Source organism: Cynocephalus volans, chromosome 9 (assembly GCF_027409185.1).
Source record: "Cynocephalus volans isolate mCynVol1 chromosome 9, mCynVol1.pri, whole genome shotgun sequence".
Classification (NCBI taxonomy): domain Eukaryota; kingdom Metazoa; phylum Chordata; class Mammalia; order Dermoptera; family Cynocephalidae; genus Cynocephalus; species Cynocephalus volans.
Genome location: NC_084468.1, coordinates 86,784,381 through 86,928,559, shown reverse-complemented (window position 1 = coordinate 86,928,559; position 144,179 = coordinate 86,784,381). Strand labels below are relative to the sequence as shown.

At 36.9% G+C, this 144,179-nt stretch overlaps 4 protein-coding genes across 5 annotated transcripts; 3 read left to right on the top strand and 1 right to left on the bottom strand.

Moving 5' to 3' along the window:
* Positions 1-8,873: 8,873 nt before the first annotated feature.
* On the top strand, positions 8,874-11,122 carry LOC134386142 (histone H2A.Z). Its single transcript, XM_063108186.1, has 5 exons — positions 8,874-9,015; positions 9,447-9,524; positions 9,805-9,918; positions 10,265-10,394; positions 10,684-11,122. Exons 1-5 carry the CDS (start codon positions 9,013-9,015, stop codon positions 10,743-10,745), a joined length of 387 nt encoding a protein of 128 aa, XP_062964256.1. The 5' UTR covers positions 8,874-9,012; the 3' UTR covers positions 10,746-11,122.
* Positions 11,123-12,385: 1,263 nt separating this feature from the next.
* DNAJB14 (DnaJ heat shock protein family (Hsp40) member B14) lies at positions 12,386-53,518 on the top strand. Of its 2 annotated transcripts, XM_063108454.1 has the most exons (8): positions 12,386-12,767; positions 26,538-26,709; positions 34,698-34,843; positions 44,198-44,383; positions 45,960-46,057; positions 46,868-46,977; positions 47,814-47,986; positions 53,031-53,518. In XM_063108454.1, the coding sequence occupies exons 1-8, from the start codon at positions 12,635-12,637 to the stop codon at positions 53,153-53,155; spliced, it is 1,143 nt and encodes a 380-aa protein (XP_062964524.1). In that variant the 5' UTR covers positions 12,386-12,634; the 3' UTR covers positions 53,156-53,518. The 2 variants fall into 2 exon arrangements, with proteins under 2 accessions (XP_062964524.1, XP_062964525.1); XM_063108455.1 differs by lacking the exon at positions 26,538-26,709 and having other exon boundaries at positions 12,664-12,767.
* Positions 53,519-63,894: 10,376 nt separating this feature from the next.
* On the top strand, positions 63,895-74,826 carry LAMTOR3 (late endosomal/lysosomal adaptor, MAPK and MTOR activator 3). Its single transcript, XM_063108425.1, has 7 exons — positions 63,895-63,987; positions 64,274-64,315; positions 65,542-65,576; positions 69,503-69,561; positions 71,254-71,387; positions 72,435-72,498; positions 74,262-74,826. The coding sequence occupies exons 2-7, from the start codon at positions 64,307-64,309 to the stop codon at positions 74,333-74,335; spliced, it is 375 nt and encodes a 124-aa protein (XP_062964495.1). The 5' UTR covers positions 63,895-63,987; positions 64,274-64,306; the 3' UTR covers positions 74,336-74,826.
* An 8,656-nt stretch (positions 74,827-83,482) lies between these two features.
* On the bottom strand, positions 83,483-133,531 carry DAPP1 (dual adaptor of phosphotyrosine and 3-phosphoinositides 1). The gene is made up of 9 exons (XM_063108694.1): positions 133,431-133,531; positions 113,646-113,768; positions 110,054-110,187; positions 98,777-98,907; positions 91,061-91,108; positions 89,609-89,671; positions 88,834-88,919; positions 85,008-85,095; positions 83,483-83,551 (listed from the first exon to the last, which is right to left on the bottom strand). The coding sequence occupies exons 1-9, from the start codon at positions 133,529-133,531 to the stop codon at positions 83,483-83,485; spliced, it is 843 nt and encodes a 280-aa protein (XP_062964764.1).
* Positions 133,532-144,179: the final 10,648 nt, after the last annotated feature.

The following is a 144,179-nucleotide window of genomic DNA, read 5'->3' as shown; positions in this document are numbered from 1 at the left end:
CTCTTCTGAGAAGTTTTTCATTCAGAAGTACAGAGCTATAGAAAGAACATGGAAGACCTGCATCTGGTCCTTGTATGCCTGAATGTCCCCTAAATCTATTTCATCTTTTTAAAAATGAAGATAAGCCACAATCATGTCCATCTTGGATGTTTTCAGGTTGCAATGAGACCCTAGGTGAAAGTTCATGAAAATTCATAACATGACATACAAATGTAAAGAATCATAGGGAAGTATTTTAGAGCAGTTGATCTTTAATATCATGTGTCAAATATCTAAACCTGACTCATTAAGCGTTATCTGATAACCATATATCTACTCCTATGCACAAAAGTACTGCTCTTTCCTCCCCTGACTGAGCCCTGACAATATTAAATCCCAATAAGAATAACTCTATAAAAAACTGGAAAAACTCATTAAAATAGTTACAGTTTCTGACAAGATGATTCTCAGATGTATTGATAGTTGTATTAGTTAGCTTTCACTAGGTTACGCTGTGCTAACAAATGACTCCAAACCCCCCTCCACACACAAAAACAGAACTGAGAAAATCTGAGTCTGTGAAAAAGCCTTTAGACTCTTCTCTGAGCCATTTCCATCCAATTAGGAGGACTGGGGGATCACATTTATTTGTTTTGGGGTTTTAACAAAGGATGTGATGGCCACAATTTTTATATAGTTTTGCCTTGAGGTTGAATCTGCGCAGGGGTGTGAAGTCTATGTTGTGTGTCTTTACACTCTTGTCTTTTGTGTGGTGCCTCCCTTTCCTTCATAGGATAAAGGGGGCATTTGGATTCCCTTTAATACTAACAAAGCTGTGTGGAATTTCAAACTTACAGAATTTAGCCAATGAGCTTTTCTCAGTTATCATTCTCTCTGGTAACATGGGCATAAAAGATTTACATAACAACCAATACCTAATTCCTGATTTAGTCATAGAATCTACGGTAACATCATCATCTTTGGTAAACAGAGAGTATTAAAGATCAAAAGAAGATTAATGTTCATTACCCAAAGCTAGAAATACACATGCAGAAATGTCATGAACCTCATCTTGTTAGATGTTATAACTATATGGAGTTTTCTACTTCAGTATGGAATCACTGTGCCCACTGTGACATCTCACTTTACTTTTTGGGGACTTCTTCTTTGGCTGCTTTTCAGTTTTCAACTGAATTCACTCTTTTCCTTGGTAATCTCATCTGTTGTAACATCATCACCTAACTTTTTTGTTAGACATACTTCTTGGATATATTCTTGAAACTGATTTATTTCACAACCACCTGCCCTTATTGTCAACTGACCTACTAGAAAATTCTACTTAGATTCCCCTAATGTCAACTTAAATCCAGTATTTCATAACTTTCCTGACTTACCTCTTTTTCTCCCCCTGTCCATTTACATCTACCCTTTTGCCTTCCCTATTTCTATAAATGACTTGGCTACTTTGTAGCCCAGACCACTGTCTTAGCCCGTTTCTGTTGCTTATAACAAAATGCCTGGAACTGGGTAATTTGTAAGAAAATGAAAATTTATTGCTTACAGTTTCAGAGTCTGGGAAGTCCACAGTCCAGGGAACACATCTGATGAGGTGACTCTACAGCAATGCAGGGTGTCACATGGCAGAGCAGAGAGAGAGAGACACTCACATGCTCTCCTTTTAAAGCCCTCAGAACATGTCCATGACCACCATTATTAATCCATTTATTAGGGCATGGTCTTCACAATCTAATCACTTCTTCAAGCACCCACCTTTGAATTACCATAATAGGATTTCCCATCCTAAACAGTTACAGTGGGGACCAAGCCTCCAACACATTAAATTTTGGGAGGACAAAATTCAATCCACTGCAACCACCAATTTAAAAAACTAGGTATTTTTTTTTTTTTTGATGCCTTCTCTTATCCTCTTAGCATCCACCCCTTACACCTTCCTAAATATCATACACAGTTAATCACTACATCTTAGTGCTTTTTCCTTCAAGATGTTTTAAAACCCTCTCTTGTCAGTATTACACCAGTTTTCGGCTTCAAACCTGAGTGACATTGACTTTACCAGCCTTCTGTTGTTGTTTTTTTTTTTTTGTCTTTTTGTGACCGGCCGCACTGTACTCAGCCAGTGAGCGTACCGGCCATCCTCATATAGGATTCGAACCCGCAGTGGGAGCACTGCCATGCTCCCAGCGCCGCACTCTCCCGAGTGCGCCAGGGGGTCGGCCCTTTACCAGCCTTCTAACAAAGATTTTCTCTCCTGTGATTTGCCCTGTACCCCATGGTAGAATAGTATCTTAAAACTGAGACACACCATGTTCTCCCCTTATCAGAAATATTAACTGGTTTCTTGGTCCATCAGGCTAAAGTCTGCTATCTTCTCCAAATATTCAAGGTGTTACTTACTGTAATGGTTAGGATTGGGTTCAGCTGCAATCCTAACAGATGAACCAAAGTAAAAGTGGCTCAAACAAAATAGATGTAAAAGTTCAGAGAGATCCAGGGCAGGTTTGATATGCCATAGTATCAAAGACTTTGCTCCTTCTATCTTATTTTCCCTCCTCTGAGGCCTATATTCCCAAATTCTTCATGGTACAAGATGGTTCTCCAACTTTGTCTTCATTCCAGTCAGCGAGAAGAATAGGAGAAGAAATGCGCTTGCCTTATTTAAGGAAACTTCCTGGATGTCACACCCACCACTGCTGCTTACACCTTTTGGTCAAAACTTATTTTTATGGACAGATGTAGTTTTATTCTGATGACCATGTGCTATGGATTGAATGGTTTTGTCCCCTCCAAAATTCATGTTGATACTTCATCTCCAATGCAGTGGTGTTATCAGGAGGTGTGGCATTTGGGGGGGTGATCGAGTCATGAAGGGTCTGCCCTCATGAATAGGAGGTGAAGAAAGCTTGACGAAGGGAGTTCATTCCTTTTCACCCTTTCATCCCTTCTGCCATGTGAAGATGCAGCATTCCTTTCCTCCAGAGGATAGAGCAACAAGGCGCCATCTTGGAAGCAGAGAGCAGCCCTCACCAGGCAGCTGAACCTGTTGGTACCTTGGTCTTTGACATCCCAGCCTCTCAAACTGTGAGAAATAAATTTCTGTTCTTTATAAATTACCCTGTCTCAAGTATTTTGTTAAAGCAGTACAAAACAGACTAATACACAATGTGTCCCACTAGAAATTGGAAATTCTGTGACTGAGGAATATGGGAAAATGGATATAGGGTTATAGCCAGGTATGTCTGCCACACCTACCTTCTATCTACTACTTCCCTACACCAACCCGCCATTCCAGTCAAACTCTCTTCTTAGTCCAGTTAAACATAAACTCTTGAAACACTCCACTCTGCAGTTGTCTCTGTTCTTTAAACTAAAGGTCCAGTCAATTTAGCAGCCAATCAGGTACTTATTTTGTAACAGCCTTATTAATGAGTGCATTAGTCCATTTTCTGTTGCTTATAACAGAACACCAGAAACTGGGTAATTTATAAAGAAAAGAAATTTATTTCTTACAGTTTTAGAGGCTGGGAAATCCAAGTCGGAGAAAGCACATCTGGTAAAGGCCTTCTTCTTGTTGAGGACTCTCTGCAGAGTCTCGAGGTGGCACAGGGTGTAACAGGGCAAGAGGGCTGAGTGTGCTAATGTGTTCATTCAGGCCTCTTTCTCCTCTTTTAAAGCCACTAATGCCACTCTGTGAGAACCAATTAATCCATTAACTCATTAATGCATGAATTAATCCATTCATGAGGGCTCTGCTCTTCAATCACCTCCTAAATGTCTCACCTTCAATGTTGTCACACTGGGGACTGATCTAGGTTGAATATTAGTCCTCCCCAAAGTTCATGTGGAAGATTGATTTCTAATGTGGCAGTGTTGGAAAGGTGGGGCCTTTAAAAGGTGATTGGATCATGAGGTCCCTGCCCCCCAAAATGGATTAATCCATTAATGAGTAAATGAATTAATGGGTTACCATGTGTATGAAGTGGTGGCTTTATAAGGAGAGCACATGAAAACACTCTTGCCATTCTTACCAGGTGATACCCTGGTTGTCACAGGACTCTGTAGAGTTCCCACCAAGACAAAGGCCCTTACCAGATATGTTCCCTGGACCTTGGACTTCCCAGTCTCCCAAACTGTGAGAAATAAATTTCATTTCTGCTGTGGTTTGAATGTCCCCCCAAAACTCACTGAAGCTTAATCCCCACTGACTGTTAAGAAGGTAGGAAATCCTATTATGGTAATTGAAAGGTGGGGCCTTGAAGAGGTGATTACATTGTCAGGACTGTACTCTTGTGAATGGATTGATCCATTCATGGAGTAATGGGCATGTTTCTGATGGCTTTACAAGGAGAGCAAGTGAGAAGTTTAGCTCTCTTTCTTGCTCCTGACACTCTTGCCATGTGATACCCTACATTTCTGTGAAGAGTCACCATTCACCAGCAAGGCCCTCACCAGATGTGTTCTCTTGACTTTGGATTTCCAGCCCCTGAAACTATAAGGAATAAATTTTCTTTCTTTATAAATCACTCAGTTTCAGGTATTTTGTTATAAGCAACAAAAACAGACTAACACAATTTCTTTATAAATCATCCAGTTTCAGGTATTCAGTTGTAAACAACAGAAAATGGACTAATACAGGGACTAAGTTCCAACATGAGCTTTGGAGGGGACAAGTATTCAAACCATAGCAATGTGGTCTTAATGATTAAAGCATTGTCTGAATTTTCCTTCTTGTCCAATCTTCTCAGCTAGATTGAGGGAGGGACCTAAGCCCTATATGTCCCATCTCACAACTGCTGTTGCTTGGTATATTGCCTGCCAAGTAGAACAACTTTAATGACTATTATCTATTTTACCTAACAGGCCCACAGTACCAATCTTGTGCTGCTATATATTCCATTATTAGAGAGTGGTTATGTATCATGTGTTATGATGTATAGTATTGCATCCCATCTCAGTTTTATATATATGGAGAGAGAGACAAAGTAAGATAATACAATACAAAAAAAAAAATGTGTTAAGTGTCTACAACAATCTCCTTGTCTTTATGTTAGAGACATGTGGCAGGGATATTACCATGTGTGTTGATTTAAATTTAGCTGGAGAGATAACAGTTACAAAATACTAATACAGGCAAGTGAAATTTTTTTTGAGAAAACAGAATCAACACATTGATTACCTTCCCCTGCCCTGAAAATCCTAAAGATCAATATTGATCTCTATTAACAAAAGATAATGAAAGGATAATATGAAAAGACCCTTGATTTTTGATGTTAAAACAGTAAATTTCCAAAAATTCTGAGGATTCAGATACGAAAAAATAAGTTACTGCTGTATTAAAAGTAATACTGAGTCCCATAACCTTTGAATTGTTTTTCCTGAAATAGCAGTGGATCTGGGTTGAGTAGATCCAGCTGTTCCTCTTTGTAACCTACTCCCTGCACTTGTGAATTGTTACGTGTGTATAATCTGTGGTCATGGAAAGTGGAGACCTGGGCAATTTGGAATTAAAACTATGGTCTTGGTCTCATCAACACTGAATTAAATGCATAGGCTTCTCTTAATATAATCATTTTTATGTGAAGAATTAGGGGAGAACTACACCTTCTGTGTCACAAATATTAATTCATCACTCTGTACATTCTTCATGAAAACTTTTCACAATTCTATGAGGTTGGTTGATTTGGTGCTATAAGTCCCTGCAGTGGATTGAATGGCCCCTCAAATCATTGGAGCTTGATCCCCATTTTAACTGTTGAGGGTGGAAAATCCTATTATGGTAATTGAAAGGTGGGGCCTTGAAGAGGTGATTAAGTTGATGGTTTAATGGTGGTTGTGGGCATGGTTCTGAGAGATTTACAAGGAGAGCTCATAAGAGGCTCTCTCTTTGCTCTGCCATTTTCTGTCATGTGAGACCCCTGTGTTGCAAAAAGCCATCACCAAAGAAGACCCTCACCAGATGTGATCCCTGGACTTTGGACTTCCCAGCCTCTGAAACTGTAAGCAAATAAAATTTCGTTTTCTTACAAAGTACGCAATTCCAGGTATTTTGTTATAAGCAACAGAAATGGACTAATACAATCCCTATTTAATAAATGAAGAAACTGTGGCTCAGGGTTTAACTTACTTCAGGCCATATAACTACTGCATGGCTACCCAGACGCAATCCCAATTCTTTTACTTTATGTCAATATTTTGTATTACTCCACATCGGAACTCAGCTATCGGCAACCGGGTGAGTCCTTGAAGGCACATTTTTTTCTGGATGCCCTAGGTAGAGAGAATCAAGATTCTAATGTGGATTTTGTGATGAGAAGAATTCTGCCATTATCTATCTAGGCTAATATCCTTTGAAACAAATGCATAATCTGTTACTATTTGCTTAAAAATAGGTGTTTAAAGCAAGATGTAGTTATTCTAAGTGGGATTCTCTCATTTCTCCACATAAAAAGTCAAGAAGAGTAGTCAACAGACATGCTAGCATTTGAGAGGAAATACTATAACTGGTCATAGAAAGTCTGGCTGAGTTAGGAAAAGACTATCAAAGAAAGAGTCAATAATAGTGGGGCCATCGGCTTCATATCAGTTTAGTTTTTTGTTTTTTTTTAATGACAAGAGAGCATTTATTAAGTAGCTAATTGGGTAAGGCATTGAACAAAAAGAATTACAAAGCTCTGGTTAGATACATTATACAGGGTATTCCAAAAAGTTGTGAAAAAATAGAATTGAAAGATCTGAATCTTTCCATGAATTTTTTGAAGTACCCTTGTACATGTATTACCACGAACACAAGTACAGGAAAGATAAGCCAAGAATATTGTACATATTTTCATCATGCCTTTTCCAGGGCAGGAAAGAAAGTAGGAAATCATCATATAACTGCTGTGAAAATTGTAGAAACTAATATTGTCCTTTTCTTTAAAGGAAGAAGAAAAGTACTGACTGTATTAAACCAATTTTGAGTTTTAGTCTGGATGCTGATGACTTGGTTGTGAATACTCTCGGCATGTTTCCAGCTTGCTGCTTCCACATCAAAGGAAGCAAATGTAGAAGACAGGAAAAAATATTTAGGGATAGAAGAAACTTTATTCCATCCCTCCCCAGTATCCAATGTAGAAGATACTTGCATTTATTTAGTGCTTACTGTATGCCAAACACATGTCACCATGTGCATTGCATACTTTCTCCCCCAATCTTTCAACAAAAAATAGGTGGTACTCTTTGCACAGAAGAGGATCTTCAAGTTCCAAAAAGTTAGTTACTAAGATGACACAGTGAGGAGGCAGAGCAGAATTCATGTCTATCTGCTCCTGAGTTCATTCTTTTAACCACTGTTCAGTGAGGCAATAGTGAATTCCTTTAGTTGGTCTTCCTAGCAAAGAACTCATAAAGTATTATCCAAAGTGGCGAAAGTATTAATGTTGGGTGGTGAGTCATAACTATTACATAATGTTTCATAGCTTTTTATTGCCATTATATCATCAATTCAGTGGGGGAACTCTTGCTACGATGACGTCATAAGAATTCCTCGATTCTATGGGGAAGAAATATAAGCCTTATTGCCAAAATTATTGGAAACCTCTTCTCTAGAATTTATCTCCCAGAAATAGGAAGGTCCTCTAAATTTGATAAAATCTTTTCAATTGAAACCCAATCTGAAGTACTTTAAAGTACATGTCTCAAAATTTTCTTCACGTTGCAACTATTCCATTATGTTTAAAAGCATAACAAGCTATTAAACACTATAAATATAAAAAATTTAGATCACTACCGTCCCCAAGCAGCTGGAGATATACACAGGTGTTATTAATCTATTAGCTGGCAAACTAAGTTATCTGGCATTATGATAGTACTGGGTGTACAGTGCTATTTTTTAAGCCCACCATTTGCAATTGATTACATGGGCCATCTGTAACTGTGAATCATGTTAGAGTTACCCCACTGACATTTACTGAACCTTTATCAAGTAGCAAAATGTTTAGTGTAGAAAAGTTGACACACATAATAGCTTTAGGTTTCACTAAATCAACTTTAGACACCAGGCTATAGGTACAACACACCGATGTGTAGTCACCAGAAGAATATGGTTTATTATTTGATTGAAGAATCCCGCCTCACCCCAAGCTACCTGTACGTAGACACAAAGGTCTTTTGTGACCAGTGGGGTGACTTGGCTTCATCGTTTGTTGCCGCGAAACTATCCCGTGGGAGATTTAAAAGCGGTGAGGAAAGGAGGAGTGGAAGGCTCAGCTGAAAATGAAGTGGGATCAGTCTGGGGCTAAGGACTTGCCAAGGGGGAAGAAACGCGGAATCTCCATCAAAGACGTGTGGTTCGCAGAGGCGTCAGAGCAGACTTGACACTCCTCTCGCTGGACGCGTTCGCGCCACCTGTCAGACGGGAAGAGCCCTCGAGGAGGAATGTGCCTAGGGTCCCGGAAGAAGTCTGGGGGCCATCGGGTCTCTGCCTGCGAGGCGCTGGGGGCGGGGATGAGGAGCGTGCTAGACCCGGAGGAAACCTCACGTCGTCTCGGAACCTCAGTAAGGGGATAGAGGGCGTTAGCGCGTGCCCCTCCCCTGAGCCGCTCAACTCCTCCTGCCCGACACGTGACCACAGCCGGCTGGTCTCCTCACTCCAGCAGCGCGACTCGCTCTGTTTCTTCCCTCCCGCCGCTGTGCCCTCTTTCTCTCCGGTTCCCAGTCCTCCGCCCTCCCCCACCTCCCTCCTCACGCCCCAATCGGGACTCGAGCTTGGAAGTGCCCGCCTCTCCGCCCTTTCCTTCGCTTTCTCATTGGCTAAAACCTCAAGGACGCGTCCCGAGGGCGGGTGGCCGCCATTGGTGGGATGAGCAATCCGAGTTCCCGGATGAGGGAACATTCCGCAGTATAAAGGGAGCGGGGAAGGCGGGAGACAGCGCAGTTTGAATCGCGGTGCGACGAAGGAGTAGGTGGTGAGATCTCGCTGTGTGTTTGACTGGCCCTTTCTCTGCCTTGCTTGTTTGAGCTTCAGCAGAATTCGAAATGGTAAACTTCGCAGAAGCGCTCGATGACTCCGCAGGTTTTTGCCGGTGGGAGGAAAAACCCGTTACACAGGAGGATGGGGGTGAAGTGGCGACGGTTGGGAACGCGCAGAGACGGGATTTGGAGGAGCGGGGGGAGGTGTTTTGTCGGCTGCGAACGGAGCAGCCTCCGATCTCGCGGCGGGCGGCGACGGTTGGGTGGCGCGCACGGTGCCGCTGGGGGCCGGCGGGCGGTCGGAGGCGCGCGGCCGCGGCGAGAGAACGGCTGGCGGCGGGCGGGGTCGTCCCTGCGGCGCACGGCGGGCAGGAGACCCCAGCGGGACGCGGGGACGAGCTCGCGCCCGGGACGCGCGGCGCGGTGGGGGAGGGGCGCGCCGCCCTGGTAATTCTATATTCTCCGTTCCTCCTCCGCTCGCGGGCGTGTGCGCGCCGCAGGCTGGCGGTAAGGCTGGGAAAGACTCCGGAAAGGCCAAGACAAAGGCGGTTTCCCGCTCGCAGAGAGCCGGCTTGCAGGTCAGTAGTAGTTCGTGCAGTCTGGGTATCGTGGCGGGTTTTTTTTCGTACCTCCTTTCTTGTTTATTATTTCTCTAGATGGGCGTTTCGTCTTTGCGTGGGTGATGCGGTGTCGCGACTTGGGCTGCGGATACGATAAATATGGGGGGGGTGATCACGTGCGTCGATACCGGGGCGCGTTGCTGCGCCAGCTTCCGTGCTCCTTGCTTTGGCGCGCGTATAATTTCCCCATTTTTGACTCATGTCTTTGTGTATATGTTTGTGTGTGCTTGAAATTAAGTTCCCGGTGGGCCGTATTCATCGACACCTGAAATCTAGGACAACGAGTCATGGACGTGTGGGAGCGACTGCCGCTGTGTACAGCGCAGCCATCCTGGAGTACCTCACCGCAGAGGTAAATGGGTGTACGCCTATAATCTGGAAAAGGTTGGGGGGCGGGCGGAGGAGACGGCGGGAGGGAAGGAGGAAAGTGATGCAAGAAAACTCTCAGGCCCTGAAGGCAGCGAGAAGCTTAAGAGAACGCTAGAGGGAGCCAGTGTTCAATAAGGCATCCTACTGAGCTTGAGTTTGCTGCTCTTGGAAATCTAATTGCGTGCCTCCTGTATAGCTTTTGCATATCTTGCCGTCCAGGTTGGGGGGGATGACGACAGTTGGTAGATTTACATTTATGAAGGTTTGATTCTGTTTAGATCTTGGCCGAGGGAAAGTTGGAAGGAGATTGATTAGATTCTGCCTTTTAGGTACTTGAACTGGCAGGAAATGCATCAAAGGACTTGAAGGTAAAGCGTATTACCCCTCGTCACTTGCAACTTGCTATTCGTGGTGATGAAGAATTGGACTCTCTCATCAAGGCTACAATTGCTGGTGGTGGTATGTAACTAATAAAATTTTAAATTTTTTATGGGGAAGTATTCTTTGCTTTTTAAGTTCCCATTAGTCGTTTTTAGTCTAGAAGAGGACATTTAAGCCCTTAGGCAGTATGGTTGTATCATGAAATTTGACTCTTGTATAACTCAAATGAATTTTTACTTCATATTTTGTGTTTCATGTTTTAAAATATATCTTCCAAGTTGAACAGTAAACTTTTGGTTTCAAGTAGTGTGTGATTTTTAAAATATGTATATTGAGAAGTGGAATTAATCCCTGTCACTCTTCTTAGGTGTCATTCCACACATCCATAAATCCCTGATTGGGAAGAAAGGACAACAGAAGACTGTCTAAAGGATGCCTGGATTCCTTATTATCTCAGGACTCTAAATACTCTAACAGCTGTCCAGTGTTGGTGATTCCAGTGGACTGTATCTCTGTGAAAAACACAATTTTGCCTTTTTGTAATTCTATTTGAGCAAGTTGGAAGTTTAATTAGCTCTCCAGCCAACCAAATTTCTGCATTCAAGTCTTAACCATATTTAAGTGTTACTGTGGCTTCAAAGAAGCTATTGATTCCGAAGTAGTGGGTTTTGATTGAGTTGACTGTTTTTAAAAAACTGTTTGGATTTTAATTGTGATGCAGAAGTTATAGTAACAAACATTTGGTTTTGTACAGACATTATTTCCACTCTGGTGGATAAGCTCAATAAAGGTCATATCCCAAACTAGTTGTGTTTTAAATTTGCTTGATTGTAATAGGAACTTGTTTCTTTTGAATATCTCATCCAGCAATAACTGAGCACATTTCTTACTTTGAAATTAAACTTAATTTGTATGTCAACAAAGATAGCCCAACTATAGTTTACTTAAATGTTATATACTGAGCTATTAAAAGATTTTAAAACTTTGGCAGGAGCTGGAGTGGAATAGGTAGTTTCTTAGGCTGTTTGCCCATCTTAGTTTGTACGTTGGCTGTGTTTGCTGTATGTAACAGTACTACACAAGTACACTATTACTGTTGTGGGTTTGGGGAGGGAGAGGGCAGAAAGGGAAGTCCTGTATATACCTATCTCCACAGAATGAACTTTCAAATTTGACTTTGAAAAAAGTAGTGCTATCTGTGTTTGAAGTCTGAAATTGTTAAATACTCAGTAACATCTCTGGGGATGTACTGTCCCCATCTTGTGGAAGAGAATCAAGATTTCTTTGAAAGTTCCGAGTTCCCATAGTTGTTAGCATGGCTCATAATAACTCATTATGTAAGGATCTTGTGGTTGGGTTGAGTGGATCATTCTGATGCTTGGTTTTTGGCAAGTTCTTAGTTTTAAAAAATATAGATGTGGACGTTACCAAACATTAAGTGGTTATCGTTCCCCTCTCTCCCCCGAGGAGACCAAGATGACTGTTATTTGCTGGAGGTAACGTTATAAAAATGGGAAAAGGAAAAATCCAGTAGTAGTAGAATACTGTTATGGTATGCTGAAAGGGCTGTCTCCTTCCTGGCTTTGGCCATAGAGAATCACAGCTCCTTTTCACCAGAGTACAGTGGTTGCTGCCGACTACAAATTAAACTGCTTTGTACCTGTTTTTGGATATCCTGAGAGACAGCTGGGTCAGAAAAGCGTGCAGCTGAAATCGCAATAAAACAAACCCTGGGGTTAGGGTCAAACAACGCTCTACCGTGTGCCAGAAGCGCCGAGTTTGGGTTGACACCGCGCTCCTCACCTGACAGGAGCCGCCCAAGACTGACGGGCCCAGAGGCGGGGCCTCTGATCCTTGGGAATTTTCCTGAAGACAGGTGCCCCCTCCCCCCGTCCTGTGGCCCTGGCCACGCGGAAGGCGGGCCTCCGTCTGCGCGGGCCGCGGCGGAAGGTCAGGGGGCACCGCACTTCCGACGTCGCGGCCGAGCCCCTCCCCCCGGGTGGTCGGCTCAGAGCTTGTCAGCGTCGCGTACGGACTGTCGGGTCGGCTCGGACGCCCAGGCCTGGGAATTCGGTCTGGGGCCGGGAGGGATGCGGCTCGCGCCTTGCGGCCCGCGGGAGGCGGGGAGGCCTCCGTGAGGAGGCGGAGCTGCGAGACCCGCCCGTCTGCCCGGGCCGCCGCCGCCGCCGCCGCGGTCCCCTGCGCTCCTCCCCGCCCCCGCCGCACGCCCCCACCCGGGCCAGCTTCGCATCCTCTGCGGCGGCGGCTTACGCCCCTCGTAGCTGCCCTGCCGGAGGAAACCGAAGAAGGCGCAAGCCATGGAAGGGAACCGGGATGAGGCGGAGAAATGTGTCGAGATCGCCCGGGAGGCCCTGAACGCCGGCAACCGCGAGAAGGCCCAGCGCTTCCTACAGAAGGCCGAGAAGCTCTACCCACTGCCCTCGGCCCGCGGTGAGACCTCACGGCCTTTCCTTCACTCCCTCATCCCCAGACCACCACGTAGCCCACCCACCCCCACGCCCCTCCCGGGGGCCAGCGGGGCCCCCGGCCCACCTTACCCGGCCGCGGGCCCGGGGAATAGCACCCCGACACACGCCCGCCCCGGGATGGGCTGCCCAGACTCCTCTGCAGCAACCTGCCTGCGGGACAGCGGCGCTCAGCTGACGGGCGAGAGTTGCTGGCTCCCTGGTCCCTTTTCCTCAGTGTCCAGCTCTCATTCTCCTAGCGAGAGACTTGTCTGGTCCCGTGCTATCAGAGTGGGGCTTTATATCTGGGTGTTTGATTAGCTGGCCCACTTCCTTTCCATCCGAACCCCCCAAATAAGGCCTAGGCCCCCAATGAAGTGAGAGGAACAGGGAACGAGAATGGTTAACCTCAGGTTCCACCATCTCCGAGTTCTCACAAACATTTTCGAATACCTGAGATGACATTGCTTTTCCCTGGGAGAGAGTGTTCCTTTAGAAGAAAAGAGCACACATTTGGCACGAATGATCAAAAGTCAGTAAGGATTTGCTAAATGTTATCTAATTTAAAAACACTATAATTACCCACAAATTAAGTAGATCTCTAAGGAATAGGGTACTGGACTTCCTTTAGTTGAATCCACTTTGTTCATTGTCCTACTCTGTAGGCTTCAAAGTAATTATAGCCAACATTTATTGAGCACCTATAAAGTGCCAACAGTTGTGCCTAGTGTTTTCAAAGAATTGTTTCATTTACCCCTCAGAACAATCCTATGCAGAGGTACAGGATTCATTTGACCAGGTTTATCTATGTGGCAACAGACTTTTTAATAAATGAATGAATGAATGGAGGATGAATGAATGAAAATATCTTACCCAAGGTCACACCCTATTAGTGGCAAAGTAAGAACAGTAGCTGAGCCTTCAGACTCCAAAAGGCCTTTAACTCCTGTATTTTATTGTCTTGCTGATAGGATTCTGTTTCACTTGAGGTTCAAAGTATTTCCAGCTTAAGAAGAAAATTATTGATAAATTAATAAGAATGTAGGTTTATTTGTTTTATGTTATTATTTTTTTCTTAATTTTTTTCTTCATTGTTGAAGCCCCTGTGCTCTTTGCTTTTCTGTCCTTTCCATTACATTGCCACTATACCAGAGAAGACAGGAAAAGAAAGTGAAAGAAAAGAAAAGGTGTTAATACTTCTTTTTAAAACTGTGGTTAAAAACACATAAAATTTACCATCTTAACCATTTTTAAGTGTACACTTCAGTAGTGTTAAGTATATATTTACATTTTTTTACAAGGAATTTTCAGAACTTTTTCGTCTTACAAGGCTGAAACTGTATCAATTAAACAGCTCCTCCTTTCCCTCTTTTCTGCAACCACTGCTCTATTTTCAGTTTCTACGAGTTTGACTACTTTAGACACCTCATATATGTGAAATTATACAGTATTTATCTTTTTGTGGCTGGCTTATTTCACTTAGCATAATGTCCTCAGGGTTCATCCATGTGGTAGCATATGACTGGATTTCCTTTTTAAAAAAATGCTGAATAATATTCCATTGTATATATATACACACACCACATTTTGTTTATCCATTCATCTGTTGATGGACATTTGGCTTCCTTCCACCTCTTGGCTGTTGTGAATAATGCTAATTTGAACATGGATTCTGCTGTCATTTTAGATATTTTCCCATAAGTATGGGTATATACTGGATCATATGGCAATTCTATTTTTAATATTTGAGGAACCACTGTACTGTTTTTCCATAGTGGCTGAACTATTTTACATTCCCAGGAACAGTGTACTAGGGTTCTAGTTTCTCAGCATCATCACCGACACTTATTTTATGTTTTTTGTTTGTTTGTTTTGATAGTAACCGTCCTAGTGGATATGAGGTGCTATCCCATTGTGGTTTCATTTGCACTTCTCAAATGATTAGGGATGTTGAGCATCTTTTCATACATTTGTTGGCCATTTGTATATAATCTTTGGATAACTGTATATTCAAGTCCTTTGCCCATTTTTAAATCAGGTTGTTTTTGTTGTTGAAATATAGGAGTGCTTTATATATCTGGATATTAATCCCTTATTAGTTGTCTGATTTGAAGATATTTTCTTCTATTCCATAGGTTGCCTTATCACTCAGTTGATTGTGTCATTTGATGCACAGAAGTTTTTAAGTTTGATGTAGTCCCATTTATCTATTTTTGTTTTGTTGCATGTGCTTTTGCTGTCATATCCAGGAAATCTTTGCCAGGAATTAATTATTCTTGAATCTTCCCTCCTGTATGGAGACATGATTTTATTTAGTCAGTATCTAATCCTAGAGGAACAGTTTTAACATTAAGTGAGTAGGCACTCTAGAAAGAATAACTTGGCTTTTGAAGCCTGGCTTTCCATCTACTAGCTTGTAACCTTATTCTTGGGCAAGTTAGAGAATCTCCTTATTAGCCATTTGCCTTTTTCATCTGTAAAATGGGGACAGTGTACCTATTTCATAATGCTGTTGTGAGGATTAAATGGGTGAATACGTGTAAAGCATTTAACACTAAGCACTCAGTTAATTTTGGTGCTCAGTCTCCATTTTACAAGTGTGAAGCTCTGAGAATTCTTAAAACCCTGTCCAAACTTACACAGTCTTGTGTGCTTCCATCATGCAAACAACTTGAATCAGTACACAGGACAGTAAATGATATCAGACATGAATGTAGGAAAAATTAAAAAATATGAGAGGAAGTTGGTAGTACAAATGTATTATAAGGCAGTATGTGATTACCAAATAAAGTGATAGGGTATAATTGTGTTGTAGTCTAAAAACCTTAGTTCAGATACAGACTTTGTCTCTGACATTTTGGTAACCAAGGACAAGTTACTTAGCTTCTTGAAGCCTTCTTTAGTTGTATGTAAAATGAAGATATCACAGGGTTGATGTGAGCTGAAGTAAAGTTATGTGCAGACACTTAGAAAAGTGTATTTTATTTTACATAAAACATTTTCACAAGGTGTTTATTGGAATAATTAAGAATTCAGGGGACACAAAGAGCTAGAATATTCTTTTACAGTTTACTTATGCAGTGGACTTTTATATGAGTTCAGTTATACAGATATTTTCAAATATTTTCATACTGTGAGTTTAGGTTTAAAAGTACTGATATATATGAGTACCTACCATGTAGAAAATATAAATGTTCTGGAAATATAATGGCAGTAGGCAGAAAGTAAATTACGTTTTAGTTTCCCTTTTTTTTTTTTTCCTTTTTTGCGACCGGTAAGGGGATTATAACCCTTGGCTTGGTGTCGTCCGCGCCACGCTCAGCCAGTGAGCGCACGGGCCATCCATCCCCATGTAGGATCCGAACCCGAGGCCTCAGCACTCCCAGCACCACTGCGCTTCCAGCGCCGCACTCTCCCGAGTGAGCCACGGGATCGGCCCTTAGTTTCCTAAATTACATTTATTGAATTATTGTTATGTTGTGGACTTTCACAGAGGAGTATAGTATCACTGTATTAATGCTTTACATTGCTGTTTTTATGCTTTAGTGTTTCCTAGTAATTGGGAGACAGTTTGAAGTACAGATTTTTTTTAAAGAGAAAAGCATTTTTATTTTTTTTAAGAACATCACACTTTGAATCAAATGATGACCTACTGTTTCAGAAAAGGCCTGCATCTGTTTTAATGAATGGGTAAATATAATGATTGGATAATGTATATTTGCAGCATTTATCTGCACAATAGCAATTAAAAGAGTTTCCTTTTTATTTTTTTCATGTGAGAGATGTGCGTAGATTTTTCTTTTTTTTTTTTTTTTTGCTATGTTGTTTAAAAATTTATATCTAATAAAAAATTCAAAGTTCTGTACCCTTTTGTCTCACTTAAAATAGTGAAATAAAGCTGCTTAAACTATCATTATACATCTGGAGTATTATCAAACCCATTCCTTTTAAGGTAATTTCATATTGTTTCTGTTTCTAACTTAATCAAAATTTAGTGCTGGGTACACATTATACATTCAAATCACTTATTTCTGTAGCACCAAGTTAAGTGTTACAAAATGATTTCCAAATATTAGGTAAACTATCTCAGACATTACAATTGAAAAAGAACAGTTGCGTTTGGATTTGAACCTTAATTTAATAATGGCATGATCTTAGGTACGTAGCTTAATCTTTCTGTTTCTCAATTTTCTCATCTATAAAATGTAGATTTATTTATTCAACAAATATTTACTGAAAACATATTTCTCTGTACCAGGCAATATTCTAGGAAGTAGGGATTCAGTGGATAATAACACAAAGTCCTTGTCCTCATGGAGCTTACATTCTAGAGGAATGATGAACTCTCTGGTGTATATAATAATGATTCAGTTAGTGTTATTCCTCTTTCCTTTCTCATTTGTAACTTTCACAGGATTATTGTGGGGGTATTTTATCTTAAGTGCTGTAAGAATGTTATGTGTTATTACTGTGGCAAAAAAACTTGTGTGGTGCCTTGGAGTTGACAGGGTAATGTTTGTCTCTTTTTTTGTCATTTCTTAAGTACTTATTTGACCACAAAATGATTGCTTAATTAATTTATCTCAATTTGGATTCAACTACTCATTCCATGCTCAGTTAACATTTAGTTTTTCAGCAATGTCTCATTCATTCCTTATATTGTCTGTGTATATAGCTGTCTCTCTCCTAGATTAAAAATGTCTTAGAGGTCAGGAGGCATTTTAATCTTATCCTTTTTACTTCATAATGCCTAATGGTTTTGCATATAGGAGGGGTCTTCCAAAAGTTTATGGAAAGATTGTATTATTTTTCAATAAAATTCTTCCATGAACTTTTTGAAGTACCCTCATACTTGTGGCATCCGTAGACCTGGATTTTTTGGAATGATGACTGTTTTTATAATTTTACTCCCTTCACTAAAGAGGATTTTTGTTAAATGTATAGCTAAATTAAAATTTTATAGCTGTAGGGCTTTCTGTGTTAATATGTTCACAAATGAAGCTTTTCCATAATCAGACTAAGTGTTCAAAAATGTATGTGTAAGGATTGTCACTATGGCAAAAATTTGGAAAGAGTATAATTTTTCACTAGTGGGAATATATTTAATAAACTGCATTGTATTCAATTACTATGCACCTATTAAAAATGATGACATAGACCAATATTTATTGCTATCAATTAATATCTACAATATATCAACAACTGAATAAAGCTACAAACATATGTAGATTATTCTATTTTTTGTTTTAAAATATCTAAAAAGCTGGACAGCTAGTTAACTAGAGAGTAACTAGAATTAAATATACCAAAACAGTACAGTGATTTTTTAAAAAATTGTGTGGGATTTATAAGTGATTTTTATTTATAAGGTATTGATTCCAGTGATAACACAGAAAACCTTGCTGATTCTATTTTTAAGATGATAAATCTGGATCTTGAAGCCCAGATATAATGGAACCTGTCCAGATTTTTACTCTGGAGCCAAAGAGGGCTTAGTGTGAGCTCTTATATACACACAACTATTAGGCAGAACCCCCATGCTTGAAATTGTAGGAGAATTTTCAGTACTATAACTGCTTAAAATGTAAAACAATTATGTATTAGTCTATTTCTGTTGCTTATGACATAAATACATGAAACTGGTGATTTATAAAGAAAATGAAATTTATTGCTTTCAGCTGGGGAGGCTGGGCAGTCCAAAGTCTAGGGAACAGATCTGGTGAGCATGGTCTTTGGTGGTGATGCAGGGTATCATGTTGTGAGATGGTGAAAGCAGAGAGAGAGAGATTCTCATGCGCTCCCTTTTTAAAGCCCTCAGAATCACACTCATGACCCCAATCATTAATCCGTTCAGTAGGCATGGTCGTCAGAATCTAATCACCTCTTCAAGGCCCCACCTTGCAATTACCATGATAGGATTTCCCACTCTCAACAGTTATAGTAGGAATTAAACTTCAGTGACTTCGGGGGGGCCATTCAATCCACTGCAAACTATATGGTCTTGCTTTAGCAATATCCAACATCCAGCTGTCAACATGTGAGATGTCTAGAAGAACACTGAGAGAATTTACCGAGGGTGGATTAATAGATTCAAAGTTATAGGTAGATAGGAAGAATAAATTCTGGTGTTCTAGGCTGACTAGAGCTAATAATCTTACATTGCATATTTCTAAATAGCTAGAAAAGTGGATCTTGACCATAATCACCACAAAGAAAAGATAGATGTTCAGGTGATGTACATGCTATCTACCTCTAGTGAATCATTGTATAGTATATGTATGTATTGAAACAATACACTGTACCCCACGAATATGTACAATTAAATTTTATGATGAAAAAAGGAAAGAAAAAAGTTTACGGAAAGCTTTATATTATTTTTTTAAATTTATTTTTTGAATTGAAACATCATTGATTATACATTGATTGTACGTATTTGTGAGGTAAAGAGTTGACTGTCAGTATTTTTGTACAGTATGTGATGATCAAATCAATATTAGCATATTCATCATGACAAAACGTAGTTATTCTTTGTGTCACTTACCCAATTACTCCCTAACCCCTTTCCCCCCTTCCCCACCTCTACTAACTATAGATCTCTTCTCTCCTGAAAATTCAACATTTTATTGTGGTGTGTTTGTCTCCCACTTAGGAATGAAGACATGCAGTATTTCTCTTTCAGTGCCTGGCTTATTTCACTTATTATTTTTTAATTCTATTTTTTCATGAACTTTTTGAAGTATCTTCATATTTGTGCGGAGAATGAAATACATTGTACAGACAACTTCTAACTAGCATATAGGGTCTTTGTGGCCACCTGTAAATATTAAACACATATAACCATTTTCATATCTGGCTCCATAATTTTAAAAAGTAATTTCTTCATTTTTTAGCTGAAATAGTTCTATAAAGTGATACTTCCTTTCCTCTGTCTTATGGTTATGCAGTGGTACAGTTCATATAGGAACAGCATAATAAATGCTTGATTGCCCCTACCAGTTTTCAAGAAAAGGAGCTGGTTCCCTTTCATTTTCCAAAAGCAGCTAATTGTCATTATTTTTAGGTCCTTGGCCAATGGGTACCCCTTTATATTAGTTTCTGAGTTCCACTGACCCATCTCTAATAGTCTTTAATAGTTACTTTGCTCTTTGGTATAAGAGTGTTTCAGGCTTCTCTTGAACATTTCCTTTGCTAGAGCTGGAATCAACCATATCTCTAATAAGCCTGGTTTCTTTAGTTGAAAATGGTGTTGCAGCATCACAATCTGGGCACTGAGGATGCTGTGGCTACTAGATTGTTCATTGTTTCTGGGCCTTTTCAATGCACAGATCTATGTTGTGAGTTTTGTCTTCGTGTTTTTAAAGAAAAATAGTGTATGAGTTTATGCTGTTATTTCCAATTCAAATTAATCACTTCAGAGTTTTTACTTAAACTTTTCTAGCTTATATTTCTATCTCCTTTTTCCTCAGTAGTAATCCTGGTTCTCAAAGACATGGGAAATTATAGAATATATCATTACTTATTTGCTTTATGCCACATAATATACATAGTAGGTTGAGAGTGATATTATCACTAATATCCCACAAGTATAATTATTGAAAACAGTTAAATTTCTTTGCATATACTCTCCATTCTCATCCCATTTTAATTTTTAAAAAATTTTTGAAATAATTTCAAATTTATAGAAAAGTTGCAAGAATAATACAAACTAATCCAAATACAAAATAACACAAAGTTAATACAAATAATAATACAAACTCCTATTTGCATTTCACTCAGGCTTCCTATTTGCTAAAATTTTGCTACATTTGCTTTATCATGCCCTTTCTCTCTCCCTCACTGCTGCCTCTCTCTCTCTCTTTCTCTACACACACACACACACACACACACACACACACACACACACACACAATTTGTTCTTTTTTATTGTTCTTTTTCTGAACCAATTAAGAGTAGTTGTAGACATGATGTCCCATTACCCCTAAGTAATTCAGTGAATATTTTCTAAGACAAAGACACTCTCTTTTATAACCACAGTATAACCATCAAATTTATGAAATTAATACATGCACCTTTTTCAAATTCTGCCGATTTTCTCAATGATGTCCCTTATGGCAAAAAAGGCACATACGTGTTCATTTATTTGGCATGATGTTTTATTCTCCAGATTACCACCTTTTTTTCTTGGTGTTGCATTTTTGATGAGTATAGGCCAGTTATTTTGTAGAATTTTCCTCAATTTGGGTTTGACTGATACTTCCTCATATGAATTTTTGGGCAGGAATACCATAGAAATGATGTTGTGTTCTTACTATAACATTTCAAGAGATGCATGATGTTGACTTGGTCCTTTGCTGATGAGGTTATTTTGATAGTTAAGTTGCTGATTGCTAGGTTTCTCCACTTTGAAGTTATTCTTTCCCCTTGTAATTAATAAATATTTTGTAGTGAAATACTTTGAACTGTGTAAATGTCCTGTTCTTCAACAATCTTACATCATCTCCTTGTAGCATCCATTGATGATTCTTTCCTGACTAAATTTCTGATGGTTGCCAAATGATGGTTTTCTAATTCCATCATTCCTTCTACATTTATTAGTTGTTATTCAACCTTATTTATCTTTATGGATTCACAGATTCAACAATAACCCGTCATTATTGTTATTTATTTTGGTGCTCAGATTTAGTCAGTGAGTGTGCCCCTTCAAGCTGGCTTCTGTGTCTTTTTGACATGTCCTCATCATGCTTTGAATTTCCTTACTTTCTGGCACAGAAATTTCTGTAGGCTTACATTTTACTTTTTCTGCCCTGGGAATCAGCTGTTTCTCCAGGGAATCAGCTGTTTCTCCAGGAAGCCCTGATTTCTTTTAGTAGACAATGAGGAAAATTTAAAAACTAGATACTAAAATGTAGAAAATTTAGAAACACATTAGATACTCATTGCTACAGAGGTGTCATTGCTTCTAGTCCTCTCACTGGATAGAGCTAGGAAATATATGTATGAATGAATGCGTGTATGTATATGCATGTTATATATATTTGTATGTGGGCATACATATATCATAGTAATTTGATCTGTATTAATTTGGATATCTGTGAGAGAGACACACACACACACACACATATATATTCACACATCTCCATTTTTAGTCCAGTATCACAGGGTTCATTCTAGATGTTTCCATTTCCATATTTATCATTCTATTTTCTGACAGTGAGTAACGTGGCTCCTACTTATTTGTTCATTTTCCCTTGTATGTAATATGTTGCTTATTTGACCCCTTTGGTGCGGGCCCTGTCAAGCTCAGCGATGGTTTTGGCTATGACTGCCTCCTTGGTCCCAGTATGTCTCCTTGGTCCAGGCCTTATTGGTCCTGCCAGCCCCAGCTGCCAAAACGAAGGGGAGGGAAGGGAATAAATCCAATAATTTTTTTATTTTCTATTAAAGGGAAGGACAGAGGAAGCCCACCAGTTTTAAAATATTTGAACCATATCTACAGTGTCAGAACCTACCACCACTGCATCCTATATGCTCTCTTTCTTAACAGTCATTTAGTCTTAGTTCTGTAAATAACTATACATTTAATGCTTGCTACCAGTCCTTATGTTACTATATATATGTAATTATTTTGGATTTTTGAAGCTTGTTTTCTAGTAGATTCCCAGGAAGGGGTTGTGGGAACTTTGCTCCCTAAATTCTAGAATGCTGAAAATAGCTCATCTGTGCCTTCCCGCTTAGAGGTAGTTTGGTAGGTACAAAGTCCTTGGCTCATGTTTTCTTTCCTTAGGTATCTAAATATGTTACTCCATTCTTTTGTGGAAGTACTGCTGATCAGCAAAGTCGATGACAATCTAAATTTTTTCCATTATAAGTAATTTGATCTTTTTGCCTGGATACCCAGTTAATTTTACTAGGATATGTCTTGCTTTCAGTTATTCTTGGTCAGTATTCTTAAGTATGTGATTTGCCTTTTCATTATAAACCTTCAGATGCTTTTGTTTTTATATTAGAAAAATTTTCTCCAATTACTGTTATATTTGTTCTAGTTCCTTGTTTTTTCTTCTGCAGGACTCCTGTTGTACATATTTTTGATCTTTAACCGTATTCGATATTTGTATTTTCTGTCAGGTTTCTTTTGTCTTTTTGGTTTTTTTAATTCTTAAAATTGTCCTCCTTTTTAAGTTTTCTTTCTCTTAAGGCATTATCTGTTATGTTTATAACGCTTTGTTTCTTCTAGTGTAGTCTTCTTTTTTGAATTGATTTTTTCTTTCATTTCTTATTCTTTCCTGAGTTTTATCGCCTAAATTCTGGATAGATAATTTCTGGTGGTGTTGTAATTCTGATTTATGTTGTTCTTTCATATCATGTATTATTTTTTAAAGTCTTTTCAGCTTGTTTTGAAATAGTAGGTTATAGTGTTCATCTGTTTTGTAGGCGATTCTTTGTAGAATGCATTCATTGTTTTCAGAGATTTATTTTATATTTATTCTCTTTTTTCTTATAATAACTTTGCATCAGATTTAACTTGTCATTTTTTTTTACTCATTTTTATATGATGTTAGTTTAGTTAGTCTTTCCTTTCTAAATATACAGAGATCCTTCTCCTGTTTTTGTGTAATGTTTAAAAATACGTTACCTTGCTTTATGAGATATTCTCGCTCCTTTCTCCTTTACCACGCTTTATCTGGAGTTTCTCTTATTTTTTTTCTTTTTTTTTTTTCCCTTTTCTTTCTGTTATTGCTGTCCTCTTCATTTTGGGTCTTGTTCTCTGCAGTGTTTCCTTGGTATGGCTTTGTTCTGGAAGAGAGCTGTAATTTATTAGTTGTGAGAATTTGTAGCAACTAGAGTGTTCTATGTCCTTAAGGCTTTATTCTGGACCCTTGCACCCATGCAATATTGTGGTGGACAAAACCCGTTCCTTTTTAGACACTTTTCTCAGTTTTGCCTGCAATGCTATATAGAGTCCCTATTGGTTGTTTGGGTATTTTTGTCTTCTGTGGGCTAGCAAATGCCCTATTACTACCCTCTTGCTACTTCCCACTAGATGCTAATACTCATGCAGATCTTGTAGCTGTTGGTGGTTTATTTCCACCTTCTTATATTTTGGGATGTTGTGCTGAAGTTTTGATTTTGCTATTTAATTGCTCTGATTTTATGAAGGAATTTGGAGAGACTTAAAATTTAAGCTGCTGTTACCTTTTTCCCAGAATTATCACAAAATTTTTCATTTTTAAATGTTGTGAACCACTACCTCCTAGACCATGCTGGTTTCCATTGTGATTGCATTAAATACAGACTAAACTACAGTTAAATATTGACTGTATAATATATATTTCTATTGTTTATAGCTAATAGATTGCTGTCTAATTGAGTACCATCTACGACTAGATTGTTGTATAAACTAAATGTCTTATGTCTTTGATGACCTTTGAAATGCATTAGACAGGGAAAAGTATGTTGGAAAGAAAACCTGTATAAATAAGACATAAGTACTAAATATCTATATGTTTGCAAATTTGCCTACAGCACTGTTGGGATTTTTTAAATATATATGTAATAGCTTTATTGAGATATAATTCCCATACCATACAATTCACTCATTTAACCATTCAGTGGGTTTTTTAGTATATTCACAGAGTTGTGCAACCATTACGACAATCAATTTTAGAACATTTCCTCACCTCAAATGGAAACCCCATATGCATTAGCAGTCACTCCTCTTTTCTCCCTAATTTCATTCCCCCCCCCTTCCTTGGCAATGACTGATCTACTTTCTGTCTCTGTAGATAGGCCTATTCTGTACATTTCATATAAATGGAATCATACAGTATGTAGTCATTTGTGACTGGCTTCTTTTGCAAATCATAGTGTTTTCAAGGTTTATCCATGTTTAGCATATATCATCAGTACTTCATTTCTTTTTATTTTCAAATAATATCCCATTGTCTGGATATATCACATTTTATTTATCATTCATCGGTTGAGGGACACTTGTTTGTTTCCACTTTTTCGGCAATAAACCAGTTTTATTGTGAACCAGTTTTCCTGTAGATATGTGTTTTCATTTCTCTTGTGTATATATACCTAGGAATGGGATTGTTGAGTCAAAAGGTAACTATATGTTTGATTTTTAAAAACTACCAGGTGATTTTTCTAAGCATCTGCACCATTTTACATTCCCAGCAGAAGTGTATTAGGGTTCCAATTTCTTCACATCCTTGCCCATACTTGCTATTGTCTGTCTTTTTGATTATAGCCATCCTAGTGGGTGTGAACTGGTATCTTGTAGTTTTGATTCTTACTTCTCTAATGGCTAATAATGTTGAGCAACTTTATTATGGGCTTATTGGCCATTTGTTTTTCTGTTTTGGAGAAATATCTATTTGGCTATTTTGCCCATTTTTTTTAAATTGGGTTTTTGGTCTTTTTATTATTGCATTGTAAAAATTCTTTATATATCTGGATACATTTCTTTTATCAGATATGTGATTTGTAAGTATTTTCTACCATTTTGTGGATTGTCTTTTTCACTCTATTGATGATAGCCTTTGATGTACAAGTTTTTAATTTTGATTAAGTCCACTTTATTTTTTCTTTGTCACTTATGCTTTTGTTGTTATAAATAAGAATGTTTTTTTTTTTTTTTTTTTTTTTTTTTTGGTGACCCGCAACCCTTGGCTAGGTGTCGCCCGCACTGCGCTCAGCCAGTGAGCGCGCCAGCCATCCCTATATACGATCTGAACCCGCGGCGGGAGCGCGGCTGCACTCCCACTGCTGCGCTCTCCCGAGTGAGCCACGGGGTCGGCCCTTTAATAATTTTTTTTAAATCTACTTTATGTCAGTTGTTGATTGAAATATGTTGAGTTTCTACCAAGATGGTCGATTTCTGTTTTTTTCCTTCTAATTTTGTTAAAACTTAAAACTCAGCAAAAAATTATTATGGAAAGTTTCAAGCATACATGAAAGGAAAGAAAATTGTATAATCAATTCCTATTACCCACCTATCTTTAGCCGTTATGAATATATATGGCTAACCTTATTTCATACATTCTCTCTAACCCAACTTTTATGTCTCCTCTCCAGATTATTTTACAGCAAATCCTAGACATAACTACTGTTGTTGTTCACACTCAGTGTTTAGATTTACTCACACATATACCAGAATATTTGCTCACCATTCCTTTTTGCATCTCAGCCTATCTGAAAACATTTTTCTTCTAAGATACATATATTACAGTATCCTCTACCGAAAGTCTTTTAATGGTAAATTTTCTCAGTTTTTATGTTTGAAATGTTTTTATGTTGTACACTTTCTGGAATATTAGTGTGCAGAACTTACATTGACAGTTTTTTTCCTGAGCATTTTGTGGATAATATTCTAATATCTTTTGGCTGCCATTGTGAGAAATAAACAGAAAGTCTAATTTCTGTTTCTTTGTGGATGACCTCATTGGCTACTTTAAAGACTATCACTTTTTGTTGTTGTTGATATTCTGCAGTTTCACTATGATATGACAAATAAAATATGTCAAATTGAATGATAGCAATTTTTAATTTTATTAACTTTGAATTTAACATCCTCCTAAATGGTGATTAGTATTTTGTGAATAGTTAAGTATATAGGGAGTGCTGGCTATAGACCCTCTGGTGAATCTTTTTGGAGAACAGATTGTGATTTGTCTGCTTTATAACATTCTTCTGAAGATCTTGTGTATGTACCTTGATGTAAACAGGCACAGTATACTTTATCTTTCTACAGCGCTATTGGAAATAATTATGAAAAATGGAAGCACGGCTGGAAATGGCCCTCGTTGCCGAAAACCATCAGGTAGTGGTGATCAAAACAAGCCTAATTGCACAAAGGACAGCACATCTGGTAGTGGTGAAAGTGGAAAAGGCTATACCAAAGACCAAGTAGATGGAGTTCTCAGGTAGGAATACATATGATTTATATCTCAGTTATAATTGATATTAATGCAATTTTTTGATGTTACAACACCTAAAAAATGTTTGAAATATAATTTAATAGAAGAACAGATATGAAGGAATTGAACTTTGGGTCTGTTGCTTCATATTTTTTATAAAATCAGTCTGTAAAATACCAACTTCATGGGAGGTTTTGTCTTTTAAAGTAACTTTGTCACAAAGCTTCTTACAAAGAATTTTTTTAATGAAAAATTATTCAGTTTTTTGACACAATACATTATTTAGATAGCAATGTTGAAAGAGGGTGGAGAATTGTTTTGTCTTACATGTAGATGTGGTGGAAGAATTTCATATGAGAGGAAAATTGAGTGTGACAGCAGTAGCATTTTCAATTCCCTACTGTAGTAATAAAGGATAATTTTTTTTAATTTATATTATTTTTAGAAGGCTGTCTTTACATATATGCAGACACCATAGTGTCATTTCCTTTTAATATTTTCTTACTCTGATTATTCCATTTCTGTGTTTTAGTTTTACCTCATGATACACTTCTACTTAAAACAGAAGATTAGGTAGAGTTGAAAAATTAAGAACTCGGTTTTCAGGATCTGGCTTTACTAATTTTATAAATAAAAAGTTTTCTGGAAATAAAACTAAATTCTGGGTATGAAATACTAGAGAAGAGACTTTTGTTTCCTGCTGTAGCTTAAGGAAGCTGTATTGATGTTGTATTGATGTTGCTCTCCTAGGGAAAGTGAAGTTTAAGGGTGAAGAACTCTGAGCACTGATTAAACAGATAATTCTCATGGAGAGTGAATTATAGTATAGTGAACTAACTCAAGTGAGGAATAGTTAAAACTAGTTAGATTAAGTCTGTCTCTATTTTGCCCTTTCTTGTCTGTTTCTCTTTTAATCTAATTTCTTTTTCTTTTTCCACCCTTTTTTCCTCCATTCTCACTTTTTTTAGTTACCATAACTTGAAATATATTTTGAGACACAGGTTTTATTTATTAAGGAAAGTGATTTGTTATTATATTTTAATTTTTAAAACAATTATCAATATATTTATATTTTGCTTTTTTCTCTATATATTTAAATGTGAAAACTTGATTGTAATATTTTATCTGAGTATGATCACAAAAAGAAAAAAAGATTCCCTAATCATGGTAAAGCCATGATAAAGGGTATTTGATCAGCATGAATGGTAGTGAAGTACTATTAGAATATAAATAATGCTGCTAACCACTTTTATAATTGTAGTACTGCATCAGAGGTGGTTGAATAAGTGAGATAAGTAAATAACTGAGAGACTTGCTTTTGAGACTTGCTTAAAGCTTTCAGAAGAATTAATTTCAGAAAAAGCTTTAAGCAGTGTGGTGAAACACGGTTCTGGAAACCACATCCTAAAACAAATTGTATTTTCTTGTAGGAATTACTTTTTGCAGGGAGAACATATTCTCAGTGAAGGACCCAAAATAAAGTTAATTCTATAATATGTGAGGTTTTTTTTTTAGAAAAACAATAGAATCACCTGTATATTTGAAAGTTTCACCAAAAAACTATAGTTGAAAGTTTCAGAGAATAGGAATCTCCTAAATCTGATGGGTTTTTTTGTTTTTTTAAAATATTTATTTCTTCATTTCCTCTGCCCTAGCCTTGAAAGAAAAGAGGAGTAGCCAAAGGTGTGGTAGAAATAAGGAAGGAAGAGTAATGATATCTCTTTGCTTTGCTAGTGTGCGTGTGTGCGTGTGCGTGTGCGTGTGTGTGTGTGTTTCTCCAAAGCCCAGTAGTCAAAGGGACATCTTTAAGAAGGGAAGAATGAAAGATGATGATGGGTGTAGTTACACTTTGTGTGTGGCCAGAATCAGACAGTTGGAAACATGAAAGGTTAAAGGACATTCTATATGTTGGCTTCTATTTTCTCTGTGAAACTGGAGATGAGGTTGTCTTCAGCGAGTTGGAGGAAAAAAGAGAAGGTCAAAGCTTGAGGAGAGTGGTAAAATATGGAATATTTGCAGAGAAGAGCAGCAAAGGGAATGGAAAGATTGCTGACTTAGCATGAGGACCCAGCCACATTGAGACTGAATTCTTAATGGGTAAAAGAATTAGCTTAGTAGTATACACATATTAGAGGGTGATTCTCTGGTCAGTAATTTTATTATACTTTTTTTATTAAATAAATGTAATTTTTTTTTTTCTTTTGGGGACTAAATATGACTGGGACTAAATACCTAAGTTATTCAGAATACTTCAGTCAGTACCTTATGAGTTGCTTAGCTGAATCAGGTAACACTTGATCATTGTATTAGCCTTCATAAGTGTTGCTTTAGTGAGGGAACAGATACAACAGAACACTTACATGCTCTTTGTTTTTGTTTTTTGTTTAACCTATACACAGGGGATTTTTCTGAAGAAAGCCATGTTATCTTGTTGGTTAGCACGATTATGCAAACAAATTGCTCAGTGACAATTTGGCTCAATGGGGAGAAGCCATGCAATAATACTGCATCCATTGCATAAGTAAGAGCTAGCTTACAGTAAGACTAAAGAAAAAGTGTGTAACTTTGTAAACTAATATTCTGTGATACTAAGCACTGTTTGTTGTCTTTAGGTTGAAATATATTGAAAAATAATTGAGAAAAAATTGTAGAAGTTTTTAATATACAATCAGTAAAAGATCATCTTATATTTAAAAATTTATAGTATCAACATGAAATCATTAGCTGGGATATCATTATATTTACAACTAGGAACACTTTTTACATCTGTTGAGACATTTTAATTACGGGGATTTGAATTTAAGATTTGATTTAAGCTCCAGTTCTTTAAATAAAAAGAAAGTAAATCATTTTGCTAAACTTATAAAATAAATAATTCTTTGTCTCAGGAATAAATTAGTATTTACTTAAACACTGACTAAATTTGGAGTCTGTTTTAATAATCAGCTATAGCACATGAAAAAAAGTGAATTGAAAGATGACCCTTCTGTCCCACCCATTATGTTTTCATGCACTTAAAAGAAGACATAAAAACTGGGCCAGACATTCTTTTCCCATTGTTGAGCTCCAGACAGATCTTTTTGGCCTTGTCGCACAATATTTTCTTCCAAGATAGGTAATGGGTTATCCTTTTGAATTTCTTTTCTTTTCTTCTCTTTCTTTCTTTCTTTTCTTTGGTAAGGCTGAAGAACATTTGAATCTTTCAGGAAGGAGCAGATTGTAAAAAGTGTAACGAACACATAGCAGGTGAAAAGGAGCATGATAACAGTATGAATTAAAGTATATATGTGAATGGTAATTTCTCACTTGGGTGTAAAAAATTAGGTGAATGGTGTATTTGGAGCCTTACTTGAAATATATAGTCTTCAGCCTGTCCATTGGTGATGATGACTTTATACCTCTTTGCCGGCTTCTCAAGAATTTCTCCTCTAATATATCATGAAAAATTCAGTGCAGGGAAGATATGGTAGAGCTGTATACAGCTAAGAATTAGTGAAGTAATTGTTTTTCCTGTCTTGGCTTTTTTCTCACTGTGGCTATTTATACCTTTATGACCCATATCTAGAGCCTTGTGAATTCTAGTCTCCATCTTCCCTGCACTGTCCCACAACCCTCTCCTGGACTTCTTTTGCCCAGCTTTTGTACTCAGGAAATATCAACAAAACAATTTTAGAAGGTTAATCTGGAACATAATTAAACATCTTATGCATTCAAACCAAATAGTAATGGCTTTAGGATTGTTCAGTGCTTAGTTTATTACTACTTTTTCTGCATTCAGTTAGTGTCTGCCATATTCTTAGCTCTACTCCTTGTCTCACAGTCTGCTTCACTTCTGTAAATTGGTTCTCCTCTATTTATTCCAAACTGATTTTTGGTGCCAGCTGCATTTTCATTATAGCATTCATCACCTTTGAGCTGAACATGACTTTTTAAATTCCTACCATTTCTGCCCTCAAATTGAAACAATTGTCCATGTATCCATTTGTTCATCTATTTGTCTATCCATCTGTCCATCCATTCATTCAACACATATGGTGATTGAGACATAATCCCTGCCTTCAAAGAGCCTAAATTCTAGATGAGTAGTCAGACACATAAACAGGCAACTGCAATACTTTGTGGTAATTGTTGGGGGTAAGGCTAAGTTCAGAGGGCTTTGGGAGCATATAACAGGAGCACCAAACCTAGTCTTGATGAATTTGGATTCCAGGGAAAAGGAACAGCTAAACAGAGGTCTGAAGAAATTGTAGAAACTAGCTGAGCAAGAAGAGAGGCAGAGAAGGAGCATCTGGGTGCCAAAATCATTTGCAAATATCTAGGAAAGAGTCTGCATAAATACTCATTATAAGAAGGAGATAAAAAGGGACAGAATGGTCACTCTGGAGTCTGAAGGGGCTCCTTTTCTTCTCTGTTCATTCCGAGACGCAAGATTTTCAAGGCAGACAAACTGAAATTTGAATCATTACTTGTGTGGCCTTTCCTGATTACTCTGAAATAGCAGGCCTTCCCTTCCATTCTCTATTCCCCTCTACCACTTCATTTTTCTCTAAATATTTATCATCATATGATGTACTTTACATTTTACTTATATTTTTTTTTATTGCTTGTCACTCTCCCAATTGTAAATTTAATGTGATTAGGGATTTTTGAATTTTTCGACTGTTTTATTCACCTCTGTAGCATTCAAAACCATGCAGAGCAGAAAGTAGATGGTGGGTAAATTTTTGTTGAAGAAATATCCCTAATTCCCATCTGTTACTTGGTTATGTGACTTTAGGAAATTTACTTAACCATTCAAAGCTTTGATTTCCTCATTGGTTAAGTAGTAATAATATCTACCCAATGAGGAGTAATGAGGTAGTTTATGTAAATGAATAAGCATAATAAAATTCTATAATTCTCTATGTGAAATCTTTGGGACAATATAGGGACTATGCTTTGGAATTCAAAATTCTTCATATTTTAGAAAGGTAATAAAGAGAATATATTACTCATTATATAACATCTTAGCAGGCTCTGGGGTAGCAGCCCATAACCAAATCATAACATTTCTACAGCAAAACATACAAATATTTCAATTTAAATGGGGTAAATGAAGACTCTATAGTTAGTAGCTTCACATTTGTGCAGGTCATATTTTGCCTCTAAAAGAATTCAAGACAGATTTTTTGCAGTCAGATTAGTTATAGAATAACTTTCGTTTTTCAGAGCTTTATGGATATTGGAACATGGATATGGGATTGTAGACCTGTACCTAACACACAGTAGGTGTTCTATAAATGCCCTCCTCCCATTTTGGGGTTTTTTTTTCTTATCACATAGTTTCTAAATATATCTAGGAGAATGAGTGTCTGCAAAGGCAGAGATTGTTCTGTTTTGTTTACTGAGATATCTCAAGTGCATAGAACACTGGGGCATAGTTGGTGTTCAGTAAATATTATTGACTAAATAAAGGAAATGTCATATTTCTGAAATAAAACTGACTTATGTTTATGTTTTTAAGTATGTAAAGTAGAAAAATGCAATTTTAATATTATTGCTGTAAGAAGATTATGTAACAGATTTTTGTTGATAAGATTATAGGAAATTTCCATAATCTTATATAACACCTTCTCTTTTTTTCCCCCTTCAGTTCATATAACAAATGATGAATGCTTTCATTATGAAAGGGGAGCTAGGGCTCATTCACTCCAAAAATATTTAATGAGCACCTATCATGTGCCAAGCACTGTGGTGGCTAATAGGTTCAATATTAAAAGTTAAAAAAAAAAAAAAAAAAAAGATTAACCTTGTCTTTTTTCTTTGGAAACATTGAGTCAAGTTTTGCAGTTCTTTTGCTGCCAGTGACCAATTATGCTTTAGATTATTTTACCCGTTACTACCTCTGTCATCAAGCCACCTGCACATAAAACATATTTAAAGTCACAAAGTACTTTACAAAAAGTATTGAATATGTACCATGGCTTTGGTGAAAGCACATGATTAGGTTGTGGGAGAATGTTGGCATCCTAAAGTACTAAACATACTCTGCTGCATTGAGAATAGTTCTTTTCTGTTCCTAATACACTTTAAAGACTCAAGGCTTAAATCTGTTACGTCTTTAAGGTACAAACTTTGTAAGTAATTTTTAGGAGTGTACTCAACACAGTGGAAATTGGGTGTAACAAACATTTTTGAGTCCCATGTTGTATTTTATTGTGAGATTTTATCTTTTTCAGAGAGTGACAGAGATAAATTCTCTTTAGCATAAGTGGGCTGAACTACTTACCTTGACATTTAAACCATAAGATACTACTGTTGTTTTACATGTGCTACATTGTTGCTTTGGTACTTGGTTAGATCTACATTATGTAAGAAAAAACTTCTTGAAATGTATTGCATATTCATTTTTTTTTTTTAATAATTTTATTTTGTCGATATACAATGTGGTTGATTATTGTGGCCCAGTACCAAAACCTCCCTGCCTCCTCCTTCTCCTTCCTCCCACCCAACAATGTCCTTTCTGTTTGCCTGTCGTATCAACTTCAAAGAACTGTAGTTGTTATGTCTTCTCCCCACCCCCCGGTTTTTTTTGTTTGTTTGTTTGTTTGTTTTGTGTGTGTGTGTGTGTGTGTGTGTGTGTGTGTGTGTGTGAATTTATATATTAATTTTTAGCTCCCACCAATAAGTGAGAACATGTGGTATTTCTCTTTCTGTGCCTGACTTGTTTCACTTAATATAATTCTCTCAAGGTCCATCCATGTTGTTGCAAATGGCAGTGTTTCATTCGTTTTTATAGCTGAGTAGTATTCCATCGTGTAGATATACCAAATTTTCCGTATCCACTCATCCGATGATGGACATTTGGGCTGGTTCCAACTCTTGGCTATTGTAAAGAGTGCTGCGATGAACATTGGGGAACAGGTATACCTTCGACTTGATGATTTTCATTCCTCTGGGTATATTCCCAGCAGTGGGATAGCTGGCTCATATGGTAGATCTATCTGCAATTGTTTGAGGAACCTCCATACCATTTTCCAAAGAGGCTGCACCATTTTGCAGTCCCACCAACAATGTATGAGAGTTCCTTTTTCTCCGCAACCTCGCCAGCATTTATCGTTCAGAGTCTTTTGGATTTTAGCCATCCTAACCGGGGTGAGATGGTATCTCAGTGTAGTTTTGATTTGCATTTCCCAGATGCTGAGTGATGTTGAGCGTTTTTTCATATGTTTGTTGGCCATTCGTATATATTCCTTAGAGAAATGCCTATTTAGCTCTTGCCCATTTTTTAATTGGGTTGCTTGTTTTTTTCTTGTAAAGTTGTTTGAGTTCCTTGTATATTCTGGATATTAATCCTTTGTCAGATGTATATTTTGCAGATATTTTCTCCCACTCTGTTGGTTGTCTTTTAACTCTGTTAATTGTTTCTTTTGCTGTGCAGAAGCTCTTTAGTTTGATATAATCCCATTTGTTTATTTTTCCTTTGGTTGCCCGTGCTTTTGGGGTCGTATTCATGAAGTCTGTGTCCAGTCCTATTTCCTGAAGTGTTTCTCCTATGTTTTCTTTAAGAAGTTTTATTGTTTCAGGGTGTATATTTAATTCTTTAATCCATTTTGAAGCATATTCATTTTTAGATGTGACATACTTTTGAGGAGTTTTGGAATTTTTTTATTCACTTAATAAAATTGTTCTTATCCTCTTATTTTAGTTACAGTATGTGCTCTGTCCTTCATCCACAATTATTATGGGCTTGGCTTTACTTCTCTGTTGTTGTTATAAATTGCACTAAGGACATTCTTATGGCTTATCTCCTTAGATTGTGAAGAGGTTAGAGGAATGGCATATTGTCAAAAAAGGGAATAAAGCAAACTAATCCTTAAAGGGATAAACCATCATTAGATTTTGAGAAATGGATAGTTCATGGAGAGTTCTTTATACTCTTTTAATAAATTAAAAATTAATTACACAATGTTCTTCCTTGAAATATACATTATAACACACTCTCTTGTTCACAGCATAAACAAATGTAAAAATTACTATGAAGTACTTGGAGTTACAAAAGATGCTGGTGATGAAGATTTGAAAAAAGCTTATAGAAAGCTTGCTTTGAAGTTTCATCCAGACAAAAACCGTGCACCTGGAGCAACAGATGCTTTTAAAAGTAAAGTAAACCTTTTAAAGTAATTTTACTAAGCTCTTTTTAGAATTCACTTTACAGTGTTTCAGAATATTAATTTCTGCTTTTGGACTGGTGCATTCAGAAACCAGCATAAGCAAGGGTCTGCAAAATTCTTTAATAATTAAGTATTAACTTGATATACCCTGAGCCAAACAAGGGCTATTTGGCTTCACAGAAGCAACATGAAAGTTTTGACACAGTTCTAATAACTTTTCTAGGTACTCATGCATGCTTTCTAGTTTATCATGAACAAGTAGGGTGGTGATTGTGCATGAGCTTCATGCACATTGCCATCTGGTTTTAAGTGAACTAAAAGCAAAATATAGTTTTTGTATGTTTTTAAGGCACTAGAGAGTACTAGAATTGGGATATCAGTTAGAATAGCTATCTCCCCAATGTTCTTATATTTCTATTAAACCTGGTCAATTTTTGCATTTTTTTTTATGTAGTTATGATGAATGTGATTTTTTTTTAAATTACTCTCTTTCCTCTTGCCTATTACTCATTTTTTAAATTTTCTTTCTCAATATTCTTTCATTTTTTTTGCCTATTTAGTAAGTAAATGTCAGAACTTAATTTTTAATTTCATATTTTGTTACATACAGTGTGTTTGTAATAGTTAACTTCTAATTCATAGTAAAACGCTTAAATTTGTGATTGTTCATTCTTGTGAATTTGGCATTCGTAGAGCCAACATATAATATTTACAGTAAAATGTTGGTGTCTTGGAATAATAGGAAGGAGATACTCATTTTTAAAATATCTCAAAAAGAATATTCAATTGGTCCTTCATAAAAATACCATTAAGATTGTTTCCAGAACAGTTTTATTTCTTGAAGGAAGTCACCAAGGAAAATACATTTAAGAATTATTAATGTAGTCCTGTAAGAGCATCTGTCAAATTGGTCCTGGTGAAAGTAGAATTCCACTCTGGCACTGAGAGCTTTCCCAGTTTTTTTTTTTTAAATTAAAAGCGGAATGTTGAAAGTGTAGGAAATGTTACTTTATTCAAAAACACTAACTTACAACAAAAATTACCTTTCTGTCAGTTCATTTCCTGAAGAATGTGTCCAGGTTATTGTGCCATTATTTTCTTCCTTTCAAATACACACCTTCTGTTATTAAACAAAAATAACACAGATACCAGCACTTATGTTAATTTATAATTTAGTAGTACACAAAGTTGGGAAATTTCTGATGAAATTTTCAAATAGAGCAAATATTTGTTTAATTTATTTCATTGCTGAAGCCTAATTTCTACAAATAATTTTCAACTTTTATGACTACAAAGTGCTTTATATATGCAGTCACAGAGTTACTAGAAAAAGTAGCTGAAATTTTTAAATAGCTAATTTATTAGCACATATTCCTCCAAATGTAAAATGTTCTACATTATGAGTTAAAAGCATTTCTTTAAACATTTTTGGAGTTTTAAAAAATGTTTAGAAATATTATGGCAGTGGGTTATTTGTATGTTTGTGGTCTGCTAGGAGATTTGATTATCAATTAATATTAAGGACGTCAAACTACTTTTTTTCTCCCACTTCTCTATCAAAGTGGTGTTAACATTATTGTTCTTGGAATAACACTAAGTGTATATACCTATATTTACACAGCCTGTGTTGCATTTTGAAGAAATGAACAACATAAATGTCATCCCAGTAAGCCAGCTAGACACTCAAAGGGGTTTTACAAAAGTTGTTGTACTTTGGTATGGTACATTTCAGAGTTTAATGCTCTGCTTTGCAAAACTAGAAACCTAATACTTGTTAACATGCCGAGAGGTGATTTATCTCTAGGAGAGAGGCTCACATTATTCAGTACATGAGAGGTTATCTGTGAATCAAAATGCCAATTTATTAGTCCCGAAAGAGGATGAGAATAGTGAGTTAACTGATGAGCCCATTTTTCATTGAGTGGAAACTGCATAGAAAATCCAAGTTGAAATCCACAGATGCTTGGTGAACAGAGGCAGTTAATTAGAAAATATTACAACTTGTGTCATCACACAAAAATGGCAGGTTTCATTCATTTAACACACAGGGTCTTTTTATTACTGCTTTAATCATCTTATTTTATTTTTACTCAATCAATCTATCTTTTTTTTGGAATATTAAGCTGTTTATCTCTAAGCAAAGACAAAGTTTTGCCTTTATATAAAAACTAAAATATAGATCAATTGCTCTGTAATTACTGAAACACTTTTTACAAAAAATGAGATCCATGTGCTTTTATTTTCTTTAAGAATAAAAAAAAACGAGGCAGTTGGTTTAGGGAATTAAATTAAATAGAAGAGATGTTTCTATTTGTGTGCGTTGTAAATCTTTAAAAATAAAAGATACTCTCAAGCAGAGTGGCCTAAATGAACTCTTAAGTTCATGTGGCCGTTCTGTCTTTCCAGTTAGGATTGTAAGTTTCTTAAGCAGGGAATATTTTATTTATATGTAGAATGACTTGCACAATATATGTAAACATATTTTTAAAAAATAATTTAATGAAATGAATCCCTTTCCTTCTCTTTGACATAGATGTTTTCAAAACATACCCAGTCTACATTATGTTGAAAGACTCCCTAGTGTTTCAGAGCCTATTTGAATAGTACCTGTGCCTGCTGACATGTTGAATGTAATAATAGGCAGCATGGGTTAGCTGTGTATGTGTTTGCTTGATAAATAATTATGGATGAGGTGCTTTGGCTTGTGTTAGGTCTGGTAGTTCAGTATTAACCTCTAGAGTGTATCTCTAAGAAGAAGCAAGTTAATTTTCACCTTTGGGCTAGTTCTTGTAGCAAAATACAATGAGAGAATACGAGATATCTTCTTCCTCAAAGACTTATAAATCATAAAGGGGAAACAAGTCTGACACAAAACATTTGCAAATAGTAATGCCTAACATTTGACAAATATTTTATAAAGTTTCTCATTCTCATTATTTAATGCTTATTAAAAATCTTGTGAAATAGTCAGGGGACCAGTGTCATCCTTATTTCACAAATAAGGAAATTGAGAGTCATAGAGATTAATTGTTTTATCCAGGATCTCCCCAAAGACTGACTAGAATTAGATACCAAAACATAGAATAAAGGTGTCCAAAGGAAAGTCAGAAAGATGAAGTAATATTATGATCAGAAAATACTATAGATAAATCAAAATGGAATTTTTTTAAATGTTGAAGTAATTCACAGAAAGTTAGGAAAAAGAAAACAAATGAAAAACAGAAAGAACAGAATACAAAAAATAAAATGTCAGACATAAACCCTAACTTATCAGTAATTAAATTAATTGCAAATGATCTAAATATATCAGTTAAGTGACAACGGCAAAGTAAACATGATTTCAGTATATGTTGTCTACAAGAAAATCACTTCATTCATAGCAATACAAGGGGTCTTCAAAAAGATCATGGAAAGATCTGTATTATCTTTTAATTCTATTTTTCCTCAAACTTTTGAAGTACCCTTACATAGACAGGCTGAAAGTAAAGCAATTTGAAAAAATATATCATGCAAACATTAATCAAAAGAAAGCAGGAGTTGCTAAATTAATATTAGATAAAGTAGACTTTAGAGTAAAAAAATTACCAGACAGGAACATTATATTATGGTAAAAGGGTCAATCCTCCAATAAGATATAACAATACAAAAGTGTATGCACCAAAAAACAGCTGCAAAATTTGTAAAGCAAAAACAGATAGAACTGGAAGGAGAAATAGATAAATTAACAACTACAGTTGAAGACTTCAACACTTCTCTCTTAACAATTGATAGAACAATTAGACAGCAAATCAGCAAATATATAGAACTCAGCAAGATCACCATCACTCAGCAAGATCTAATCAACATTTATAGAATACTCCACCCAACAACATCATACTACAAATTTTTTTTAAGTGCCCACAGAACATAGACCAAAACAGACCATATTCTGAGTCATAAAATAAACCTTCACTCATTTTAAAATACTGTAATTACACAAATGTATTCTCTGACCACAACGAAATCAATGTAGAAATTGGTAACAGAAAGATAATAGGTAAATGTTCAGTCACTTGGAAACAGCAGCACGTTTCTAATAATCCATGGGTCAAAGAAGAAGTCTCAAAAGAAATTTAAGAAAATACATTAAACTGAATAAAAATGAAAATACAACATGTCAAAATTTGAGAGCAGACCAGCTAAAGCAATGCTGAGAGGAAACATATAACACTAAATGCGTGTATTAAAAAAGATTGAGTCCCAAATGTTAATTAGGCTTCTACCTCACAAACCTAGAAAAAGAAGGGCAAACTAAACCCAGAGCAAGCAAAAGAGAGGAAATAATAAAAGTGGAAATTAATAAAATTGAAAACAGAATAACAATAGTGAAAATCAATGAAACAAAGAGCTGGTTCTTTGGAAAGATCAAAAAGATTGACAGACTGATAAAGAAAAAATGACAGAAATGACCATTATCACAAATGGTATCAGAAGCAAGGATATCACTGCAGACTCTGCAAGCATCAAAACGATAAGAAAATGCATAAATTTATAAATTAGAACACACAAATTTATAAATTAGGTAAGAATGGACAATTCTTTGAAAAATATAAATGATCACAACACACTCAGTCTGAAATAGATAATGTGAATAGCACTGTAGAGCTATTCAGTAAATTAAATTTGTGATTATGAAACTCACTCAGGCTCAGATGCTTTTACTGGAGAATTTTACCAAACTTTTAAAGAAGAATTAAAACCAATTCTACACATAATCTTTTCCAGAAAATAGAAGAGGAAGAAATGTTTCCTAATTCATTTTGCAAAATAAGTTTTATCTTGCTATCAAAACCAAAGACACTACAACAGAAGAAAACTACAGACCACTATCCTTTGTGGAATAAACCCAAATATTCTTAACAAAATATCAGAATTGTGCAATATACAAAAGAAACTATACACCCGGACAAAGTGTAGTTTATTCCAAAGTTGCAAGGTTCATTATTTGAATATCAATCAGTGTATTAACATGCTAACAAAGAAAAATCCAATGACTATATCAGTGTAGTAAAAGCATTTTAAAAATGTGTACAGCCATTTATGACAAAAACTGTTAGAAAAATAGTGTATTAGTCCATTTCCATTGCGTGTAACAAAATACATGAAACTGGGTAATTTGTAAGAAAACAAAATTTATTGTTTACAGTTTCAGAGGCTGGGAAGTCCAAAGTACAGGGAACACATCTGGTGAGGGTGTTTGGTGGTGGCTTTATAGCAACACAGGGGTCTCACATAGCAGGAGATGGTGGAGCAGAGAGAGAGAGGGAGAGGCTCTCTCGTGCTGTCCTTTTAAACTCCTCAGAACCACATCCATGACCACCACTATTATTAATCCATTCAGTAGGGTATGGTACTCATAATATAATCACCTCTTCAAGGCCCCACCATGCAATTGCCATAATAGTATTTCCCACCCTCAACAGTTACACTGGGGATTAAACTTCAGTGACTTGGGGGAGCTATTCAATTCACCGCAAACAGGAATATAAGAGAACTGCCTCACCTTGATAAAGAGCAACTTCACAACACCTACAGCTAACATCATACTTAATGGTGAAAGACTGAATGCTTTCCCCCTAAGATCAGTAACAAAGCAAGAATGTCCCCTCTTACCACTCATACTCTACATGGTGCTGGAAGTTCTAGTTATTGCATTAAGGAGAGAAAAGGAAGTAAAAGGCACATGGATGAAAAAAGGAAGAGATAAAACTGTCCCTGTTTACAAATGACATGATTATCTATGAGAAAATCTCAGGAAATCAAAAAAAACCTCATAACTTGTAAATGAATTGTGTAAGATTGTAGGATACCAGATAAACACGCAAAAATCGATTGCATTTCTGTATCCTAGCAATGAACATGTAGACACCAAAATTAAAAATACATTACCATTACAATCACAGATTTAACACGATTCCTGTCAAAATCTAGCAAGATTTTTTGGTAGATAGAAACAGGTTTATTCTAAAGTTCATACAGATAGGTAAAAGAATCTAAATAGCTAAAAACAATTCATTAAAAGAATGGCGAAGTGGGAGTAAACAGTGCACCTGATTTCAGGACTTACTGTGTAGGTTCAGTAATCAAAACTGTATGGTTTTAGCAGACACATAGATCAATAGAACAGGATAGAGAACCCAGAATTAGACCATATAAATATACCCAATTGATTTTTGACGAAGGTTTAGCAGTTTCATAAGAGAGATAGCTTATTCGGTAACTGGTTTTAGAGTAGTTGGGACATCCATAGGCAAAAAAAAAATAACCTTAATCAAAGTCTCATGCCTTACGCAAAAAAATGAACTCAAAGTGGATCATGAATGCAAATATCAAACATAACACTTTTTAACTTTTAGCAATAAATTATGGGAGCAGATCTTTCGGGTCTAGGGCTAGGCAATGATTTCTTAAGACTTAACACTAAAAGCACAGTTTATAAAAGGAAAAGTTGATGAGGTGGACTTACAAATTTTTTTTAAGTTTGTTTTGCTCTATTAAGAGGATGGAAAGGCAAGCTACAGTATGAGAGAAAATTGACATGCACATATCTAACAAATGACTACTAACTAGAATATACAAAAAATTCCCAAAACTCAAAAGTAAAATGACAGTCCAATTAGAAAATGGGCAAGAGAGATGTAGAGACATTTCACCCAAGATGATATACAAATGGCAAATAAGCATATGAAAACATTTTCAACAACATTAATTAGCCATTAGAGAAATGCAAAGTAAAACCAAAAAGAGATACCACTGCACAACTATCAGAATAGCTAGAGTAAAAAATAGTGCAACACCAGATGCTGGTATGGATGCAGAGAATGGGTCAATCATACATTGTTGATGGAATGTAAAATGACAAAGCCATTCCATACAACAATTTCGCAGTTTCTCAAAAAACTAAGTATGCACCTACCATAAAACCCAGCAATTCATTCCTGGGCATTCATTCCAAAGAAATGAAAATTTATGTTTACATGTAAAACTGGCCATGAATGTATATAGCAGTTGTAATAGCCAAAGACTGGAAACAACCGAGCTGTCATTCAGCAGGTGAATGGTTTAACGACTAGTAGTACGTCCTTACCATGAAACACTACTCAGTAATAAAAAGGAATGAACGATTGGTATATGTAGCAACCAAGATCAATGTCCAGAGATATGCTGATTGAAAAAAGCTAATCCCAAAAGGTTTCATTCCATTTATGTAATGGTTATATAATATAATCTCGTTTATATACTGTATTGTTCCTTTTATATAACATTCTTAAAATAGCAAAATTATAGAAATGGAGAATAGATTAGTGGTTGTCAGGGGGTTATGTAAAGGATGGAGGAGAAGGAAGTAGGTATGTTTATAAAAGGGCAACATGAGGGTGGTGATAGAAATGTTCTGTCCTGATTTTATCAATGTCAGTATCCTGTTTGTGATATTGTATTATAATTTTGCAAGATTCTAACTTTGGGGGAAATTAAGTAAAAGGTATAGGAGATCTCTGATTACAACTGAATGTGACTCTATAGTTCTCTCAAAGTAAAAAATTTAACTAAAGAAAAGTGCATCAAGTGGGAGAGTACCTTTTGGTGAAGTAAGTGACAGTGAGGTAGAAATGGATTTTGTAAGACTTTGGAATACCAAAATTAATTTTGGATTTAATTCTTTAGGTAATAAATAACTGCAAAACAATTTTTTGATTATGGGTATGGCACAAAGTGAGTAAACAGAAAATTACTCTGAGTGCAGTTTATAGAGTAAATTGGCTTACGTGTATAATTATAGATTATGACAGTGTTTTACAAATATCTTCTAAAATACCTTAGTGTTTGGATTTTTTTTTTTTTTAACGAAAACCTTAAAAATAGAATTGGGTAGCCTATTATTAATAGTTTTAAAAGTACTAGCATTATGAAATTACATGAAATAGCCCATTTAGTTTATAGATGTTAAGTCCTCAAACTGGTATTGTTACTGGAAGTACAACTTTAGCAGAGATTGATAGACATGCTTCTCTTTTTAGGTATGGGTTAATATCTTGGTGTTATTTCTAACTACATTGCTTGGATCTCTGATTATCCTTTCCCACTGAAATAACATAAATGATGGCTACATTTCTGAAACACAGATCTCTGAGAATCTGAAAAGTTTGGGACCATTTCTTCAGATAGATGGACCATCCACCTAATTTTTCAGACAACAGGGTCCACAGATCACCTGAAAACTGTCTCTGAATCTCAGTTTTAAGAAACTCTGTGAGAAAAAAAGTTCCAGAGTATTTGTATATAGTTAATTTCAGTGTAGTATGTAATCATGCAAAAATAACCACTTAAATGGGCATCTATTTTGCTTGGACAGTACCTGTGGCAGCCACCACATGAGATCCAAAAAGTTTTTTAAAAATATCTCATATTGCAGGAGGTTTACAATGTAGTTTAAGAAAAAGCTGTATTTATGAAATGATTATTAATAATGTCAGAATGAGAATAGGGTAGTTTCTGATTTTAGAATGGGAAATAGAATTCCTGATTTATAAATAAATATCACGAAAGTAGCAGAGTGAGATAGGAATATCTGTATTTATTCAAAAACTAATTTAGACTTTATGCTGGACCCTGGGGATAGTGCAATGAAATATAAACACAGTCCCTACCGTTATGAAGTTTACTGTTTTAAGTGGATTAAATTGTTCAGGAGTGGAATGAAGGAATAGTTCACTTTTGGTCCCAATGTGCAAAAAAAAAAAAGGTTTATGGTGTAGGTTGCATAGAGTAGTGAGGGTATACTTATTGTGCCAAGAACAATTGACCTTGAACAGATTACTTAACCATTTTGAGCCTCAGGGTCCTCATCTGTAAAGTGGGGGTGATGATGGATAATGTAGTAAGGTATTGGGCACAGAGCATGGCAGTTAGCAGGTACTCAATAAGTGGTAGCTACTGCTCTTATTATTGGTTTGAACAATCTTGATGAATGGCTACTCAAAAGGAAGAAGGCACTCAAAAAGGAAGAAGCAGGATTTTAGGGGATGGAACATAATTTTAAGAAGGGAAAGGTGGATGTTCCTTTGTTTCCAAGGCAGTATGAAGACTTGCCTGTCTAGTATAAAAAGTTGTATAGAAAGATAATAATATGTGTAATTGCAAACAATGTATAATATCTTTAAAATAAATTATTACTCTTTTACAATTTTCTTGATTACTTTTAAGTAGTTTTTGTTTTGTTTTTACATGACAGTAGCTTTTATGGGGCAGTCTTTTATAATATAAAGACTTTGCTTACCAACTTTTACTCATTAATTTTTCAGAGATTGGAAATGCTTATGCTGTTTTAAGCAATCCAGAGAAACGAAAACAGTATGACCTCACAGGCAATGAAGAACAAGCTTGTAATCACCAAAACAATGGCAAATTTAATTTCCATAGAGGTTGTGAAGCCGATATAACTCCAGAAGACTTGTTTAATATATTTTTTGGTGGTGGATTTCCTTCAGGTAATTTAATGTTAATTATAAATATATTTTTAATGTTAGAGATCCTTACCTCTAATTAGGCTACTTAGAGGTTTACCTACCTTCTCCCCTACATTTCTTCTAGTGTTATGATCCTGTGATGGTTTTTCATGAAGGCAGGAGAAAAATGTTAAGGTTATTACTTTTACTATAACCTGTCTTTTTCCTAGAACATATTTTAATTAAAAAAAAAAAGAAGTGTATAGACATTTTGTGTTTTATATAAAGCTGAAGAAAGAGAGTGTAAGCAGGAAATCCAGTGACAATGTCTTAGACAAGTGCTGTTACATGGGAGGTATCTTGCACCCTGGATGACTACTTGACATTGGTTCTCTGGAGATTTTTGTAAACATTTTATTAATAACATTATAGATTGCTAATTTGGTTGTGGAAGTCCATATCTGTATTTCCACTGAAATAGTAAAAAAGTCTGATATCTTATATATAATGTAAGGGTTTGGGGTTTTTTTATTACATTAAGATAGAAATAAGCTATCAAAGTGTAATATTGTAGTGGTACTACTAAATGAGTAGATTTTATAGTACCAGCATAAGTAGGATTGAACTATACTTATATTTACTGTGAGCTATTTGTGTGGAAATTAATTTTCTTTGAGAGTAGCTTCTCCAAGGTGCTTAAAATTATAGCTCCAGTCTTCTTTTCAACATTTATTTCAGGTACTGAGTTAAACATCACATTTAAAATTAGGAGAATATGAAGGAAGCAATATAATTTGGCCCAGTGGTCCTCTCTTAATGTTATTGAAAAAGATAGTGGTTATTGAAAGTTTGTGATTATTGATGCATTTTGCAAAGCATATTTGAAGGAAAGAGGATATGTAAATACAAATTAATGACTGAAGATATAACTTGTGTTTTGACATATTAGAATACATAATTACCTCTCACAGAAAAATTATTGAAAGTAGTAATTTTGACTGAAAATATTCTAGGAACAATTAGAAATTTTTCAGGTAATAGTGAATGTTTTTTTTTTTTGATAGTAGATTTGCAGCTCTTTTGCCAGTTAATAACATAGTTTACTTTGTCAGCAGTAGCCATTTCTGATTGGTCATCATATTTGAAAATAACTTGAGTATCTATGTGCAAGAGAACATTTGATTAAATTGTGGTCTTTCTATACCATGATATATTATACGGCTATTTTAGAAAAATGAATTAAAATGCTATCTTTTGATATCTAGAGATGTTTGCAATTCATTGATAAATGTGGAAAGTAAAGTTTCAGAATAATGATCCAAGGTTTGTAAAAACAGCCAACCACAACAAGTCCTCTTATATGTGTAGCATTAGTGAAGAACTCCTACTCAAATTTCCACAAGTAAGAAACTTCTGTCTTGCCTTAAGGAGGCAAAGTCTGGGAAGAATCATGCCTTTTTCTGTCTGCTTTTCACTCATAAGAGGAGAAGGCAGTAAGCAATCACTTCTTAAACATGCATTATTTTAGTAATTTTAAAAAAAGAAAAATATGCAAGAAAATATGATTTTTCTGATCATAATTGCTCTCCCTAATTTAACCTTGCTTTTAATTTTCTAGGTAGCGTACATTCATTTTCAAATGGGCGAGCTGGTTATAGCCATCAACATCAGCATCGACATAGTGGACATGAAAGAGAAGAAGAAAGAGGAGGAGATGTATGTTTATAATATGATTAGAAATCACAGAATGGCAAATTTCAGCTCAGGAAAAGCAATTAGAGTTTTCTAAAAATAGGGCAAGTTGTTTTAGGAAGTAATCAGTTTTTTCTTACCAGAATTGTTTAATAGAGACTAGAAAATCCCTTAGGGATATTGTAGGAACAGGGGTAAAGGTAAGGGTAGAGGGTTGTTAGGCAGTATCACCCCTTCAGATTTGGTATTCTATGATTCTAAAGAAGATACAACTGCACTGTGCATGTTTTGGAGGTAACTTCTTATTGTTGGTCCTAAAGAGTTTAGAATTAATACTGAAAAGCTTAAATTAGAAGTAACTTTCTTTGTTCTAATGCAATTATACCTAATTGTCTGTAGCAATTAAATAACACGAAGTGGAAAGGTAAATGGAAAGAACACTAGACTAGAAATTAAAAGACCTGGGCCCCAGCTCTACCACTCATCAGCTCCCATCTTCCACCCTCAAATCCAAGGTAAAAATAGTTTTGCAACCTGCAGCATATTGATAGAGTCTCTATGTGTGTGAGAAAAAGAGAGACAGGGACTTGTTCATCTGTAAAATGATATCAAGTTATATCAGTGTCTTTCAAATAAAAATCTCCTGTTGATGTGCCTGGAAAGTTGTTATTTTTAATAATTACCTCAGGAGTATGATATGATCAGGCAGATTTGAAAGCACTGAACTAGATGATCTCAGAAGTCCTTTCTGCCTCAAAAAATGTGTGACTACTGTTGGGTTATTGACAACTACAGTTATATGACAATTTGTTATTTTTTGATGATTTTTTATAGGGAGGTTTTTCTGTGTTTATCCAGCTGATGCCCATTATTGTATTGATCCTCGTGTCATTATTAAGCCAGTTGATGGTCTCTAATCCTCCTTATTCCTTATATCCCAGATCGTAAGTAGCTAAGTGAAATTTAACAAAATGAATTGTTGCTGTTTCTTATCTAGCTTCCTTTAAAGGGCCTTGTGCTCTTTTAAACGTTTAAGTACCAAATCTGTTACTACAAGTGTACCAGATTTAAAAATCTCTATCTAATTTTTAAAATAGTTACTTAAGTGATAAATTTGTGTTATGTTGTTCACATTTCTGTTCCACTGTGGATAAGGACAGAAGCGCTATATTTGAACATGATAGCAATTTAATATGGTAGTTAATGTGTTGGCATTAAAGACAAAGAATATATGAAAAACAAAAAGAGTAGTGATTGATCTTACATACAGTTGTGTCATTAAGGCAAAATGACTTTTCTGTTTGTAAAATATTAATTAAATAAAAGCAAATACTACTTTTTTTTTATATGAGGTATTTTTCTACATATACTTTATATAGAGTATATACTAGAGGTTCGGATATAAAGGAAATTTAATACATTATCCGTTCTAGACCACTTTAATGTAATACAATGAGCATAAAGAAAACTTTGTAAAATTATATTGGCAGTAATTTTACAGTATTAAAAACAGATTGTCCTAAAAATAAGAATTAGCTTTTTATTTCTTCCAAATAAGACTTTTATTACCTAAAAATTGAGAGAACTTTATAAGAACATAGTATATTAAAAGTGTGGTTACTTTTTTATGACATGAAATTGTGGTTTTAGGCAATTTGAGAAAATATAAATAAATTATTACCAATATTAACTTTTTAATTATTATTATTTTTGTTAGATTGGTTTGTAGTAGCATATTAGAATGTCCAATTTTAATTTTAAAATGATCGTTCTTTTACAGTGGATCAGGGCAAACTATTAAAATGCAGACGGAAAACTTGGGCGTTGTTTATTATGTCAACAAGGACTTTAAAAATGAGTATAAAGGAATGTTACTACAAAAGGTGGAAAAGAGTGTGGAAGAAGATTATGTGACTAATATTCGAAATAATTGCTGGAAAGAAAGGCAACAGAGTAAGTTCATCAGATGTTTAACATTTTAAAACTTATTCACAGCCTTTGGAATTGATTACTGTAGATTTCCGTACTCAAGGAATGTTCTGGAATTCCCTGGCACATAATTAGAGCTCAATACTTAAATGAGATAATATGTTTTAAATATACGTGTGGTCTAACACAGCACTTGGTACACAGTAAGGACTTAATAAATGGTAATTGTGTTATTGTTGTTATCAGTAATTATCTGGTTGAATAAGTGAATAATGGTAAATTTCATTGTCTACTGTAAGATGCATCACTATTTTATGTTTCCCTAAGAAAGAAAAAGAATACTGGCAAATAAACTGTGATATCAATTTTTGAGATGCATCCCGTTTGAGAGTTAAGTTTGAAACTCTTAATTAATTTAGCTTTAACATTTAGCACTTAATGTACAATGAGTTTTGTTGACATTTCATTTTCCTTTATTTACTTTGTGCATAGAGTAACCCTCAGGAACTTGCTTAGCCTTTTCCAGCCACAGTTTCCTTAGTTTATGAAAAAGCTGTACCTTTAAAAAGGTTGACCATAAGAATATGCTGAAATGATGCGTGTGAATTGATTGTTATTATGGTTCTTGTTTTTGTGGCTGTTATAAATAATAATGTAGACCATATAGTGTAGTGTTAGGAGCACTAACTTTGGAATTAAATGACTAAAGTTGAAAACTAGGTCTGAAGTTTTTAGCTGAATTATTCAAGTCAGATATTGTAACCTCTGTGAGTTTATTTCTTCTTGTATAAAATTGGTGATGATGAGTGGAAGGAGGAAATTATAGCTGTCGTTTATATAATGTGTATTGCTTCAGTCACTGTGCAAAGCACTTTATGTAGGAGGGTACTTCAAAAAGTTCATGGAAAGATTCGTGTTATCTTTCAATTCTATTTTTCCATGAACTTTATAAAAATCTTTTCATGAACTTTTTGAAGTACCCTCATATGTTAACTCATTTAATATCCACAACAACCCTGTGAGGTTTTTATACCCATTTTACACATGAGGAAACTGAGGCAAAGAGAGATTAGTAACTTGCCCAAGGTCATAGAGGTAATCTGTGATTGAAAACCAGACAGTTTGTCTTTAGAATCCAGACCTAGTGCTCTGAAGTCCTCTCAGTAATAACTATAGGTTTGTTGTGAGAATTAAATCAGGCAGTAAAGTGCTTCACACATAGTAAATGCTCAGAAAATGTTAGAATTTAGCATCATCTCTTGCTTGCTAGGGAAAATTTGATAAAATGTAACTTTTTGTGTCCAGTCATGTGTTGTGTAAGGATGTTTAAATCAATGATGGACCACATATATAACAGTCGTCCCATAAGATTTTAATGGCTATACCATATAGCTTAGGTGTGTAGTAGGCTATATTATCTAGGTTTGTGTACATACACTCTATGATGTTCACATAATGTCCAAATGACCTGATGATGGATTTCTCAGAACATATCCCTTTTGTTAAGTGACACATGATTTTACTACTGAGAGAGTTTTTACCCTCTCTGGCCATGGTTTCCTCATCTATATAAAGGTAGTTAGGGCCGAGCCTGTGGCGCACTCGGGAGAGTGTGGCGCTGGGAGCGCGGCGACGCTCCCGCCGCGGGTTCGGATCCTATATGGGAATGGCTGGTGCACTCACTGGCTGAGTGCCGGTCATGAAAAAGACAAACAAACAAACAAACAAACAAACAAACAAACAAACAAACAAACAAACAAACAAACAAACGAACGAACGAATGAATGAATGAATGAATGAATGAATGAATGAATGAATGTAGTTAGAGGAAATGTGACCTCTTTGGCTTCTAATTCTATGAATCTGTGAAATCAGTCTGTTCTCAATGTGGAAAGGGTTACTTTAGTCTAATGGTTTTCAGGTTTTCAGCTAGGAGTGAATTGCTGTCCCCTACCCCCACAAACCCCCTGATATTTGGTAATGTTTGGAGACATTTATGTGTGTTGTCGTGGAGCAAGGGTGGGAGTGGGAGGGATTGCTACTGGCATCTAGTGGGTTGAGGCCAGGAATGCTACTAAGCATCCTACAATGCTCGAGAGCGCTCCCTCAACAAAGAATTATCCAACCTCAAATGCCAGTAGTGCCAAGCTTGAGAAGCTTTGAGGGCAATAAATAACAAATTTTATTTATTTAATTTTATTTTATTTTTTGATCTCCAGTACCTTGCACAATTCTTGGCATATCATAGTTATATAGTAAGTATTTGGTGGAGGTATAAATAATTGGATGAATAATTTATGAATTCATATGAATGAATACATGGAAAACATGCTTATTTTGTTTAAAATGAATGACTGGCATATTAAATATGTCTGCTTTCAAATACAAGTTCTAGTTCCCAGCCAAATACAGATGATTTTTGGATTATACATACTTACATTCTGTTAACTTGAATAATTGGGGTTGACTGTGTAATAAGAAGGAGGAAGGAAAAGTTATTCATATTTATAGGAAATAGTATAACATGGTTAGAGTATAGGCTCTGGAACTGCCTCACAAGATCCTGACTATACCAATACATTTCCTAGACCAAGTTACTTAACCTCTCTAAATTTCAGTTATCATTAAAATATGGACAATAACAGATAATATATTTTAGCACTTAACATAGTGTCTTGTACCATTAAGTGTTCAATATTATTATTTATTATAATTAATGATTACTTTTTATTGCATCCAACTATAAGCCAAGTGTTTTTGCTTGGCATAATCTAGTTTAATCTTTTAACAATCCAGCAAGAGTGATATTAATAGGTTTCATGGACCCTTCAGTCCATGTTCTGTCCACTACACTAAGTTGTCTGCAACTATATTACACATTTAAGTGGGTATCTTAAAATTGCTATCAGAAGTTTTAACTAAATCTGCTTTTAAGTCATTCATCTATAAAACAGCTTGCTTGCATTCAAAGTTATCAATGAAACAAAAGACAAAATTCTTCAAAACTAAAAGAGACTAAAGGGACATAATATCTAAAAATAGTGTATAATCCTGGATGTGATCCTGGATTGGATCCTGGATGTGGGGGGAAAGTCCATAAAGAACTTCATGGGACAATTGGTGAAATTTGAATATGGACTGTACATTAGATAATGGTATAGTATCATTGTTAACTTTCTGGGTTTTTTTGTTTGTCTGTTTATTTTGGTGGCTGGATCTTAAGGGGATCCGAACCCTTGACCTTGGTGTTATCAACAGCATGCTCTCCCAAGTGAGCCACCGGCCAGCCCCCTCATTGTTAAATTTCTGAACTTGATAATTATATTCCAGCTATATAAGAGAATGCTCTATTCTTAGGGAAAACATGCTGAAGTAATTAAGAATGAAAAAGGTCATGATGTCTGCAACTTACTCTCAAATGTTTGTGCAAAATAACTACAATAGTAACAATAGCCTTTATTGTAGAGAGAGATCTAAAGCACTTGACAAAATGTGAAGAATTGGTCGATCAAGATAAAGAGTTTTAAGGTGTTCATTGTACTACTCTCAACGTTTGTGTAGGTGTGAAATTTTTTAGAATAAAATTTAACAAATTCAGTACTTCTATAAGTTAGGAGTTTTGTGATGATTGAATGTTTTATTTGTTGATTAGGATTAGATTATCTTGTTTAATAAAGTCATCAGATGGATGATTGGCCAATGGATATACTACTGCTAGGGTTTTTCTGTTTTGGAGTCACTTCTAAATACTCGCTAATGTCTAGATTGGTAAAATAAGTGTTTTATAGAATACCAGCAGAAATCAGAAATTGAAAATGACAGAAAGAATATTAGATTAGGAATTGATTTAGAGATCAGCAGTATGAGCTTTCATTTATCTAACTCTTAAGTACCTTATTTGGGAAGAGTCATCTGCAAATGTATTTTACAAGTACATTATTTGTAAATAAAGATATAGTATAACATTGATTGAGTTGTTAATTCTATTCCAATTGATTGAATAAAGATCAATTTCTGGAGATCTTTACAAATGGAATACACTGTCACCTGTGAGTATATTTAGAATGTGGTTCTGACTGATGGATATAAACTAGATGTCCTTTATTTTGGCCATTGTTTTTTAGAAATTAACTGATTTTTTTCTTTTCTTTTCTTTTCTTTTTTTTTTTTTGTTACATCTTCTCTAAGTCCTCCCACCCTTTAGAAGTGTTAGTAAACAGTGAAATGGCTGGAAGTAACAGAAAAAACAAGGGCTAAGAATTTTGATTTGTAGTTCATATATTTATCATTAGTAGCTGTAATATCCATACATTGAAGGAAGCCTCAGATGTACTTATTTGCTGAATACTGCTCTTATGATTGTATAATGATTATACAACAAATGTTTTTCTCTGTGTTCCTTTAGTAATGTCATTATATATTTTTTTAGACTCAAACTCAAAACAAGTTTTTAAATTTCATACTTAACTCTTGGGATAATTAATCTGAAACCTTAACAAAACATCACAGCAAAAACAACCACTAGCAGGACTGAATACCATATGGTATTTTTAAGATAAGAGGCCAAGATGTTGCTTCAGAGCACTGTGGTTTTAAACTATTGGGGACAGGAGTGGAAGGAAAGGGTTCCAACATGAGTTGACAGGATTCTTTTTTTTTTCTTTTCTGTGTTTGTTTTATATGCTAGGTTGGGTTCCGGTAACGTTTTCCTTTATTTTTTTATTTTATTCTATTTTTTTGTCTTTTTGTGACCGGCCGCACTGCGCTCAGCCAGTGAGCGGCCCAGCCATCCTCATATAGGATCCGAACCCGCGGTGGGAGCACTGCTGCACTCCCAGCGCCGCACTCTCCCGAGTGCGCCACGGGGTCGGCCCCTAAGGTTTTCCTTTAAAGAAAAGTTTTTAAAGCTTTTAAAAGTAATACTTGGATTTGTTTTTTCTTTTTTTCTTTTTAAAGTCACTTAATAGAAAATATATTGAAGGGCTTCTATGAGACATCATTTGAGTTTAAGCAACTTAGGTAATGTAAATTATTATTTAATTAGCAAAATATTTTTGTTTGTTAACAGAAACAGAAATGCAACATGCAGCAAAAGTATACCGTGATGATCGACTCCAAAGAAAGGCAGATGCCTTAAGCATGGACAACTGTAAAGAACTGGAGCGGTTGACCAGTATTTATAAAGGAGGATGAACTGGAATTTTTATTTACACCTTTTAGTGTACTCTTTCTTTTTTCTGTAAGTAAGTTTAGTTTCATCATGAGAGCTGAAGAAAAAGATTTGATATTAAAAACTACTGAATGGTTGATTCCTGGAATCTTGGACTGTTTATGACCTACTGGCTCCTTTAAACAGTGAGAATTGAAAACTAAAATTAATATTTTAGTTATGCTTCTACAACTATTTTCATTTTAAAAGCTTATATGATTTCTAACTAAAAACGTCTTGAGAAAAGATTATCACACCTTTAGCAATTTCCACCTTTAGTGATTCTCCATTTTTACCCTTATCATGTAAATATTTATGGAATGACCATTTTGTGTATATACAGATTATTGCCCTTTTATTTAAATTCTTTTAGATTTTAGCTCCATGAGACACTTCAGTTTAAATTGATAGCATAAATGTTATATGAAACAATTACATTTTCCTTGTCAGGTGTTGAATATGTGCAGTTTAAATAATGAAACTTTTTTCAGAAAGAAAAAAAAAACAAAAACTGTTTAACTTTGTGTAAAATCTTATAGCATTATTAGCTTAGAGGGAATTGATATTTTTAATATTGCCATTATATTCCAGAATACATATATATTGAGATAAATGGACTGGTGTACAGTATCATTTTGCTATTTAGTTTTATGAATTTCTAAGCCATGCGTAGATATGAAATGCTATACTGATAGATTTTGAAGAAAATATGAGGAAATGACTATAAATATTAAAAGGATCTTCAACAGTACATTGCAGTTATGCTATTTGCAATTTCAGTCATTTAAAGGCCCCCAAATGTTTATTTATGTGTCTTTGAAGGCTGCTAAAGTTTATGAAGAAGAGGACCCACCTAATTTCCCCCCTTGGAAATTTGCAGTTCTTAGTGATCATTTAAGCAGGATGCAAAAGTAAATGGATTCTTCTACAAATAAGTATTAAGAAAAAATTGCTACTAAAATATAGCTTTGTGCCTTTAACCCTATTGCCATCTCTTAAACATATAAGTAGATTGCATTACACTTTTTTGATCAGAGCATGATCTGCTTAGCCACATGCAACAGTGAGCAGATACATAGCAGCAGGTAGAATAGTGATTTATAGCAAGTCATCCTTAAAAAATTCTGAGCTAAAATCTATTCATCACCGAGTAATTCAATTAATCCTATAGGAATAAGCTCCTTTTTATTAAATCCATAATATAAATTAGAATAAACCAGCTGGAAATTGAAGTTTTGGAGCCTCTATATTGCATATGAAACTTTGACTCTGGTCTTCTGTGTTTGACAGTTGTAATATTTTAATGATTTTTCTTCATATTCAGTTAATGGATTATGAACATATCTTTGATCATTTTTTGTGAGTGAGATAATGTTAGATAAAATGGCTTTTTCTTTTGTTTACAGATTTTTTTCTGAATGTAGTTAATTTATGAGATCTGTTGAATAAAACTTTAGCAAAATGACCTCCTAAAAATGTTCTCTTGTATCCCCTTTTCCAGATGAATCAATTGAAATGCCTGATTGAATTTGTAGATTAAACTAAATAATATACTGTCGTAGGAAAGGAGGACAACTTAACCAACTTGCTTGTAGAAATGTGACTTAAAAAAAAAAAAAACAGTGCTTAAAAGAAAGTACAATTTTAAATATTTTCCCTAGCTTAAAGAACACATTTTATAAAAATAAGATCATAGCATTCTAATTAACTTTGAAAGTTCATTTGCACCAGAAAATTTATAAAAATGTAAACAAAAAATTGATCTATTTATTTTTTCAGTTTTAATAGGAAATTTAAATTGTTGTAGTTGATATTATGTGAACTAAACTTTCATGTTGATTTTTTTTTTCCTTCCTTACTGTCGGCTTTAAAGGGATAGACAAAGTTATCAAGTTAAGGGATATCATAAAGCATACATCAAATCACACGTGGCTTTTGGACAGTGTTATATTTCATTTGCATTGCTGCATTCCATTACATTTCATAAAATGTTGGGAGAAATGAGTTTGATAAAATAAAATTTTCAAGCAACTGTGGGAAATGACTAATGGAGTGCCTGACAATTTAAGCTACATATAAATTATGCAAGTAAAAATTAAGTCCTTAATGTCACCTGTATTATGGTGTAAAGGCCCAACAAGTGTCTTAGAATTTTGTGTTAACTTTACAAAGTAAGAAGGCTAGATATCTTGAGATGTAAGATTTTCATGTTTGCTATTCATTTATAATAAAATGTCCCAATTTTTACCATTTTATTTTTATCTACATGAGCCTTTGCAATTTCATGTGATCATTTTAATCACCACCTAAAAGCCCTCATCAATCTTTTAGTATTTCTTTACTAGCTTCTCTAACTGATATTTTAGAAGTTTGGCAGCAGTTATGTTTATTAATGCTTTACATTGTTATCCCTTTTTACATACATACACACACACACACACACACACAAACACAAACATTATTGTCCTTATGAGGATTTGGGGAAAAGAAAATAGTACCTTTTCTCCTCTTCTATTTATTACTTAGTTTCCAAATAGAATGGTGCTAAGCATTTAGTCATTTGTAAGTTCCAGAATTTATTTTGATCAAGTAAAAGAACTGAATTCTCAACAATGAGAAATTTTAAGTTATAATTCATCTAATAAGTGAAATTAATATATTTTAGACACAAATTGTATTTGAATACTTAAGTATTTGTTTCATAATCATTATGTGCTTATTTATGATTTACAAAGATTTTGGTAGAGAAAAGTAAAGTCCTTAAGGCATATACATATATATATATGTGCGTGTTTGTGTGTGTGTGTGTGTGTGTGTGTGTGTGTGTGTGTATGCCATTGCATTAAACTGCTCTGCTTTTGTGTCATCTCAGGAGTTCACAGGGACAGGAATGTGGATTGCCAGCCCTTTACTTTAATTGCACTTTTATGCTTAATTTTTCTTCCTGTTAAATCTTCAGTTTACACTAGTGTATAAAATAAATACTGAGAGAAATGATTGACTTTTTGATTTCCCTTCTGTTGATTTGTAACATTTTAAAATGCAGCTATTATTTAACATATGTAATATGCTGTTACTTAGTGGGTTCCTATATATTTCATTAAAAAAATAATAAATCTCCCACTCACGTTAAGGCAGTGAAATATTTCTTGATGTTGGCCCGAGGACCAAATGAGCCATCTTTCTAGTTAAACGTGTTATGTCAAAGGACCAAATGGTTGAAAGAGGAGAATTTGTGCATATTATTTAGCTTCCCCATTTGAAACTTGGGTTCAGTACTACCCATATTACTATCCTTCTTCATCCTGAGGAAGCAGACTGAAAGGGAATTTATAATCTTTTTTTCTTATCTGAACAGAAAAACTAAGGGAAAATAAATCTGAACTTTAATCTTCACTAAATAGCTGAAAAGCCTTGTTTATTGGCCACATTGGACTACTGCCTAATTAAAAGCCTATAAAATTCTCTATAAACCAATGAAAAACAAAGGAGTAGTCTGGTAATGATTTCCAATTTTTTTCTTTTTAATTCTAATTTTTAATTACAAAGGAAAAGTGGATAGAAGAGGCTTTTCAAGGAATTCTTGCATGTCCCTTTAATAATCTGGCAGGCAACACAGTCCTAGAATTCAGGCTTCCTTTTTGGTTTAAATAGATACTTTCATATAAATGGAAATAGTTTTCCTCAAAATCTTAATTCAAAACATACTCCTTATATTAAGGATCATGTAACCACATATTTGTAAAATTCCCTGTGTATAACTTTTTCCTGTTGGTATGTGATCCTTTTCGTTTAATTTGATTATCTGCTGGTGTTGGGGCCAATAGATTTGTGAATATTCTTTGGATGTATTCATGTATAGGTGTATTTTTTTTTCCCCAGCTAATACCTCAAATGTGTGATTGTTTAATATATACTACACTATGTTTGCACAGAGCAGGGCTTCCATTAGCAGTGAGTATTCTTATTTCTGATTTTGAAAATCAGTCCATAGAATTTCATTGGTGTGAATTCCTTCTGTTGATCTTTTTCATATTTTCCTATTATAAGGCCCATATTTCAAATATTGTATCTTTTTATATCTAGCAATCTGGAAATACATAGGGGTAAGAAGTGTTTCTTGAAATGTCTTAGTTTAGTAAGTTATTGTTAAAAATTGGTGTGACTAGTTGCCAAGATGTGTAGTAACTACATTGCAAATGACACCTGGCATGAATGTGAGCAAGTCTCATTCAGTTCAGTACAAGATTTTGTACATTCCAATCTGATATTCTGCTTTGCCATTTAAGGCCACTATTTGGAGTATTTTAATTATGAGTTTCAAAATGAATTGTTTTTGAATTGGATGACTATACCAATGAGAAGAAACTCACACATAAATTATTTTTTGTAATTTATTTGTATTAAGAAATGCTTCTTACCTACTTTTGTTTTTTGTCTTATTTTTGGTTTTTAGATTGCTACATAAGACTTTCTTTCCATTTAAAGTTTAGTTTATGTGTTTTAAAAAGCTGCAGGTAATTTTCAAGGTGTGATAGAATTTTAATGGAAGCCTTGTATAAGTTAACTGAAGTGAAACCGGTAAAGGAGATCTTAACTTTGTCTTTAGTGCATTCTAGGTTATACAGTTAGGTTCAAAAATGAAATACATGATTTGTAAAATATTTAATGTTATAGCAGACTTATATAAAATAAAATTTTCTGTGTGGGAACTCTTAAAGAAAATGCATTTGATTTTTAATGAATGTTTTGCTGAATGATTTATGATGATTTTTGTCTTTCAGTCTCTGTAGTTTATCTCAATATATTAATAAAAAAAGAAGGTCTGTTCTCACTGTAAAAGATTTGTTTTTATCATGTTTTATACTCAGCATGTCCATTCTTTCATTCATTCAACCATTCCACAAATGTAGGAATTCCTGCTATATCCCAGGCAGTGAGCTGGGTGTTGTTCATCTTTGAACAAGACAAAAACCCTTAGGAAGTTTACATCTAGCAAAGGAAATAAATGCCAAATAAATAGCTAATTGTAATTATGACATGCTTCAAAGAAAATTACAGGGTACAATGAGGGCATATCTATATGTAGAAGACCTAAGTTTTTCTAGGAGGGTCAGAGAACATTTCTTTGAGAAAGTGAACTCAGTTGAAACTCAAAAGATGAGATAAGTAAGAGTGACGTGAATGCTGGAGAAATATTTTAGCCAGAAGTGTGCTAAGTTGGTAATGCCACAAAAAATGTATGGAAGTGAAAACAAACTTGTATGATTACAGCATGAGGAATCCAGGGTAGGTGAGAGAATTAAAATAAGATAGGAGCAATCTGGTGATCCCCGTAAGACCATATATAAACTATGATGATGATATTGGACTTATCCTAAGTCAATAGAAAATTTTTGAGATTTTTAAGGAAGGAATTACAGGATCAGATTTGAGCTTTTAGAATATCATTTTAGTTGCTGTGTGGAGAAGACTGGAGGGCAAAAGTGAATGTAATAAGGATAGGAGGTTATTGTCAAAGAAGAGATCATCGTGGCTTGGACCAGGATAGGAATATAAATAAGTGAATGATTTCCAGAGATATTCAGGAGGTGAAATCAAGAGAATTGTTTGGTTGATTGGATTTGGGACATATGGAAGCAGCCATTAAAAATCAGGCTAAAATTTTCCAAAAATGTGTCTATGAAAGGGAGTAGAGAAAAAGGGTAGTAGCTGGAAGAGAATGTAGGTTCTAAACAAGGCTTTTTTTTTTCAATTATTATTTATTACATGATAAACCTCACTAATTGGAAAGGGGCACATAGAAAGTTAAAGAGTGAAGACAGAGAAAAAGAGGGATAATAGCATTAAGTACCTGATATGGCCAGAGGATATAGGCTCCTTTGCAAAGATGTAAGAATTACAGTCAGAATTACAGTCAGGCCCCATATTCCAAGGTTCCACATCCATGATTCAATCAATCATGGATTAAAAATATTAGGAAAAAATGACAATACAACAATAAAAAATAATACAAATATAAAAGCCAATATAGTCGAAATATAAAATACGGATGTAAAAACCAATATAGTAGAACAGCCGTTTACATCTCTTACATTGTATTAAGTTCAATAAGTAATCTAAAGATGATTTAAAGTGTATGGGAGAATGTGTGAAGGTTATGTGCAAATACTATGCCATTTTATATGAGGGACTTGAGCATCCTAGGATTTTGGTATTTGTGGGAGGTCCTGGAACCAGTCCACCACAGAAACTGAGGGAGAACTGTACTTTAGCTAAGAGACACCACCAGCATTGTTTCAGAAAGGAATGCAAAGAGGATAGGTTAGAGTGGGATGTTATGTCTTCCATTTTCTTGAAATCGGCAGTTTACCTGTGTAATGTGGGGGACAGGGAAAGAATGATAAGCAGAAACTTAGAAAGAATGAAGATGATTTGAAGGATCATTTTAACTGAATCAGTAAGCTGACTAGCAAAACGGTGATTTCTATGGGTCTCAAGATGATGATAGAATTTACAATCTTTGGTGTTGTGAATTTTCACCAGCCTAACCCAACTAAATGAGAATACAACTCATTCAGCCTATCCAAATTTGAGATTTTGTCAGGCAGGAGAGGTGGTAGGGTAGTTTAAATGTTGACAAGTGAGTGATTCTACAGACTGGGATATGAGCAAGAGATTGGGGGGATTAGTGATTTCTTAGATGACTGCATAAGTCCAGAGTGTGATGGCAGTGGGTGGTAGTATAGAAGACAAAGTTATTGCATATGATCTTATACTTGTATTCTCATTGGAACAAATCTCAAACCACAGCCAGAGTCAACATTGGCGAGGTATTTTCCAATTTGGCCAGTTTATGTGATAAAATAATTTTCATTTTTGTGTGTTGGAAAATCAGTAAGACTCTCCTCCCCATATGAGTTTGAATACCAACTAGAATTTTCACACAGACAGTGGAGCCAGTCTAAACCCAGGTGATTGTTAATTTTTTGATAGGAAAGTAGAATAAGGAAAAATTGGGAAATCTCTGTTGTACACACAGCTAAGAGAAATTTAAGCTAAAGAGAAGCAGAAACAGAGGCTCAGATATAAGCAATAAAGTTAGAACTTTAACAACATGTGCATATTTATTTACTATATACATTTACCAATATGCTGTCTACATAATAAAATAGAAAATTTGATGAGATAAAATTGTGTGTGTGTGTATATGTGTGTGTGTGTGATTTCTATTAGTTTCTTCCTGAACCTCAGGGATCATCTGGTTGGTACACTCCACTTTACAGAACTGGTACACACAATGATAATCTTTTAGTCCAGTAAATATCTCCCATAGTCCTATACCAACAGTAATGGTATTAATGAATAAATGCAAACATCAGTCTGAGTACATAAGGAGCTATCCAATTAATGTACCATAATTCTGAAGCCACCACACTTGGAAATTAGAAATCTAATTATTAGTTCTTCAATTCTGAGGACATAGTGATGTTTGAAGATCTTGGAAAGCTATGCTTTCCTGTTTTGCTACTTAAAGGGAAGAGAAAAATCATCAAATATTTTCCAGGCTAACTACCATTTATTAAGGTCATCAAGATGTGTTAAAATGAAAAGTAGCACTTCCAGAAATTAAGAGATTCTTGCTAGAGTTCATATTTTTATTTGCCTCTCAACTTGGGGGCAAATGGTGAAAGGGAATATGAAGTTGTAGTTATGGTCAGGATTAATGGTTTCTTTTAATGACTTTTATTTAATAAAAATTGAATGAGTGTCTTTTCAGTATAAGGCATTATTATTAGGCATTGTAAGAAACAGGAAAAATGTAAAACATGACCCAGCCTTCTGGACCTTATGGTCTTACTGGGGAAAGAAACCAAACTACAACACTTAATTGTGCACAAATAAATATCAGTTGTTCTTGGTAGTGAGATAAGAGGTTCTCACTTTCGAAGGGTTTAAGTTTTGGGCCACTCCCCTGGGTCTCAAACCACTCCCTTAGGACTCAAGCTCCACCTCCGAGTCCTAAGCTATCTAGCACCTATTTTCAATACCAGCATGTGACAACTGAGACCACAGGGGGCAGACTCAGGTACTATTTCACTGGTAAAAAGGAGTTTATTCCTTGAATGGCTTCCCACTGGAGGCACTAAAGAACACCAAATATATTTGAATATATGCAGTGCATGTGATGGAGTTTGACCAATGAACATGCTCCAAAGAGACCAATGGAGCACGTGCAAGTCTGTGTTACATAACTGAGAACCACCTCCCTTAGTTGAATGTTCATTAGACAGCATGAATATATAACATAGCAAAACTATAAAAGTTGAATCTCAGTTTCTACTGGATGGGTTATTGCTCACTTTCCTGGGGTCCAACCTGCACATCACGGGCCGGGGGTCTATGCCTCACTTCTGTGTCACACTTACTGTTAATGGGCAGCTGCTCACTCTCTTGAGCCAGCCTACACTTCGTACTAAACTTTAATGTGTGTTTCTTATTTTTGTATTATACTTGGTGCATGCCCTGCTCAGTCTCTGGAGCTAGGCCACACTTTCTCTGCGAAATCTATACTTCTTATCTGTTACGTGAAACCTGTGTTCATTTTCTACTGTGACTCTGCTTTTGAATTATTTTCTGTGGCGAAGTCAAGAACCTGGTAAGAGGATGGGGTGGGTTGAAGCTGGCTATCTGGCCTCTCTAGACCCTTTCCTCTGATATCAGTAATATATAGTAGCATCCAAGAGAATGTGATGAGTATCGGGAAAGAAGATTTAAATAGCTAAGGTAGAGAGAAGCAAGCATTTCAGATAAAAATAATCTCCAGAACCAGTGTGGGGAAGTAAAAGTCATGTTGATGGAAGGGTGAAGTAATCAACCTGGCTGAAATAAGAGGCTAGCATTAGAATGCATTCAGAGTAAAATAGAATGTGTTAGAGCCACATTAAAAACTCTTAACTCTCATTGTCTACAATGGTACATCACTGAAGTTTTTTGAGCAGGTAGTACTATGCATTGTTTTAGGAAGTTTTATCTGTCATTATTAAGTTATTGATATAGTCTTGCTGAATAGAAATAATGGTTTGAATCAAGAATTGAAAAAATATAGATGTAAAAATCATTGTTAGGGAAGAAAAGGACACAAGGAAGGAAAAAACAGCAGACATGATTACTGACTAGTAGAGTCATGATACCAATACAGACATAGATTAGGAGAAACAGGTTTATTACAAGTTTTTAGACCTTTAGAGTTAGAGTTGACAGCAAAGCATGTAAGTAAAAATATCTAACATCCAAGAAGCAGCTGAAAATGTGAACCTAGACCTCAGATGAAAGATACAGATGTAGGGCTCTCATTCTCAGGGCACTGTAGAAAAAGAAAAACAACAGAGAAAACAAAGACAACTTTGGGAAATGCCATCATTTGAAGTTAGGAGACTGGAGTGAATGGAGACCTGAAAAAAACAATGGAGTATCCCAGGCAGTAAGAAACTGAAGGGTTTAAATAGGGAAAAGGAAGTGATCTTCAGTGATGTCAGTTGCTATGGAATTGTCAAGCTCACTTGTAATGATTAGTAGGTCATTTGTGGAGCTCTGTAGTTTAGAATCTCATCCTCTCAAAGATAACTGGAAGAAATAAGTATTCAACTCTATTCACCATGTCTTGAACTAGAGTTAATTCCCTTTGCATTCCTACTTTTAGAGACTGGAAATGAAGATCAGTTGTAAACAAGTTCCCATACATCTCCTTTTCTAAGATACACTACTCTGTTTTGAATAAATGAGATCAGAGAAAATCTGAAACTAAAGCCATGAACTTCAATATGCTTAGGAGGGGCGAAAGTAGTGGTTCTCACCTGGGGTGCTATTTTTTCCCACCCCCCTCCAGAAGATTTTTGGTTTTCACAAAGTGGGGGGGTTCTTACTGGAATATAGTGGATAGAGGCCAGGGATGTTCCTAAATATCCTGTAATGCACAGTGCAGCCCCCTACAACAAAGAATTATCTGGTGAAAACTTCAGTAATTTAGAGGTTGAGATCTTGGGTTATGGTGGTTGAAGAGGTCCCCCTTTTGGCTAAGCTTTATAATTTAGGCTTTCATTAAATGTGCAAACAAGCAAGGCACTAAACATAAAATAGTATAGGCAGTCTTTAGGAGGTACAGTGACATGTCAAGAGCCAATGAAAGAAGGTAGTCCAATGTCTGCATAAGTTAAAAGTACAGGCTTGAAGTACACACATGACTCCAGAAAGCCCATGGCTCCTTGATTCAATCTAGATAAGGCCCTGAGTAAAGAGCATGTAGGGAGGCACCAATGGGAAAGTCAAGAGACTACGAAACTGGGATCAGAAACCTATAGACCTGGGACTTCTAATCACAGGTGCTTGCTGTTCACTTAGCAACATCATTCCCTCCAATTTCTTCATCTACAAGAAAAGGTTTTAACAGAACGGACCCTGAAAAACTAATGAGATGTATGCACCCTGTTCTCACAAGAATGTCTTCCAGCACAACACCCCGCAAGCATGTCACCGGGAGCCTTAGGGCCCAGTGACCTCTTAGGAATCCTCTTATGCCACAGCTGACGTCCTTCCGACCGCAGCACGCAGGCGCAGGAAGCGGCGGGCGGAGGGGCGCGGAGGCGGCCGCGGGCTCGCAGTTTCCGCCGGGCCTCCCCGGAAATCCCGTATGATCCGGCGTCCAGAGCAAATGCTTCCTGCATCGCTGAGGAGGTCACGGATCATGTGACGGCCCTTGCAGAGGAAGCTGTCCCTGAAGTGACAGTGGAGAGAACCCGGCAGTCCAGAAACCCAGGTAACTGGCGCCAACTTTGCCCGGTGTTCGGTCCTGGGCTCGGGGTTGTGCGGACGGTGAAGTTGAGGAGGAGAGGACGCCTCTTTCCCTCTGCTTTGGGCCTAGATCTTTGGGGGGCGGGGGGGTTCGGGGCGGGAAGGAGTGGAGTGTGCTGAGCTAAGGCACCCCGGCTGGCTACCCGCACAGTTTTCCCTGGCCGTGACGAGGGCTAGTCCCGCTTGTTAGGCTGGGGGTGGCGACGGCGAGGAAGCCTAGAGGGGAGAGTCACCGGGAGTTTCTCTTCCAGGAGTGGAGGTTGATCCTGCGAGAGGGGTTCATCATGGCTGATGTGAGTTGACTCCTCCCCACAAGAGGAAGGGGAGGGTGGGGACTTTGGGAGAAGCTACTGAGGGGGGTGAGGTAGAGCTTCCCAAGTAGAGATTTGTTTCGTTTTTGGTGCCTCCATCTCCCACCCCACCCCCCCAATTATCTTCTCTGGGATTTGGAGCGGGAGACTAATATGAATGCATTTGCACGGTCCTGAGTTTCTGCCTGGAATGGGAGTGGAGGATAGTAAGGTGCCTGAGGTTGAGAAAATTGTGTTCTGCACACTCCCTAATCCTACTGGGGCATGAGAGAGGCTCTGTATTTTTACCATATCAAATTCTAAATGATGGTTAGCTATCTTTCCCGTCAGTCTGGGATCAGTAGGGCATGTGCTCAGAATCCTCTTCCAGTAAGTGGTCGTGCTGTCTCATTAGGTTCATTGCAGTAATTTGAGATGATTTCTAACCGATACCTCTTTAGCCACATGATAAGTTCAGTTTTGTGTGTGGGTTTAAGATGACAGCAAAAGTAAGCTGGTGGTGATAACATGAGATAAAATGATCATGTAGATTTGAAGAATAGTAGGGGTTAGAGGTTCAAAACAACAGATACTTGAATCATCCATGTAGAGGTCTTAATTGATGCCTAAATTGTCAATGGTATTTCCCATATGAGAGAGTATGATGAGACAAAATTAGTCTTCTATTTCATAAGTCCAACTGTGTTCCATACTAAACACTTGACATATGTTGTCATTTATTTTCAGTCATGTGAGGAAACTGAGTCTTGGAGAAGGTAATTAACTTACCCAGGATCATTAAAATGTTGGTAGAAAGTCTATCTATGGACATGGAAAGATGTTCGTAATATATTCCCAAGTGAACACAATAGCAACAGGATGTAAAATAGTATGAAAAGTGTGATTTAGATTTATAGCTAATATGTATTTTTTTCCCGTATCTAGGTATGCTAATATACACGTCTTCTCAATAAATTTTAACAATCTCATGATGTAGGTTCTGTTTTTATCCCTGTTCAACAAATAATGAAACTGAGGCTTAAAGAAAAAAGGTTACTTAATTTGTTCCAAGTTGTACAAATAGTAAATATCAAAATCAGAAAGAAGGGTAAAACACAAGAAAAGTTATGAGTGATGACTTAAGGTCCCTGAAATGTGGGTACGACAGGACCTAGAAAACCAATGAAAGCCATATTATTATAATACAATTTTTTAATATTCTGTTTCAGGACCTAAAGCGATTCCTGTATAAAAAGTTACCAAGGTAAGAAATCATTAATTTGCTATTAGATAAATTTTGCATAACATATTATTATTATTTTTTAGATTAATATGTGTATATTATGCTGCTATTTAGCACTTTCAAATACTTAACATAACCCTAGGTAGCACAAGTGATGAGTTTGCAGATAAATAACATGAGGTCTACAGAAGTTATGTTACTTGTCTAATGTTAAACAGCTAATGGATGGCAGAGGGTTAGGACTCAGATTTCTTACCCCTTTGAATTCTTTCAAATATTCATTCTGTCATAACAGTTTACTGGATTACATTTCAAAGTTGTTATACTAATTTTAAGGGAACAAAATTAAGAACTTGCCTTTACTTTTGATATTGCTATTAAGAACTAATTGCTAAGTCTAACCCGAAAATGCTAGACTCAAACAGTAGTTCGTCCTTGGAAAATCACAAGGCTTTCTTTTGCCTGCACACAGTCCATTTGATGTACCATTTTATAAATTAGGCAGTCCTAGCTTTGCATGGTAAGGCAGAGCTCTGAAAATGATCAAAGAAGCTGAAACTGCAAAGGAATTTTAGTAATAAATGGGAAAAATAACTATTGTGACCTTTAAAAATTTTTTCAAAACATTAAAACCTTTTTTACTGTTGGTTATAAATATTTAGGGGAATGAAAACAAATACTAAAACTAATATTTGTTTAGTATACTAATTTAAAATATTAGAAACATTGAGAAATAAAGTGTTTTATTTCTTTGTAAAAAAAAAATGAGTAGTTTGAACAGTGTTTGCCTGTTTTTCATATACTTTAAGATAAGGAGCAGGTATCTTTTCTATGCTTTGGCAAATTGTCATACTCCATTCCAAGTTTGAATCAGCTTTCCATGTTTTATCCTTTGTATTTTCAATGTTGTGAAATATCTCTGAAATTTCCTTTAATGTGAATTTTTTTGCCAGCATCACTTCCTCTGGGATATTTTCATCACAACCACTTTCCTCATTTATGTCAATAAGTTTGCTTTTACTGGGTTTCTCTAGCTATGTATCTAGAGTCTCTATAACAGAAATAGTGCCAACATTCCCTTGGTTAACTATGTTTTCTATAACTGTTTATTTTCTGTTCAAATTTTACTTCCATCATTATCATTTTTTATTTCTTTGCTGTATTTCATCTTTGTTGGCCACTTCCCTCTTTCCATTATCTATTTTTTTTAATGCCACATGGTTTATCACTGGGAGATAAGGAAATACTAAACTACATCATTTTCTCTCTCTGCAGGAACTGAATAACAGATGCTCAGTGATCAGCCACCAACTCACTTTGGAAGAAGTGACATGGCTGGTTACTGATCACAGTGTGCACCTCTTAATAACATAGTTATTTTCGTAGTGTTTTGTGGACTGAAGAGTTAGCAAAGTTTATACTTTATGTAATTATTCAGTTAATATGCCATACTAGCTCAAATTTGACTTGTGCTATTGGAGGGAGTGGTGTTATTTAATAAACTGTGGTGTCTAAAATGTGCATATTGGACTTGTGCAAAGTGAAGGCTTTCTATATTTATCTGTAGTTACCTTGTTGGAAGCTTATTGAAAGAGTACTAAAATGGGGGGGAAGGGACATCCCACCACATTGGTGGTAGACTTAGGAACAGAAGTATAGTTGATCCACTTACAAGTCTGTAGTGGATTGAATTATGTCCCCTCAAAACTCCCTGAAGCTTCAATTGTGTCCCCTAAGTTTTATGTATTAGAAACTTAGCCTCCACTGTGACTGTAAAGAGGATGGGAAATCCTATTATGGTAATTGAAAGGTGGAGCCTTGAAGAGGTGATTGGATTGTAGGAACATGCAGTGGTGAATGAATTAAAAATGGTGGTCAAGGGCATGGTTTTGAGGGCTTTAAAAGAAGAGGAGAGTCTGTCTGTCTCTCTCTCTCTGCTCTCTCTGCTTCCACCATCTTGCAATGTGAGACCCCTGGTTCACTGTTGCCACCACCAGATGGACTTTGGACTTCCCAGCCTCAGAAACTGTAAGCAATAAATGTCATTTTTCCTTTCAGGTATTTTGTTATAGCAACACAAAACAGACTACTACAAAGTCTTAGCAGTTTATTTATTTTTTGGCAGTTAGCTGTTATTATTGATAACTGCACAAAGTGATTTGCATGTGTGCAAGTATCGGTAGGATATGTTCTTATTAACCTAGTTTTTAATTTAGAAGAATATATTGTTTTATGTATTAATCTTATAGAATATATTTTAATCTATAGACCATGTCAGGATTGAATAACAGGAGATAATACCAATAATAGTATAAAAATCATTTATACACAGTCATTTCATTATTTTTAGTGTGAGGAAGACAAATGAATTTGTTGTAACATTTCCATTCAAATTTTGATAATACTTCTCAGAATTAAAAGTTTTGACAATGAGATTTTTTAAAAATTTTAATTTTGGTGTCTTAACATTAGGTTAATATAGATATTCCTTATTCTAAAATTAAAACGTTGAGGTTAACACAATATAAGGAATGGATAAATCTGGGTTATAGCAGGAACATTGAACATATCTCTGAGTTACAGTTTACGGATATTGTAAGATACTTATAGGGCTATAGGTTTTGTGTTAATAGTTAAAGGGTTTTGTACAAATGTCAAAATTTGGGTATGTTTCACCATTGTAATTTTTAACACTTTGCTTTTGTGCTTTAGACTATATATTTCCTAACTGCTAATTTCCTAGGGATTCTCACTGATAATTTACTACTTAAACTGGAGTGATAAATTTTGTCATTGTCATTTTGCACAATTGATACCACTGGTGTTAATATTTTTGAATGTTAACTATGTACCAGCCTATGCTTTATTTTATTAAATTTTACAATAGCTAAATAAGTAATTATTCAATTGTTCCTTTTTTAAAAGTTTATTTATTAATATTATTTTTTTACATTCTAAGATGTTGCGGGGCAGCTGGGGGGAGAGGGGGAAGGGGGAAGGAAATAGGGTGCAGTTATTCTCATTTTCTGATTATTAAACTGAGGCCTAGAGAGATTTTGTTGACTGATCCAAAGTAGCATAAATAGTAAGCAGCAGAGTCTGGACTGGAATCCAGGTCTTTCTAACTTCAGAGGTATAACCTTGACTATTCTGCTTAATGCTTACGTAGATGTAGCTGAAAGGATTGCTGCATGCCTTCATTCTTTCTTCCCTGTCTTTGAACCTAAAATGGTCATTCTACTCCTCTTTGCTTACAACAATTTAACATCTCAGCTAAGCTATCACTTCCCCAGGGAAGCCTTCCCTGACCCACCTGTCTGTATCAACCCCCTCTTTTATAGGCTCTTCTATCCCCACAGACTTCTTAATGGCACTTGCTGCAGTTGTAGTTTAACTTTTTAGTGAGATTATTTGATTGGTAGCCACTCACTTTTTAGATTGTAAGCTTTGGGAAGTTAGTGGCTCTGTCTGTTTTTGCTTGTCATAGTGTCATAAAGTATTAAGTGCCACAAGTACTGGGCACTTGATATTGGAGTGAATGAGAGAAAGGAAAAAGGCTCTCTTTTTTTGGCACTATAACCATTTATGCTTTTGTAAACCATGGAATGAAAACAGGAGTACTTCAAAACGTTCATGGAAAGATATTATCTTTTAATTCTGTTCACAAACTTTTCAATATACCCTCGTACAATTTTAATGGAGAATCATCTGTTTTAGATCTTCATCAATAAACTGCATAAATTTGTAAATATTGTGAACATGCCAGTCATAAATATTCATTCAGTTTCTGGGAGAGTTTTGCCAAACACATTGTGGAAGCATAGACTATCAATAATTGAGCTCCCATGGTTTTCAGAAATATGCATGAGATTACCATTGCATCTTTGAAGTGCATATTTTGAGAAAATGAAATGTTTTATAATATTTTAACTTTTTTCTCTTTCTAGTGTTGAAGGGCTCCATGCTATTGTTGTGTCAGATAGAGATGGAGTACCTGTTATTAAAGGTAAAATTGAACACTTAAATGCAATGTTGTGTTTCCTTTTGACTAAAAATGTGTGTATTTACATCTGAGTAGTACAGAAGGCAAACATATAAAACTCATTTCAGTAAATTCAGGAGATAGTCTTAGTTTAGGGAGAAATGTTTGCTTTTGTATGTTAAAGGCTGAGTTGGAACCTATAATGTATTATACAAATATGTCATCACAAGCCTATTTACCCATTAAAGACATTAATGGTATAATGCGGACCATTAGTAAATCTAAGTGATGAGAGTGAGCATGTATGCTGCTAGATATATTATGCACACAGACAGACACCCCTACATAGATACATTTTTAATCAATATTGCCAGTAGTTTTAGGATAACACCCATATATTTGGATCATCGTATATCGATTGTTTTGTTTAATCTTGCCTGATTTCCTGCTGTCTTACTGGAAATAAGATTAAAACTTTTAACTTCACAATTACTTTAGTTAATCGGCATCTAATAAGAATTTTTACCTGACTTTTAGCTTTTTTTGTTTTGTTTTGTTTTGTTTTGTTTTTGGCTGCTGGCTGGGTGTTATAACACAGCACTCTAACTTTTTTTAAAAATGTATATGATGTCATAGAGTCAGTATGGATTCAGACCATTTTTACTATTTTCTACCTTATGGTATAATCAGATTGGATGTTCCTAGTCATACAGGAACACTGCAATAGCTTTACCAAAGATTAAATATTAAATAATATTTTGTATGTTTTGTTTACAATTTATTTTCCATCTGGTGTTATTGTATATGTTAGATAATTTTAGACTTCGGAATTGAAAGGAGGTTTAGAGGTAATGTGATTTTATAAAAATGAAGGTGCTCAAGTGCAAAGAGTACATTGCCAGTTCAAAGTTGCATGTGAGTCAGTGATAAGACAGAATAGCATTCATCATCTCCATATGCATGGTCCAGTGTACTTTCTAACCCACCATAAAACATAGGTGGTCATGGACAAGTCACTTGCCTTTTCTCTAATGTGTTGAGGGCTTTGAACAAAGTAATCTCAGGTTTTTCAGCTCTAATATTCTTTCTGAACATTTCTGATAAAGCCTTGAGCTCTACACTTATTGATACAGATATCTTCATTCAGGCCTTTTAATGAGTGAGAAAAACATGAAACAGGTAGCCACCTGCAGGATTATTAATATCTATGAGAGATACTGCCACTGTGGGTTTTATGAAAGCAAAAGTTTTTGTAGCTTTTTTCATTCATTTTATTCTAGCCTGGCTCTCAGATAACCAGAATATTCAGTTTATTAAATGTACTGCTTAATCTGTGTTTAAGGTAGATAACAAGAAAATATGAAATATAAAATTTTAGTATTCTTTTAAAATTAAAAAAATTGTGACTCTGCATTTCTTCCCTTAGTTATCACTAAACTTCTGATTGAGCAATTTTTAGTTTATCACTCAACTTTCAGTTGAGTTATAAACTTTTAGTTTAGTGATCACATTTAATCACTAAACTTCTGACTGAGCAAGTTTTCCCACCTAAATTAATGAGACCCAGTTAGTCATTTGATTTTCAGTATTGTGAAACATAACCTTTGTTCTCAATTTTTTTTATGGATTTATGTAAAAAAAATAAATGAAGGTGCTGTAAATCTTGTCCCTAATGTATCTTCTGCATAATTTTATTTAAATCCCTTTTTTTTCCAGTGGCCAATGACAATGCTCCAGAGCATGCTTTGAGACCTGGTTTCTTGTCTACTTTTGCGCTTGCAACAGACCAAGGGAGCAAACTTGGACTTTCAAAAAATAAAAGTATCATCTGTTACTATAACACCTACCAGGTAAGTTCATAAGTATCACGTGGCTTGCTGATTTCAACTATCATTTTTCTGTCATTTATATAAAATAGCTTGGTTTATAATTCTGAATTTCGGTTGTGAAGGGGATGAAATTTAACAATTTTAGCCTTTCAAGTAGGTTATGTTAAACTGTAGTGATTTTCTTCACATTTTACACTAAGAAATAATTACTATGGAAAAGTAGTTAAAAGATTTAATAATAAAGTACGTGTTATATTAAAAAGGGTAAGTCAGGTCACTATTACCTCCAGTAGATGGTGCCCTTAGCTAAACAACTATCATTTCTCAAATGATAGTTTTTTTGTTGTAACAGAAAAAAAATTTCCTTGAAAGTCAAATGTTATTTAAATTTGTTATTACTGTTAATTTCTTCATTTGGTTTGAAATGTATGTATAAGCGAGGTTGTTATTTGTGGAGAAGAAATTAGTTGTTAAATATCTCTTGATATCCAGCTGCATTTTCTTAAGAATAAATTAATCTCTTCTGCTATAGAGCGAATGTTTCCTAGAGTATGATTCATGATACACTAGTGACATTTTTTATTTTAAAAGTTATATATTTTAATGCATATTAGGTAAAAGATAACTAACCTTTAATTTCACCAATAAAGATTAGGATGAAGCCGGGATTTTTTTTAAAGGTAATTGGGTTAAAGTTAATTTAAATTACAATGCTACACTGGAGGCAGAAAAATCATAACAATAAAACTACTTGAATGACTAAAAAATACTGTTATCAACTGTTTATTGAGCCCCTACTATGTAATTGACACTCTGCTGTGCTTTAAAGATAAAAAGATGAAGAAGACATGGTTCCATCCTAAAAACTTTCTAGACTAAGTGGTAATCAATAACTCTGTTTTATGGAAATATTTACTTTCAGCTCCTTTATCTTTCGTGATGTAATACCATGATGTTGGGCTAGTAACCATGAGCATTTAAACATTTTTTAAAGATTAAGACATTTCAGTTGAGTTATACTACCTTTTTACAGTGCAACATATTGTTTTGATCTTATTTTCTTTTTAGGTGGTTCAATTTAATCGATTGCCTTTGGTGGTGAGTTTCATAGCAAGCAGCAATGCCAATACAGGTGTGTTTTAATTACCTTAAATATAGCTTTTAATTCCTTATATTACTGTATCTGTGCAGTCTAATAAAATAGGAATAGAAGATTTAGAGCGAACTTGAATTTGTGGCCCAGTTCTACCATCTTTTTCCTTGATCTTGGGAAAAGTGATGTCTCTGAATCCTAATTTTGTATCTGTATAGTAGAGCTAATATCTGCTTTCTTCATCTTACAGGGTTATTTTCCAGTTCAAATGAGACAGCATATGGGTGATTTGTTTTGAGAGAGGAAGGAAAATTAAATGTTATCTTGAGTGCTACATCTTGCTCACATTAAAACAGTTTAAGAAAACAAAAAGAGGGTGAAAAATATAACCAAACACATAAAATAATCAAGATTGAGTTTACTTCCATATAGACTGATTTATTAAATTAGAAAATTCTTTTAATTTTGAATGATAGCAGGCAAGATGAATGTGATTGAGAATTTAAAGAGCATGAGTATGATGAACATGTTCACATTCTTGAGGTCTGGAGAATTTTAGAACAAATGCTAGGAAGCTGTACTTTCTATAGAGAGTAGTAAAATCCCATTATATTCAGTACCTTTTACTGGATATTTATGTGTAAAATAATCACAGTATTCAGTTGGATTGTAACTTTTTTACTCTCTTTTGGATAAACTAGGATGATTTTTTTTAAAGTTTGTCTCCTTCAGATTTGATTGCTGTTGAGAACGGTTATACATTCCTTCTCTATTTTTTTTCCCCAAGCTGAATAAATTATTCTAGCTACATCACTGAAGCCTGTCCTTAGATACCTCATCTTTAGAATGAAGGATTTAGATTTGATGATGTTAGGTCTCTTCCATTTCTAAACATTTCGAAGCTGTAAAATACTATGTGTAAAAACACTTTGTAAATTATATAGGGTGGTAGTGGTGTCAATATTTTAAATACACTAAACCTCAATTTTGATAAATCATCAATCATCACATACTAAATCATCATCAGTTGTTATATATTATGGTAATGTACAGGATTATATTTTAGATCCTTTTCTTGGGAGGTCAGATGCTTTTAATATTCTGTAGGACAGAAGAAGATCTTTGAACATAAAGTAGGCATTGTCTAAGTATAGCCTTTCACTCTGATAAACTAGGGAGAAGCTAGATATGTTAATTTATAGATGCATTTGTCTCCCAGATTTACCATTGAGCTTCTTTTTAAACGTGTAAATGTGTTTTATACTCTACTTCATTTTTTAAGTGTTTTTTCCCTTGAAATACTCATTTATGTCTTAGCTTTATTGAATTTATAAAATAAATTTCTGATTTTTTTTTTGCTTAAATTGAAACTCCCTATTTACCTATCTTCTAATATAATCTGTTAAAATTTGCTGGTAAAAAGGAAAAGGTATACCTTATTTAGTAAAAATCATATGTATTATTTCTGAATTGATGTAAATTTTGAAATAGTAAGGTATGAATTAAGATTTTCATTCAGAACTCAACAAATTATAGTGCATATTATTTATTCTATATCTACTAATACACATACATTTTTTTTTTATCTACTTTAATAATAGATGATGAAAATAAACTTCATAATGGATGTGGAATTTTGGGTTACTTTATTCAGGATTACCATATTTTATTTTAGTTATGGGAAATAAACGATGTCTTGTTTACTTTTTAGTAACTATAAGTTTGGGACAAGAGGGGACTTAAGTCAGAGACTTTCAGGAACATTTTTTAACAATCTAATTTTCTTAATCTCTTTGTTTTAGGACTAATTGTCAGCCTAGAAAAGGAACTTGCTCCATTATTTGAAGAATTGAGACAAGTAGTGGAAGTTTCTTAAAATGACACTGGTTCTGATGCGTTCCTTATCTTTATTATAACACCACAATATCAATTCAGCAATCTTCAGACCACAATAATACTTGTATCCATGTACTCAAGAAAGGGCCCCTTTCTACTTTATACTAAAGAAAGAGCCTATAGATATAATTTATAAACAGGTTGATTGTTTTAATTCCTTGTGTAGGGTCTTTTCTTATTTAGTGAGATCTGGGGATACCACAATAATGGTTCAGTCTATCATAGCTCCCATGGAGTTAGTCCAGTCACCAAATATGGATGAGATTCTATTCAGATTAGAATCAAAATGGTATGGTGATCCACTTGAGCCATGAAGTGCCCCCTACTGTACAATATGTCCAGGCCTGCTGATGGAGACCATTTTTATTGTGAATAGTAAGGACATATTTTTCTTCAGATTATGTTTTATTTCTTTGCATTGAGTAAGAGAAAGATAAAATGGCTTAGCAAAAGTAATAAAATCAGTACAATCACTGACTTTCCTTTGTATATATTCTTTTGCAGTATAGATGAATATTACTAATTGATTTGATTCTTCTCAGAGGGTGCTGGTCTTTAGTGAAAATGAAAATTATACCTAATGTTTTTTTCTGCCACTTTGCTTTCTATGACTAATCAATGGTTTTTAATGTTTATGTGTTCTTTATAAAATTTAAATATGATTGATTATTGAATTCTGTTTCGAATATCAGTATATATGTAAACATGATAGTATAGCCATTTTTTTTCATACATGGGTATAAATAAAATAGTATTTTTAAAAATATAGCTTGAGCACTTTATAGGTCTTTTTTTTTAGACTTCTTCCAAAAGTTTAAAGAACATAGTAAACTTAATTCACTCTCATTAATTCACCAACCATCTCATTAATTCACTGGTTCAACAACATGAATAAGTAGTGAGTATTTTTTGTAGGTATTGGTTTGAGGATCGTTTTAGCTAAACTGTCAGTTAGAAAAGAAACCTCAACTATGAGACTAATTTAACCTCCACAAAAGACAATAGTTCAATCCATCATTCAAGTTTGTTAATTTCTTCCTGTGTTTTTTGATAGTTTGTCACTGGTACAGTTTGATGAATTTGCATTGAACACCTGCTGTTGCCAGTCACCAGCTCTCCCAAATTGCACAATTCTAAGAAGCACCATTTATCTCATTTCTGTGCCTACCTTTCACATGCAATATGTGTGGATGCTATCCCTAGAGTTGTGCAGTGAGGCAGTTGGCCAGGCATTGTGCTGCTTTTCCTTCCTTTCTCCCTCCTTCCGATACAAATAATGAGATTAAGTTGTGGTACCTTTCTTTAAAGAACTTACAATTCAGTAAAGGAAGCTGGTATAGAAAGTGCTGTGATAAAGCTATACACAGGGTGCTGTAGAGTCACAGAATAGGGACATCTAAAATGGGCAAGAACAATAGCCTTTACCAAAAAATCGAGGCAAGAGATAACAATTTACCTATAGGGGGCTATAAATAGTTAATTATTAATAACCTAATGAAACATTAGACACACCCATTAAAATCTACAATCCTGTTATTTGGATTACTATGTAAAAGTGTCCAAGAAATTTTTGCCAGTATAATGGTGCATGAAACAAAGGTTTTTAAAAATGAGATAGCCGAATTTTTATTTGCAGTTAATAATAATTATATATCTACAAACTTCAAGAAAAGAAACTATAATAAATGGAGCTGCTTAATAAATAGAGCTACTTAATTTTTGCATGGTAAATACTGCTACTGTTAAAATTTTTATCCGAGGGTTTTAATAGGTAAATCGTTCTATAGTACATCTGGAAAAATAAGCAAGAATACTGCCAAGAATATAAAGAATATAAAACTAGATTAACTTTTTAAAAGGTGGTATATAAAAACTAGGTGCACCACTAGACAGATCAATGGAATGAATTAACTCAGAAACAGACTGTAGTACATACATATGAGGACTTAAAACATTATAAAATGGCATCATAAGTCAATGGGGACCAGATTAGCTAGTAAGTAGGGTGGACATTTTTAATGCCCTGCTAGTGGAATTATAAATTGTTATATACCCTCTATGTACAGCAATTTGGCAGTCTTTCTCAAACTTTCAATACACTTAACCTTTGGGCCATCAATTTCACTTCTAGAAATTTATCCTGCCAATGCGGATAGACATTAAAAATTATACATTTATGAGCATATTCTTTGCAACTTGGAAATAGAGGATTGGAAGCAACCTAAATATCCACCATAGGTAAGATGACCGTGTGTCCTGGTTTTTCGAACAGTAACAGTTTATATGTGCTGTTTCTAGTATAAATTATTAGTAATGCTCCTTTCACTCTCAAGTGTGTCACTTTAGATAGGAGATTATATGGTCACCTTAATCTTAGAGTATCGGTGAAAAATTATTGCATTTGCCCCATGGAAAACGGAGCAAAGATGTGCTTTAGGTACTGAGATGAAATTATCTCCAAAGCATAATGTTCATTGAAAAAAGCATGGTGGGAAACTGCGGCATGCTACAATTTATGTATAAGAAGAAAAACTAGATGTGAATATTCCTATTGGTTTCTGTATGACAGACTCTCTCTGCAGAGATACATGGAAGAGCCTGATGGCATTGGTGGCCTCCAAAGAGTAGAACTAGGTATCTGGGGAATACAGATCCCAAGAGTGAGTCTATGCACTGTACATTTCGTTGTACTTTGAATTCTTAACTATTTTAAAATAATAATTAAATATTTTAGCAAACAACAAAATTTTAAATAAAATGGGATATTTGGGGAAGAAGGTTATATCAGTCAGGGTTCTCCAAAGAAGCAGAACCATTAGGATATAGATGTATTAGATATATTTCAAGGAATTGGTTTATGCGATTGTGGGGACTGGCAAGTCCAAAATCTGTGGGGCAGGCCAGAAGACTGGAAAAACCTCAGCAGCTGAGGCTGCAGTTTTTAAAAACATTTTTTATAAGGTCAGGGGTTTGGATCCGTGTACTGGCCAGTGGCTAAAGAAAAAAAAAATTTTGATTGACATATAACAATTTTACATATTTGTGGGATACAATGTGATATTTCAATACATGCGTATGATGCTGCCAAGTCTTGAGGCAGAATTTCATATTGGAAATCTCTGTTTTGTTCAAAGGCCTTTTAACTGAATGGGTGCATCCCACCCACATTATGGAAGGTAATCTCTTTTACTTAGATTCAGGGGATTGTAGATATTAAGCACATCTACAAAATATCTATGTAGTGACACCTGGGTTTATGTTCAATCAGATAATTGGCTACTGTATCCTAGCACAGTTGACACATAAAACTTCATAATTCACCCCTAGTCAGTTTGGCACCTCTATGCATCTCCTTAAACCATATTTTAATCTCCCAAGTAAAGACAATAACTAAGTCGTACTTTTAACATGATAAAACTATCTTGTGTACAACCAAGAATACTCCCCAGAAGAGTATTCCCTGGAAGAGGATGCAAAGTCCTAGTCCATGGGTGATGTTTACTTTTCTCCTTGCTATCCTATAACTTAAATACTGTAATGTAAAGTTAATTATTATTACTACATCTTACATTAGATAATAGAATAAGGGAGGGAAGAAAAAAGATATTTGTTCAATATGTGTGTGTATATGTGTAATATATATATATATTTGTATGTGTATATATACAAACATTCATAACAAAACAAGTAAGAATTATAATAATCTCAGTTCTTGTTTTGCCAACTGAACATGTTGTTGTAACTGGTATTTGTAACTACCTTGCATTACCTATTTCGTATTCTCTTTGCTCTCAGCTAGCACCTTGGCTGTTTTTGGCTCTGCCTGGTGCAACCATTCATTTCTGAAGAATCTGAGCTGTTGGTTGTCCTGCCTGAATTGGGTTTTGTAGCTTTCCATTGACTTTAATCAAGGGCTTGGTGATACTAATATCCCCTAGAGGATGTCCTGTATTCCAGACATACTCTTCCTTACTTCTATTGTAGCACAATTTCCCTGGTAATCAGGACCAATCACCACAGCCAGTATAGTAATTCCCTTCTTTATCTATTGATTTAGAAGCATGAGGGGCCCAAAGTGGCAGGATGGCAGTCTTAATGTCCAGTTTAATAGAATTATTGTTGTGTCTCCTGGTGGAAGCATTCTTCTCTTTGCAACAAAGACTTTTAGACCTGCAGAGCGTAAGGACACAGGGACAGGAAGCAAAAATTTTGTTTTGGATCACTAGGGATAATAACGAGTGGCGCACATTCACATTTCTACCCCTTGATTCCTGGACCTCTGAATCCTGACTATGGAAGAAAAAGCACTATATATCAGATGTTGATTTAGAGCGTATATAGCCCGCTGGAGAACATTGCTGCAGCTCTGCAAGGTATTACCAACTAGCCAGTTCTGTAAGGTTTCAAAAGGCCGTTTTACCATTCTATGAAGCCAGCTGTCACAGGATTATGGGTAGTTGCTACTTCTTCAGTAGGTTCAGTCAGCATAATAATGTCATCAGGTAATGGACTAGTGTGTTGTCTTGTGGAAGGGAAATATGATCAAGGTTCCTGTGGACTAAATTATGATATACAGCTGGAGAGTTGATATACCTTGAGGTAGGACAGTAAGGTGTGTTGCTGCTGAAAGCAAAATGGTTATGGTGGTCTTTACTAACAGGTATGGGAAAAAAAGTTGCCAGATCAATAGCTGCATACTGGGTACCAGAGGATGTGGTTAAGTTACTCAAGCAATGAAATCACATCTGGTACCGCAGCTGTAATTGGAGTCACCACCAGCGTAAATTTGTAATAATCTACTTTCAGTCTCCAGAATCCATCTGTTTTCTGCACAGATCAAATAGGTTGGCTGAAGGGGATGTGGTGGGAATCACCACCCCTACGTTTATCAAGTCTTTGATAGTAGCACTAATCTCTGCAATCACTTCAGGAATGTGATATTGTTTTCATTTACTATCTTCCCAGGTAGAGGCAGTTCTATTGGCTTTCACTTTGCTTTTCCTACTGTAATAGCCCTCACTCCACAGATTCTTCCAGTTGCTGAGTATGTCTATTCCAACTATGAATCTGGAACTAGGAAAATAAACACAGCATGGATTCAGGGACCCACTGGGCCTACTTCTATGGTTCCATCCTTGCTTTTTTTTGTGGAAAATGCAATTCCTCTCAAATGCCTTCCAGATATTTCTGGGAGTTCCTGTAGAGTGTTTCACCGTACTCCTGAAACGACATGGCATATGCCAATTTCTTTGGCTTTGTTTCTGCTCTCTAGGATGAGCTATGCCCCTCAAGCCTGGCCATGCTGCTGCTGACTGACTGAGGTTGTGGGTACCTAGAGGGTGTCTATGCTGAAAACCAAGGATGCCATCTGTGCTCACAGCTATAGATATGGCACAACTTGCAACCTCAGCATTTGTCCCCTGGACACCAGTGAAACAGCTCCTTTAGGTTTTGTCGAGGCTGGGCTGAGTAAGACAAGAATGTGCTCATAATCACCCTTTCCTTACATTGATGTCCATATTACATCAACAAAACTTTTGCATCTCAACCTTTTCTATTTTCAGGTGAATTCTTTCTCAAGAAGGCTCTTGTAATTAGCACATTCATCATCTCAAACATTTATCATTTCTTTGTGGTGAGAACATTCAAAATCCTGTCCTCTAGCTATTTTGAAATATACATGATTGTTAACTATACTCATCCTACTGTGCAGTAGAACACTGGAACGTATTCCTCCTATTAACTGTAACACAGTACCCATTGACCTACCTCTCCCATCTGCCCCTCTTCCCTACCTTCCCCAGTCTCTGATAACCACTGTTCTACTTTCTACTTCTATGAGATCAACCTTTTTAGATTCCCTATGTAAGTGAGATCATGCAGTATTTGTCCTTCTGTGCCTGGCCTATTTCGCTTATATCCTGATTTGATCATTATACAATGTATACATGAATCAAAACATTACACTGTACTTCATAAATAGGTACAATTATTATGCATCCATTAAAAATAAAATTTAAAAAAAAAGAAGGCTCTTGTTTCCTCTTATCTGCCAGTCAGCAAGAACTGTGCTACTCAAAATGTGGTCCACAAACTAGGTTGTTCAGCACACTGTTAGCAAGACAAGTACAGAAATTGGTCCTTCACCACAGATGGTTTAAGAAATTCGGCTTGACATCATGGCCTGACAGTCTGAATCCATAGTGAGCAGAGTGTAGGCTCAACCCTGGCACTCTGCTCTATATTGTACTTTGCTAGGAAGATTCTAGGAGACACATGGGTTTGCTGCAGCCAATCTGAAGTAGTGGAAGGGGAGGGAAGTAGGACTGATGTTCACCCTGTAGTAATTCTCTGGCTCTATGCCTGAAACAGGGACACTGAGTAACTCCCTGGCCTGCACGCCCAGCATGTGTGAGAGATAAGGAGAGGGGAACCCACTGCATGCCACATAGGTAGGAAGAGAAGGGACTTGCCTCTCTGAGTATTTGGATGTCTAGTGGCTCTGGGATAGGGGACAGATTTCCCCCAAAGTTGGTATTAGTTTTCCCCTCCATGGAAGTAAATCTGCGGATCCAGAGAGAACAGTGCTACTGTGGGCCAAGATTTTCCCAGAGACTACTGAGGTACAGTCATCCCTTGATATCCATAAAGGATAGGTTCCAGGACCTCTGTGGATACTAAAATCTGAGGGTGCTCAAGTTGCTGACAAAATGGCATAGTATGAGTATTTGTATTTAAACTATGCACATCCTCCCATATGCTTTAAATCATTTCTAGATTACTTATAAACCTAATAAGTGTAAATGCTATGTAAGTAGCTGTTATACTGTATTGTTTAGGGAATAATGGACAAGAAAATAAAATCCATACGTGATGAGTACAAATGCAATTAAAAAAAAAAAAATTCTGATCTGAAATTGGTTGAATACACAGATGGGGAACCAACGGATAGAGAGGGCCTATTGTACTTCCTTTATAATAAGCACATACCTTGGCAGACAGGAACACAAACATCCCACTGGCTGTTCTGCCATATTCCCCCAATCCAATCTCCCATTGGCACAAAACACTCTCTCTTGCTTTGGATGTGGAGAAATAGCTGAGGGCCCCTCACCAGGCTCTTCTCAGGAGATGGAATCAACCTCATTGCAGGACTGCTGAGAGTAGATGAAGCATCTAGCCTAATGCTAATTACATACTGGGTATCTGTTAGCTCTCCCTTTTTATGTCAAAAGCCTCCAACAAATGGTTTTATCCCCTGCTGAAGCACACTCTCCGTCATATAGCTTTGTGTACCTCTCACAGTATTTATCTTATTTACTTCTCTATCTTGTCATACAGGGTTTTATCCTCATTTCTGTATTCAACGAAGAACTTGAGGATTAGGACTATTTCAGCTTCCAATCCTTTGTGGTCCATAATTTAAAGTGGATTCTTCATCGCTATTTATGATATTAATTAGTTGTATTGCTTTTAAATTACAAATATTAAAAATATTTCTGATAGCAAAATAGTACATGCACAGCAAAATCATGCTATTTTTAATAAACAAAACTGAAAATATAAATAAACATGTTCTACAAAGGTGAAAACAATATACCTACACAAAGAAACACTCTTTGTTTCTAAGAAAGCAAAACATAAAACTACATCTCAGGGAGGATTCATTTATAACTTCTTACTTTGCAAACTTGACACAATACATTTTAACTTGACATGTGCTTTATTCCATATAATTAAAAAATAACAAAATAACAAAATATGTTAGAAATCTTGTTGAAATATACAAAAATTTACCGTAATTTTTGAGTCTTGGATGTTTAAGTAACAAAAACAGAGTATCCCTATGGATGGCATGAGCAGTGTTATATCATAGCTTTGCACCATAATGTTTTTATTTTTAGGCTCTTCATTTATTTTTGTCTTCTTTCAAAGTTCTACCTAAGAAAGCAGTATTAATAAAAAAATGGAAGGGATTAGAATCTATTTATGAGCTCTGGACACCAGTATCCCATTCCCCTATTTCACTCCCCTTATTCTAGTTTGAAATGGCTGTGGAACACATTATTATTTAATTCATGAAGATTTAGTGTTACTCCCTCAACTGGCAACAAAAGTTGCTCTTTAATAAGGCACAGGGTGCTTAGAGATGGCAGTGCAAGGTGATTCTCACATTCTTTGGGCCAACCCTACACAGCTAATTCCAGGGAAGGGAATATTATAACACACTCTCCCTAAGAAGCCTCTTTCAGTCTGCTCGGAGAACTGTCAGGTAAAGATAACTTAGTGCTTACAAGTGCTCTATTATTACTACAATAATAATTATTAAACTACAAGTTATCTACTACATTATTACTCTGCCTCTATTTATGTTTTCTCACTCTTTAAAACATTTCCCCAAAAATGGTTAAAAGAGATGTTTTTAAAACTATACTTTTATTTATTTTTATTGTCCTACCTAATCCCCATAGGACATTTAGTTCTCACAGTTTTATCATTGGAAGTGAAGAACCCACTAGATTTCCAAGCCTTCTAAGAAGAGAAACTAAATACTATAATCATTTTCTGCTTTAGTTTTGGAAACTTTAGTTTTTTGTATAAAGGGGAAAAAAAAACAAAAAACAACCCATCCCCCCAAAATCTTTGATGTTTGTTATCTCAGTGTACTTGGTGAAGAAGCAGTCTTGGCCTCCAAGTACAGAAGATGACTTTTCCTTCCTGGTTAGTAGCAGAACCTGGGTGTCAGGTGAGCTGACCATGACTTAGAGTGGGACTCCAGGTAACTAATGTCAACAAACTTTGGGACCACAAAAAGTGGAAAATGAGAAACTTCTATCTTACTACATTGTGTCTTCTAAGAGAGCAGGCCTGGGAGTAGTAGTATATCTGTTTCTATCAGAATGACAATTGCTTCGGTATTCTCAGGAAGATGGTAATATCTTGGAATGGCAGCAGTTTTCCGTGAGTCAGCAAACGTAGTATATGGGTCCCACGTGGTATATGCATCTGCTTTAGATTTGTTTTTAAAGAAAAACCTTTAGCTTTTGTCTGAAGTCAGCTATGGATGACAGCATCAGGGAGCGTTCCACCTTGCTCCTGAGCCAGGGCATTCCTGGCAAGAAAAGATCTATTTAAAGATGAACGACCGAGATCGGATTGTGCCTTCCCTTTGGTCGAGCTGTTTTCTTATTTGTGACTGTAAGAAAACACACACACATGTGTATCTGTTACTGAGTGATTTTAAGATAAACTCTGGCTTTTAACAAATATCATTATTGTTTGTTTTTGGCAGCTGGCTAGTACGGGATCCAAACCCATGAACTTATCAGCACCATGCTCTAAAGCAAGTGAGCTAACTGGCCATCCCATAACAAATATTAAATAAGACATGCTGATTAGTATAGAAGCCATGCAACTATAAATTAATTATCATTTCCCCCTCCTCCCCAAGTTTTAACTTGGTTTTCTGTATTTTTCTCAGGAGACATATTGTAAAGTGGTTGCTAAAACATGTACAAATTAGGAATTGGTCTAATACTTATAGTAATCCATAAAGTGCAATACTATTCAATGAACCACAAGAAAGATATAGATATAAAATTATTGATAAGGAAAGATGGTCATAATACATTAAGTGGAATTAGCAGGTAAAGAACACTAGAGAATGATTAAATTTTGTTTTTAAATATTTATTTACACAGGAAGAAGTCTTAAAGTGTGTCCATTTGATATATTTTTGCCTTAATTTTTCTATAATGAGTATGTGTCACTGGATAATTACAAAAATAGAATAAGAAATTAATACATATCTGAGCAAAGGTTTCTTATAGTGAAGTATTTCCTCACTGAATATAAAATTCATTGGAACAATCTCAAAATTAGTGGCATATTTATTTGGATTTTAAACCAAAAAGATAACTGAAACCAAAGGTCCCAGTAGCTAGAAAGGAATATTCAAGATTCTCAGTTTTGAGAGAACACATATATATCAGATAATTTCACAAAAAATAATTAGGAAAAAAATGTTTTACTTTTGAAAACATCAAGGGTTTCAAGATGGTATTTATAAGAAATTTTAAGCTTTAAGGACAAGCTCGTGGCTAACAACTCAGAATTTGCAAATATATGCAAAAAATGTATGAAACTGGTAAATGTCTATAAGCATTCCATCTTCCCCCAGGAGGTATATAGAAAGTAGATAAAATAAGCCAGCTTTTGTCCTTGACCTGCACAAGGTGACACTTAAACTGAAAACTAAGCTAAGTTTTTCTGGCAAGCTTCCTTCTTTGATAATTTAAAAGGTTTTTGAGCCAGAGAAATATATCAACTTTCTTCTGTGAGACCAGCTCCCAAGTGTCCTCCTCCAGACAAAACTAGACTAACCTGCACACCTTAAAGGAAGACAGATCAATGCTGGGGCACTAACTAAGGCTCTAGGCTGAGATCTGAATACAGCTCCATCCTTTCTTTTTTACAACCCCATCTCCATTTCTTCTCATGTCCCAACAAGAATGAACAGACTGTTCCACCAGCCTGCAAGTAGTGATCCCTTTGATTCTTGGATATAATCTGACTCTTTCAACAGAAATATATATGAAATCATCAACTTGCTATTTCTCAAAACTAGGCATTCCAGGACTTTTACAACTCACCAATTTCCAGCGTAATATCTTGATCCACTCATCAGCTTCTACTCCTGTCTTTGCACAGAGGTAAAATGTCCTGAATGGAAATACTAAGCTGATAAGGCAAAAGAAAGAACATAAGACACTCCAGATGGTTAGTTGCATATATATCAGTTGAATGCTAATTACAGTATTCCAAGGCAAAAAAGAATTGATATAGGGCCTGGGTAAGTAACTTGAAGAGCTGGTATACACGGAGCTATTCCTGCCAGCAAACTGCAGAAATGTCGAGGAAGTCGTAGATTCATATTATTACAGGCCAGATTTATCTTCTCTGAGACTTCAAAGAAGAAAAAAACATGTTCAGAACAACCCTAGATCCTTTCGTTGCTCTTGTCACAGGCTGAGTACAATAGTTATGTGTTTATTTGGCTGATCTCTCAAATAATTCAGAAGCTGTGCTGTGATTCAAAGAATAAGCAAGACAGATAAGGGAGAGTTTGCTGAAAAAACATTTGTGTTAGCCTGCTTTGATGAAGATAACTCTGCGGATGTAGACAGTTTTAACTATTTAGGACAGGAAAAAGAGACAATAAAACTCCTCAGCTAGTTCTTTTTGCTCATCTCTGGCCATGAGTTAGTCTCTGCTGGAAGGAAGATGACCTTTCCTATTGGCACGAGAGTCTTTTCCAGGGTAAATGGTAATTCTTCATTTGACTGCCTTTGACTATATAGTCAAAATCATCTGAATGACAAGGTCAGACCTAAGTTATATCTTGCCTATTTTTCCTGTACTTAGAGTTGAGATGCAAAGTACTAAGAATATTTTTTCCTTTTGTGAAAAAAAAAAAGCCTTGAACCAAAATTCAGAAAGGTTTTTATAGCCTAAGGCCTAAGTAGCATATTTTGTTAATACCTGTAATTAATGTTGAATAGATAAGAGGTGTGTCCCTGTGTGTGGCAGCTAAAACTTTGATGTGAGGTCCAGTTGAGTGGTGAGTGGATAGTGGTGGAGAGGGAGTGATATTGATATTGTGCATACAATGTATAAAGCTGGTTTCTGGAATTGTCATCTTTTAGTAGTCCCTGTGGGAGACATTATTAATTGCCTATTAACACAGACACTTTTCTCTTTCTTCTTGCTAACAGAACCACAGGCAGTAAATCCTAATTAGTTTAAAGCAATTATGATCATGCTACCACTTTTTCCTGGCCTCCCCTGCTGCTAGGGATGGCGATAGCACCCAGTGATGGCCAACGAGACACAAAGGAAAACATGACGGGGTGTTTCTAGGAAAATGTTAGCTTTCCCGATAAAAAGGGATGGACATGCTGATTCCATCCCTACACATTTCTTTCTGCTTATGTGAAAACAGGAGGCCTAATATCGGAGTAGCCACTTGGATCCTGAAATAGCCAGCGAGGGTAGCCTGTGGTTCAGCCAGCCAGAACTGCAGAGACACTGGATCTGACCTTGTCATGCTAACTGCCTGCCTCCCGAATTTTTGTTGTATGAGAAAAATAAACCTCTGTTAGCTTACATGGCATCTTTATGTGAATTTTAAAAAGATATTCATTGTTCGTTGATATTATAGAATAAATGTTAATTTTCTCAGATGTAATAATGATATTGTAGTTCTATAGGTGACATTTTTATTCTTAGGAGATACATACTTGAGTCTTTAGGAGAAAAGTGCCATGATGTCTGCAACTTACTTTCAACTGGTTGGGGAAAAAAGAGGTAAATAGAGATAAAACAAATATGGAAAAATTCTAATAATTGCGTCTAGGTGGAGGGTATATGGATATATAAGTCTTTCAACTTGTGTATGCTTAAAAAACTTTAAAAGTTGGTGGGAAATAAGACACCCTTTTCTTAAGACTCCTCTCCCAGTTAGAAAATTTTCATAATATACTGATTATGTTAGAACAAAACACGTTTGTGCCATCTGCCAGGAATTGTCTTAAGAATACAAATCACCCATCATTGTAGTCAACAAAGTTATAATTAAAATTGAGGGAAAAAATCTCAAAGAAATAAAGCTAAGATGTGAACAGCATCATCATACGTGCATCACGCTTGTGCCATATACAACCTAAACCCAGCCAAGCTGCCCGTTTGTTCAAGCCACTTTAAATGAGGTTTTATGTCATTCTCAGCTAAAACCACTCTTAACATGTAAGCTCTCTGCCAGGGTTAAATCATGCCCCTCAGATCTGAACGTTTGTAGACATTAAGACATGCAGTTTTTTGGAGTTCCAGTCAAGATGGCAGAATAGACGGTCCTCAGTGTCACTCTCTCCCAATCAATTTACAACTATAAAAATGTAACATCAGCCAAACTGGGGCTGCTGGAGCTCAGGGGAAGAGGAGGAGAGATATACAGAGTTCATGAAGGTGGGAGAAACCACGATGAGAGAAAGAAAAAACTGCCCTGGGTGTTTTGGGATGCGTCTGCTTTAAGGCTGGAGCTGCTGAGCACATGAAGCAGGAGCCAGCAGAAGCCCCAGCTGTGCCCTTCAGATGGAGTTACTTGGAGGCGGCAGGCGAGAAGAGGACCTTGGTACCTCCCAGATCAGCAAGACCACTAATAGGGTTCCTATGGACCCACGTAGGAGAGAGGAGCCAGAAGAGCTGAAAAAGGGGAGCCATTCAGAGGCTGGTGAGTCATCGCAAGGGACCGGCCAAGGCCCGTCCCATGGGAAGTATTTGGAGCACATGTGGTGGGGGAGACAGGCCCACCAGGAGAACAATGGGACACAGCAAAGACAGCTGACCCACCCCCCAATCAGTGCAGGACCACTCAGAGGAGACTGGTCAGGACTATAGAACTGCCGGGGGTGCAGTTTGATGAAAAAACTCAGGCCCAGATCAGAGTTTCTACACAACCCAGGTGCACTGGGTCTCTGGAGAGCCGGAAATACCTATAAGGTCAACCATTAAACCCTGAGATGCACAAAAAGCCTTCCCTAGGGAAACAGCAGCAAAGCAGCCATTTAGCCCAACCACATAGCTCAAGTACTGGTTCCCACAGGAAGTTCCCCCATTTTAGAAGTAAGCAAAGGACAAAAAATTAGTTCCAGCCCAGGCACACCACCAGCACCTCGGGGCGTGCCAGGGAACATGATGCATAGAGCTGGGGACCAAATCCCTGCCCACAACCACTCACACCACTAGCACCTCAGAGCCTGCCTAGGGGCCCACCCAGGAACTCTGCATGGAGCCAGGGACCTGACCCCCTCCACAACCAGGCATACATTTGGAGCATACCAAAAACATCACCTCCGTGTGGGTGGCCCACCACAGCCACCACAATAACCACATCTGTTGTGAAAGTGGCTAGATGTCACAACCCCCATGCAGATGGTCCACCGGCCACTGGAGTGCAGTGACACAGGAGAGTCACCAGTGGAGACCAAAGAAAAGAAGAGGATGTCTCCACAAAGCCCATTCCAGAGTGACAGAAGAAGCAGCTGTTCTATGATAATACTGGGGGAACTGAACACACCTCTCAGCATTGGACAGATCATCTAGGCAACAAATCAACAACATAACCATTACTCCTTCAGAGGGAGAGAAGAAATCTAGGGTTTTCAGGAGTGGGAGGGGGGAGGAAGAGGGGGATAGGAAGAGATTGGTCAAGAGGCATAAAGAATATGTACAATTTGTAACAATATACATACTAGTAATATTGATTTGATCAACATATGTCAACATTGAACCCCCAAAATATGTATAATGAATTATGATTCAATTAAAAAAAAAAAAAGACATACAGCTTTTTATTCCTTAGCTAAAATAAGTATCTGGCAAGGAAACTTTTAAAAATATTTTCTTTATAAAACAACTTACCAAAAACAGTTTACTCTTTCCTGTGAATAATCAAATTGTACAGCTGAGCATTCTGTTAAATCTAGGATCCGAATTGGTTCTGGTGACTAAAAAAAAGAAGAGCAACCTATGTCATCATAAACCATGTAAATACACAAAACTGTCCATCACTTATTTCCCTAATAAATCATCCACTATGTGCAACTGTTGACTTTCCTTTCATTGAGAAGACTGATAATAAGAAAGCCTTTCTAAGTGAAGTCACCAACCCCCTAGTTTTGGAATTAGTCTTTCATGAAACTGGGCATTAAGAAGAGATTGCCTTTAATGATTTACATTTGATGGAGATGGATTTTAACACATGAAAGTTACTGATATTTTTCTCTCATCTTTTTAAACCTACTTTCTCAGAAATTTTACATAAGAAAGCAAAAAGAAATGAAATAATTTTAAACTGGCTTAATGAAAGGGGCATGGGAAATGGACATATTTTTAATAAAGAGTGAAATTGCTGCAGAGAGACAGTTTATAAATTGTGGTAAGAGAACAATTTCATTGCCCTAAACAGGGGGAATTATGTGCCTTGGGGAGCTGCAGCTTAGCCAGTTTAAGAGAGCAATTTCTGAGATATACATCTCATCTTTGCAAAAGAACTCTGCTCATATCAGGAATTAAGAACTCACATCTCTAATCATTTATTGGATGTTTTAGGTAGACTTAAGAATATCAGGAATTCTAAAGGCAGATGTTCTTTTTATCTAGAGAGAAAGGGAAACTGTATTATCATGTTTCTCACCATCTGGTCTTTGAAGTATTTCAGTTCATTCCTGTGCAAAGTAAACCATCTTGTTTTCCAGGTCTGAGAAAAACACACACACACACACAAAATTTGAATACAGGAGTGCAATATTTGAACTGGATAATTTACTTTCATTTTAAAAGTATCTAAAAAATTAGATGCAATAAACCTGAAAAAATGTTGTTGTTTGTCATTTCTGAGAAATAAGTTTCAAAATATCAACAAAAATGATTGTATGCATTAAGTTCAGAATGAAGGCAGAGATATTATTAGCATTTTTAAACAAATAAGGGCTGGCCCACTTGGTTAGAGCACAGTGTTGATAACACCAAGATCACGGGTTTGGATACTCGTACTAGCCAGCTGCCAAAAAAAAAAATCCCCCTAAAAAACAAATCAAAAAAGAGAAATAACCTGTCATAAATATCCAAGGTGATTTTTAACAAACCACTAAAATTTCCATCTCATTAACTTTATAATGAAAATAGATATTTTTTGAGCACCTACTACGGGCTACAATACTGTCCTTGGAGCGTTTGTGTATGTTATAGCCAGTCCTCATATAACAATGCCAAATATTGTTCTTGTCTTACAAATAAGCAAATTGAAGTTTAGGAATCTTGAACCACATGATATTCTCAACCTGTCTCAGAATTCTGTGGCATCAATGATAAAAAAAATGTTACCCACTGCCACCTTCTTATAAACTAATAGAACCCCAATCTATATTGGATGGTAATATGCCCAGTTAAAAGAAGTAACAGAAGATTTAAAAATTAATATGCTATCTGTAAATACTTCCTGTCAGTCTAATAGGGCCATAGCTAAATTCAAGCAGGGCAGTATCCGTGAGAAAGGATAAACACCCTGACTCTTAACATGGGAAGGAGCAGACATTACTCCATGAAGGTCTTCCTGGCATATTACAATGAAATAGAGTAACTTTAAAGGTACAATCACATTAACGGGGGATAGTTAGAAACTCTGAACTTGTAAAGTCCTCAATTGTATTTTCATTTGGATTTTATAACATAGTTTCATTAGTACCAGTGATATTTCTGGCCTACCTCTAAGTAAACATTTTGTACAATTTTGACTTGTTTCTTTGTTCTTTGTAAAAAAAAAAAAAAAAAGGAAAGAAAAATGTTCTAGAGTTTACTCGCTACCTTCAGTCTCAGTTATTCCATTAAAAGAAGTGTATGTTTTCTTGAGCATTAACTGTAAGATACTCTTATGCAGGACTTTGCCAAAAAATAGTCATTTTTCAGATTTTTGACTAATAAGAAAGCCATGAAGATGAACTGTTGAAAGGTGAAAGGTAAATACTGTAAGTGGGTCAAAATGAGTAGGCAACTATGCTTTTAAAAAAAGCTGTCAACATGAGAATTGAGTCTACGTGACTTGTTCTCCTTTTTTGTGGTTGGCATGAGCAGTAACACACTTCCTTACCTTGACCAGGCCGCCCTGTTTGGTGAGGTAGCCTTCTTTGGTGCCCAGCTGAAAAAGAAAGGAGCATCTAGTGAAGCCCGGAACTGTCACAACATGATGATGTGACTTTCTATTTCTGTCCTATTTTAAAATGAAGAACAAGTTTGCCTGTGATCTTTTAATGATCACCTTTCATTCTTCACCTAGGCATTTGAAAATCTGCCATGGGCTGTGAGACTGTTTTCAGACCAGATCATCTGGTATAGTTCTGCAGCAACAGGCAACAATTAAAAGGCTCTCTAGCAATTTCCAAACAGTAAACCATACCATTTCACTTATAAAAGTCCGTGTTTCTCAAAATGTGTCATGTGAAACTCAGCTGCTTGGATCATGGGTATTAGCACATAAACATGTACACACATACATCTGTGGTCAACACATTTGGGAAACTGGATTAAGAAAGTAAAAAAAGGGCTGGCTGGTTCGCTCAGTTGATGAGAGCATGGTGCTGATAATACCAAGGTCCAAGGTTCGATTCCCGTACTGGCCAGCCACAAAAAAAAAGTCACTGAGAAAAGTAAAAAGATTTCTTTACTTCGGACTTCCCGGAGTCTGTATTACGCTAACACGCTTTGTGATTTTTAAAGAGGGAAACTTAGAAATAGCATTTCCAACATTTATTTTATCATATAATCCTCTTCTCCACTCCCACCACCTTTTGGTTTGACAGACTTGAGACCTATATTGCATGGAACAGAACTTCAGGAGTGCAGATTTATTTACACCTGATTTATCCATGTGAATAGACATTTGAATAAGACAAGTACCCTAAGATCAAGAAATTTATAACTTCATAAATTTCTGAAGAAATTGAATTCCTGGTAGGATATTTTGTTCTAATATGGTGTCATAATATGTCTTATTTTAGTAAGGAAAAAAATGAATAAAAATTGGGAAATGACTTGGTTGACGTCAAGGTTCTTTTTATGGGAATTCCCAGAGTATTTTTTCCTGAGGTGAATTCTCTCTACCAAATAAAAAGAGGAACAACCACCACCACAGAAAAAGAGTTAAAGCAAGAAATAATATACAACCACTTCTTTTAAAATTCTTATGGCATAAAAGTAAGAATAAACTCCACAGGTGTTCATTTAAATAATGTTAAACAGTATTGGTGAATTTGATATCATGTAATCAGTTTGATTTATTTTGATGTTAAATAAATTGAACGAACTGAATTGAGTTTAGGTATGTTATGGAAATGGCAAAAATTAACATTTTGAGTTGTTGCAGGTTAAGTAGAGGCAAAGTTAATTAAAGGCAAATTGTTGTATGAAAGACCCTGACAGCATTATTCATTGAAATCAAGCTGAGGAATAATGCTATTCACTCCATCTCACCTCCATCCAAACAATATACTATAAGTCTAGTATTTTTCTAAAGTTTTGTAGGTAGGTGGAAGGCTGCAGAGGGAAGCTGAGAACATTAATTTTACTCAGTGTCTCAGGATGTAAGAAATGAAATAATTATATAGCAGATTTATCTTTAAAGACATCTATAATCTGTCATAGGAAGGATGTTTATAAGATCCCCAAATTGGAAATGATCTAAATGTTTAAAAATAAAGAATTAGCCTTCCTGCCATCCTGCCTGCCTGCCATAAATGTAGTCAAAGCTATCAGGTGGGTAAAGCAAGGCAGGCATCAGTGTGAGTGTGTGCAAGGCATTCCTGCACCTTAGTACAGAATGGTGGAGACCAAGCAGGGTACAGGGAGCATCTATGTGGCAGTGGTGGCGATAGTGGTGGCAACATCTTGGTGTAAGGTGTTGAAGCTGGCAGGGTGAAGAGGGCAACTACTCCAAGGGATGCAGGTGATGGCCAGTGCACAATTTCTGAGCCAAGTTGGGCTCAGTGGGCATCTGTGGTGAGCAGTGGCCTGGAACTAGGTGCTGGAGCATCAGTTAGGTGACCAGACTTTCTAGGGTAGGGGAGCAGGTAGTTGGAGCAGCAATTGGAGATAGCTTACTTTCGACTGATCATCAAATAAGTAAGAGTATTGAAGATAATGAGGTCTACATTCCTTGCTGTGGGAGAGGGGAGTTACAAAAAGGAAAAAGAAAAAAACTAGAATGAGCTTTGTGGTACTGGATTAGGATTGAGGTCTTGGTGTGAACTGATAACCATTTGATGGATGGATGGATAGAGAAATAAACACAAACGTAAAGTATGTATGTATACATATGTATGTACTGTACATACATATTTTCCCCAGGTCTGTTTGCTGAGTGGGCTGGGACAGTGACGTCCCAATTATAATAACCATGTAGTACCCAGATGGTAATTTCTAAAGTACCACTCTGCAGAAAAAAACAAAAAACAAAAAACAGGGTTTCTTGAAGAAATCACTGATTTTAGAGCTGGGTACTAGGAAAGTACAAGATAAGCCTGGAACATCTTGCTATATCAGAAAGTAAGAAAGTTCTTAAAAAATTATGAGGCATATAGATACAGAAGCCACCTTAACAGGACTCTTATTGGCCAAATCTGGGAAAATTTGAAGGATCAAAATAAACAATGATAGTCATGATTAGAATTCATAGATATAAAAATAAATGGTTGCATAAATGTGGAGAATAAAGAGCTTTTCCTTAGAGTACAACGACAATCAATAAATGTAAAATAAATAGTAGAATCAAAGAGTCACCATTTGGCAACAATCACAGTCATGATTAAGACAGCCAAGAAACATCAATGAATGCTAAATTTGGTGGATAAAAGTTTAATGAAGAACAGGATATTTACACGGTCTCAAATAACCTCCCTCCAAATATTTATTAATGACAAAGGGAATAAAGTGATTTTAGAGTGAAGAAACTTGGCAGACACCACTTAAGTAGTCAAACACATGGTAATGGGGTAAACTGAACTCGTGTTCCATCCAAGAGCATGCAGTGAGAAGCACAAAGCATCACTTCTGTGGTATTTCTACCCAAAATGCAAAACCTGAATCTAATCATGATTCAACATCAGACAAATCGAAGATGAGAAACTGTTCACAGAATAAGGGGCCTTTAATTTTCAGAAGAGTCAAAGTCACAAAATCGAGGAAAAACTGAAGTGTTTTTCACTCGAGAGACGGGACACATAAGTGCAACTTGTGATTGGGGACTGGGTCCCTTCATTCTACGGGACCTTACTGGGAAAACTGGCGAAACGAGAATGGGATCTGTGGATGAGATGGTGGCACAGTATCAACATTAATTTCCTATTTGAATGACTGTGAGGTCATGTAGGCAAATGTACTTGTTTGTAATAAATACACACTATCAGGGCAATAGGGCATCATGTAGGCAATTTACTCTCAAATGGCTCAGGAAGAACAAAGCTCTTTGTACTATTCTTACAATTATTCTGTAACTTTGAAATTATGTCAAATAAAAAATAGTATGTAAAAACATAATAGAGGGATTAACTAAATAAATCAATATATCCAAATAATGGAATATTAAAGAATTTGTTTAAGGGTGTTTTAGAAAACTATGTAATAACATGGAAGCTGTTCACAATATATAACTAATTAAATAAGCATATTCTATCTACAGTGAAGGGCTCATTATTTTATATAGTACAAGTGTTGATACATATGTGTGTGTATCTATATATCTATATCTATATCTATGTCTATTCACGACAAAGACTGGAAGGATAAACATCAAAATGTTAAATGTGAGAAGAGCCTCAAGGCCAAAATACTGGAAAAGGCCAACATGCGAGGGAGGGCTCTAAGAAGAGGAACCATAAAACGTGTCAGAGATTACAGAATAAAAAGAGAGAGATGTTGCAGAAGCAAAGGAAACAGGATTGTTAGAAAAAGGGAGTTGTTAAAAATGTCAAAATACCATAGAAGGGAATCTAAGGAAACTCATGTTTTAGATAGGACCTATTCTGTGTCAGGAACTTGAAATATATCATCCCACTTAATCTCTATCAGTATAATTAATTGGTATTTCACAGTTAACATGTCCAAAACAGAACTCCTGTTTCCAATCCCCAAAACCCACTCCCCCTGCAGTTTTAGCCATCTTAGTAAATGGCAGGATTGTTTACTCTGTTGCTCTTTTTTTCACATATTACATTCAAGCCAAGTAAGTCTTGTCTCTTCTACTTCAAAACACATCCTGAAATTGACCAGTTCTTATCCCTTCCCTGCATTTTAACTACCAGTGCTTATCCCCTTCCCCAGGTTTAATGATCAACATCTCTTTAGCTTCTATGACCCTGTCCACTGTTGGGAAACAATTATCCATGGGTCTCTTCAGTTTCTGAATGTCTTAGAGCAAGGCACTACCAGCCCTTCATTGCAGACCAATTTTTAAAACATGTTTGTGTAGCAAACAGCTTTAGAAGATAGAAATAATGACTTCCCCAGGGCAAAAGGCAGACATGCTTATTGCCCATTATAAAATATTTGCATTCCCTAAGCTCAGGGTTCCTCTCCTGTAACAGAACACACTATGTATGTAGGTATTACCTGGCCCTTTTCATGTTGCCTTGTGGGGACCAGCACAAATATTGATATTCTGGCTATTGTGGTGAGTAACACACTATCCTTCATCTCTGACACAGAAGACTTGTGTCATCCATCACCATCCATGAAACTGTGACAGGCTAACTTGTTAGCTTGCAAGTAGGGCAAAGTCTCAGACTCTTCACAGCTCTTGACACCTACTAATGCCAGTAGTGTCCCAGAGCATTACAACAATTAAAACACTCTCAGAAATTTCCAAACACTCAGCCGGGAGGTACTGCTCTTTGACAGCTCCATTGCCTGACATACTCTGGCCCCTCATTACCTCAGTGATCTCATCTTCCACCACTTTCCCTCTAGCTCACTCCCTCCAATCATTCAGACCTTCTTGCTGGTTTTTGAAACAGCTCAATTTAGTTCCCACCTTAGGGCTCTCGTACTGTTGTCTCTGCCTGCAGTACCCTTTCCAACCTGATGACATGAGTCACGCCTTCCTTTCAGTGAAGTCTCTGTTCAAATGTCACCTCCTCACACAGGCCCCCACTGCTTCACTCTTTTCCTCATATCCTAATTTTTGTGATGTATTACTATCTGATATTATATTACTACATCATTTATTATCTGTGACCCTAATAGAATGTGAGATTAATGAAAGGCGCGTCTTTGCCTAATTTAGTGTCAAACTCCCAGTGCCTTAAAACAGTGTTAGGTGTACTGTAGGCACTTGAAAAAAAGCTTATTTAATAAATTAATTAATTAAAGTTAATCCTATCTCAGGAACCCAATGCTATATTGATTTTTTAAAACACAAAACTAGTAATTTCCCCAAATGCAGTTGCCAAAGGATGTTAAACAGTTTTACACAAGCATTTACATTTCTGGGCAATAGGGCATCTTTGTTTTTCACTTTGAGCAAGAAGTTCTTTTAATTCCTTCTCTCCACTGCCAGAGCTTGTGCAAGAACTGCGTCCCAAAAAGAGAAAACAGAAGTGTGAAGACCCTCAGAGCCCTCAGGTTGGAGATGGAGGCGCAGTGTCATGTGGCCCTGTGGGTCAACCAGTGAAGGCTGAGAACCCCTATGTTCACTAAGGGACAGGAGCATCCTGATCAGACCAGAACTCTTGCCCCACCCATGCCAGGCCAGTCATCGAGGATTCCATAGCGAGGAGCAGTGAGAGACATTTAAGAATCCTCTAGAAAGCCTTTATAATTTTTTGTCCATATTCATATTAATACACAATACACTTCATGGGCTTCTTACTATACAGTGTAAGTCCAGTCATTCTCAACCAATCACTCACCACTATTTTAAAAAGTCCAGTATACAGACCTTTCTATGTATTGTCATATTTACATACTTGGGCAAATGAATCCACCCAATACTTGGAGTGAGTAAAGAAGATAATGAACAAGGCCTCCAGAATTTGGTCTAAAGAGGCTTATTTCTACCTAAGTGGGCTATATCTCATGCTCACACCAACCCTATGAATCAGGTATTATCTGCATTTCACTACTGATAGAGGACACACATGGTAGGGTATGGTTTGCTTGACCTCGAGTGTAGATCTTTAGGGGAAGTGTACAGAGGAGAATGTGAAGTTAAACTGAGTGCAAGTGAGAGTGATGTTGAAGGGATTGGTGCGGGGTTAGAAATGGGTAAAGATTAAATTATGAAGCGTCTTATCAAGAGGAGAACAAGAGTTGGTTAGAGAGGATGTCTTGATTTGTTCTTTGGTCTCTTCTGATTTTGGAGTATATATCATCTTGCGTTCCTAAATTTCTCTAGTTCTGATGTCTGATGCTTCGTCCTCCAACTCTAACAAAGCCAAAATACCTCTTTCTGCCAATTTCCAGGATTTTTGATTTGAAGAGCTGTAGCATAGTAACAAAAATGTAAGGTGTGCCATGAACTGGGCTAGGCTATAAAGCTACAAACACAAGCTATGATTCCTGTCCTTAGAAGTGTCAGGCTGTTGGTGAAGGCAGAGAGATGTGCAGGTAGTTAGCCTACAGCATGCTAATTCTAGAATGAAGGAAAACAGAGAGTGCTCTGGAACACAGGAAAGGGGCATTTAAAAAGAAGCTCGTGGAATCAAGGAAGGCTTCCTGGAAGATACTGATCCCTGATGCTAGTCTTGAGAGATGGGTGGACAGTAATGGTGTTGGCTGCATTTCAGAGACAGGAAGGGGAGGAGGAGCACATTGAGAGAGACAGGTCCCACTGTGTGAATGTGACAGCAGCATGAGAGGAGGCCAGAGTGGCCAGTAGGGTCCAGGTGAGCTGTGGAGACCGTGGGTACCACTGAAGGTTGTTGAGCAGGGAGGTCATGTGATAAATCTGCTTTTAAAGAAAGACCTCTCTGGTGGCTGGGTAGAAAAAAGTACGGCAGAGACAGAAAGACCACACATATTTCAATGTAATTTGTAGCTGAATATCTTCAAGTGATTATTTTTCAAGGGTAATGATTGCTAGATACCAAGAATTAGCTCTTGATATTTCATTTCAGTATTGTCCTCTTTATCAACTGTGCAAATCCAGATTTCTTAGACCAGAAGTTTTCAGCAAACAAGGAAGAGACAATAAATGGAAGAGCCCTGACAATGATAAAGGGAAGGGGGTGCTGAAGAGGAATCTTTGCAGGGTCATAGTTCATAGAACAAACATAAATAGACTCTTGGAGGAACAATGAGTGCTCCAGACGCACTGAAACTGAACAGTGGCTCATGTTGCAAAGAAGTGCCAATGTTTTATGTCTGTTCACTTCGGTCAGTGAAGGAAAAAAAGACTAGAGAAAAAATAACACCCTAAGTTTTTATAGTAAATGTGGAGAATATTTTTTCTATAGACAGTTGAAATGTAAAGGAAATTTTTTTTCTTAATTTAAGAAATTTATCAAAGAATAGCAGTTTAGTCAATGATGTGAACACAAACATTTCTCGCTCCTTCTACCATGAACTTGCTTGGCTAACTACACAGAGATTTCCGTACCATTTTCTAAGTATTTAAAATCTTATCACTATTGCATTGTATTTTTTACTATTTGCCGTGGAGCAGATGAATTAAGTCATAGGCTTCAAACCTTATATTCCTTTCCCAGTTGTATATCCCAAGCTAGAACTTTTATGTGAACAAATGGACTTTAACTCTTCTTGCAGGTAATTGCTTTTAGACAGTGAGAGAGCAGTGGTCAAATTGATGGTCACTTACAGAAGGTGCAGTGGGCACGAGGTCGTTTTCTGTTCTTCCTGTCTGCATTGCTGTGTGAACTCGGACAGATTCATAAATGGAAGGTTCCTCCACTGTTCTTGGATAGGGATGTTTCAGAACAATCAGAGTGCCTGAATGAAGAGAAAGAAAATGCATAATCAAATTGTATCCCCCAAAGGATGGTCCAAATGCTAACTGGATAACTGTGGCTGGACTGTAAAGTGTCTTGTTCTTCCATGTATTCACTTGCTCATTTTCTCAACATTTGTCAAGTACCAGCTATGTACCAGGCACGTAAGCTGGACACTGAGATATAAAGCATGATATAGATGATTTCTGACTTCCTGGTGCTCAGAACTAGTAATGGATATAGTCATTTAAGTGGATGCAGTGAAGAGACCAACAGTAGCAATGTGCACAGAACACGGGGACAGCACCAGAGAGGCCCTGGAGAACCTTTCTGTGGAATGATTCAGGAAAGCTTTTGTAGAGGAGGTGACATTTGACCTAGACTGTAAGTAGTAACTGGAAGTTTTCCAGGTAGGCTTTACAAGAGCCATGAAAACAAAACTAAACAATGCACTAGGGTATAGGAGGATCCATTCCACTGCTCTTTTTTCTACCAGTTTCAGAACAAACTTGTAACAAATCAATGGATTTCAAACAAGTGGTCTGACAGCGTTCTTCCCCATTCTCTCCTACCACCTCATTAACGAAGTAAACCAGAGGAAGCCTTTGCTTTTCTTAACTGAACACAGCTTGGATGAGCTGGTGCTCACGTGTCATCACCTTCACTTCCATCTGGAGGAGGGGGTCCAGGCGGAAACAGGGCTTAGCCCTGCGGGCCAGGCATTAGGTGCTTGGGGATTTCATTCTGCGGACTTAGAGTAGTTCTGACTCAGCACTTCTGACACTTTCCCCTCCTGTGTCCTTCCTCTAATTAATCAGTCAATCAGAAACTAGAAACTTTGACTACAAAAAAAGTAAGTTGAAGGTTTTTTCTCCCTTGCTATGGCTTCTTGCTTTTATCTGCTGGGGTCTTTTATATGGCAGTCCCAGGATTGTACTAGACTAGACACAGAGGAGATGCAACAAATTCAGTACTTCATTCAACAAATATTTACTGAGCCCTGCTCTGTGACAGACACTTGTCTAAGCACTGGGAATACAACAGCAAACAAGAGGTACAGTACCTGCTCTTATAGAGCACATGCTCCAGGTAGGGGGGGCCAGGAAAAAAAGGAAAAAATAATTTAGTTGTGAGACATGTTATGAAACAAGTGAATAGAGCAGGGTAAAGGAACAGAGTCGGATTAGGATAGGGTGATACATTACATGGGTGGTCAAGGAAGGCTTCTTTGAAACGACTTGAAATGAGCAGTATAGAAAACACAAACTCTGAAGTGGAGTAAGACAGAGACAATGAGGAAAGAAAATGCTTTCTCTGTAGTTAAAAAAATTGTTAATGATTAATCTACCCAAAACAAAAACCATTCTACTGTGCTTGAGTATATACAATGTCTGGCTGCAAAAGCAACTGTGACTTCTGATAACTGGGCCCAGATAATGTGCTGCTGTAAAATGAAAAGAAGGCATGTTGAGAAAAGCCAAAAGACGGTCTCTGAGCTCGGCCCCAGAGAGGAGTGAGAGACTCCGGCCCCCTCCCCTTTCTGCGTCCCATTTGCGTCTGCAGCATCTTCAGGATCACAATGAAAAATGGCTCTCGCCTTTACTGGAAGCCCCAGTCCCTCTCTTGCACATTGTCTGTGCTCTCTTTTGTCAATGTGATCCTTTCATGAGAACAGATCCAGTCATAAGAGGAGAAGGGGCTAGTTACAGCTTTACAGTCAGAATGAAAGCAGCAACATCTAAATCCAGAGCAGCCGTCCTGCAGGCTGAGGTGCGGTGCAAGCACTGTGCTAGCACTGCAGATGCTTGGTGAATTCGGGGCTGGCTCCTAAGTGACCTACTCCAGAGAAAACCTCCAGGGATGTGCCTGGCACTTACCCTGGCTTCGTGGAAATAGCACCAGACATGCAGGCAGAGAACTGGGTTTGATTGCTCAGTACCTGTTGACCTGTACTTTCATTCCTCCTCTGACTAGTGAGAACATACTTTCTTCACAAAGCTGTTTTAAGCACCAAATAAAGACGTGTTTATGGAAAAATTATTAAAAAGTTTAGATATTATTATTAGTTGATATAGAGTATTTTTAAATCCTTGAATGAAATTCCAATGACTGCATCTCTGGGAATATGGATTTTTAAATGTTCAGTTAAAAAAACCCCTAGATGCAGCATTCTGCTAGCAATAAAAATCGGGGTGGTATAGTAACCGCTGACTATAGCTCCAAGAAAGGCGGTGCCTCTTTAAGCACTTCAATCTCACAGCAGAGGAGAGAGGAATGGAACCTATGGCTCAAAGCTGCTAGCAAAGCATAACATTTTGAAATCTTGTGCTTTATCTTCAAAGTTCATGCTATATTTTCATCCTATCTCATACTCTCAGTACGACAATGACACTTTAAATGACACTCTAGGAAGAAGGACCTGGTTGACATGACCAGGCATGTACCTAGTGTGCTCCTACTTGTGTTAGTTTCCTGTTGCTATTGGAGCAAATTGCCACAAACTTAGTGGCTGAAAACAACTCCAATTTATTATTTCACAGTCCTGGAGGTCAAAGGTCTGAAAGTTCTCACTAGTCTAAAGTCAAGGTATTGGCAAGCCTGCTTTCCTTCTACAGGAGAATTGACTTCCCTGCATTTTGTAGCTTCTAGAGGCTGCCCTCATTTCTTCACTTGTGGCTCTTTTCATCCATTTTCAAAGCCAGCAACCACAGGTCAAGTCCTTCTCATCTGCCATCTCTCTGGTTCTTCCTATTCTGGCTTCCTCTTTTACTTATAAGTGATTATCAGACCTTGTGACTACAGTGGTCCTGTCTGGATAACTTAGGATAATCTCCCTATCTTGAAGTTATCTGATTAGCAGTCTTAATCCCATCTGCAAACTTAATTCCCTCTTGCCATGTAACATAACAAATTCAGAGGTCCAGAGAGAGATGTGGACAATTTTGGGGGGCCATAATTCCGCCTATCCCAGTATCAGTCCCTGGGAGATAAATAAGCATAGCCTCGGAGAACAGTTGTGCTGCAGTGTAAGAATCTCCAGGCTGGAGTTGCTGCCTGAGCCTGTAGTGCTGTAACCACTTGGTATTAGAAAGCCATTGCTTTTCCAACATGTACATCTCTAAGCTCTTCAGAACAGGTATGTTGTCAAATTTATCTTTTTATCCCTGCCACCTGATAGAGTTTCTGAAATAATAAAGGCTTGATGAGTGAAGGAATGAATGAATGAATGTTACAGTGATTGGGGCCTAAGCTACAGAAAAGCCTAGCACGAACCAGCCTCCTAGGCCCACGACTACCCTGGCCTGGGAGAGGACAGGACAACAACTTCAGGCATGGCTCTTCAAATCTCCATTGGCAGGGACCCAAATTCTATTTCAAAGACCTCTTCTGAAGTTTAACCCAACAAAAGTGACCTGAGGGAAATGGTGTTGAGTCAATCAGGAGAGTAAAATTGACTAAGACCAGGAATGAGGCTAGACAAAATTGTGGGATGAAGAAAATGAGAAACTACTTATAAAATAGTAACTTACACTGATAAAAATCTGGAGTCCTAAAAGGCAGGTTTCCTTTGCTGACCATTCTCGCCCAAGAAAGCCAAATATAGATTTCTAGACATGGCTGCCAGGCTTACAATGATTTCCCCTTCTGTAGAGACTGTCCCATTCAGTATACAAACATAGATCCCCACAGCCGTGTAGAAACACCAGACTCTGGCCTCGGCCCCACAAACACCCAGCCTAGCCCACACTAACTGTATTCACTTCCTGGGGATCCACTCAGTTACATCTCTGGAGAGAAGGTTTACCAACTGCAGTTTCTGGACTACATGAAGTAGACTGCTGTTTCCTGCCTTTGACACAAAACTCGAAGGAGGTACATTTTTTAGATGGTCAGAGCTGGACTGAGGCAGGCATTTTAATTTACTGAAAGCCACTGAGTTGCCATGATTACTGAGCTGATTCCTTACGGTCTCCTGGTTGTTCAGCTCACCTTGAATTTTGGGAGGGTATATTAATATACTTCTAAAAAATTCCATTCTTCTCTCTGTACCCCACTCCCTCCACCTTTTTAAAAAAATCCAGCTAGCCGGAGTTGGTTTCTATTATTTGCAATCGAAAGAAACTAATTTAATGAGGCCACCACAAACTCATTATAATTCCCACCCAAGGGCCAAGATAGTGCCTTGGCTCCATTGGAGAGGAACTTTGGGATGCTGATATTGAGACCAAATGAACTCCAGGACTTGGTTTGAAGACTGAGATGAAAGGCAGCAGGAGGCACGGGATGGCAAGGAAGAAGAGGGAGGAAGATCAGCATCAACATGCCTTGGAAACTTGGCTGCAAGTTTCACTGCAGTTTCTGAACTACATGAAGGTCACTGTTGTTTCCTTCCTTTGACCTAAAACCTCATTTCAGACATGCCTGGTGGAGGTACATTTTTGAGATGATCAGAGTTGGAGTGAGGTAGGCATTCCAATTTGCTCTGGCTGAATGGTAACTTACAGTTATGTGTAAGAGTTACATATATAACTCCGCATGTGATAATAGGAGATTGCATCGAAGGACTCTTTATCTTGTATTCCCCAAGAATTCAGAGAAAGAGTAGGAAGAGTCTCAAGCCTCAGGCATTGGTTTGGTATCTGAAATAGAATGTAGCACAGGGCACACATAGCTCCTAAAAGGAAACATTTGTTTAGAATATTTCTTTTATGCACTAAAACCAGGGCTTACTCGTCAGGTTGTCCAGCTAGACTGTAAAGTGCTTAAGGGCAAGAATGGTATTTGATTCATCTCTATATTATCAGTGGCTAAGTGCTCATATCATAGTTGGCACTCAATATATATGTGTTGAATTAAATTATAATAAGATCACATCCATCCATCTTTTATTACCGACCTCAGGTTCAGAAAACAAGCTTTGCAACTAGCATAGTGGGCTCCTCTGTCTCCTCCTGCCAATGGAAAATGGCTTTCTAGGGGGTGTTACAGGAATATTCAAGCTCTTTTTCCTTCCTTCTTTGCTACCTGCTCTGCAAATAAATTTTAACCCATATTCATTTACATATAAAGAGGCTTTAATATTTGATATCTAGTCTTACAGGGAGAAATACACTGAGGCAGGAATAGTAGATAGATCACTTAGCCCGGGCAGGAATAGATTCTGTTAAAATACTCGAGTCAAGTCAGGTGTCTCTTTTTGGAGTGGTCACTTGATTCTAACATTTTGCTATATGAATCCATCATGGAACTGGCTTAAAATTTGAAGAGGACATCACAAACATTTGATAAACACAAATTCAGTAGTCTCTAAACTAACTTCATGATATGCCAAAAAATTTACAGCTCTTGCCTAAAATCTGATAGAATTAATCACCACAAAAGGGCTTCATTAAATAACGGTAATAATGATTGCATTCTTTAGAGAATAGGCCAAGAATCAGTCTAAATGTCTTCTGTACCTAATCTCACTCAATCTTCACAAGTCATTAAAGTATGAACTATTACCATCGATTCAATTTTAGAAGATGAAGAAACTGGAGCTCGGAAAGGTTACGTATCCTGCCTGAGGACACACAGCTGGCAAATGGCAGAGGCTGGCATTGAACCGGGGATGCTTGTGTTTACTCGTTACACCATAATTATTCCCAGCCTCAGTGCAGTCACCATGGAAACCTCTACGGCAAGTGAAATGTTCTGCTCCATTGTGGGCAAGAGTTCACTGTACAAATTAAAGTTTGAAGGGGCCGAGCCCGTGGCGCCCTTGGGCGAGTGAGGCGCTGGGAGCGCAGCGACGCTCCCGCCGCGGGTTCGGATCCTATATAGGAATGGCCAGTGCACTCACTGGCTGAATGCCGGTCACGAAAAAGACAAAAAAAAAAAAAAAAATTTTGAAGAAATGGATTCTTTAGGAGGCAGCTTGAGGAAAAGAGATGGGAGTTTTTACTTCAAGGTCTCTCTTGGTTTCTTCATTTGTAAAGAAGAAATTAAAGGATCCCTGAGCTCCCTTCAATTCTAATACCCTGTAAATCCAGTTAAACACACAAGCCCAAATGAGGGAGGGAACCAGGAAGCTTAGTAAGCAATTGTGTATCTGCTTCCTATAAATGTACAATATTCATTTAAAATATTTTGCCCCTGGTGTCATTTTCTCTTTGCCTCTCATTTTCCCCTTACTTTCTCATTCCAACTTTAGATTTTATTTTACCTTATTGTATTTACACAGGCTGTTTGATACCCTTTCTAGACAGACATGTATAAAACGGGCCTAAGTATTTTGGGGATGTTTTCTAGTCAGCCTTTTTTTGTTTTAAGATTTCCTCTAATATAATTTCCCAAATGGCAGTTCATGTAAATAAAATAGGAATAGCAATAAATACAGAGGCAGGAGTTCAAATTAATTCACATTCTTCCAAACCATAAGTTTACATCACATGCCAAACATATTATTTAAGACTTTAAAGAAGAGATAAAGAAGAGACTGAGGAATAGAACTAAAATATGTGTTGTAGTCCTGCCATTGCCCACAAACATCCTATTATATAATTGTGGCAGGGATTTTTCCCATCCCAATCCATTTAAGGCCATGCTGTGTGGTGACAATATTGCATTGCCGTGTCACTGTGGGACCAGTTTCAGAAGACAGCAGGGTACATGGGAAGCACCCACCCTTTAGGACTAGGTTAGCCCTCATTCCAACGCAGCTCTCAGGCTTACTAGCTGTGCAACCTGGGGCAAGTAACTTAAAACCTTTGAGTTTTGATTTCCTCATTTGAAAATGGGACTACCGTATGCGTTATTATGGGTAGTTGAAAATATTAAATAATTTGATGTATGTGCAAACATCTGACAGAATGCCTGGAACTTAGTAAACACTTCACAAATGTTGATTTCATTCCCTTTCACTCCTGTTTTTTCCTTTTTCGGACACATCTCATTTACACACTAATTTTTATTTTTGGCAAATTTAAATTAAAGAAGTGATTCCTAGTTGTGGCTTGGCAAAATTCCAACTTGTTACTAGTTATTTTCAGATTTATCATACAACTCTTAAATTATAATTAATTTTAACTTCATTATTTTTAAATGCCACCCAGGTAAAATGGCTGGTGTCACAAAATAAAATAGTAATAGCGGTAGCAGTTATCAAGAGGTTGGGAATCCCCATATCAAAACAAAAAGAGAAGTGGAAATTTGACATTTACAAAAAACCCAGATAGGATCTTAAGAACCAAGAACAAATTATTATAAAGGGTAAGCACAAACACAGCACTTGACTTGCTGGTCAGGTGGTTAAAGTCACAATACAGGATAATAAGTTATACCTGACAATTTCATATAAGAAAGTTTGGAAATACAAACAAAGGTGCTGGGAAAGGTAAGTTTTAATAATATTTGGACAGTTAAGCTTAAAGATAGATGTTGTCTATATTTTCAAGACTATCTATGAAACTTAGCTAATAATAAGAGGATAGAGTAAAAATTAATAATGGACCAAACATATTTATACTAATAAAAAATTTCTCAAATTTCCAACTCTATTTGAGTTTGGTTTAGAAGTCATGTACAAACATTAATATGTTTTATATATAACATCCTGCTATTACAAATGAAAGGCAAATTCAGAATTTAATGATCAGTGAACATGCATGCAACACAAAACATTATTTCAAATTATGCTTTGTATCAACTTTGAAGTTGCAATTGTCAGAAGTTTGCTAGTTGTGGTCTTGCCATGCAAACTGCAATGCAGGCATTGGTAAAGGTTTACCCAACATGACATGTTGTGGAAATGATTAGCATTTATTCTTTCAGGTCTGGGACATATCAAGGAACAAAACTTACAAGAAGCCCTCTCCTTATATAGTTTACATATTAGTGTGGAGAGGAAGACATTTTAAAAAATAAGTGAATTATATAATATGTTAGGGGGTAAAAAGGCTATTGAGAAAAATAAAGCAAGGAAGTGTTTCGTATATCTCTATTACATACTTGGGAATTATTGGGTTGTTAAAATTGGAAGTATCTTAAGAGTGTTTATGGGTATTAATAAGGAGAAATTAAAGTAAACAGAAACTTCAATGGAGATTAGAGAGATTAAATGCAGATTATGACGTGGGAAAGGGGAAATTTTACTGGTAGAATCTTAAAGTTGGCAGAACGCTTAGATCTTGTTTTGGAAACCCTGGTTCTTCAGATTAGGAAACAGAAATCCCGAGAGTGTGGAAAGTAGAGAATAGGAATAGAATAGGAACAAAGATATCTTAAAACAATATTTATCCCTTTAGGTCAACACTTTTATCTATCCTGAGTACAAAGATTTTCTTATGACCCGGAATCAAGTATTCTGAGTTTCACTCTACTGGAGACATTATATATAATTGTAAGGCAAAAGTGTAAGGTTTTGGTTATTTGGACATCATCTCCATTGCCTTCGGAGGTAATGCCATTCCTGTCAGTAGATGAATGTAAGAAAGTTTTTCTTTAATAAACTCACTCTCTAGACACTGCAGGATAAGGTTGACAAAAGTGGACTAAAATATCCAATTCTAATTCTTTGCGTTTTGGGAATCAGGAAGTGAGAGGCCTGGCAGGACACCTCGTCCATAGTGTAAACAAATGCTTCCCTGGGTGATCTTAATCAAACATAAGCTGTAAGAAGAATTTGCACTTCATCTGATAGTGAACAAGAAATCATTAGCCTGGAGGTCTCCTGATCACTGGGACCAAGTACCAGGAGCCAATTCTTAAATGAACAAGGAGAAAAGACCTATTTTTTAGAAGGTGGCAGCCCAGCTTCCATTCACTATTCTTCACAGGACACTGTGCTGATGCTGTGACTTCCAAGAACCTTCCGGGTTTAAGAGTTATCGTGACTTTCATGACTTCAGTGCCTTATCTTGTTTCCTGAGGCCTATTACTCCCAGAGGGGCAAGACTGAAACATGCATCTGTCATGGGTTTTGCCCCTTGTTCCCAGCCTGGGTGGCTTTTCTTTCATCTGGCTGGGACAGATAAGAAGAATAGAGCTAGCAGAATCTAAGTCAAGGGCTTGAAGCCTGCAAGTCTAGTACATATCGATCAGGACCAGGGGCCAGTAGCAGGGGTTCAAACAGCAGTAAATTCTTCACTGGATAATGAGTACAGCAGAAGAGAGGCACTGGAGAGGATCAAAATCTTAGTTTCCAGTTTTATTTCAACGAATAAAATAGTAATTACAGTGATAATGATGATACAGCAAGTTTTAGCTTTGGAGAAACTACTATAGGAGTCTGGGTTACAAATCCTTGCAATCCCAGATGCATTAATAATAAGACTTCTTTAGCCAGAATGATGTAGGGAAGCTTAACATCATCCCAAGTGCAATTTCAAGGTGCCTTTACTTTGGAGCAGTCTTAGATGATCCTCTTGCTTGGTGATTGAATTAGTGCCAGAAAGGTTCAACCAGAAAGCACTGTGTTCACTTTTATCTCAAACTGCTTTGAAATCTTCCAGTACCTTTGCCCTAACTTGAAGAAGGTCCAGAAAGGAGCACAGAAAATGATCAAAAGGGTTGAAAATAGAGTCTAGGAGGAAAGTTTAAAAGAAGGGAGCTGACTTTACTTGGAGAAAGAAGAGAAGAAAAGATAACAATTGCAGTGGCTTTGAAGGTTTCAAGAATTCCTACTCACAGTCATCCATCCATTCATTTATTCATTGACCCAAGGTGCCTGCACTTGACCAGGACCAGGACCTGGCAGATATGGAGAAGGACAAAAATAGAGGGAGACAAAACAAAGCCTTGCTTCAAAAATCCCCTCTCCACTGCCGGTGACCAAGAATTGAACAAAATCAAGTGTAATGTTGGGCACAAGTGGGAAATAAATCTGAAGTGAAGTGAAGAATACACGAAACTGAAATGCTTGCCAAGGCCAAAGTAGCAATGGAAATAAATACATCCTCACTTGCCATTTGTTTATGACAAAATCTATTGGTTAAATGGTGAAGTTATTTTTAGGGATGGTTGGGAGAACTTCCACCAGAAAAAAACAATTATTAGCTTCAATTTTGTAGTTTGGAATATTCTATTAAAGGCCTGGTGTGGTCATTATAAAGCAAAGCAACAAGTTTGTGGTTTCCATGTGCTTTTCATCTATGCTGGACACTGTATGGTTCATATCTGGGTCCATCCAGGCCACATAGAGAGCAGAAAAAGCAGAAGCCATCTCTTTCCACCACACTGAAGTTAACAGAGAACCCACTGGCAAGTTTACCAAGAAATCAGCATGTACAAATTCATGGTAATCACCATGTTATTTTAGTCTCGAGTTCCTCCTGTGCCACAGGTTCTTGGAATTTCCCAGCCTTTGATTAACTGAGATTTATCATCATTTAGGACAAATAAAGTCATGATTCTATATTGCAAATATAGGGGTTACTTTCCGCTTTATTTATATAGTATAGACAAACAAGTTAGATAATTTAAATACTGGTAGTGTGCTTATTTTTTTTTTTTTTTTAATGAATTTTCTGGTTTGACTCTCTAACCAGTCAAATAGGAAATTTCAAACTTTTCCAGACATACTTAAGTCCAGTTTAAAAACTCATAAGAAACCAAGGCAATAGAAATTGAATTTTATAGCTCAGGAAAGCACTTTCTAGTCAATATTTCCAATATTCAGTGGTCTCTGTGAAAACTTTGGCATGAATTTTATTTTAAAAAATGCTCAGAATTGACTTTGTGGGTGTCACCCACATGCAAACTGCCCATATCTGAAATTATGAGAAATTGAGAAGTCATTCTTGCCTATGTTCTTTGTTTATTGTATACATTATTATAAAATGGACAGGACATTTTAAAGAAATTGTGTACCTGTAATCAATCTATAGTCAATTTATTAAATCACATTCTTAGAAAATATCTACTTTGTCTAAAGTACATTGTTTTCTTCTGAAGATAATGCTGGAATACATATCTACTGTATATATAATTTATTAATGTAGCATATGGCACAGCACTAGAAAAAATTGTTTTTAAACATATAAAATTGCACATTATATGCACAAAATTCAATAGAAGTGACAACTATAAAATTCTTTAACTGCAATCTGCCTTTTCCCCCTTCCATCCTGAAACAGTATCTCTTAGATCAATGTCTGTTCATAGCTTACCTGTCTCACTTCCAATCAACGGCTGATTTGCAAAATGCTTGACAAAATCCTTCAAAGATGGGAATTCGTTAAAGCCAAATTTAAGTGAATATCCAGTATATTCAACATGAAAGTGTTTGACAGAGTCTTTGGCTCTGAAAAGGAAAGGGAAGAGTTTAATGTTATTTAACAATGAATATCTTTTTTGAAGGAAAATATAATCCTAGGTATTGGCATCACCATTAACCCTGAGAACTGAGAATTAGGCAATCATTGAAATCACTGGCATTTTAAAGTGCATGGCTAGCTTCTTTTGGCAGAATCTGCTCTTTTCAACTGTTCACTCTAATGGAAGACAAGAGACGATTCTCTCTACCTGCTCTTCGACTTACTGCAGGAGTCCTTCAACATGAAGCCTCCTAAGGGGCATGTGTTTAGGAAGGGCAGGGAATAGAGACGACAGAGTTGGCACATACCCTTACCACATTCTTCTCCGATTCTGGCTCTCCTCTCTTGCTTGTTTGGTGGTCAGTCACAATTCTGCTTCTGTCACTTTAGTTATATGAGTCCCACCCTTTTCCTCCTATGTCTGTTCTACTGCCTGCTGGATAAAATATCATCTTTCCTACACTGTCATTTTCCACTTCATTTTTCAAACGAGGCAGAGTACTAAATAAAATATATCTATACCACTTTATTTGACCCCGTCCTGTCTTTCCAGCCTCACCCCCCACTACCCCTCTCTCTGCAGTCCACACTCCAACCTCAGCATGCATCACAATCATCTGGGGAGCTTGTTCAAAGGCAGGTTGCTGAGCCCCAAGGCCAGATTCCAATTCAGTACGTCCGGGCATGGGGCCTGAGAATTTGCATCCCTAATATGCTGTCAGGTGATGCTGCTGGTCTGGGGACAACACCTTCAGAACTGCTGCTGCTCTGTTTCAGCTGTCCCTTGGCTCTCACTGTTCCTTTCACCTGCAACATCTTACCCCTTTTCTCTGCTGATAAAAATCCCAGCTATCCATCAAGTTTCAATTCAAATATCATCTCTTCTTTCAAGTATTACATAATAATTCCAGCTCGAGTTAATTGCTTTTTCTCTTATCAACCGCACAAACACTTATCTTGCCTTCTTTTATGTTATTTACTGCACTCTACTGTGCAGTAAGTTATTTGTATATGGTCTTAATGGCCATATGAGGCTACACTTCTTGAAAACAAGGTCTTTGAATGTTCTACAACACTTATCAAAGTGGCTGGTATAGAATGGATGCTTTCAAACACTTATTATTAAGGGAATAAACAAATAAACACATATTCATTCTTCTGAAATGGTCTGTGATTCCTGTCATCTCTGCTGGTATTTAGTCAATGATTATATTTGAATTTTTTGCATAGATGAATTGTATATGCCATGTATTCATAAGGCGCTTATGACAATTATTCAATTGAGACATACACAGGTGAAAAGTTAATTAACATTCTTTGATCCAATAATTTCACGTTTGTTTGAGATTTTTGGAAGATCTATGCAATAAAGCATCTTTTAACATGATGAACTTTTAACATTTGCTGTTGATCAGAGAAAGCACAGTTCTTGCTGCCACCCAAACAGAATTCCATCTTGGATTAATAATTTTCCCACCCATGTTATTTAGAAAACTTAGAAACAAAATATGGCATGGTAACATGAGAACTGTTAATGAACATGGCTTTTCTCTCTGCAACCCCCTTATTTACCCCATCACCCTCCACCTATTTCCCCGCTCTTCTTCAGGTAGGCCTGTAGACTCACTATTCTGGGGAATGGAAGGTGTCACAGGCAGCATTCTAAGACGACTTCAAAATTCCTCCCTCTGCAGTACAAGTACTGTGTCCCAATTATTTAATCAAAAACGAATCTAGATGCTGCTGTGAGAGGATTTTGCATATCATTAAGGTCCCAAATCAATTGACTATAAGATAAGGAGATCATCTGGGTGGGCCTGACCTAATCACATGAGCCCTATAAAAGTTTTCTGTGGCTGCTCATGGAAAAAGGAGACAGAAAGACGTGTTCTGGCTAGTCTGGAAGAAAGCGAACAGGTTATGAGGGCCACAAGGCAAGGAATTGCAGGTGATCTCTAGGAGTTGAGAATGGTTCCGGGCTGATAGGTAAAAGGAAAATGGGGACCTCAGTTCTACAGCAGCAGGGAAATGAATGAAAAAGAACGAAGAGAAAAGGGAGAAATTAAAGAAGAGGACACAGAACCCCAGAAAAGAGCCATTGTTTCGGCCAACACCTGTATTTCAGCCAGGTAGGACCCTGAATGGAGAGTCTGGCCACATTGTACCTGGACTTCTGATGTACAGAAACTGAGAGGATCCATCTTATGTTGTTTTAAGCCACTAAGATTTTTGGTAATTTGTTATGTAGCATAGAAGATGAATACAGAAGGCCCCAAGCCCAAAGAGAAGATAAGCAAATATGTTAGTTCTTGCCTTTTGAGCTCACAGAAGCCTGTCATCAGTTACTCAGGGAAATACTTTCTCAGCCAATTTTGTCCCTCTATCAGAGAGAGAGAAAATTAGACACAAACAAACAAAAAAACCCCAAACAAACCAAGACTGTTCACTGAGCTGGATGGAAAAAGAGGATTCAGACAAGAGAAGTGAGTATAGATGCTGCTACTGAGTTAGTGACAAGGAGCCCGGATCATGTAGGGCAGGAGAGAGAAAAGAGAACCTTCTTATGCCAGATTAGTTTGAGGGACTGTACCATGAAGGTAACCTGGGACTTCCTTCCAGGGTATACGGAGGTGCCATCAGAACATTAATGCAGTAGCAGTTTGAGGTTAATGGGTGGGTGGCCAAGGGAAATTTCATGCAGTCCTCACATCCTCAGCCTAATCCTTAACTTCCCAGTTAACTGCCCAAGAACCCAAGAAGACTTGTTCCATGTCAGTGGAAGTCAGAGTGTCAGATGGTGACAGAGAACTGACCACCCACCTTGATTACTATGAGTGAGATGGCCTCTGTGACCCAAGAAACCAGCCAGGAAGAAAGGGGTGGGAAAGAGAAATTCTGAAAGGACTTGACAGGCGCTGCATTTGGCTGGGTGCTCCTGGCAAGGGCTAGAGCAACTTTCTTACCATTTGGGGGAAATGGAGCCTGAGAAAGAAAGTCAGCCCATTTATAGACAAAATTTTAAAGTTGCATATCGCTCAATGAATTTTGTGACTATGAAAGTTATGCAGTCAAAAATCATTCTGATTTTCCAGAGGAAGCCAGGAATAGTGAAAAGTGCACTGGCCCAGGACTCAGGGATTTGGATTCTGGTGCTGTTTCTGTCCTTGACTTGTTGGGTGCCAGATACGCTAACCTTTTGGGTTTCCAGTTCTTCATCAGTCTAGACAAAGGTTTGGATTAAATCATTCTTAAAGTCCCCTCCAGCTCTAACATTTCTTTTTTTCTTGCTGATGGACGGAGCGGGTATGTTTTTCACAGTCTCACCATTGAGAATTTGGAATCCTTTAACCTGGTGCCAGGGAGTTTTGTTATCTGGCAATTTGAGTGATGATAAAGTCAGTAAGTGTCAGGCCCATGCTGAATTCAGAGTCCTTAAGCACCCTACCTCACAGACAGAGAGTACAGCCCGGTCCTCTCGTTGCTGTCCCTCAGAAGGTAGCTTCCGTCGCATCCGTTGGAGAGCAGAAGAGCCTCGGCCGCGTGGCGCGAGAGGTTGGCATGGTACCACCTGGAAAGGAGAGAGCAGCGCTGTCACTCAGGGCGGACCAGGGGGCTCCTCCTGCACTGGGTTTCCTCTCTACTCTCCCCTTCAGCCTCACCCCTTCCTTGTCCTGATCTTTGGGCCGAGAGTTGGCCTCTGTGCTATCTATGGTGAGGAGAGTTGGCTGACAGCAGCGCGTATGGGTTGAATTGTGTCCCGAAAATTCATATGCTGAAGCCCTAACCCCTGCTACCTCAGAATGTGACCTTATTTGGAGACGGGATTTTTACCAAGTTAAAATGAGGTCATCAAGGTGGGTCCTAATCCAATATGACCAATGTCCTCTTGTAAAAAGGGGGATTTAGGAGACAGAATTGCAAACAGGAAGAACGCCACATGAACATGCTGAAGGTCACCTGCAAGCCAAGGAGAGGGGCCTGGAACAGACTCTCCCTCACATCCCTCAGAAAGGACCAATCCCGTTGATGCCTTGATTTAGGACTTCTAGCTTTCAGAACTATGAGACTACAAATTTTAAGCCACCTAGTTTGGGGTGTTTTAAGAGAGCCCCAGCAAACTAATACAAAGTATTGCTTTGTAAACAGAAATTTTTTAAAAACCTAAGCCAAAATAACCATAAGAATAGGCTTTGATCAATTTTTTCTCTTTCTTTTGGTCTTTCTCACACGCTCTCCTTCACAAGTGTACCACTTCATGGGAAAACCACTGAGCTATTACACTAGAGTCCATTGTCATGAATGAAATACAGCTGAATGCAAGGAATTCAGATGTTCTGTACTGAGATGCAAGCTCCATCCAATATTATTCAAACTGACAAACATCTGAAAAGCTGGGGAAATCTCAAGGAGATTCAAATTGATCTTTGTGTTATTTTCAAAAAATTGATCTTTGTGTTTTAGAAAAGGTAACATACATCCATGGTAAAAGAAAAAAATAAATAAAATAAATAAAAGAATCCAAATAGTCCAAAAGGAGGCATAGTGAAAATAAAGCCTCTTTCTCACTCTTGACCCTCAGTCCCCCTTTTCCTTTCTCCAGAGGACACCAATGTTAACTATTTTCCTGTGTTTCCTCCTTAGACTTAGCCTATGCATATGGAAGCATTCAGGTATGTCCCTCCACTCCTAATTCTATGCAGATAATAGCATTCTAGGCAGACTGCTCTGCACCTTGTTTTCCTCCCCTGATGACAGTCTTCCACATTCTTTTTAACAACTGTGTAGAGGCAGTCCAGTGCTGTGATTATGACTGTGGCCCCTGGGGGTGCTTTGCCTGGATCTCAATCAAGGCAATACCTTTTACTAGCTGTACGACCTCGGGCAAGCGACTTAACCAATCTGAGACTCAGTTTCCTCACGTCTGAAATAGAATTAATAAGAGGCATACCTCACGGAGCAATGTAAGTACTGCACACATTAACATGGGCAAAGTGATTGAAACAGGCCCAGCAAACAGCAGTGCTTAGTACACATTGGTTGCTATTGTATACTAAGCACTGATATCCACAAAACTGCTATTGTGTACTATTAGTTGCTATTGTGTACTAAGCCACTGATATCCACAAAGCCACAACTTGCAATTTATCTTCTGTGGTATGACCTTCTTGTTGCTCAAATATAATTTTTTTATTTCTTTCCATTTAGTTCACATAACAGAAAGATAGGTACCAGAAGCAGTTGCTGACTGCAGGGGACCCACAGTCCAGGACAGTGGAAATGAAGTAGAGATGGGTAATTACACAAATATATCAATGTAATGACCTAAGTGCTGTTAAAGGCATGTGTGTAGCGTACAAGAACTTCAAGGAAGAGCCCTTCTCTAGCTATGAGGGATCTTGTCATGAACCACACTGGTGACCACTGTGACGTCCCTGTGGCATGAAATTCTAGCCTGAGTAATAAAGAGTAAATGTAAGTGCTTCTGTGGATGGAAGTTTCTACATAGGTCTGCAAGATATCTGTTTTCTAAATCTGCATTTCCTAACGCATGTTTCTCAAGCATATTTCCTCTTTGGGGCAGAGATGCCTCCATCCTGAATTAGAAATGTATTTGCTAGCTGGAAACAAAGGCATGAAAAATATTTTATAAGTATACTTACTGACTTATTTACCCAGAGCAGCCCCATTTACTGAACTGATTCCCAGACAAGTCCAAATCTGTTCACTATAAAATGTGGCAAAGGACAATTGGAAGAATTACAAGTGAAGCTATAACAAACTTCAGGTTCAACTAAAGCCAAAATTTTAATTATTTTTGGTAGGGAAAATCTCTACAAGTTCACAGGTCTTTAAATATATTTTGTCAATAACTAATTTTAGGATGACTTTTTCAGCATAAGATTCAGTCTGAGCCAGTAGATAACTTATCTGAAGCAATATTTAATTCCCCAAATTCTAAAACATAAAGGATTTGGACATTCCTCTGGGTTCTTTTCAATAGGATCTGAAGTCTGTGCTTAAAGCATTTATAGAATTCTTCTGGTATTTGATCACAGCCTGATGGCAGTTTTTACTTAGAATTTTTTATGGTAATCTTTTAAGTAATAACTTTATACCATTAATACATAAAAAATACTTGAGTTCAAAGCAAGAAGAATCACACTGGGCTTTAGGTCAGAAAGTCTTCAGAGAGCGTTAATTTCTAGGTGACAGCTTTGCTTGAGTCAATATTGCTGTCTCAGGTATTTATGGAATCTAGGTCAGGGCAAGGCCAAAACAGAGCTTGCCACACAGCACCTGCACATCCTGAAGTCCATGATGCGGTCAGGATCCTCATTCTCCAAATAGCTCTTTCACAAAAGCCTAAACTTTCCCTTATGATTGAGTTAAGCATTCCTTTCCCATAATCTTGTGATGAGCATATCTTCCAGGGGAACAAGTATAGATCCAAAATAACAAATAACATTGTATATCCTTTGTAGGAATATGTCAACCTTTCATAGACCTCAAAATATATCTTAAGTTAGAAGAACTAGTTACAGGCACAGCATACCACTTAGTTTTTAAAAACCTCTTTCTCTGGTAATGGATATGCCCCCAGTATGAATCTGGCCCCCATATCATGGACAGGAGGGGGGACAATCAGCTTTGTATCTCATGAATATTCGTAATAAATAAATAAATAATAAAAAAACCTCTTTCCCTAAAAACAATACAACACATATATATTTACATATTAATATATATAAAAGCATAAAATAAGAGTCTAAACAACACACACACTAAACTTGTAACTATGGTTTCCTTTGCAGAAGGAGCCAGAATTGAGGTTGTTGTCAAGGGAGATTTTAGCTTGATCAAATTTTCCTAATTTAGCTTGTTCTAATAAAAAAATATATATATTAATTAGGTCACTAAAATTTAATTAGGAAAAAAAACAGCTAATTTCTTCCTTAATCCAACCTCCAGAGATAATACTATTAACAACTTGCCTTATTTTTGTATTTATTCACCTACTGTTTATCGAGTTGCTGAAACTAGCCTAAGCACTTAAGTGGAGACTGAGAGAGAGAGAGAAAGACAGAGACAGAGAGGGAAGGAGGGAAAGAGAGAAAGAGGGTGACTTTTTCTCTTTAAAGTCTCCTGGAATTTGGAGTGAGACATGTTATGGAAGATATTGCACGGGAGGAGAATAACAGGAGCAAAGCCTAGAAGCAGGAGAAGGCAGGTGTGTGTAAGAGTCAGAACAGCCTGCAGTCACGTGAGTGATTTAGGTGAGTGACAAAGGGAGAGACAAAGCTGGGGGAGATCCAGGTCGGGTTACACGTGGCACTGGATACTGACAGGACACTTTATATACCAACATCTACAGATCCTCTTATGGTTTAATATACACATCCAAAAGCTCATTACATAGAATCATAATTACACGAACCTTAAAATTCCGTGATCAGACTGTAATTAAAAACTTTTTGTCTACAGCTATACTGGCCTGAAAAAAAATTTTTTTAATTTTGTTTTTCTGATTATTAGCATTAAGAGCCAGATTTTAAGGGGCTTGAAGCTTATAAATTTGGAGGTCTCTTTATGAAAAATAATATAAATTTTTTTAAAAAGAAAGTAGAGGAATATTTATTTAGAATGAGAAATCACAAATTACAAATTTAAAAAGCTGACAAATGTCAAAAACATCACAAAACTGAGAAAAATAACTTATTTTCATTAATTGTTTAATCCACCCCTATAATTTTTTCTATATTTTTGTTGTATAGTCTTTGATTGTCTCTTCATATAATAACAATTTTATAATATAATTTTCTATAGAAGGAATGGAATGATAATTTAGTCTTTCATCTAGAACACTTTTTTAAAAAATTATTGGTAGTATGGAAAAATTATTTTCAGCTTCACAATGTAATATTGGTATTTAAGTTTTTAGGATTGTTGGTAAATTGAGGAACCTCTATAAGTTTTCTTTCATACATGAGCTGTAAGATTCCAGGGCATTTAAAATTATTGTGTACAGGTACTAATCTTAAATACCCTTTGAGTTGACATTTATTAACCACACCACTGTGGTCTGCGTAAGGGAGGGGACCTGAAGCTGATGCTTCACTAGTTTCACAGTAAACTCACCTCTGGTGATTACAAAAGTCTTATTTGCTTTTTATTTTTTTTAAAAAATAAGCAATTAAAAATGTTTAACTTAGTAAACAAAAGCCATGTATAATTCCCCTTTGCAAGAAAAATTACAACCATCAGCTTGATTTATATTCCTTTCAATTCCTGTACAATGTTTGAATAATTTCTAAACCCTAGCAAGACTTATCCAATCTTTGCCTACGTATTGCTAAGGACAGGGACTCATCACTTGTACAGGCAGTCTCATTTCTTAGTTCCACAATCAAGAAAACTCTTGCCTACACTGAATAGCTGTTTTCTGCTGTCTATCTTTCAGCAGATGGTTCCAGAGCTACTTCTCAGAGTTACATAGATGATATTTTACACAAATAGTTGAAGGCATTTAGAATGCACCCATTTCTATTTCCATTATCTTTGACTTCTTTTATGTCAAGCTTTCAGTTCCTTTATCATGCAGGGACTTTATCACCCAGAGACCTTATCTTCTCTGAATGCCTTTCAAATCTTTATCTATCTTAAAGTTAAGCTCCGATGTCCAAAACAAAGCAGCACAGGCTCTCCCTTATTCTAGCTGCTGCGCACACATGAGGCAGCCTGAGATTGCACTAGTGTCTTCACAATTGCATCACGAAGCTGATTCACACTGTACCTACTGCTGATGAAAACTCCCAATTAGGTCATTTTCCTCTCCTGTTCTTAGAAGGGTGATGGTTTTTAAAATTAAGTGCAATAAGAGACCTTTTTACTACTGGGAAATGCCAAGTGAAAAAGGATGCTAATGAGCAGCAGACTTGGACCACATTCATGTAGTGTCAATGAGAATTTCGGTGAGGAGAGGCCAAGTCTCGTTTCTTCATCTGGTCCATCTGCTCCAGTGACTTTTAACTTGTTAGCTATGTGACCCCATGCAAGTAGCATCCTCAGTTTTCTCATCTGTCAAGGTGACTAGTAATAATGCCTAGAAAGAAAACCTTATTTTTATATATTAGAACATTGTCTTCTTTTATATACTTTTTACATAACTCTTTAACTTTTGTGGAATAGAACAAATTACAACCTTTGCTAAATTATACAGTATATTATGATTATGTCAGACATTGTGCTAGGTGCTGGGAATACACTTCTATGCAGTTTGGAATGAGGTTCATTTTCTGGAAACAAAAAAAAGAAAAAAAGAAAAAAAGAAAAAAAATTGCTTGGTCTCATTTTCCCTGAAGAAGTAAAAGAGAACAAGATACTTCTATTTATAAAGTACATGAGAAGCAATGTTATTTTCTCCTTCCCCCACAAGGCCCACACATTGCCATAATTATGTCTCGAGGCTGATAGAGTCAGCAGAGCAAAGACTAATCAAGCTTCAAAAGAATGTTTGTACTGGGTTTATGAGATTATCAAAACCAGCAGTTGACCTTGAAGGAAACATGGTATTATTCCTTCCATGATACAGTAACAAATTAGGAAACACCCACCCACTAAAGAATTTTCACAGCTGCCTCTCAGTAAGGTACAGGAAATAAACTCAACCGCAGAGAAAGAAGACAGGCTAGATCCACAAAGCTGGTCCTCAGTTCAGCCTCCTCTTTCATTTCAATGCCTCTTTTTGCTAGACCCTTCCGGGAAGTTGCTCCAGCATATTGGAAACTTCATAGTTTCTTACCCCATTGGATTTTATTGTCTTAATTTGTTAATCTAAATTTATATTTCAGTTGCTCTGTCCTTTAAAGGAGAGGCTTTCATACTTTTTGGATTGGCCCACAGTAAAAATTTCATTTTTTGTACACACACACACACACACACACACACACACACACACACACATCAAAAACACACACAGAAAACAAAAAGTTACAGGAAACAACATTTATCCTTTTATGTGCTATTTACTTGAATATTATCTTCTCTTTTGAAGAAATATTGATGCAACCCACTAAATTCACTGTAAGACCACTGATGGGTTGCATCTGGTGTTTGAAAACACTGCAAAGCCTTGCTACTCCAAGTACGGACCAAAAGCACCAGCATCACCTGGGATCTTGTTAGAAATACACATCTTCAGGCCCCACCCTCAACCTGCTGGGCCCCCGCATGATTGTTACGCAATTTAGAGTTTGAGAAGCACAGATGTGAAGGACTCTTGGTCCTAGAAACTTTAGTTCACTTCAACAACTTCAGTGGTTTGAGTTCACGGTAGTTTTCATCTGAAGAGAAGGGCACAACGAAGTACTAAGTGGCTTTTCAGTACCAATGGGAGAAAAAGAGAAGGATCTGCAGGTTAATGTAGTCTGAAAATCACCAAATAGCTGCCATCTTGGTGATATGGGCAGTGAATGGTAGAAGAGGGGGAACTCATGGAGGGCCGGAACTATCAGGGAAAGCTTCATGGAGGAGGAAGATCATGAGCTGGGGCCTGAAGATAGAATGTAGGATTCATTAGGTAGTGAGAGAACAGGGCCCTGCAGGAGAAGGAATGACATAAGCAAGGGTGCTGGGGTTGGCGTACGCCTGGTGTGCCCAGGCAACAGAATGCCTGGCTGGAACACAGAGACCATGTTGGGGAATAATACAAAATAACACTTGAAGAACCTGGCAGGCACAGAAAGCAATCTTGCATTTTAAACATGAACCACATGCCCATTTAGGTTGTGTATTTCTTGATGACAAAATTTCTTAGTGACTTATGTCTACAGATTATTCACATATTTAATAGCTTATTTTTCACCTTCTTGGCAAAGAAAAATAAAATAGGACCTAGATTCTTTCCCATCAAAGTTATAAAAAAGGACATACATTTCAACTCAAAGCAAGAACAGAAACTCCTGGTTGTATGAAAGCAGCTAAAAGACCCTGGGGTTGAACAGCCAACAAAAGCACACTTCTTTGGAGAATTTTCTTTTCATTTTCAAAATTATTCTCACTTTTGAGTGACACTGACTCACTCTCTGAACTCTCTAGACGAAAGATGGCAAATGCATAAAATATGCGTCACTTCCCTTTTCTTTTTCTGTTTGTTTTTGCTTGTTGTTTTGTTTTCAATTTTATTTTTATTTATTTTTGTGGTGTACGGTGTGTTATTTCAGTACATGCATATACTGCACAATGATTCATTTAGGGTAGACAGCATAGTTTTGTACCCGTCAATCCACCACTTCTCTTCCCCCCAACCCCACCCCGCCCCCAGCCTCTGGTAACAATTATTTGTACTCTCTATTCCTAAGAGAGGCCATACTGTATTTGTCTTTCCGTGCCTGATTTATTTGGATTTCTCAGTATTTATTTTTAGCATGTCTCTTATAAGTTGTTGTGTTATGGTTACCATGAGACTTACAAAAAACATGTTATAGTTGTAACAGATTCTTTTAAACTAATATTAACTTTGATAGCTAAGAAAAAAGAACCAAAGCCAATTCTATGCTTTGGCATCATCCGCTGCCTAACTTTTTGACACTTTGTTTTACTTTGCTACATCTTTTAGTATTGCCTATCTCTTATATGGTTGTTGTATATGTTATCGTCTAGTTAGGTTTGTCCTTTAGCCTTCATACTAATGATGTAAGTGGTTTACTCACAACCCTTATGACACTGGAGTATTCTGAGGTTGTCTGTGAACTTATTTTGCCAATGAGTTACATATTTTCAAATGCAATATTTTCTTGCCGCTCTTTAATGTCATCATCTTTCAGATTGAAGAACTCCCTTTAGCATTTCTTGTAAGGCAGGTCTAGCATTGATGAATTCCCTTAGCTTTTGTTTGTTTGGGAAAGATTTTATTTCTCCTTCATATTTGAAGGTTAGTTTTGCTGGGTAGAGAATTCTTGGCTGACAGTCTCCTTCGGCACTCTGATTATATCATCCCATTTTCTTCTGGCATGTAGGGTTTCTACTGAAAAATCCACTAAGAGACATATTGAATGTTAATGTATTTCTTTTCTCTAGCTGTTTTCAGTATCCTTTCTTTGTCTTTGGCTTTTGATGATTTGATTGTAATGTGCCTTGGGATGTTTCTCCTTAGACTGAATTTGGTTGGCAACTCCTGAGCTTCCTCTGACTGGATACTGTCATTTCTCTCCATACTTGGGAAATTTTCAGCCATTATGTCCTTGAATGTGCTTTCTACATCTCTTCCTTTTTCTTCTCCTTTGGGTATGCTAATTATGTAAAAGTTATTTCACTTGAGGGAGTCCCATATTTGCTGTATTTTTGTTTCACTTTTTTATTCTTTTTTTCTTTTTGCTCCTCTTGTTTGGTAATTTTACATGTTTCACCTTTGAGCTCACTGATTCTTTCCTCAGTTTGATTACGTCTGCTGTTGGAGCTTTCTATTGAGTTTTTTGGTTCAGACAATTTATTCCTTATTTCTAGAATTTCTTTTTTTTTTCTTTTAATAGATTCAATTCCTTTGTTAATTTTCTCATTCTGCTCCCAGATTATTTTCCAGATATCATTTCATTTCTATCTGTACTTTCTTGTGATTCCCTGAACATTCTTAAGAGAATTATTCTGAATTCTCTGTCAGACATTTCATAAATCTGCTGTTCCTCTGGGTTCATTGCTGGTGCTTCATTTGTTTCCTTTGTTGGTGTCATATTTCTCTGTTCTTTCTCAATATTTCTGTCTTTATGTTGATGCCTGGGCATTTGAAGAGACTGCTACCTCTTCTAGGTTTTAGATGTTCTTTGATGGTATTAGACATTTACTGGTTAACATCAGACCTTTGCCTCTGATCTGGGGGAGGGGGGGGTGTTGTGGGTTTGTTTTTTTTTTTCAGTTTTGTGTTGGATTATCATCCACCACTTAAACTGGATATTAGTACTGGAACTAATTTGTTATGTTTGGTGAATTACAGAATTGGGGGAACTTCCTGTGGGAACCTACACTTGAGTCCTGTGGTTGAGCTAAATTGTTGCTTTGCTGCTGATTCTCTGGGAAGGATTTTTGTGCTGCTAATGTTTTAGTTGGCCTTTTAATCACTTCTGGGTCTTGTGAAGTCAGATACACCTGGGCTGTGTGGAAATTCTGGCCTGTGACTGAGTCTTTCCAGCAAACTTAGCCCCCTGCAGTTCTATATTCCTGACCAGTCTCCACTGTGTGGGCCTGCACAAATCAGAAGTCAGATAAGTTGCCCACACTGCACCCCAATGTTCTTCCAGCAGGTCAGCCTCTCCCTGCACTCCAAATGCTTCTTGTGGGGTGGGCTGTGTACTGGTCCCTCATGATGATTCACCAGCCTCTGGGTGGCTCCTTTCTTTGCTTGTCTGTGGCACCTTGCTCCTATGTGGGTCTACGGGAACTCTGTCAGTGGTCTCACTGGCCTAGGAGCTAGTATAGTATACTCTGAGGCCCTCTTATCCTCTGCAGACTCCCAGCAACTTCATGCAAAGGGCACATCTGTGGCTTTTATAAGCTCCTGCTCTGTGTGCTACAACTTCTTCCTGCCTCTCACTGGAGCAGGCCCTGAAGCGGTTGGGGCTTGAAATGGTCACAGTGGTTCCATCTTACTCTCATCATGGCTTCTCAAACCTTCACAAACTCCTCACATCTCTCCTACTTTTCCCCTGAGCTCCAGTGGTCCCAGGTTGGCAGTCTTTGCTTTTTAATAGCTGTAAATTGATCAATTGTGGGAGAGAGTGATGCTGGGGACTGTCTAATCCGTCATGATGGTGACTTCCCATTCCCCTTTTCTAAGACCATGGATGACATAGCTAATTGATTTGTCTTCTTTCTTGCTGAGCCTGTACTTGGGCTCACTATTCTTCTGAACCCAATGGTGATAGAAAATGAGATGAATCTATTAGGCATTCTCACTCTAAGCAATTTACTTGAATTTCTCTCTCCTTAGCATTTGAGTCATTCCATGGAATTGCTTGGCTGCTGATTTCATTTGTGTTCATTTGTTCATAGAGTTGGTGTTAGGTATTTTGATTTTGTGAAAGATAAAGCTCTTAGCCCTCTATGCCATTAGAAATCATGGGTTTAGGATAAGGAACCATCTTATTTACCTCAAGAGCTGTCAGTACCGGGTTTGTATTATAACCAGCCTGTGACATATCTAAGACAAGGTGGTGTTGTCCACATAAACATGCTAAGTCACCTTTTCACAAGCATGAGGATATCTTTCCACTCATGCTTACATGGACCCTGTCCAAACAGAGAGAACCAAGCAGAGGCCTTGAAAAATATTTGGAAGTTCTAATAAGGCCTTAAACAGGTGTCATGTGATGCACAGGGGAGGCTGAAGAAACTCCCCACAGTCTTTCCAATTAGGAGGTTTCTATGATGGAAGCAGCATGGCTGTGACTTTCCATATAATTCTTCTAAATGCCCACGTGTGTTTGTGCATTAGCTAAATGGCCAAGCCAGCTGCACCAGGCTTTAGGAAATAGATCTGAGTGATGACAGAGGCAGAGTATGTGAGCATCTCATTGATCCATGAATTAAAAGTGGGTTCCAAGTTTTCTGGTGAGAGTCAAGGCTCAGCTAAAGAAAAACAGGACTGAACAGAAGAGAATTCTGTGGGAGTTAAAGATCAGGATAAACCTGTTCTTGAAGGAGTCTGAGGAATAACGCAAGAAGTTCTGAGAAATGAAAACACAGAGATAGAGTTGGAGGCTCAGAGATTCAGAGACATGGAGGGCACAAAGAGAGATATGAAAGTCAAAGATCTGGAGACAGAGATGGAAAGATAGAGATGCGAAACTTGGAGTCAAAGAAATTTCCACTGGCTCACACAGATAGCAGAAGCATGTAGGGACAGTGACAGAGGGAAAGCACATGCATGCCCAAACAGAGTGACCCAGGAGACAGAGGCAGAGGAACCAAAGAGAGATAAGGATGTGGACACATAAAGAGAGATCCACAGAGCCTGAACTGGAGATGGACCAACACACCCAGCAAAGTCAGAGACTTGCAGGGACCTGAGGGACAGAGCCACTGACTTGTGGGAGGGATGGAAATTGCATGTAATTGCAACAGAGATCCTTTTGTTTAGTCCCCAAGGCAGCCTGCACAGTGCAGGAATAGCTTCAAGACCAAAGGAGCACCGTTGTTCCCTAGTGGCTGGGTCTCAGGGAATGTTTGGTTTGGACTGGAAAAAATATTTTGTAGATAAAAACTTGAGGAGGCCTAGAATGACTGGGCAAGGATCCAAAACCAGAGATTCTCTCAGGAGGGTTCCTCTCCAAATGGAATCAAGCTTGACTCTGAGCTTACTCTGGTTACTCTTGAAATCATGAAATGCTGGTTTAGGGTGATTGTCTGTGGACTGTGGTCGCCATTGGCAACCTACCATTGTGGGCTAGTACAGGGGACAGAGAAGGCTACAGGAAGCTACAGCTGCAAGAAAGAGTCCAGACTTTGGGAGATGTAAAAAATACAGGTAGATTCTTGTTTCATTAGTTATCTCTACTCCAGTCCATAGTTCACACGACACCTCTAATCAGTGTCAATTTATCTCACTGGTAAGAAGAGTTGGGCATACGGGGACTAAGAGAATCTGAGGGTGATTAAGGCAAATGCATTACCGGTGTTGGTGTGGTAGAGAGCTCATTGGCTGAAGGAAGGAACTTGAGTTCTGGTCTTGGCTTTGCCTCAACTTGGGGCACTTCAACAAACACTGAAACACCTGCTCTTTGTCAAGTGGTATGCTCAGATGAAGACAGAGAAGTCCTGCTCCTAAGGAATTCACTGCCAAAAGGTCTTGACTGTGCTCTAGCCTAAAGCAGATGGCCAAACCTCTTAGCACCTCAGGATTGACATCTGCAAAATGGTTCTAAGATTATCTGCTGAATCAACCCAAACCATATAGTGTACTGGTGGTGAATCAGAACCCTAAGAGCAGTAACATGAAATCCAGACAACTTTATACATTTATAAATTTATACTGATATAGCTTCAGCAAACAAAGAATGAGCTAGAAGATATTTGTGAGACATGAAGGTTTTCAAATTTTCTTTGATATCATTTTGAAAAAATATACAAAAGCAGCAAAACCTGTTTTGTTCGGATGTGAATCACTTATTGTGCTCAGCTCAATGGAATGACTAGTTTCTACCCCGTTCCTTCCTTGCTATTCCCAGGTGAGCACTCTGGTTTCTTATTCACCCATCGGTAAACTGCCTCACTAATTAGCTTTCTTGGCTCTGGATCCATTGCCACCCGTCATGCCCGACTACCAGATTAACCTGCCTAAAAGCAAAACATGATGACCGTGTAATTCCACATTCTTACAAACATTCAATGACTCCATGTTGTCCACTAACTAAATCTATTTTAGGCCTTCTGGAATCTGAACCAACTGAAATGTATCAAACCTTAACACAGGGAAACAGGCTGGCTCAGGAAAGAGCTTGCTTTGACACAAACCGAGGAGATGATGGAAAACTATCCTACCAGAAAGCAAGAGCAAAATTACACGTATATGATAAGAATTCAATCTGTGTATATGTGTTTATGTATGTGCTTACAGAAAAAAAAAAAATATATATATATATATATTTTGGTGGCTGGCTGGTAAGGGGATCTGAACCCTGGATATTGTTGTTGTCAGCACCACCCACTACCAACTGAGCTAACCAGCCAGCCCCCAAAAAATATTTTTAAAAGACTGGAAAGAAATTTAACAATGTCATTTTAGGCAGTATCATGCAGCTGACTTGTTTGGTGCTTTTCTTTTTTCCAAATTTTCAGTAATTAATATACATTACTATTATTTTTAACTGTTTATTATGAATAATTGTAGATATCAGGAAAATAAGAAATAGTATAAATAATAGTATAAATTATACCCACATTTAAATAATACCCATATTTTAGGCAGAATAATTTTTAACCTTTGCCATATTTTTTCTTTATTTATATACTTTTGGATGAACAGTTTTAAGGTAAATTGTAGATATCATGACTTTTTAACCCTAAATAATTCAACGTATGTCTAGAAAGTAACATTCTCTTACATAACTATCATACTATTATCAAAACAAATTGAGTTATTGCTCTTATGCTTTTTAAAGTTATAAACATTCTTAAACAAGGAAGGTCTGACAACAGGTAAGGGGCAAACACTACTGGGCAGGGGGCCGGGGAGCACGTCTGCAGAGAAGCTGGTGCGGAGCAAGTCACACCGTCGAGACCCGGGATGGGGACTGTGCTTGGTTCACAGCAGTCCGTAGCAGGGAGTAGGAGCAGAAGTGTACAGGCTCAGAATAGAAACATGCCATCTAGAGGAGTTAGTAGGAGCCAGAAATTAACCCAGGCTTTTAAAAAAATAAAATAAATTAAAAAGTCTACGGGTATGGTTATGAAAGTTCAACTACAAGAAGAAAGCCAGGTGGAAGCTTCTCCCAGAAGGAGGCTGACTGAGGGAGAGACCAGAGCCAGGCTGGATGCTCATTGAGCAAATGGGTCCTGGAGACTGGGTGGGTCTGAGTCTACGTGTGGTCTTTTTATTTTCTGAATCCTTGTGTATTTTTCCACTTTTACTCCTTTATTTATGCCATTTTCCCTGTATGAAATGTCATATTTTCTGACCTCAACTGACAAAAATCATATCAGTGCCAAGGCCATCTTCTCTTCATCCTGTGTCTCCCTCCCTGTCTGCCATATATAGGGTGTCTTAACTAGGCACTGTTACAGTGTCTTGGCCCACACTGTGCTGCATTCTCACTGCACATGCACGTGCACTCTCTGTCTCTACACAGCCACTTCTTCCTTATTTTAATGTCCCCCACACTGCCTTGAATAATGTCATCATTCAACAGACAGATCTATAAATCAATGGAAGAGGGAACGAACGAAACAAAATGACTCCATCCAATGTGGAGAAACTGTGCGACAGATTTCCATATGTAAGTAGAAGGAAGTCAACATAGAGGAACAGAAAAACACAACAACCAAAGAGGAAATTCATTCGAGTCAAGGAGAGATCGAACTGCACACTGGTTACATACAATCAAACAGCCACAGAAGAATCACCTTCCATTTTTGGAATCCAAGATTACAGAATTGTGCACAGAAGAGGAACAAGGTTCATTGCTCCAGGTGGTGTCACAGCTCTATAAACAGGTCCCACTGAAGTTTTGACTTTACTATATTTTTCTCAGCCTATTCAATTTTTATAGTTCTGAAAATGAAATCTACTCAGAACTCAATAAGGTCTTGATTTATTAGGATATTTGCCTGGCTTTGTGTGCATGTGTTTGTGAATTAAGTGAAAAATAGAAAGAATAATGTCTTTTATAATAAACTTTTCTGCTTGTATAATCTTAGAAATTTCTTTTCTTCTCTTGGTTTACATGAGCACTAGTAAGTTGCACTAATATAATAAGAAGAGAGATGTTTGATGAAAATCAGGAAGTTACATTAGTGGTCACGCATGTGGGCTCTGGAGCTAAACTGGATTTGAAGGTTCCTAGTGTGTCGCCTTGGGCATGTGATAAAAACTCTGTCCTCCACTTTTCTCATATGTAAATAAGGATCACACTAGTTATAATATCTCACAGTGGTGTGGGAATTAAATAAGTTCATACATGCAAAGGGCTTAAAATAGTGCCTGGCACATGGTAAGCATCTAATAATTCCTAATTTCCATTATTAGAATGTGTGCCTTTGGTCAGTGGGCTCTGTGAAGTAGCATAGCACAGTGGAAAGGACCTCAGCTCCTCCCGGTTAAGCTACTAGCTGTGTCCCTCAGGTCCACTACTCAAGAGGCCTGTGACCTGGAGAATGCACTTAACTTATTTGAAGTCACTCTTTGCATGTATGAAATGAGTATGGTAAGACCGTATTGAAAGTGTCATTATGAAGGCTAAATGACAATACATATGAATGGCATGGTGCTGGCTCATACTAGGTGGTCAATAAATAATAACTATCACAACTGGTTTGTGAAATAAGCATGGGCTCTGGACCCAGATATTCTGGAACTTCAGGAAACCTGATTTCTCTGCTCTTGAATCTCCTCATATGTGAAGTTAGAACACTAATGCCTTTTGAAGTCCAGAGCTAGTGGATGAAAAATGTCTGCCTCATAATAGGGGCTCATTTTGTTTATTGTCATTTATTTCCGAGGTCAGCAAACCCCTAGCTGAGGACCACCTCCGGCCAGCCACCTGTTTTAGTATGAACTGAGAACCAAGAATAGTTGTACATTTTGAAATGCTTGCGGGAAAAAAGAAGAGAAATATTTTGTTTCTCATGAAAATTATAGGAAATCCACGTTTCAGTGTCCATGAGTTATGTTTTGTTTGAACATCACCACAGTCATTTGTTTCTGTATTCTCTAGCAATCGTTACACAGCAATGACAGATGAGAGTAGTTGTGGCAGATCGGAAGGCCTGCAAACTTTAAAATATTTATTACCTGGCCCTTTATAAAAAAAGTTTTGCTGATCCCTGTTCTACTCTAACCTTCTCTTCTATGTGAAGATTAAGGGGCAGAGAATTGAAGAACTTTTATTTATTTAAATATCCAGAGCTTAAAATCTAGTTTTTTGGCACTGGTCAACCCAGCCAAACAACTGACACTTTATTATAAAATTTGAGATTTAGGAAAGTATATGAAAAAGGAATACTTACTATATTTCTCACCTGAGGCAATATGTCTGATTTCATAATTTGAATATTTAATTTAAAATTACCCAAAATATTGTTATTTTACAGTATCCCTTTTGTGTCTGTAGTTATATATATAACAATACTATTTCCACATTATCTTGTAGGAACTTTTGCTATAGCCAAAGAATTGCCAGAATTTTAAATAATTAACTGACTAGCAATTCTATACCAGTTTGTTACCTATGTGATATCTCTTGTATCTATTACTTTTTTTATTTTTCCATTTCTTCATTTTGAAAGCAGCAAATGGCATGACCACTGTCCGCAGCCCACCTCTTGCTTCTCACCCACCATTCTTCACAACCCTCGCCCAGTGCCCTGCCCCACTCCCAACCTCCTCCCCCCCAATCCCATACTGTCAAAGTAGAAGGAAACTGAGCAACAATTTAAGATGGTTTTGTTTCTTCTTTGCTTTTGGACATATCAATGCATTTAGGATGAAAGAAAATAAATATTTTTAGACTGACACTCTATAAATGAGACATGGGCTCTGTTGCTCCGGTAATTCTTGCCATGTGATGCCCTGGTCAACACGGGACCCTGTACAGAGCCCCAACCCAGACGAAGGCCCTCACCAGATGTACACCCTAGACCATGGACTTCCCAGCCTCCCAAACTGTAAGAAGTAAAATTTTTTTCTGTATAAAAATACATAGATAAATGAGACATGGAAATGCATCTGAGTTGCTTGATTTAGGTACTTTAGAAAATAAACCTGTGCTCCGAACAAGTCATGTATGTTCTTGAAAAGCAAGCAATGGATTTGCTGCAGTTCAGGGTCAATGTACAGGACTTACACATTCCAGAGCCTGAAGAAAAATAGGGACCCAAGAACAGAGACTTATGATACGTCTCTAATTTAACTACTACATTATCTGTTTATATCTATCAAAAACATAAATATAAGAATTTAACTACTCAAATAACCTATTAAAAATAATTTTTAAATTATGTCATTAAAACTAGCCACCTTTTATCTATCAACTACATTAAATCATTTTGTTTTTATGGGGCTTTTAACAAACTGAATTAATCAGGTTTGGTACAGAACATACCTCGCCAGTGGATTAAAGGTTCAAAGAAAAAGTTTTATTTATATTCAGAATTCTGCCAGAGGAAACAAGTTATTGTCAAAATTTCTGAAACTATTACCTATGAAAAGTATGTAAGTGGTGTGCTGGAGAGACAAGTACTGGGTCAGTTTCATTATTAAATATCTGATTTTGCAAGCCGAATGTTAAATCCTCGGCAGATTGAAGTTGTCCATGATGGGAATATTTATACCCGAAAATTAGGCAAATTCTAGAAAGCAGGGCTTCTTCCACCCATTGCTGCACTACAGGTGGCATTCCAGCTCATCACTGTGTATGTTTAAATAAACCATGCAACTGGTAGTTCTTTTGGGAGGAAGAATAAAAACGTTTTAAAACTGATTATGGTAATGGTTGTATCACTCTTTAAAGTTGCTAAAAATTACTGAACTGTACACTTAAAATGGATGAATTTTATAATATGTGAAATATACTTCATTAAGGTTGTTAACCAAAATGTCCCCAAACCAACCAACAAAATGCTAACATTTATTAGTGGTTTTTAAGATTCAAGTACACACTCAACAGACTCAAAATGAAAAATAAAGCCACATTTACTCAGCGCTTTTGGTGAATATATATTCTATGCAGTGAATCCCCCACCTCAGTCTCATTATGGAATCACTTGGAGAATTTTAAAAGAAAACCCTCTCCTACACAGATACTGACATCATTTGTCTGATATGCGAACCTGGACACCAGGAATTTTTAAAAACTCCTTGGTTTGTTCTAGTGCACAGTCAAGGTTGAGAATTAGGACGAAAGAGCAGTGTCCCCAGATATTTGCAGGTGTTCATTATTATGGAGATCATCCTCACATGTTTGATAAATTTCCAGACCTTCTGAAATAGAGATTTCTGGACATAGATGAATCTTTATGTGTGTGCATGACTCTGGGTTTTGTATTGAATGTCTATTCTTTGCACGTGGAGAGAAGGCATAGCTCTATTTTCTCTGTGGGGTTTATCTGTGGTCGCTTCCTGCTTTTGGGATCCTGGTTGTCTAATTGATCTTTGTCATCTAAGTGTGTACCAACAGCACGTAAGTACAGAGTTTGGGTTCAAGTATTGTTTGCTTAATTAAAGGATCAGAATTGAATATCTCCTCTATCTCTCTTCTCCTCTGGGGGCCTTTTACCTTTACCTCTTCTGTTTGGAGTTTTAATCCAGAAGGATAGAGACATCTTGGAGTTCTGACTTCCTAATAAAGGGTGTTCCCTTGAATGAAAATTCTAGCTGTTATATCTGATTTGCCATATGAAGGTACAGTTCAATTCTGAGATCTCAATTTTAAAATGTAAAGACAGGTATTATTGAGAACTTTTTACAGTAACACAACACAAAAAGACACACTCTCTGCAGACTTAACCCAAAGAGATTTTATCTCTATTTTTTTTTTTTTTTTCTAGTTAAGGACAAGACTTTTGCAGGTTGGAATCCCACCTTTGCCATTTGATTGATGTGTGGCTGATAAGCAAGTTATTCAAACCTGTTTTGTGCTCTTTTTCGTTCTTTATGAAATGGAGATGACAACAGTTTCAATGTCATTAGGTTGTTGTGAAGATTTAGAGATATTTATCCAGGCAGAAGTACAGGTTTGCCCTCCTGAAGCACAGGTGTCAAAATCAGCCTCGTCAGGATATTCCCAGTGCTTTAGATGTAAGGTTAAGTTTCTCAAAGAAATCCCCTATTCTTCTCTTGTGTAATGCATGCTTCTTTTATTAAATAACCTGATGAATCATCTCATTTAGCTCCCTTCTTAAAGACAGGACTTTGATGACTCCATGTACCTAAACTTACCTGTTTGAGTCAGAAATTTTATATTCTTCCTGAATTGGTACTTAAAAGGCTCCAAGTTGCTCCTACAGACATGCATACATACTACAGCTCACAAATACAGTGTCAGAAGGAAACCCATAAGTGAGATTTCTACAGAAACTTCCTCATTCTCTGTTTTGAAAAAGTCCCTTTCACATGCAGTAGGGTGTGCTTTCTGTTTATCTTACCAGCAACACAGTCCTCTTACTGTCCATAACTCAAAACTCTTTAACAGAACATTTATGCATAAACCAGAGCAATATCAAAGAAACCAAGCAAAAGCATCTCATACAATCCAATTCTATCCCTATTCTCAAAGAATATCCAACATTTATTGTCCTATTTTCTCAACCTACCTGTTTTCACATCTGGAAAAGTAATATAGGCTTTTACAATGGAATTAGTCCCAAACAGAAAGATGTGTAACAGACACGAATAAAATGGGAAGGATAGAATATGGGGCGGCAGAGAAAAACGAATGCTGAAGATAATCATTAATCAAAGTGTGCATTCGGGTGGGAGTGGGCAGTTAACATTTGCCCAGAAGCACTTTGAAGAGATCTGCTCTCTTACCCCAAGTCCTGCAGCAGCTCAGCGTCTCCATCCGATCTGCTCCATAGATCTGAGAGGTCCTGGGTGCTCATCTTTCTTTCTAGGATTTCTCCTCTGCCCATTCGCGCCCTTCACATCCACTAAACCCCTGCCAGGTGCTGTGCGAAAGAGGCAGAGGCAGAGAGAGAGACAGACTCAGCAGCTCCTCATGCTTTCTCCTCACTGAGAGGAGCGGTTGTGGCTGTAAGTCTCCAACCAGCAAGGAAATGAAACTTGGTTACTCCTCCCACTGACACTCACCGCCCTGACCCTGAGGCACTGGCAGGAGGGTTCCGTCAGTCAGGAAGTATGCAAACGCAGGTAGCTACCCCTGAGGACACCCACACTGCATCACGCAACAGGCGGTTTCTGTCAACGGAAATAAAGAGGAGACCACCCACTTGGGGTTGGACTATTAGTTTCAACTCTTTGTATGAGGCCAAACCAAAGCTCCTCCCCAGTGCCATCAGCCTCTGGTGTGCAGAGAAGGGTGCAGGCACTCACTCACCTCACTTCTTTTTGTCTGACACACAAACATATGGAACACCAAGGAAGCTTCTATGTCAAGAACCACCTTTACAGTAGGTAATGAAATCAAACAACCGGTTAGACCCAGAAGGTTTTTTTCAGCACCTTCCCAATATTTCTACTTAATTACCCAAGCTTTCCAGCACACCCTTGATGCTCAGGTTGGGGATGATTCAGAGACAATTATTGTTTTCTCCATGGAAGAAGGATTAGGTGAGAAAAAGGTAGGAAGAAGTTGTAGGGGGCCATCCTGGTGCCTAACTAATGGGGAACATTAGGACTCCTGCAGTCTTCAAGCTTCACTTCCTTCACTGGGCCTACTTACACCCTATATGGCTTTGAGTCTAGATTCATGCATAGAGAAGAGATTCTGCCTCGAATCCTAAAGGGAAAGTTCAGTGACTGAATCCTTGAGAAGTGGAACAAGGTGCAGTGATAAATGAATAAAGAACATGGAAAGAACATGCTTGTGCTTCTCTCTCTCTCTCTCTCTCTCTCTCTCTCTCATCACTCCCTGACTCACTTGGGGTTCAGCACTGTGCTCTTCCTCTTGCTTCTGCCGGTGTGGGATGAGGACTAGCAGCAAGCAGAGCTGTTCTTAAAGGCCTTAGGTTGTTGCAAGAGGCCACTCTCTGCCTAGCTTTATCCTGTCTTTAAGATTCTTCCCCATCACCTCCATTCACCAAGTGATTTGTGAGACCCTGGTTATTCTGGTTGCCAGTGAGAAATTCCTAAGTGTCTAGAGACAGCCTGGGAGAGACTAAGCTCTGACAACACCCACACAACTGATTTACATGAACATTTAACATCTTTTTGGCTACAGTTTATTCAGAGAGGAACACAGGGTTCACTTGAACAGAATAGAGAGGCCAGTCCAGGCCAGGGAGGTGCAAAATGTACACACCGTAGAGAGAGGAGAACAGCCTGTGCACCAGATTTCCTGTTGCCTTTCTTTAACCCTCTGTCGAGTGTTTTAGATAGATATATAATTCCCATTTTAGCAAATTTCATTTTTCTCCTTAACTTCCTTTTCCCCCCAGGAAAGTGGCAGAATTTACTAAGTTCACCCCCTCTTTCCTTTTTCAATGTTCTTGCCCTTCTCCCTTTCTCATTTTGCTGTCCCATCTCTTGTCCTCTCCTTTGGTGTTATTCTTCCATTTTGTCACTTATTCCATTTTTCCCAGGATCCCTCCCTCCCTTACCACCCCTTTTTCCACTAACTGCACATTCAGTATTACAGTGGTACCTTGATGGCTTCAACAAAATGCCGAACATTTATAAAAATATTTGATTATTGTTTTACATTAGAATGTTTAGATGATACAATTTTTTATTAAAAGGACCTCAATTTTTACTTCCAAATACCTTCCAAATGAGTGCAATGTATATTTTTAAAAATCACATAACTCACTTCTTATTTATTTCAATAATCTCTTTTCAGTAGTGCTGATTCACAGCACTGAATGTTTTCAACACTGGTACTTAACATAGAAATGGACACAAACAATAGAGTTAATTTTAATAATTTTGTAGTATCTTCTCTTTTGCTGAAAATAAATTTTTCTTATCAAGAAGTGTTCGGCCTTTATTGAAATCATCATCACATTCAGATCATAGTTTTCTCATAAAGAGAACATAGGGAGAACTATTTTGTCCGTATTTGAATTTTTTCTTTAGAAGAAAGGGCTTTTAATACTCAGTACCCCTCTAATGAGAACCTTTTAAAATAAACTACTCCATACAGTTTAAGACTCTTTTTGATCTTTTTCTAATTTATTTACTTTTACAGAAAGCCCAAATATCATAATGTCTGCCTTTTCTCTGGTCACCTGGCAATGGCAGTCCTACTTAAGCTCTCAGCAGAAGGAATTGTCCTCTGAGTTCCTATGGTTAACTGTTTGCTATTATCTAACATGATCTCTTTTTCTCCATCATTTCTGTTAGTAGCATTTCCTAGGATACATTCTTGAAAGGGAAACTGTATTAGTTCGTTTTGTGTTGCTTATAACAAAATACATGGAACTGGGTAATTATAAAGAAAAACGACATTTACTGCTTGCAGTTTCTGAGGCTGGGAATCCCAAAGTCCATCTGGTGGTGGTGACAGTGGCCCAGAGGTCTCACATTGCAAGATTGTGGAAGCAGAGAGAACAGAGAGAGAAAGACAGACTCTCCTCTTCTTTTAAAGCCCTCAGAATCATGCCCCTGACCACCATTTTTGATCCACTCACTATGGCATGGTCATACAATCCAATCACTTCTTCAAGGCTCCACCTTTCAATAACAATAATAGGATTTTCCACCCTCTTAACAGTCACAGTGGGGGCCAAGTTTCTAATACATAAAACTTGGGGGACTCAATTCAAGCTTCAATGAGTTTTGGGGGGACATAATTCAATCCACTACAGAAACCTAGGCTTGGGGTTACCATGGATTAAGATTACCATAATGCACACCATTGCCTGAAAAAGAATTCCAAATAATAATCTTAAGGAAACTCAACAAGATGTGAGAAAATACAGATAGATGACACAACAAAATGAGAAAAACAATTCAGGATCTGAAGGAGAAATTCAAAGAAGAGATAGATACCATACAAAAAAAAAAAAAAAAAAAAAAAAGAAATCTTGGAACTGAGGAATTAATTAAATGAAATTTAAAAAATACAACTGAGTGCTTAAGCAACAGGCTAGATCAAGCAGAAGTAGGAATTTCTGAACTTAAAGACAGGTTTTTGAAACAACTCAGACAAAAAATAGATAAATAAAAGTAAAAAAGAATGAAGAAAGCCTATGACATCTATGGACAATTTTAAGCATACAAACATCATGTTGTGGGTGTTCCAGAAGGGAAAGAGAATGGAAAAGTCACTGAAAACATATTAAACAAAATAATAGCTTAAAACTCCTCAAGTATTGGGAGAGATATGGGCTTTTAGATGCAAGAGGATAAAAGATCCCCAAACAGATTTAACTCAAAAATCTCATCTCTAAGACACATTGTAGTCAAATAGTCAAAAGTCAAAGACAAAGAGGAAATTTTGAAAACAGCAAGAGAAAAGCATCAAGTCACCTGCAAGGGAATCCCTATCAGAAGAACAGCAGATTTCTCAGCAGAAATCACATAGGCCAGGAGAGAGTGAGATAATAATCAAGGTGTTGAAAGAAAAAAAACCTGCCAGCCAAGAATACTTTACACAGAAAAGCTATCCTTCAGAATGAAGGAGAAATAGAGTCTTTCCCAGACAAACAAAAACTGTGGGAATTCACTGCCATGAGACTGGCTCATTAAGGATTAAGAAATCCTTAAGGGAGTCCTACATCTGGAAGCAAAAGAATGATAAATACCATCATGATAACATTTGAAAGAATGAAACTCACTGGTAGAGCAGATACACAAATGAGAAAGAACACACACACACACACACACACACACACACCCCATACAGCAAAGATAAAAAATTAAAGAGAAAGAAAGGAATAAAAAAGATATATAAAACAACCCTAAAAATTAATAAAATGGCAGGAGTAAGGCAATACTTTTCAATAACTACTTTGTAAATAGATTAAATTCCCTATTTAAAAAACACAGACTGTCTGAATGGATTACAAAAAAAGACCCAACTATATGTTGCCTAGAAGAAACTCACTTTATCTATAAAGACACACATAAACTAATAATAAAGGGATAGAAAAATATATACCATACAAATGGGAACCCAAAATGAGCAAGAGTAGCTATACTTATATCAGATAAAATAGACTTTAAACCAAAAACTATAAAAAGAGACAAGGACATTAGATAATGATAAAGGGATCAATTCAGCTAGAGGACATAACAATTGTAAATATATATGCACTCAACATCAGAGGACCCAGATAAAAAAGCAAATATTATTGGATCTGAAGAAAGAAATAGACCCCAATACAATAATAGGAACTTTAACACCACTCTCTCAGCATTGGAGAGATCATCTAGACAAAAAAAACAACAAAGAAATATTGGATTAAAACTGCACCATAGACCAAATGGACTTGATAGATATTTACAGAACATCTCATCCAGCAACTGCAGAATATATCTTTTTTCTCATCACATGTAGATCATTCACCAGGATAGACTACATGTTAGGCCACAAATCAAGTCTCAAAAAATTTAAAATAATTGAAATCAAATCAAGTATCTTTTCAGACCAAAACAAAATAAAACTAAAAGTCAATAACAAATGAAACTTTAGACACTGTACAAACACATGGAAATTAAACAACATGCTCTTGAAAGACCAATGGGTCAAAAAAGAAATTAAGCAGGAAATAAAAATTAATTATTGAAACAAATGAAAATAGAAGCACATCATACCAAAACCTATTGTATACTGCGAAAGCACTACTAACCAACTGAGGTGTTATAAGGCTGTGCTCTAACCAACTGCAAAAGTAGTATTAAGAGAGAAGTTTATTACAATAAATGCTAACATAAAAAAGTAAAAAGATTTCAAATAAACAAATTAAATATTGTGTCTCAAGGAACTAGAAAAGCAAGAACAATCTAATCCCAAAATTTGTAGATGAAGAGAAATAATAAAGATCAGAGCACAGTTAGGTGAAATAGGGACCAAAAAGAAAATACTAGTAATAACAAAGATTGATGAAACAAAAAGTTGGCTTTTTGAAAAGTTAAACAAAATTGACAAACCATTAGCTAGACTAACAGAAAAAAAAGAGACCTATATAATGAAAATCAGAAATGAAAAAGGAGACACTACAACTGATATCACAGAAATGCAAAGAATTGTTAGAGACTATTATGAACAACTATACAGCAACAAATTTGAGTTGAGAATCTGGAGGAAATGGAAAATTGCTGGACACATGCAACCTACCAAGACTGAACCAAGAAGAAATAGAAACCTGAACAGACATATAACAAGTAATGAGATTGACTCAGTAATCAGCAGTATCCCAACAAAGAAAATCCCAGGGATTCTACTAGAAAAGTACAGGCCAATATCTCTGATGAACATAGATGTAAAAATGCTCAACAAAATACTAGTAAATGGAATTCAAGAGCACATCAAAAAGGTAATACACCATGATCAAATAGAATTTATCTCAGGGATGCAAGGATAATTCAACATATGCAAAGCAATAAATTTGATACATCACATCAACAAAAACCATATCATCATCTCAATAGATACAGAAAAAGCATTTAAAAAATTCAACCACCCTTCATGATAAAAACTATCAACAAATTAGATATAGAAATAAAGTGTCTCAACATAATAAAGGCCATGTATGACAAACCCATAGCTAACATCATCTTGAACAAGAGAAAGTTCAAAGCACTTCCTCCAAGAACAGGAAAAGACAAGGATGCCTGTCACCACTACTATTTAATGTAGTACTAGAAGTTTGAGGCAGAGCAATCAGGCAAGGGAAAGAAATAAATGGCATCCACACTGGAAAATACAAAGTCAAATTGCCCTGTTTGCAGATGACATGGTCCTATATGTACAGAAACCTAAAGACTACCAAAAAACTCTTAGAGCTGATAAATAATTTCAGTAATGTGGCAGGATACAAAACCAACACAGAAAAATCAGTAATGTCTTTATACACCAATAATGAACTAGCAGAAAAAGAAATCAAGAAAGCAAGCCCATTTACAAGTCACCAAAAAAAAAAAAAAAAAAAACAAACCTTTGGAATCAATTTAACCAAGAAGGTAAAAGAGCTCTACAATGAGGACTACAAAACACTCCTGAAAGAAATTAAAGAGGATACAAAAATGTGTAAAGACATTGCATGCTCTTGGATTGGAAGATTTAGTATTGTGAAAATGTTCATACTACCCAAAATGATCTACAGATTCAATGCACTCCCCATCAAAATACCAATGACATTCTTCACAGAAATAGAAAAAAAATCCTAAAATTCATATGGAACAACAAAAGACCCTAAATAGGCAAAGCAATCCTGAGCAAAATAAAGTAAAATAAAATAAAGCTGGAGGCATAACACTTCCCAACTTCAAATTATACTACAAAGCTATAGTAACCAATACAGCATGGTACTGGCATAAAAACAGACACTTGGATCAATGAAACAGAACAGAGAACCCAGAATTCAACCCATATACTCATAGCCAACTGATCTTTGACAAAGGCAACAAGAACATACATTGGGAAAAAGACTGCCTCTTTAATAAATGGTGCTGGGAAAACCAAACATCTACATGTAGGAAAATGAAAATAGACCTGCGCCGCAACTCAAAATGGATTAAAGGCTTAAGTGTAAGACCCAAAATGATAAAACAGGGGAAACACTTCAGGAAGTAAGAGTGGACAAAGACTTTATGAATAAGACCCCAACATCACAGACAAAATAAACAAATGGAATTATATCAAACTAAAAATGTTCTGCACAAAAAAGCATTTAACACAGTGAAAAATAATTAACAGAGAGCAAAAGAAACAATTTACAGAGAGAAAAGACAACCTATAGAATGGAAGAAAATATTTGCAAACCATGCATCTGACAAGGGATTAATATCGAGAATGTACAAGGAACTCAAACAACGTAACACTAAAAACACAAGTAATCCAATTTTAAAATGGTCAAAGGATCTGAATAGACACATTTCTTAAAGGAAGACATGCAAGTGGCCAACAGACAACAGAGAAAATGTTCAACATCACTAAGCATCAAGGAGATGCAAATTAAAACCACATTGAAACATCACCTCACCCCACTTAGGCTTGCTATTTATCAAAAAGACAGAAAATAACAAATGCTGATGAGGATGCAGAGAAAGGGGAACCCTCCTACACTGTTGGCGGGACTATAAATTAATACAACCATTATAGAAACAAGTGTAAAGTTTCCTCAAACTACAGATAGAACTGCCATATGATCCAGCAATCCCATTGCTGGGTATATACCCAAAGGAATGGAAATCATCATGTTGAAAGAGTACCTGCACTTCCATGTTTATCACAGCTGTATTTACAATAGCCAAGAGTTGGAACCAACCTAAATGTCCATCAGTGGATGACTGGATAAGGAAAATGTGCTATATATACACAATGAAATACTACTCTGCCATAAATAAGAATGAAATTCTGCCATTCACAGCAACACGAATGAACTTAGAGAAAATTATATTAAGTGAAATAAGCCAGGCACAGAAAGAAAAATACTGCATGTTCTCACTCATAAGTGGGAGCTAAAAAAAGAAACAAAGAAAGATAAACAATCACACTAATACATTGAACTTTCAAAAGGAAAGAACAGAACTGAGGTGGGAAAGGGTCATGGGGTGGGGTCTTAGAGAGAATTTGGTAAAGGGACACCAAAAATAATTACTTTGTGTAATGTTGAATATATTAATTATCCTGATTTGAGCATCACATATTGCACATAGGTGTTGATATTCTATACTGTACTCCACAGATATGTACAATCGATTATGTTTCAATTAAAAAATTTTAAAAAATCCTAGAAGAGGAAGCAGTCTCGTCAAATGCCTAGGCATCAACATAAAAACACAAAGATAAAGAAAGAACAGACAAATATGAAACCATCAAAGGAAACAAACTGAGCACCAGCAATAGATCTAGAAGAACAGCAGATTTATGAGAAGCCTGACAGAGAATTCGGAATAATCCTCTTAAAGATGTTTAGAGAGTCACAAGAAAACACAGATAGAAAAATTAAAATAATATCTGGAGAACAATCCAGGAGCAGAATGAGAAATTTGACAAAGGAATTGAATCAATTTAAAAAAATAGAAATTCTAAAAATAAAAAATACATGATCTGAACTGTAAAACTCCAACAACAGACTTAATCAAACTCAGAAAAGAATCAGTGAGCTTGAAGATAAAACATATGAAATTATCAAACAAGAGGAGTAAAAAGAATAAGAAAAAAATAAAACAGAAATACAGAAAATATGGGACTCCCTCAAGCGATAAAATCTCTGCATAATTGGCATACCCAAAGGAGAAGAAAAAGGAGGAGATGTAGAAGCATATTCGAAGAAATAATGGCTTCAAATTTCCCAAGTATGGAGAAAGATGACAGAATCCAGGTACAAGAAGCTCAGAGGTTGCCAATCAAATTCAAACCAAGGAGGAACAATCCAAGGCACATCATAATCAAATTATTAAAAACCAAAGACAAAGAAAGAATACTGAAAGCAGTAAGAGAAAGGAAACAAATAACATTCAGCAAAGCCCCAATATGTTTCTTAGTAGATTTCTCAGTAGAAACCCTACATACCAAAAGAGAATGGGATAATATAATCAGAGTCCTGAAGAAAAGAGACTGTCAGCCAAGAATTCTCTACCCAGCAAAACTAACCTTCAAATATGAAGGAGAACTAAAGACTTTCCCAGACAAACAAAAGCTAAGGGAATTCACCAACACTAGACCTGCCTAATTTTAATCCATTGTAGTCTGAAAAGATACTTGAAATGATTTCATTTTTAAAAAATTTGTTGAGACTTGATTTGGGAACTAACATGTAGTCTATCCTCAAAAATGTTCCATGTGATGACAGTGAGAAAGTATATTCTGTAGTTGTTGGATGAAATATTCTTTAGATATCTGCCAAGTCCAATTGTGGTGAAGTATGATTTAAATCCTGTGTTTCTCTTTGATTTGTTCCCTAGATGATCTGTCCAATGCTGAGAGAGGTATGTTCAGGTCCCCAACTGTTATTGTATTGGGGTCTATCTCTTTCTTTAGGTCTGTTAGTGTTCACTTTACATACCTGGATGGTCTGGTGTTGGTTGCATATATATTTATGACTGTTATGTCTTCTTGCTGGATAGATTTCTTTATCATTATATAATGCTCTTCTTTGTCTCTTTTTATGGTTTTTGGTTTAAAGTCTATCTTATACTGTATAAAAATAGCTATTCCTGCTCATTCTTGGTTTCCATTGCATGGTATGTCTTTTTCCACCCCTTCACTATTAGTCTGTGTGTGTCTTTACAGGTGAGGTGGGTCTCTTGTAGACAGCATATAGTTGGGTCTAGCTTTTTAATCCAGTCAGCCAGTCTGTGTCTTTTGTGTGGGGAATTTAATCCACTAACATTTAAGGTTACTACAGAGGTGGTGGTGGTGGTGGTGGGACTTTTCTGATGTTCTTCTATGGGAGGGACGCTTCCTGGGTACCTATAGTCTGCCATCTTTCTGGAAGTTCTATTTTAGGTTTTATAGGTGTTCTCTGCTGGTGTTAGACCTTTACTGGTTAATATCAGAGCTTTGTCTTTGATCTATGGTTGTTTTTCTTTTTCAGTTCTGTGTTGGATTATTATTTACCATTACCACTTCAACTCTGCACTGGAATTAATTTGTTATTTTTCAGTTAATTCCAAAATTTGGGACACTTCCTGTGGAGACTAGCACTTGAACCCCATGGTTGAGCTAAATTGCTGCTGATTCTCTGGAAAGGGGTTTTGCTGCTGAGGTTTTAATTTTTTGCTTTTTAATCACTTCTGGTGAGGTCAGATACACCTGGGCTGTGGGGAAATTCTGGCCCAGGACTGAGTCTTTCCAGCAAACTGTGCCCCCTGCAGTTCTAATGCCCTGATCAGTCTCCACTGAGTGGGCCTGTTCTAATTGGAAGGCAGATCAGCTGCCCACACTGCATGCCAGTGTTCCCCCAGCAGGCCAGCCTTCCCCTGTACTCCAAATTCTTTCCATGGAGTAGGCCATGGGGGTTCCCTCTTGATGACTCACTGGCCTCTGGGTGGCTCCTTTCTTCTGTTGGTGTAGCCCCTCCCTCTTATGTGGGTCCACGGGAATCTCATCAGCAGTGTTGCTGGCCTGAGTGCTGGTACAGTGTGCTCCAAGGCCATCTTCTCCCTTGCAGACTCCAAACAGTTTTATGCAAAGGTCACAGCTGTAGCTTTTGTTGGCTCCTGTTCTGTGTGCTCCTACTTCTTCCTGCCCTTCTCTGGGGCTGGACCTGAGGCAGCTGGAGCTTGAAATAGAGTGGTCCCTTTTTTCTTTTGCCATAGCTTTGCCCACCTTCACAAACTCTGTGGGACTCTCCTCCTTTTCCTCTGAGCTCCAGCAGTCCCTGGTTAGCAATCTTTGCTTTTTGACAGTTTAAATTGGTTGGTTGTATGGGGAAGCGATGCTGGGGACTATCTATTCTGCCATCTTGAAGACATCTCTTCTGTATACAT

Bases quoted from the DNA above. Each gene is read 5' to 3' on its own strand.
- LOC134386142 (XM_063108186.1), top strand. The intron at 9,919-10,264 runs GTAAATGGGTGT...TCTGCCTTTTAG, and splicing joins TGGAGTACCTCACCGCAGAG to GTACTTGAACTGGCAGGAAA. The intron at 10,395-10,683 runs GTATGTAACTAA...CACTCTTCTTAG, and splicing joins GGCTACAATTGCTGGTGGTG to GTGTCATTCCACACATCCAT.
- DNAJB14 (XM_063108454.1), top strand. From the start codon at position 12,635: ATGGAAGGGAACCGGGATGAGGCGGAGAAATGTGTCGAGATCGCCCGG. The intron at 44,384-45,959 runs GTAATTTAATGT...TTAATTTTCTAG, and splicing joins TGGTGGTGGATTTCCTTCAG to GTAGCGTACATTCATTTTCA. The intron at 46,978-47,813 runs GTAAGTAGCTAA...GTTCTTTTACAG, and splicing joins TATTCCTTATATCCCAGATC to TGGATCAGGGCAAACTATTA.
- LAMTOR3 (XM_063108425.1), top strand. The intron at 65,577-69,502 runs GTAAGAAATCAT...TTCTCTTTCTAG, and splicing joins CTGTATAAAAAGTTACCAAG to TGTTGAAGGGCTCCATGCTA. The intron at 72,499-74,261 runs GTGTGTTTTAAT...TCTTTGTTTTAG, and splicing joins AAGCAGCAATGCCAATACAG to GACTAATTGTCAGCCTAGAA.
- DAPP1 (XM_063108694.1), bottom strand. From the start codon at position 133,531: ATGGGCAGAGGAGAAATCCTAGAAAGAAAGATGAGCACCCAGGACCTC. The intron at 85,096-88,833 runs GTAAGTTGTTTT...TTGCCTTATCAG, and splicing joins GAAAGAGTAAACTGTTTTTG to CTTAGTATTTCCATTCAGGA. The intron at 83,552-85,007 runs GTGAGTTGTAAA...GTTTTCTTACAG, and splicing joins AGATATTACGCTGGAAATTG to TCACAAATAAGAAAACAGCT.